The following is a 118812-nucleotide window of genomic DNA, read 5'->3' as shown; positions in this document are numbered from 1 at the left end:
CTTGGCTGTTTCTGTCCTTCCAGCAGGGAAGAACACCCTCATCCCTGGAGCTGAGGCTGCCCCCCTGGCTTTGTCTCAGCAGTTGATGCATAGAATCCCTGAGGTAGAAACAGCCCCCTAAGATCATAGAGTCCAACCTTCAACCTGGCGCTGCTGTGTTCACCACTAAACCATGTCCCCAAATGCCACATACAGATGGGTTTTGAACATTACAGGGATGGTGACTCCACTGCTTTCTGGGCAGTCTGATCCAATGCCTGACTGCCCTTTCATTGACAAAATTTTCCCTTGTATCCTCTCCAAACCTCCTATGGTGCAACTTGAACCCATTTCCTCTCATTCTGTTGCTTCTTACCTGGGAGAAGAGACCAACCCCCACCTGTTGTCTACAGCCTCCTTTCAGGTTGTTGAAGAGAGTGATAAGGTCCCCCCTGAGCCTCCATTTCTCCAGACTAAGAGCATGGAGTGATTCTGCAACCTCTGAAATAGGGAATCACCACTCCTCTGTACTGGCCTCAAGCTTGACGAGTTTGACTTGAGCAGTCAGGAAACAAACTGTCAGTAGCTGCCATGCTCTATTGGGAGCACGGAGGTGCCACTGGAGCCTTGGGCTCCATTGGTGCTCACATGGCTGTTTTCCAGCTCTCACTATGGATTTGGATGGAGCCAGTAATTGAATTACGATGCCAAGCTGGGCTAAAGCTGCTGGGGGTATTTTAAGGGTTTAATATTCAAACAGTGCAGCTCCTTTATCTCCTGGTAGAGCCAGCTGGGTGAGTCCAAACCTCCGGGAGGCATTCATCCATGTTCTCCCACAGCTTGCACATCTGTGCCAAAGTTTAGCAAGTTCTGCCAAGCCCCTGGCACAGCTGCATTGAGTTTACCGGTGCTCAGGCTGAGACTTGAAGCTGTGTCTGCTCGGGACTGCTCGTGCCTCTTCCCCAGCCTGGGATGGCCAGGGGCTTGTGGGAACTTGTTGTGTTGCATCCAAATGGAACCATCCAGGCAGGGAGCTGCGGCATCCCTTATCTAACTGAGGAGCAGTGGAGGAGCCTCAGGCTCTTTTGGGGAACTTTTTCACAGTTTTTCATAAATCAGGGGTGGAGTCCTGTTTTCTGGGGAGTTGCTGTTTGCAGGGTTCCCCTATTGATCAGGGCAGGTGATGTGTGGCAGGTGTTGTTTCTTTCAGAAGTGATAGCAGACAGCAGCTGCGGTTCGACATGAGAAGGTTTTACCCCTTGGATCCCAGAGAGTGCCTAGCAAGCAGCAGCAGCTCTATCCCACTGTGTGGGTGAAGGACAGGGGTCTGATCCTCCTCCGTCCCCGGGGCAGAAGCCAGACCTGCCTCTGCATGCCGGCATGGAGCTGCTCCCTGTGGGTGTAGCAGCGTTCACATGTTTGAGCAAACGCTGCCACAGAGGAGATCCCATGGGAGATCCGTGGGGTGTACATGGCTTGAGCCTGACAGCAAGCTCTCCATGTGGGGAGAAGCAGGGCTCAGCCCTGGCTCTGGATCTTCTGTAGGTTGCTGCCTCCTGGGTCACACTAGTGCTGGTGAGCACCAGGCTCTAAAGGGCAGCTCCTCTCCTCCCCACTGGCCTGCACCAAGGGTTTTGGGGGGAAGGAGAGCCAGCCATTGGCTGGAGCTGGCAGCGGCAGGAGCTGGCAGCTTTGCGGGAGCCACGGGGCAGGCGGCAGGATGATCTTTCAAAGCCGCTTTGGTCCATCAGGAGCCAGCGAAGTGACTCTCCAGAGCAGCGTGGTGGCAGCAGGAACGTGGAGAACTCCAGCTGCCTCCCAGAGGTGCAGAGGACACCCCGGGGCAAGAAGCAAGGACCATGGCAGAGAAGGCTGTGCCAGACCTTGCCGAAGGTCTCCAGCTGCTGGGGCCAGGGGCTCATCTCTGTGGCTCCATGCCGGCAGCAGCCTCCCCGGGCCGGGGCTGCAGGGACCCGCCTGGGGCAGGGGCAGTGGGGGGCTGCTGCTGCGGGACTTGCCCCTTCCTCCAGGAGGGACACGAAGTGACGAAGCCCTGCGTCACCGCCGGGCCTGAGGGCTGGGCACCCTCCCCGCTCTGATGGCAACGCCAGCCCCCGGCTGCAGGCTGTTCCCACATCCCGGCGTCCCGCATCCTGCTCGCAAACATCCCCCGGCAGTTCAAACAAGGGCGGTGTGTGAGTGACGCATGGCAGAGCCGGGCAGGGCGCGGGGCCCGGCCGGGTGCCATCCCTTGGTTGGGGACAGGGGCAGTGCCAGGGGGTCGGACCCACGGCCCGGCCACTGGCCGCAGGGATGCTTTGGCCGGGATCGGGGGATCAGCCCCGGGGCTCATCCTCGCCAGCCCCCGGGCAATCCAGGGATGGCCCAGCGGGCATCCCTGCCAGATGCCAGGCTGCTCTGGGCTGGAAGATTATATCTGTATCGCGGGAGCAATTAATGATAATTGCAGGGGGTTTATTGACCAACTAGGACAGGTTCTTCCTGTCTGTTTCTGGAGATACGTTAAATACAAACAGAGTGGAGAGCTGGGCGATTTTCCAGCAAAGTGGGGGGGATGGAGGGGGGTCAGCAGTAAGATTTTTATGGTGAGAATCACCTGAGTTGGGCAAACACAGGTGCTGATGAGTACCAGGCTATAAAGGGCAGCTCCTCTCCTCTCCCGGTGACCCGCGACAAGCCGCTATTCCTCACCATCTCCGGATAACAGGTGAGGAAGAGGCAGCTGGGGCCTCGGGCTGCTCAGAGCTGGCTGGCGGGTGAACAGGAGCTGGTCCCTCTCCCTGGTAGCTGCCGGGGGAGCTGAGCTCTGCCCTCGCTGGATGGGGCAGGCTGTGATGATGCATTTTTCAGCCCTGCGTTGACTTTTGTCGCTGCTTCTTTGAGGGGAAGACGAGCTGAGTCTGCAAACCGGCCCCAGTGCCCAGGGATTAGCCCAGATAAAGGGGAACTGCGCTGATGCGGCCGATTTGCCTCCCCAGCCTGGGCAGCGCTACGAGCTCAGGGCGTGAAAACGCCGCCGTGCACGCAGTCCCTGCAGCCCCACCGGCCCCGGCTCCGCTTGTGCCCTTGCCGCTGCTGCACCACGGCAGGGATGGGGTCCCCCGACCCGTGTCCGCGACAGCACTCTCCCCTTGTCCCCACAGAGCAGCTTGGCTCTCCCAGATGCCTTCTGCCGAATCTGGGACTGATGGGACCAGGACAATCTGCTGCCAGCGTGGGCTGGGAACTCCAAGCCATGCCTGGGCCGTGGGGTGCGGGCATGGGGCAGTGACCTGTGCCGGGGAGCGGAGAGGGAGGCACAGCCTGTAATCTCCTGCAGGCAGCTCAGAGGGGCCAGGCTCAGCCCACAGCGGGGCAGGTTTGCACTCTCTGGGCACAGGTGGCATCCCCTGTCCCCAAAGGACCTTGTGTGACCCTCCCGAGCCTTTACAGGGAGCAAGGAGGATGGCGGCAGCGGCCAGACTCGCCCTCCTGCTGCTGGGCTGCGTGGGGCTCCTGCACGGAGTCGGTGAGTGCCACGGCTCGGGGGCAGCTGCTTCTGTAGTGGGGCCAGGAGGGAGCCACGCTCCTCTCCTGGCTGCGATGCCGGCTGTCCCTCATCCCTGCTCTCCCCAAACAGATGGCAGGTACATAAACTACTGCCCCGACGGCTGGTCCTACTACGGGCTAAGCTGCTTTAAGTACTTCTCTGAGCCCCGGACCTGGGACGAGGCTGAGGTAAGCCCACCGGGGTACACAGGTGGACAGGGACCTCCCCATCTCCCTGAGGAGCCCTGGCACTGACAGCTCTCCCCGCAGAGGCAGTGCCAGGACGTCAAGAAAGGCGCCCACCTGGCCTGGGTGGAGGACGCCTACGAGGGACTCATCCTGGCGAGAGCCATCTCCTACTACCAGCGCGCGCAGCCCGTATGGATTGGACTCCAAAAGAGTAAAGAGGTGTGGTGTGGGCGGCAGGGGTGATGGGGGGCTGGGGACAGAAGGGCCATGCCTCTGAACCCCACTGTCCCTGCACAGAGCCAGGCCTGGCAGTGGACAAGTGGGAATAACTACAGTGTCGCCACTGGGATGCCTGGGAACGGTGCCCGAGGGGGGAGATGCGCTGTGCTGACCCACCAGAGCGGTGAGTGCCCGGTCTGTGCATCCACCTCCAGTGCCTGGGCTCGGCCGGCATTCCCCCGCCTCCCTCCTCCTCCAGGTCCCATCCCCTTGGAGGGCTGCGGTGGGCGCAGCTGGTGCCCGTCCTGCCGTGGCCCCCGCCAACCCCGCCTGTCTCTCCTGCAGGCTTCTCTACGTGGTCCAGTACCGACTGCTCCCGGAAGCATCACTACGTCTGCAAGTTCTACCCCTTTCACTGAGCACTGCCCCTGGCCCGTGGAGGACCCCGCGCCGGCGATGTTCCTCCCGTGCCACCTTTGTCTCTGTCCCCACAATTCCTATAAATACATCTATAAAAAAAGAAGCATGCAAGTGCTGTGTGAGCTTGGTGCTGGTGCAAAGCCCTGGGCTAGTCCGCGAGAGAGAGAGACAGGCTCTGCCACGGCTCCCCGAGCTTCCCAGCTTCCAGGGGCTTCAGCGCTGCCGGTGCTGGCAGAGATGTTTGGGGATGAGTCCCCAGGAGCTGCGGGGCCAGTGGCTCTCCTGGCTGAGCACTCGTGTTTGCTCATACCAGCTCTCGGGTGCCAAATACAGCAGGTGTCCCTGGGGAGCATGTGGGGGGACAGGAGTGTCTCCAGGATGGGGATGGTCCATGGAGATCTGGAGCACAGATGTGGGTGGGGATGGGAGCTGTGACGGGTCTGCAGGCATGGGGACTGGTGGTCTCCCATGTGCAGACAGCTCCACAGGGATCTGGGGGCTGCAACACTGCTCCACGGCCATGCTGACAGCAGCACTGGGACCAAAGGTCTCCTTTGTGTCACTGTTATGTTGCCACAGGCATCACGTGGCTGTTTGCTCTGCGGCTTTGAAGACGGCTCTGCCCCCACCGAGCTCATGGGGTTTTACCCCGCCAGAGCTGCGGCACGTGTCAGACGTGGCCTGCGTCCCGGGCAGAACGGATGGTGCCGGCACCAAAGCCTGGCCGCCCTCTGCTCCCTCCCCAGGACCGCGGGGGCAGCCGGGGAGGCCACACAGCGCCGTGCTCACTGCGCGGTGACCACGGCTGTGCCGGTGAGCCTGGCACCGGAGCTGCCACTGCCCCAGGGCAGCCGGGGCTGCGGGACGGCCCGTCTGCTGCTCCAGCTCCGTGTCCCCAGGCTTTGGGGCACAAGACGGAGACATCTCGCAAGCTCCCCCCTCCGAAGCTCCACTGCCCCTGTCGTGTTGGCTGGCGCTCGGTGACCTTTGAGCGCCAGGGTCCGGCAGGCTGATAAAGGCCGAGAGGGCTGTGCCGAGCTGCCCACGCAGTTTATAAAAGCACTACGCAAGGCTCATCCCGCTGTCCATCTGTCCGGTCGGCCGTCCTTTCGTCCGTGCAGTGGCCAGGGCGAAGATGTTGCGCTTGGTCGGGCGTGCCGCACGCTGCTGGGGGGCGAGGCGGGCACCGCCGGGGCCAGAGCCGGCACCCCGGGGCGCCCAGCATCCCACGGCTTGGCAGAGGGCATGGTGAGCATCCACATGGATCCCCGGGGGGGCTGGAGACATAACCAGGGTAGGGGTGGGGAGCTGGCTGAGCTCTTACACCTGGCTGAGGAAGCAGAGCCTCTCCCTCCTCCCCACAGCACTGCCAGGCACAGGGAACTAGCGGGGATTTGGGGTGCTCCCAGCCTGGGCTGCTCGCTGGTGGCATCTCCCCAGGGCCACCCTCTGTCCCCAAGACTGCCATGGGATTGTTGCCACTCCCTCTGTCCCACAGCCTCTCCAGTGCCGCTGGGACAGGTGCCTGGCCCAAGGACGTGGGCATCCTGGCCTTGGAGGTGTACTTCCCTGCCCAGTACGTGGATCAGGAGGAGCTGGAGCGGTTTGATGGAGTGGAGGCCGGCAAGTACACACGGGGCCTGGGCCAGAAGCAGATGGGCTTCTGTGCTGCCCACGAGGACATCAACTCCCTGTGCCTGACGGTGGTGCAGCGGCTGGTGGAGCGCGGGCGCCTCTCCTGGGATGCCATCGGCCGCCTGGAGGTGGGCACCGAAACCGTCATCGACAAGTCCAAGGCTGTCAAGACCGTCCTCATGCAACTTTTTCATGACTCTGGCAACACTGACGTGGAGGGCATCGACACCACCAATGCCTGCTATGGGGGAACGGCGTCGCTCTTCAACGCGGCCTCCTGGGTGGAGTCCAGTGCCTGGGATGGTGAGTGCAGGCAGGGACCATGCCGTGGGGCTGGATGCTGGATTGGTGCCATGGGACAGGGGAAGGAGGCAGGAGGTGGCCTGAAACCCAGAGTTACTCCCACTTCAAAGGGAGTCACTGCACCCTTCAGGCTCTCCATCACCCGTTGCTTTCCTGTCTTGGTGTGACACCTGGCAGCGTGGAGGTGGGAACACACCATCTCCACGAGGGCCATGGGATGGAGGCTTCCACCCACTGATGGCCCTGCCGGTCCCTCTGTCCTCCCTCAGGTCGCTATGCTGTGGTGGTGTGTGGGGACATTGCTGTCTACGCCACGGGGAACGCACGGCCCACGGGAGGTGCCGGAGCCATTGCCATGCTGGTGGGACCCAATGCCCCACTGGTGCTGGAGAGAGGTTGGTGTCATGGTACCCTGGGGATGGCAAGCTGGTGGGTGCTGTCCCTGGGGGCCATACATCCACGTCCCAGCCCCAGGCAGAGCTGTTCAGCTCCAGAAGTGCTGGCTCTGCTAGACCCTGCTGGGTACTCCAGGGTGCTGGCTAGCCACATCCCTGTGGGCACCATGGAGTGACTCAGGGAGGCTGCTGGATTCCAGGGGTGGCATGGCAGACACCACCCCTGGGTGTTTGCCACTGGGCTGGGACGTCCCGATGCTCTCTGACAGCTGGCTCTTCCCGTGCCTCCAGGCCTGCGCGGAACCCACATGGAGCACGCCTACGACTTCTACAAGCCGAATCTGTCCTCTGAGTACCCGGTGGTGGATGGGCAGCTCTCCATCCAGTGCTACCTGCGGGCGCTGGACCGCTGCTACGGCGTGTACCGACGGAAGGCAGAGACCCAGTGGAAGCAGGGTAAGTGGCAGCAGCCCCGAGGTGCCCATCGCAGCCCCCGGATACTGATGGCCCCATGTTGCCTCCCAGATGGCATCCAGAGGCCCTTCACCCTCGATGACTTCAAGTACATCATCTTCCACTCGCCCTTCTGCAAGCTGGTGCAGAAGTCTGTGGGGCGGCTGCTGCTGAACGACTTCTTGGCCTCCCCCAACCCCGACACAGCTTCCGGCCTCTACAAGGGACTGCAGTCCTTCCGGTGGGTCCCTGTGCCATGTCCCCCATCCCTCAGCCCAGCCAGGGATGTGCTGGTCTGGGGTTTGAGCTGGTCTCTCTCTGGGTAGCGGTGTGAAGCTGGAGGACACCTACAGCAGCAAGGAGGTGGAGAAGGCATTCCAGGCAGCCAGCCAGGACATCTTCAACCAGAAGACCAAGCCCTCCCTGCTCCTCTCTTCCCGCAACGGCAACATGTACACACCATCCATGTATGGCTGCCTGGCCTCCCTCCTGTCCCAGTGAGTCCCCCAAAATGCTGGCATGGGGAGAGGGAGGAGGTCATTTTGGGGAGGGCACTCCCTGGCTGGATAGAGGGCCAGAACTCATCTCCCAGCACTCATCTCCCCTGCCTCAACAGGGACCTGATGCTTTCATTGCACACAACCCCCAGCATGGATGCATCCTGCTCCATGCCATCTCCCTGCCAGTCTTTTCTTCCCAACTTGCTGGAGCTGGGCCAGTGTATAAAGCTCTTCTGTCACCACCAGGAGGATGAAAACCCCTGTTGTCATGCCCAGTAGAATGAGTGACCCCATGGGAAAGGAGCCATGGGAACAGACAGGCTCTGAGGGGAACAAAAGCCTCGTCCTGGGGCTCCCTGGCACCACCACACTCCAGGGCCACATTCCCTTTGAAATCTGTCCCTGAGGCCCAAGGATCAGCCTGCCTGCAAAGGAGGCAGCCCCCTACACTACCCCTACATCCCTGTATCCCTATCACCCCAAATCTCTTCTAACTCCCTAACCTCTCGCTGCAGGTGCTCAGCACGGGACCTGGCTGGCTCCCGGATCGGTGCCTTCTCCTACGGCTCAGGACTGGCGGCCAGCATGTTCTCCTTCCGTGTCTCGCAGGATGCAGCCCCGGGTGAGCCCCAGGGGAGTGAGGGACTGGGAAGGGAGGGCAGCATGGGGCTGTGGAGCCAGGGCTGCCAGCGGTGCCATCTCACATGCGGGGTGCCCATTGCCAGGCTCACCCCTGGACAAGCTGGTCTCCAGCCTGGCTGACCTGCCTGCTCGCCTGGATGCCCGCAAGCGCGTGGCCCCACAGGACTTCGCAGAGATCATGAAAAAACGGGAGGAAACCCATCACTTGGGTGAGTGGGGTTGGGGGGATGTGACCCTGCCCTGCTGGGACCCCACAACACCCCTGAGCATCACTGGCCTCTCTGACCCTGCAGCTGACCACGCTCCCCACGGCTCCCAGGCGGATCTCTTCCCTGGAACCTGGTACCTGACACGGGTGGATTCCAAGTACCGCCGCGAATATGCCAGGAAGCCCATCTAGAGTGGGATCACCAGAGTGGTGAGCCCTGCGGAGGGGGATGATCTCTTTCCCCTTGTCATCCCTGTTCATCCCTGCATCCAGGGCTGGCCTCTGTGGGAAACTTCACTTTAGATGGCTGGGGAATGGCCAGCAGTCACTCAGGCCCCAGAGCTGTTGGAGAGGGTGGCATCTTCTGCAAACACCTGGGCAGTGCAGGGGAATAAAGGTGTGGATGGGAGGAGGCAGCAGCCCAGCTCTGGCTCCTGGTCTTGAGTGGTCTCCTCCTGCCCCAGGTCCCTCCATCTTAACAATCGTCTGGATCGCAGCCACTTACAGGTTTTATTTCATGGTCACCTACCCTGTTAGACATGGGAGTATGCCCTGACATTTTGGGGGAGCCAAGTAAACCCCAACCTCCCAGTCTCCAGTTTGGGGGGGCAAGATGGCATTTTCCCCATGATGTCATTAAATTGAAACACCCTCATGGCAAAATTTGTGGGCAGGAGGGCACAGGTGACGCAGATACTCATGGGAGGGCTCATCCCCCTTGCAGTGCTGCTCTCTGGGCCATGTCCCAGCACGGGTGGCCAGACAGGACCTTGGCAGCCACAGAGACCTTTGCACCCTTCAGCAAACAGCAGCAGGGTCAGGAAGCAGCAGGGGCAGGAGGGAGGGGGTTTGGGGTTGAGGACAAAGGACCGCACAGACAAGGCACCACATGCTCTCTCCTTCTAGACCCTTTATTGAATGTGGGGCCACCCCAAACCCAGTGTGGGTGTCAGGGATGGCCACGTGCAATGCTTCCCCAGCTGGGGGAGGGTCCAGATGCTGCGGCCATGGGGAGAGTCCTTGTCAGCAGTCGGGGTCTACAGCAGGTGGAGCTGGAAGACTTCTGTGACACATGGCTTCAGCTCGCTGAGGTTGGACAGGGGGGCTGAGAGCCCCACGATGCTCCACTGCTCCCCTGCCACTGAGCTGGAGCTGTGGTAGGACAGGAGCTGGGCCCCTGCCTTGCTCAGCAGCCCTGGAGAGGAGGACAGGAATTAGGGACCACAGGCTGCCCCACTGCCCCAACACCCAGAAGGGAGCTGAGCTTCTGCTCACCCCAACACCCTCAGAGGCCCATGATGCCATTTCTTCCCCCACCCCAAGTCCTTTGCTCCATATCACACAACCCCCTGCCCAAACTCCCCATCTCTCCAGGCAACATCTGCTGCAGCAGGGGCTCAGCTCTAGATTGGACACGGGGGTTCCCCAGGCTGTCCCTACAGCTCAGAGCTGCCACAGGGACTCACCGGTCAGTGTGGCCAGAGCACTGGGATCAGAGGCTTTGGCTCTGTAGAGGAGGAGAGGGCTGGACAGCGGGGCTGGCTGCTTGAAGGTGGCCCCATTGATCTGCCGCAGGACCGGGGTGCTGCCCTGCACCGTCCCCGTCACCTGGTGTGGGGTGCCCTGCAGGGACACTTGCACCAGACCAGTGCTGCTGTCGGGCTCAGGGGCCACATCACTGTGGGTGGTTGTGACCTGCCAGAGAGATGCGGCCACTCAGTGCCCAGGTCCTGTGTGAGGCTGGGGATGGGGAAGGAATGTCCTTGGAGGCACCCCAGGGAACATCCAGCCTGAGTGCTGCATTAGCAGCCCCGTAGGGTGCCCCAGGCTCATGCTGCTTGGTGGGGAAGGTGCACCGGAGCCCGGGTGTCCACGCACCTTCAGCCCAGCCTCCTGGGCCAGCAGTGTGGCATTCACCAGGGTCACCTCCTGTGTCCCTCCAGCCAGCATGCCCGCGGCCACAGCAGGCGTCAGGTAGCTCCCAGCCTCTTTCAGGGGTGTCCCTGGGGTGCAGGGAGGAGGCATGGATGAGCCAGCAGCAGAAAGGTCAGGCCCGCCTGGAGCTGGTCCTTCCTCCCACCCAATCCATCCTCTCATCCATCCCTGCACACCCCTGGGCTCCAATCCCACCATCAACCACCTTTCTGTCCATCTGTTCTCCTGCCTGCCCATGGGGGTCCCCACACCCAGGCTCACCTAGGGTGCAGACCTGCACGCTACCCTGCACTTGCTTGCCCGCTGTGCGCAGCACTGTGCCCAGGGCCCTGGCCAGGGCAATCCAGGGCTTGGTCTGGGGTGCAAAAGCCTTGCTGAGAGCCTGCCCATTAACCTGTGGGAGAGAGTGAGCAGTGAGAGCCTGCCAGGGATCACACATGGAGCATTGGGTCGCAATGCACCCATGGGTTACAGCGGGGGGGACTGAGGCCCAGAGGTCAGGTGCTGCAGGGGGACTCACTACACCAGTCAGCCCCTTCCCCGTGGCCATGTCCACGATCTGCATGGCGATTTCCTTGCCACAGCGGCTCTGTGCCTCCCAAGTGCTGGCACCCAGGTGTGGGCAGGAGATGACGTTGGGGTGGTTCACCAGGTCACGGTCCTTTGGGGGCTCCTGCAGACACAATTCCATCCTGCCATCAGCTCCCAGCATCCACCTGGGAGCTCAGAGCAGGGGGGATTTACCCTACCTCCTTTGCAAGGAGAGAAGCTGAGAAGGGCTGTTGCTGATCCCAATCCCACAGGGTTTGCCAGGCTGCCCTGCCCTGGTTTGGGCAAAACTAAGGTGATGCTGAGGGGGTCCCAACAGCCCCACTCACCTGTGTGAAGACATCGAGGGCAGCCCCGCCGCACTGCCCTGACTGCAGCGCCCGCAGCAGCGCGCCCTCATCCACGATGCCACCGCGGGCACAGTTGACCACCTGCACGCCACGGCGGCACTTGGCAAAGGTGCTGTCATTCAGGAGCCCTGCAGAAGGAGGGCTGTGAGCAGCTGGGGGCTGCCCCAGCTCTCCCCAAACCTCCCTGTGATTGTGCCCACTCCATACCTGTGGTGGAGGGCAGCAATGGCGTGTGCACCGTGATGAAGTCACAGCGGGGCCAGATCTGCTCCAGAGGCAGCTGCTCCACACCAAAGGTGGCTGAGACATCAGGGGTGATAATGGGGTCGTAGCCTATGGTCTGAGGCAGAGCGGGCACTTGGTCTTACAGCCTGGCATGGTGGTTCTGGCCAGGTCAGAGAGGTCCATGCTCCCCATCACTCCTCCCTGCCCTATCTCCTTACCTTCATGCCAAACGCCTGCATGCGGGTGGCCACCTCCCTGCCGATGCGTCCCAGCCCCAGCACGGCCAGCGTCTTCCCATTCAGCTCCATGCCCATGTACTGGGGAGCACAGGGAGAGTGAGTGAGCACACCCCACATGGGCACCCACCACTCAGAGGTGCTTCACCTGCCTCCTACCTTCTTACGGTCCCACTTGCCCTCCTTCATGGAGGCAGCTGCCTGTGGGATCTGCCTAAAAAGGAGGCTGGGGTCAGTGTGGGGCAGGGGGCTGTAGGGCACACCTCTGTCCACATCCTGCCTTGTGCTCACCTGGCCAGGCACAGGATCATCCCACAGGTGAGCTCGGCGGCGCTGAGGCTGTTCCCAGTGGGTGTGCTGGGGATAGAGAGTGGTGTCAGTGGTGCGTCTGACAGGGGTCTGTGCCCCGTGAGGATGGAGATACACAGGGTGGTGCCCGAGGTGCCATGGGTGAGGAGGGCGCCCTATTGAAGCCTCCCCTGCCTCCCCAGGATCACAGACACGGACGTCCCTACACTTCTGCTCTTACTTCATGACCAGGACGCCCTTCCTGGTGGCTGCCTCTACGTCCACATTATCCACACCAGTGCCAGCTCTGCCCACCACCTTCAGCCTCTCTGCCGCCTCCAGCACCTCGGCCGTGACTTTGGTGGCCGAGCGGACGATGAGCCCATCGCAGTCCTAAGGGGTGACAGACACAACGAGTGGGACCAGGGCCGGGGCCGGTGGTCCCGGGTGGGTCACGGGATGGGGACAGCCACTGCCGGGGTCCGGGATCTGCCGTGCGAAACCGGCCGGGCTCTTGCATCAGACAGGAGGCGGGGACCGGCCGAGAGGGTCCGCTGCCACCTGGGACCGCCGGCCTGCAGCTGTGCCTACCCACCCACGCACCCACCCACGCGTGGGTGCAGCCCTGCCTCACCCGGATCTCCCGCAGCAGCTCCTCCTTGCTCAGGCCGGGCTTCTCCTGCACCCGGAGCCCGCCGGCCTGCAGGATCTCCCGGCAGCAGGGGTCCAGGCTGTCGCTGATCAGCACTTTCTGCAGCTTGCCCAGTGCCATGGCGGGAGCGGGCCCGACGGGACGGGGATGGACGGCACGGGACGGGGGTGCCGGCTCTCTCCGCACGCCGCCGAGAGGCTGCTGCTGCCCCTCCGCCGCGCTAAAAGAGCTGCGAGCGGTGCACGTTTTTCGGGCTCATTGGGTCCCGTCCCCATGATCCCACCTCCTTCCCTTCCCCTCCCCGCCCCAGCCCGCCCGGTCCCCCCCTCATCCCCCCGCCCCCGGGAGGAGGGAGGGAGGAGGCGGGGGTTGCGGGGCCGGGGCTGGGCCAGGGCCCTCAGCAGCCCCAGAGAAAAGGAAGGGGGTGCCCCGCCAGGACCCCGTTGGTCGGGGAGCCACGAAACCGGGGGGAGCGTATCCCGACCCTGCGCACCGCGTCCGTGCCTCAGTTTCCCCGTCCCGCATACCACAGCTCAGCAAGGCAGGAGGGGGACGGCAGTGGCAGCCACAAAGCTCGGGGTGCCGCTGGCAGGAAGCAACCCGACCCCAGCCCATGGCGAGCCCAGCTATGCCGTCCCCAGCTCGCCCAGGAATGGGGGTTCCCCAGACCCCACAGCTCAGAAGTGAGGCAGAGCCATGGCCCCTGCCCACCCCCGACTTTTTGCCCGCTGTTGAGTAATGCCCCTGATAAGGGGCCTGGGACACGAGGCCAGGCCTGGCCACTGGCTCCCAATGATGTGGGGTGCATGGGAGCCACCCAGCAAACGCCCTCCATGGGGCAAGAGCCACGTGGCTGCGTCCAGTGACCTCGCCATGGGAAGTGCTGGCCCTGAGACACGATGGTGAGGGGGCACAGCCCGGCCTGTGGATGCGGCCAAACCTTCACAGGGCACCTGGACCAGACACACCCCAGATCCTGCCCAGGGGGAGCAGGGTCTGGCACTTCATTCCACCACTTTCCATGCACTGGGAGTGCACCCAGTGCTCCCAGGCAGGGTCCTAATGGGATTGGGCCTTTCCCCAGGTTCTGCCCCAAGCAGCAGGTCTGAGCCAAACTGCCCTGTGTGAGACCTGGGTGGTCCTGGAGGCTGTTAAACCAAGCAGAGTCCAAGTGATGGGCCTGTCCCAGCGGACAGAACGGGATGACTGTCCTCGCCACAGGCAGCGCCGCTGAGGTGGGAGAGCCCAGCACTAGCTCACCCTGGAGCTGTGTACAGCCTGGCACCACCTACAGCCGGTGCTACACGGCAGCCACGGCCAGGGAACAACCGTGACGCCAGAGCGGGGAAAGTCCAGGGCGGCCAGCACGGGGTGAGAGATGCGGTCAAGGGCAGCGGCTGGTGACATCTGCAGCGGTCCCGAAACGGCCCCTCGGCAGAGAACTGTGACCCGGGGACCGCGACAGGGCTCCCTCTCCACAGCCTCACGCGTGGCGTGGGCTGGGGGCACCCAGCGGGACCCGCTGTGGCTGGAACGTGGCTCGCTGTCCCGCGGCTCGCTGTCCCGGAGCCCTCGGCACAGCCGGGCGCCGGCCCTGGCCTCTGTTTTAGCCATTAGGACCTTGCTCAAGGTGCCCGGAGGACCCATCAGGACCTGCCATCCCGGCGCCCTGCTCCCCGTGCCGGCCCCGCCCGGGCTTGCCCAGCGCCTCCGTGGCTCCTCTCCCACGCCTGTGGTGTGCTTGTGCGGAGGACACGCGTGGCCAAGCCATCGCTGCCTGTGGCAGCGCTGTGGCATCGCTTTTCCCGGCCAGCTGGTGCCCTCTCCTGGGGATTGTGGCCAGACGCACAGCCGCACGGCACCCCGGCTCCCGCCGGGGGCCTGCTGGGACACTGGGAGTGCTGGCGGGTGGCTGTGCCAGCAGGCATGTCCCCCCACTCCTTGTCCCCCAAGGGAACCAGATGGAGGGGACCTAAAGGCTGGAGGGGACCCAAAGCTGGCAGGGCCAGCGGGATGGGTGCCAGAGGACTCGGGCCGTGGTGGCTGATGAGTCACAATGGGAATGGAGTGTGGGGATTTATGGGGGCACAGCACCCCTCTGCTGACCTCATTTGTACCAGGTATTGCGTTCAGAGTAAGAAATTCGGCAGAAAATAAGCCCACCTGTGTTCCAGCCGGTCCTCAGAGATCAGAGGGCTGGGGACAGCTGAGCTTATGTTCTGACTATAACCATTTTGGTGCTATAGGTCTGGTCGTGTTCAGTAGGAAATTCCACGAGTGCAGCTTCACAAATAGTGCAGCTTATTAATTCAACACCAGAGGTTTAGTCACATTCTGTAAGAACCTTCATAATCACAGATTCATGAACAGTGCAGTTTATCAAAGCAGCAGAAACACAGATACAGAATTGCTGTTGATAAATGTACCACTTGCAATAGAGCTCTAACAGTAACAATAATTTTGTGTTAACCAGCGTGATGATAATAACAATTGTACACAGAAACTTACCATGGAGGTGTCCCCACTTGGGAGGAGGGAGAGGAGAGTAGCCCATTGATAGTCTGCAAGGTACTTTTGGGTCTTCCTCCTAACCAGGTAAAATTTATACCTGCCTTATAATCCAGCCCAAACTTCTCCCCCTACTCCTATGTTAGTAGAGTATGACCTAAGTGGAGAGTATGGAGCTATATACGTGGTACCATGTAGTATTACGCTTATTAGCATATGCAGGATGCATATTTTAATATTTAAATGATCATTAATCAGACAAAAGTGACCGTTTTGGCCACTGTGTCCTCCAAATTTCTGGTCATATGACTTTGTTCCATTTGTCAGAGCCAAAGCAGGACCATGCCATCACCACAGGACCTCCTCCTTCAGCCAGCTCATCCTTTCTTGCAACCAACTCTGCGGTTCTCCATCCACGCAGGTAACACAGAGGGTGTGGAGAGTAAACCTTAGCCCTTGCCTGGCTCCTTGATCATCATTCCACACAAGGGTCCTGGACAGACTCTGCTTGGTGGCAGGTGGGGTGACCATGGGGACAGCTGGTTGAAGGGCTGTAGGGGTGCAGGACAGAGGAGAATGGGGTCAAGCAACAGGGAATTGGGAGGAGGGTCCCTGCAGGGAGAATGGGGCTGGGGGAGGAGTCAGGGGCAGCACTGCTATTGGGGTGTCAAGCAGGGAAAGGAATTAGGGGCATCAAAGGAGACTGGGGTTAATGGTGTTGGGATGGGGAGTGGCGAAGAAGAGGAAAGTGGTGGGGGAGATTGGGGGTCTTTGGTTGGGATGGTGGGTGTTCAAGGGGGTTGATGGGGATCAAGGCCTATAGGAATGTCCCAGTGGAGGACTGGGAAGTCATGGACAATTAGAGAGCAAGTGAGGGTATTGTGGGGCTGGAGCAACACCCGGGGACTCGTGGGGCTCTGGGGTGGCAAAGGGGATTGGGGCTGTCAGGTTGAGATGGAGGCATCCAAGGAAGGGGATGACAACAATGACTGAGCACATAACTGGGGTGTCAGGATGAAGGGTTGAGGGTGCCTTGGGGCATCCTGGCTATTTGGGTGTCTTTTGGGGAGACTGTGAAGTTGGAAGAAAGGATCATGGATTTTTTCTGGGGGACTGAAGTGTGAGGAAGGATAGGGGCTCAGTCCAGAGGGACTGGATGGAGTGGGGATTGGGGCGGGGGTTGGCTGTGTCAGCCGGGACAGGATGGCGGCTGGGCGGGGGGGCTGGGGAGATTAAGGGCAGATGGAGAGAAGAATCAGGGAGAGAGCAGAGGGAGGGAGCAGGGAAGGAAAGGTGGGGGTCAGAGGAGGGATAGAGGGAGGGAGGGAGGGAAGGAAGGAAGGATGCGGGGTCGGGAGGGAGGGATGGATGAAGGATGGAGGCAGGGAGAAGGAGGAGGAGGAGGAGGGGAAGCAGAGGCGGGCGGAGCCGGCCGGTGCCGCAGAGCCGCCTCCTCGGCGCACGCTGGGCCGGCTCGGCAGCGCCTGCGGGGACCCGGCGGCCCGGCCGGGTGCCCGCGGTGGCCGGCCCGGTGCTGGCCAGCCCGGTGCCGCTGGTGCGTGGCCCGGTGCCGCCTGGCCCGGTGCGGCGGAGCCCGGCGGGGCAGCAGGATGCGAGCCCCGAGGCGGAGGTGAGGAGCGTGTCCGTGCGAGCGTGTGACATCCACGGGTGCGCGTGTCCGGGGTGATGCGGGTCGGGATATCCGTGTATCCGGGCACGCAGAGGGCTGCCTCTGCCCGGGACACCCGCGGGGGCTGCGTATGCTCGCGCTAGGCTGTGGTGATGCCGCGGCAGCTTGAGGCCCAGGTACCTCCCGGCATCGGTGCCGCCGGGATGCAGCTGGGATGCGGCCGGGATCAGTGCTCCCTCGGGGCTGTGCAGGGCCGGACACCTCCTGTCCCAAGCCCCATTCCCTTGGGCCGTGGGTGCCCCTTTCTGCTGCTGGGGTACCGTGGGTTGGGGCTGGTGACGGGGCTTTGGGACCCCGGGTTGGCGGCTCTCTGGGCCCTGCACCAGGCAAGCCCAAGAGAACTCGGGAGTCACTGGTGTGCATGAAAGGGACATTGGTCCCTTGTCCAGCACCGAGGGCACACTGGTGTTCGTTGCCCTGTGCCATGGGGACCTGTGGATGTCAGGGCAATGTGTGTGCGCCAGAGGAGAGGGCAGGAGCTGTACGGTCCTGTAGGATCCTCGGCTGGTGCCTGCACCATCACTAAGCTCTCCTCGGTGCACTGGGTATGTGAGGTTTACTGGGAGGTGCTGGGCCAAGCATGGCCCTGAAGGAAGGCTTCAGGGTGTTGGTGCAGGGAGCTTGGCTTGCCCCATCTCCACAGCCCCCTTTTCATCCTGCCTGCTCTTCCCCTGGCTCTGCCCATCCCCGATTCCACTCTGAGCCTCTGGCCAGACCGTTTGTCCCGGCACCTATCCAGGGCTGCTGGGCCTCGGGAGCTGTGCTGACTGCCACGCCTGCGGTGCAGCGCCGGGAGCCGCCTCGCCGGGAGCGTGGGTAACGCCAGCCCCCGGCTCCCCCCGTCCTGCTGTGCTCAATGGAGACCTTGTTGCCGTGCCCCGTGTGCAGGCCGGTGGGTGGCCGTGCCGTGCGCTCTGTGCTGTGCTCACACACTGAGGCAGCCACCGTGTTTGTGGACGGCTACCCCCGCTCCACCTCCTCTGTGGTGGCACTCCGCCCCCGCTGAGACATTTGTGCCAACGAGTCAGCAGGGAGCTGGGATGTGCCAGGCTCATCATCTAAGCTGCCACAATCTCCCTGGCCTTGCCTGGCCCTTGCCACAACCCCTCTGCCAGCCTGGAGCCACTGGCACACAGACTGACTGTTGCTGAGCACGGGGCTGGGGCCTGCCGTCCATCCCTCCATCCATCCCTCTGTCCATCTGTCTCCCCGCTGGAGGTGGTCCAATAGCAGAAGTAGGTGAGTTGCTGTTGCTGGGTTCTAGTGCCTGGTGCTTTGGGGATGCTTTACCCCAGGATGCTTTCCCCGTGGGCAGCAGCCACTCTCATGTAGCCCATGTGCCCTGGCTGCCAGCCCTTCGTTCTCCCCTCTCCCCGATGGCACCCCAGGGTGCCGCTGCTGGCAAGTGGCTGCAGTGGCCCTGGTGTGATGCCATGGAGATGCTGTGAGTCAGTGAGTGCTCTGAGTCAGGGCCTCGTGTTGCCCCTCGTGCCAGGGGTGGGCAGTGCTGCCTGCTGAGTGGGGGCCCCAGGGCTGTGCCCCCCTTGTTCTGTGCTCTGCCGGCAGCTCTGCTCCATGCTCCAGGCTGGCATAGCCAGCATGAAAGGGCTCTTGTCCTCTTACAGCCCCAACAGCACTGCAGTGACCTCCCCTTCACAGCAAACAAATTCCCAGTGTTGGGCACGGGGCAGGAGGGGACAGACAGACCCCCCACTCAGCCCAGCAGAGCCCTGGGCTCCTGCTGGCCCAGCATTCCCATGGCCAGGCATGGGGCTGCCACCCTGGCTGTGTGGGGTGCTGGCTGGGCAGCTGGACTTTGGGAAAGTGGGTGCTCTGCTCATTCACCCCAGAACCGGCAGGCAGCCACTGCACTGGTCTGGCCCCGCCTCAGGGTGGCCCTGAGCAGTAATACTTGTTTCCCAGGTATAAGGTTATTTTTGGGTTGTTAATACCATTGCCACGGTCCCAGTCTGAAGAATTGTAACCAGCGCAGGATGGCCTGGTATCAGTCAGTTGGGTATTCCCCCCCAAACTCTCACTCTGTCCTTTCCTTTGTTCTTTCCTTATCTGTTCTGTTTGTGTCACCTCCCCACCAGGGACAGCAAGCCCTTCTCTAGATAGGAATATCTTGTTCCAGTGTCATTGAAAGAGTGGCAGCTACTGTCTAGTGCTCTCTCTGGCTCTTCCAGCCCCTTTTGATACAGATTAAAATGGGAACCATGTTCACTGAACCCCCATTCCCCATAGATAGAGTTGGTCAAGTACATGGGACCAAGCTGTTGGGACAACCTCAGTTCTCTTAATAATTCTAAAGTCCCCAGAACATGCTGTCACTCCTTTATGTTAGGTAGGTTCTGCCCATGTTCTGTTTTTTCCAGGGCTTGCAGGAGAACAGAAGTGGCTTTTTTAATCCAATAGACTCCCAAGAACTTAACCTCCTGCTTGGGCCCCTGACGCTGGGATGTAGGACTGCTCAAGGCTCACATTTTTCCTTGCAGGCAAAACCACCATAGGGTATTACCCAACCAAGCTGATTAGAAGGATGGAGCACCTACCTCTCTGAGGGAATTTGAGAGAATTCTCTCTATGAGACAATTTGGTTTGTTCAGCCTGGAAAAGAGAAGGCTTCAGGGGGGCCTAATTGTGGCCTTCCAGTACCTGAAGGGAGCCCACAAGAAAGACGGAGGGAGACCATTTACAAGAGTAGGACAAGGGGGAATGGCTTCAAACTGACAGAGGGTAGGTTTGGATTGGATAGTAGGAAAAATTTCTTTACTCTGAGGGTGGTGAGATACCAGCACAGGTTGCCCAGGGAAGCTGTGGATGTCCCATTGCCAGAAGTGTTCAAGGTCAGGCTTGATGTGGCCCTGAGCAACCTGGGCTAGTGGAAGGTGTGCCTGCCCATGGGGGTTGGAATGAGATCATCTTTAAGATTCCTTCCAAACCAGGCCATTCTGGGATCATTAGATGATGATGGTGTCATTGATCTACTGATACACTGTAACCTTTGGTGGGGCAAGACTGTGGCTAAGACTTTGCCAGGGCTTTATGAGCAATAGTGGAAGAGTGTTTATATCCCTGGGGCAGCCTATTAAAAATATGCTACACTCCCTTCCCGGTGAACCTGAATCAAGCCTTGTTGTGTTCCTGGAGTGGAATCACAAAAACCATATCTTTTACACCCAGGGCTGCCATCCATGACTGGGGCACTCCCTGAAGCTGAGTTACCAGTTCCTCAGTGTTTGGCACAGCAGTGGTTAAAGGCTCAGTATTGGCATCTTTTCTCCAAGCCTGGTCCCACCCTGTCTATGCATCAGTAATCAACAGTTAATTGCCATCTCCATTCCAGTTTTTGGATTAGCCAGACTGGTGAATTGTATGGGGTGAAAGTTTGGTGAGTTATTAATTGGTGCATTATATAGGGAGTGGGCTTTGGCATTGATTTGTCTTTTTTTGAAATCAGCTGTAACTTCAGGAGTTCAATTTTGTGCTGCAGCAGAGACTTGTATCGTGGTACATTAGTAGCTTTTGAATGAGGGAGTGTAAGTGCCGTGTGGGGTGAATGCACTGTAGTATCTGGATTTCTTTTAGGGTCAGGGTTGAACAGGAGGACCAAAAGTTGCTCTGCATCAGCTGCCAGGTTTGGCTGCTCAGAACATCGAAACCAAAAATGTTTTCATTGTGATCTTTTACTGCAAAGTGAGGGGAGGACGTGTGCTTATCGCCTGGGAGCCATAAATTAGCCTTGGTGGTTTGGCACGTAGCACTTGCTCCGTTCATTCCAGTGATTTCAACTCTGCCCAGTTTTTCAGTGTCCTGCTGTGCTAATAGTGGAATATGTGTTCCCTTATCTGTTAGAAATGTCATTAATAGTTGAGGAGGCCCACCTGGAATCAGAATGTATGGGCTGTCATTATGTATGCATTCATAGGATTCCACCTGCTGAATTTCAGTCCACCCTGGCTTAGGGGCACAGCACTTTTCAAACTGAATCAGATTGAATGGGATTGTTTCTCGGGTATGATTTCCCACTCCTCCTCAAGGTTCAGTTGTCTCTTCTGTTTCTATAATGCATCTGGCTTCATCCTCAGGGGGATTTGAAGGAGACAAAGAATCATCTTCCCCCACTTCTCTGGCATTGGGGTCACCCCATATGTCTCCATCCTGTTCCTCAGGGAATATGATTAGTTTTCTAATCTGTATGATGGCAGGGGGATCAGGAGCTCACACAAGCATCATATCTACCTTTTCTTCCAATTTTTATTTTTATCTCCTCCTCTTCCCCTAAACGTTTCTGCAGTTGCTTTTCCCTATTTTTCAGCTGTGACCAAATACATTTTAAGTTGCTCCTTTTCTGATTTCAAAGCAGTATATTCTACATCTGCCATTTTTTAGGAGAGAGGATGCTCTGATTTCCTTTTGCACACAAGATCAGTTGCCCTCAATACTGCATCAACAATTGTTTTATTGTTGTTTTTCCAACATTTTTGGGCCCATTCTGTTCCCTCTCAGGATGGTACACACTTGTGTCAACCCAAGTAATATTAACAGTAACATGCAGAAACCTAAGCAAGGTGTCCCTGGCTTGGGACAAGGGAGAGGAGAGTAGCCCATTGCCCGTCTCCAAGGTATTTTTGGGTCTTCCTTCTAACTAGGTGAAATTTCTACCCTCTTTATGTATAGCCCAATCTTATCCCCCTCCTATGTTACATACGGCATGATCTAGGTGGAGAGCTGAGTAATAGAGATATATATGTGGCAGCAGGTATTTCATTAAGCTTATTAGCCTGTGCAGCAGTGTGTGTTTCATTATTTAAATAACCCTTAATCTGGAGAAAGTTACTTTTTTGGCCACGGTGTCCTTCAAAGTTCCAGTCACAGGACTTTGTTCCGTTCTGTGCAGTTCTTCAGAGCCAAAGCAGGACAATCTCATCTCACAGAACCTCTTCCTTTGCCCAGCTCATCCTTTCTTGATGTCAACTATGCACATCTCCATCTGCAAAGTTAACGTGGAGGGTACACAGTGTAGGCTGTAGATAGTAAGCCTTAGCCCTTGCCTGGCTCCTTGGTCATCACCCCACAGCATCCCCAGGATTTGCAGTTCCTTGGCTATTGTACTGTCCCTATGGGTATTCTGCTACTGGGCATTGTGTCTCCTTGTGCATCAAGTGCTTGGCTCCTTGTTTGTTGTGTCTCCGGGTATTACCCTTCTGGGTGTCGAGCCTTGCATATTATGTCACTGGTTAATGTGCCTTTTTGGGTATTTTGCCTCCAGGGACATCATGCCTTAGGATATCATGCCACTGGGTACTGTGCTTCCTTAAGTGCTGCGCATCCTTGTGCATCTTGAGTCTGGGTATCGTGGCTCCTTGGATGTTTTGTCTCTGGGTGTCACACCCTGGGTACTGGTCCTCCTGGGGTGTCACACCTCCTTGGATATTGTGCCTCTTGGTATCAGGTCTCCTCAGGCATCACACTTATGGTTATTGAAACTTGGGTGCCACTGGGTTCCATACCTCTGGGTAAGATGCGCCTGGGCACTGCACCTCTGGGTGCTGTGCCTCCAGGTACAACACTTCTGGCTGCTTTGTCTCTGGGTATCATGCTGGCTATGGTGCCTGGCAGGGCACGCAGCCACACCTGACTGGTGACAGTGTGTTTAAAGTCATCATGCCTCAGTTTCCCTCCATGATGGGTTGTTGCTGCAGGGGCTGTGGCAGTTGTGTCTGCCTCCCCTGCTCCCTGTCAGGCTGGCAGTGCTGTGTCCCCTGCTGCAGGGTGCTGGTGTGGTGTGGAAGGCTCTGGGGACATGGTCCCGGGGACCCTACCATGGCGTGCGCCACAGGAACATGCTGTCCCTACTAGGCTGTTGGGGCTCAGCCTTGTGCATGTGGGCAGAGCACTGTGCCCACACTGGTGCTGGGGCACATGCCCACCTCCCCGCTCACTGGGCCCCACCAAAAAGCTGTCAGGCTGAGATTAGAAAATAAACATTCTGATTTCTTTAAAAGGGAAAAATCCCAACAGTCCAGGGGTTTTTTTATTTGTTGGGGTTTCTCTCTTTCTTTTAAATTATGAAATGACTCACACTTCTGAGCTGAAAATAAACCCGATTATGGCTGCGGTGGGGAGCTGGTGAGCCATGACAGCTCAGAGGCACAGGGTCCTTCAGAGAGCAGCCAGGGCCAGCCCTGCCTCGTTCCCCCAGATCCTCCCTGGGGGCTGTGGTGGTCTGCTGTGGGGGCTCAGGTGGCCCTGACAGGGCTGCTAATGGAGCTAAAGTGCTACTAAGGGGACACTGCCATCTGCACAGCCCCCAGGGCCTCGTGTCTTTGCACTCAGAGCCGCTGCCCGGCGGCTGTGGGAACACACGTGCATCCCCACGTGTGCACAGACACCAGTGGGCCCCCAGCCACTCTCCCTGGTCCCTCTGGCACAGCGCGGGGTGGCGCGGGGGGGCCAGGCCTGGACCCCCGGTGCTGTGTGTGACACGGCCGTGCGCTGCTCTCCGCAGGGACCCCTGCAGCAGTGACGTGCCAGCTGTGGTCCCCGGAGCCACACACATGGCGGGTAAGGCACCCCGAGAGCCCCGGTACCCTGCATGGCCCGTTCCCGTGCCCCACCGAGGGGGATGCACCCGTGCATTGCCTCAGGGATGGCCAGTGGCTTTCTGGGCCCCAAGGCATCCCCATGTCTCTCCTCGGGGGCAGACGATGTGTGGAGCAGCCACTTTGCTCGTCTGACTGCTGCTCGCCCTTGCTCCCTGCCAGCTTCCCAAGAAGGGCCGTGGGGTGAAGGCAATGAGGACCCTGTGCCAGCCGAGCCGAGGGCGTCCAGTGGCCCCCCGAGTGCCCAGCCCCAGTCTGGCCCCTTGGTGCAAACGTGTCTCCTCCGGGATCTGGAGATGGGTCCCCTCGCCCAGACACAGACCCTGCGGGATTTCGAGCAGGTGAGACCGCGGGGCGCTGGGACCCCCCATGGCATCGCCAGGGCCCTCCCGGCACTGCCGGATGCTTGCAGGATTCATGCCGGGTCCCCTGGACACAGCAGAGGGGTGTGGAGCGCAGGAGGGGTCGCGGGCAGGTGGGGGAGGCAAAGGGAGAGGGGGCTGAGCCCGGCCGGGCGCCACGCTCCCCTCACCGCCCTCACGGCTGCGGCGCGTGGGGGCCTCCGGGGCTCGGGTTTCACCACTCGCTGTCCCCGCTCCAGCGATTCCTCAAATAGCTCTGGGAGGCGAAAAAAAGAGGAAAGGGAGAGCAGCGGGGCCAGCGACGGGAGCTGCGGGCGGGCAGGGAGCCTAAGCTGTGTCCCGGCGGCGCCATGTGAGGGGTGCCGGGATGCCCGCCCCATGGAGCGCCGGCCATGGCTAACGGGTACCGCACGCTCTCCCAGCACCTCAATGACCTCAAAAAGGAGAATTTCAGCCTCAAGCTCCGCATCTACTTTCTGGAGGAGCGCGTCCAGCAGAAGGGTGAGGACAGCCGGGACGATGTCTACCGGCGGGTGAGTGCCTGTAGGAGACGGGTGAGGAGGTTTCCTCTCTTTTCTGGGAGGGAATGGGGTCCGGGGAGTGTAGCCGGGAGGGATGCCAGGGAGGGCGTCGGGCACTGGGGCTGGGGGAGCTGCTGTGTGGGAGTTTGTCCCTCATTTCCTTTGACAGGAGTGGGGAGAGGGTTGCGAAGGCCGTCCCCAGCCTGGTGGGGTGCCCGGGGTGGGTGACAGTGCCAGTTTGGGGACAGACAGATGGAGTGGGTACACCCCATCCCGGTGCCGACAGGCTAAAATTCCACCTGTGCCACTCACTGACAGGAGCACCCAAAGCCCTGCCGTGGGGTGGGGGTCCCCCATACCACTTCTGCTTCATTCCCGTGGGCAGTGGGGCTGGGGGGTCCAGGCAAGCATGAGGGCATCCTACCCACCTCCTTCCTGCTCCATAGAACATTGAGCTGAAGGTGGAGGTGGAGAGCCTGAAGCGGGAGCTGCAGGAGAAGCAACAAGCTCTGGACAACACATGGTGAGTGGGGCTGGCCAAGCCCCTCACCCCAGGGCAGACATGGTGCCCACGCACTGCCTGCAGTGGCTGTGGGGGCATGGGGACGGGGTTGTCTGCCTGCACCCTGCCCATAGCAGGCGGTAGAGGGGCCTGCAGTGGGGCTGGAGGGGTTTGCAGTGGGGCTGGGTATCCAAAGGGCTCCTCTTACAGCCCCGGCGCCAGCCAAAAATAAAGGACAGCACCTGTTTGGTGGGGGAGGGCTGTGCTGTGCTGTGCCCAGGGGCCGTGGCATGGGTGTCTCACCGTGGGGCATTGATGGCAGGGAGGCCAGTGGCACAGCAGCTGGGGAGCCCCTGGTTTCGGGAGTGTGTGGGGAGTGCTCTGGTGAGTCAGAGCCTAAACAGGTCCCGGTGCTGCCACAGGAGCTGTGTCCCCAGGGCAGCAGTGCTGGGAGTGTGCAGGACATGGGGGCAGCCAGGCTGAGGGCACCTGGAGTGGTACAGATCACCCAGCCCAGCTGCTTTGGGGTGGAGACTTCCACAAGGCCGTGCCATGCTGTGCTATGCCATGCTGTGCCACGCTGCACAGTGCCAAGCCATGCCATGCCGTGTCAACCCATGCCATGTCATGGGAGATGCCGTGCCACACAGTGGCACACCGTGCTGTGCCTGGCAGGGTGGCTGCGGAGAACCAGACGACCCGCAGCCAGGCCGTGCTCCGGCAGCAGTATGAGGAGCGGCAGCGGGAGTCGGAGCACGTCTACGAGCTCCTGGAGAACAAGATCCAGCTCCTGCAGGAAGTGAGTCAAGGGGTAGTGGGGGCCAGGGAGGAGCTGGGGGCCGGTGCCTGGGGGCTCACCCTGCTGCCATGCAGGAGGCCAGGCTGGCACGGAGTGAGGCCGAGCAGGCCACAGCGCTGGCCAGAGCTGAGGCAGAGAAATGCCGGGAGCTGACAGGGAAGCTGAAGGAAGTGGCAAGGACAAAGCAGGAGGACAGGAGTGACGATGGCTGCAGCACCATGGCCCAGAGGTAAGTGTCCAGGACATGTGCCCTCTATGTTGTCAGCCTGTGCCCTGTGCCGGTCCTTGGGGACTACCAGGGGGCTTGTGCTGGGCACGACTGAGGCACTGTGCCTATCTGGTGGGGTGCAGGGGTCACCCCAAGGGGGGAGAGCTGGGCTGTGGGGAAGGGGGAGCAGTCCTGAGGCTGCTCTGCTTTGCCCCAGAGATTGGCCTCTGTCAGCTGGCCCCAGTGTCATCCCAGGGCCAACCCAATCCCTGAGCATCCCATGCGCTTTTGTCCCTTTCAGGAGGATCGAAGAGCTGACCCAAGAGCTGGCTGCCACCAACCAGCTCGTGGAAATGCTGTCAGCAGAGAAGCGTGACCTGCAGCAGCGCCTGGAGGGGTCTCCAGTCATGGAGGGGCAGGTAAGTGGGCAAGAGTGGGGGGACCCCAGGGAGGAGGACATCCACTCAGGGCTTGGCTGGTTGATGTCATCCCTGTCTACTTTTGTGGCTGCGGCCAGGGCTGTGCCATGTTCAGGCTGGCAGGGTCAGGTGATTGCGAGGAACTAGGGGGAGCAGGGGGCCTCAGAGGACATGGTGTGAGCTGTCAGGGGACAGGCCACCAGCCTGTGCAGTCCTTCTGCGGGTGTTGGTGCCGCTTGCTCCCGTCTGCCATTTAAATCCCAAGTATTAAAATACTCCCGGCAGCCTGGCATGGTGCCAGGCAGGATTTCGGTGCTGTGAGAGATCAGAGCGGCATGTTCCTGGCAGCTGCACAGCTCTGGCCATGCTGCATGTTGGTGGCACGGTGCTGTCCCCAGCAGCCGTGGGCCATCAGTGCGTGAGTGAGCTGCCTGTGTGGTGGTCCTGAGGGGACCCTGGTGTTTGCCCACGGGCGTGGGCTGCTGTGCAGGTGCTGGTGGCACTGTGCTGTGGGGACATGCCCACCCACACTGCCTGCTGGGGCTGGGCACTGGGTCAGGCTGGCACTGGGATGTAGCACTGGCACTGCGGTGGGGGCCTGGCACTGGGACAGGCACTGGCATTGGGACGGGGATGTGGCACTGGGGTGAGGATCTGGCACTGGGACAGGTGCTGGCATGGGGACAGGGACGTGGCACAGGCATCGGGGTGGGAACCTGGCAGTGGGACAGACAGTGGCATTGGAACGGGGACGTGGCACATGCACTGGGGTAGGGAGCTGGGACAGGCACTTGCATTGGAGCCAAGCACTAGTGTGTGGGTGGGTGGGTGGCTCTGGCACTGAGACTGGACCCTTCCGCTGTCGCGTCGCGATAGATCGCTGTCAGTGTCTCTGCCGCGACCCCCGGCGCTGCCCGTGCGTCCGGGCAGGGCGCGGACCAGCACTGCGCATGCGTAACGCGGGCGTGGCAACTACATATCCCGCCATTCGTTGCGTGTACTGCGCATGCGCGGGAGGCTGGCTCCGCCGCCATCTTGAAATCTGAGCCAGAAGCCGGGCGCTGCCGTGGCAGGAGCATCATCGGCTCCGGGCGGTGGGGCCGGGGCGGTGGGGCCGGGGCAGGAGGGGCAGGGGCAGCCCGCGGTGAGCGGCAGCTCCGGGGACGGGGGCTGTGAGGAGAGAGGGGACAGCATCGGGGGGTCGAGCTGTGAGGCGAGGGAGCAGCATCGGAGGGGCGAGGGGGCCAGCCAGGAGAAGGGGCAGCCCAGGTGTGGCTGTGAAGATGTGAAGGAGGTGGTGTAGGGTGAGATGTTTCTGTTGCATCAAGAGTCCCGGCGTGTCACCACCCTAAAAAGAGGGGATTGGTGCGGTGAGACGTGCCGGTGGGCTCAGGGATTGAGGGAGATGTGCTGACCTCGGGAAGGTCTGAGAGCCTGCAGGAGTAGGTTTGGGTGCCAGGAGGGAGGGAGGATGAAGGAAAACTGCCGGATTTGCGGCCGGGAGCTGTGTGGCAACCAGCGGCGATGGATCTTTCACACGGCGGCCAAGCTGAATCTGCAGGTGCTGCTCTCCCACGTCCTGGGCAGGGAGCTGTGCCGGGATGGCAGGTCCGAATTCGCGTGCAGCAAGTGTGCCTTCATGCTGGACCGCATCTACAGGTTCGACACGGTCATCGCCCGCATCGAAGCCCTCTCCATCGAGCGCCTGCAGAAGCTGCTGCTGGAGAAGGACCGTCTCAAATTCTGCATTGCAAGCATGTACCGCAGGAACAACGATGACTCCAGCACGGAGGACAGGGCTGGGGAGGGGACTGTGGACCTTTCCAACCTGCCTGATGCACGGTACGCTGCCCTCCTTCAGGAGGACTTCACTTACTCTGGGTTTGAATATTGGATGGATCAAGAAGAGCATGGGCTGGAGCCACACAGCTGCCACCACTCTGAGGGAGCAGGGAACCGCCCACGGCGCTGCCGGGGTTGTGCTGCCCTGCGTGTGGCTGATGCTGACTATGAAGCCATCTGCAAAGTGCCCCGAAAGGTGGCCAGAAGCATCTCCTGCGGGCTGTCCAGCCGCTGGTCAGCCAGCATAGGCAACGAGGAGTCATCTGTGTGTGATGTGGCCGAGTCCACAAGCTCCAGGGTGGCTGTGGATGGGGACAGCATGGAGGAAGGCACGCCTGCATCCTCTGTTGAGTCCCTGGACACCACTGTGGAGGCAAGCCCTCCACAGCAGAAGGATGAAGATGCAGATAAGGGACTGAAAGGGAATGGGAAATGTGACGATTTCTCAGATGACCGCATGACCCCAAGCTCTTCACTGAGCGGGAACAGGCTGGAGCTGGCCCTCAATTTGATCAAGACTTTGGACTATAAACCCCTTCAGAGCCCCCGAGGCAGCCGACTACCTATTCCTGTGAAGTCCAGCTTGCCCCCTCCCAAGCTCAGCCGTGACTTGGCAGATGGCAGTGCTTCTGCTGGCTTAGCGTGTGCTAGTTCTGCCTTCCTGAACACAGACAGAAAATCGTTTTCCAGAGCTCCTTTGGGCCTTCCCCTGGAAATTTCTGAACTGCAGGAGCTGTGGGATGACCTCTGTGAGGATTATATGCCGCTGCGGGTACAGGTAGAGGTCACGGTGCCACCGTTCCATTGAGCATTGTCCTCGTGGTCCAGTGCTGAGCCCACTGGGGATTCTTCTGTGCTGAGATAATGCAGACAGCCACGTGTGGCTGAACCGGGGCTAAGAATAGGCAGCTCGGTCCTTTTTAGGTGTGCTGCCTCTCTCCTCAGTCATTCTCTTGTCTCCCGTTTCCTCCCGGTGTTCTGGGAAATTAACCTTCCCCCCCATCAGCCCTCCCTGACAATGCAGTCTGCTAGGTGGGTCTAAGCTCTTTGTCATTTTCCTGCTGAGAAAGCACCAGTTTCACTTCATCTTTAAGAAGTCGGTGTGGCTTTTATCCACAACCAAAGGGAGTATTTTAAGCTTCTGGGCATGTGTTTTGCAGCAAATGTGTTTTCTTTGTGCCTGAGTAATGGCTGGAGTGTGAGGAACGCCTGCCTCCAGCGCTGCCTCTGCAGGTCAGGCCTCCGACCTGCCAGAGCCGCCCAGGCATCTGTGGCGTATGCCCTGAGGAAAGGGTGTTTTCCTTGCAGGTGGATTTGTGCCAGAGGATGACTTTACTGTTGGTATTCAAGATAATAGGTTTATTTTCTGATCCTTTGAAAAGATCTATCAATTAGTGGCAGGTGTTGCTGAGGGGTGATGAAAGCTCCTGCTTTTGGGCTGCTGTTATCTGTCTTGATAGCAGTCCTAGCTCCCGGTTGCCTCTGGTTCGCTGGCTTTAATGAAATGTTGTTCAGTATGCAGTCAAAAAGCTGAACTTGTAACTTCTTTACTACTTTCCGTAACGAATAGAAGGCCTCAGTCAGGTTCAATTCAGGAATATCCGTGTCAGCCTAATTGCATTCCCATTTGCAGCCTTAGTGCTGCCTAATGCTGTAGGTAGCCTGGGGGATTAGGAAAATGCTCGTTTATTACTATGGCAACCGTGGCAGTGCTGAATTGCTCTTCCTCTTTAGCCGGCGCTGTTTGCTGCCCCATCTGCTCGGGCGTTTCCCGGAGCCGTGTGCTTTTTTCCATAAAAGCCTGCTCAAGAAACGATGCTAGGGAGGAACGTAGGAAAACTAGTTTTAATCTGGAGCACAAAGGCATCGCGCTGGCAGCCGGCGGCTGAGGATGTGAACCAGGGCATCGTGTCATTTGCTGATGATTTTCACTGCTAGGGATGTGTTTGCAGGATAAAATTGGGCTTTCTCTGAACAACGTGGCACAGTCAGCGTGGCGTGTTTACAGGTTGGCTTTGTGTCACACATGGCCATCCTCGTCTAGGAACTGTGTTTTGAAGAGTTTCTCCAGCCTCTGCCATCCGACCGTCCCTGCCAGGAATTTATCCTGCGGGATTTTTCACTGCCGGTTCCTTGCCATGACAGTAGCAGCTCAGGGTCTGGCTGAAGGGGGAAGGGCTTAATCCTTCCGATGGCTTTAAGAACAAACATGGGAAGGCAGATGCAGCTGGTAGGCTAAATAGTTCTTGTACAAATGATTTTTCTTTCTCTTTGTAAGAGCAACACTCTTCCTATAAGTCAGGTGCTGCTGCCATCCAGCGATTCCTGTGCATAAATGTGAAAGGAATATCTAGGATATAGAGGACCACAGTTCTCTTACTGCTTTTGCAGTTCTTTAAATTTATGGAGCATTCTGGTGACCTTGTAGGTACCATCTTCCCGGGGATTTTCTTGAACCAACAATTCCTCCCCTTCCCCACCACAGTCCCAGGGAAGTGGCACCAAACGGAGCCTTTGTGAGAGGCTCCCGAAGCTGCCTGCGGTGCCGTGCTGGCAGCGAGGGAAGTGGTGCCCTATTGACAGCCAGGCTCTTCCCTGCTGTGCTGGGCAGATCTGAGTTTGGCAGGCTCAGATAATGCCATGATTATTATTTTTTAAAGAAGTGTTCTGTTGGGGTCAGCGTGTGCTGGCACAGCTGGGGCTGTGCTGAGGAGAGATTGTCAGTAAAATGCTGATGTTGGAGCTGGGGAGCTCTGCTCCTGACATGGCTGCAGGGAGGCACGAGGGAGGTAGCTTGGGCTTTGGAACTTTGGACTCTGGAGCTGGCTCTGCCTTTCCCTTCCCTGCTGTTAGCTCCTTCCAGGTTTTCTGCCATTTTTTTTTTAAATGTAAAAATTGAGGAAATGGGGTTTTCTTTTTTTTTCTCTCTGTTTTAATCAACCTTATTTCAAAATAGCTGCTGTGACAGATTCCAGCAGCTCTCCCTGTCTCACTCAAAGCCTTCTGGCAGAGAAAATTTGTAATCACCATGACTGTGAGTTTTCTCTAAAATCCTAACAAAACATCAGGGTAAAGGGAAGTGTTACTTCTGTCTGTGAGAAGCAGTGCACAGACCTGAAGGAGCTTCCCTGCGCTGCCTGGCTTTCCCACAGAGTGTTTCTGTGGCTGCTGAAGAGGAGGATTCAGTCTGACAGAGCTAATCGGAGCTGACTGTTCTCACTGTGCTGCACTGCCTGGATCTGGTGCTCCTGTTTGTGCTCCATAAAGACCTGCCACGTTTCCATGGCCTCTGTGCTGCATCCTTGCAGCCCTTTCCAGGGCTCCCACCTAGAGCAGGCACCAGTGCAGTCAGTCTCGTGTCGCTGATAATATTCAGGAATACTGAAGGAGTCCTGTGAGGGCTAAAGAGGTGGTTGGGATGAAGTGCTGCCCTAAGGAGTTAACTCACTGGGCGGGAGACACAGAAATTGTAAGGAGGGATGACAAGGGATTAGTGTTGTGCTCAGCCAGCCGGGTCTGGCAGGCCACATGTCACAAAGTAGGCTGTTTACATTCCCAGTAAATGGGTATGTGTCATGAAAAAAAAATCTCAGCTGTGGCACTGAATTTGCTCCTGTTTGAGGAGCTGCAGGGAATTGTACACGGTGTGGGTGCTGGAGTACTGGGAGTCATGAAGGAGAGCCCAGAAAATCACAAGTGGAGAGGTTCAGAGCAGGGGGTGGCTGCTAGGTTGTGACAGGAGGGGGAGCTGGTGGGAAGGATTGAAGGTTGTAGTTTTGATAAAGACACAGAAGCTCAGCAGAACATGGGAACCATTTCGGTGCTGGCTTTGAAGCTTTTTTAAAAGGCCAGCAGGGTGCATGGGAAGGAGAGCAGATTTCAGGGATATGGCTTGGGTGTGGGGAGAAGATCCATCATTGGCCCATAGATTGTGGTTAGAGCTAAACAAGCTGCTGGGTTCCTGGTGCAGCAGTGAGGAGAGACAGGGAGCCCAATCAGAGCCTTGGGGCACCAGGGCACTTCTGCTAGATGAGGCAGAGAGCTGCCAGGTGCCAGCCTGCCACCCAGGTGAAGGGAAACATGGGCAGAATGATGATCAGAGCCAGTCAGAAACGCACATGGAGCGTGTTTAAACCCATGCTGCAGGGTCTGTGATGGCCAACAGCTGAATAGAAGCCAGTGCAAGAGTTGAGCCCTCCTTTCATTTTTCGCTGTTTTTCTCCTTTCAGAATTTGCAGGATGAACGTCAGCAGCCAGCTCCAGGTAACCCTGCAGCAGGGGAGCACGTGTCCGATGTGCGTGCAGCAGAGCTGCAGGGCAAAATCCAGCACTTTGAAGCTGCCAACAAGGTATGTCTTCATGAGCAGCACATCCACTGCCTAGTGAGTCTGATGTGGTTAGTGTCAGAGGGTGCCTTCTGGCCTGGCTGGAGGCAGGTACCTGCACCTCTCTCCCAGCAAGGGTGTGTGCTGCTGTGTCAGTCTCAGTTGTCTGCCAGCTTGAATGAAAAGCATTTACTTTTTTTCCTGCAGCTGGGCTGTGTAATTTTTCCATATTTAATTTTGCAAATCATTATTTTGAAAGAACTTTCCACTTGCCTGGTGAGCCTTCCAGGAGCTGATGAAGGAGAGATGCACAGGGCTATTTCCCTGTCTCTTGGATTTGCATGGGCTGAGCCTGGTGTAGGAGAGAGGGGGTGAAGGCTGCATTCTGTCTTCAAGCAGCAAGGGAGATCAATGTAGAGAGGGTCCTGGTTTCATTTCTATTTAAATACTTGGTAAAGAAACATGTATCTGAGTTCTCTTGGGGCAGATCAATATTAACACCTGTTGAGAAAGGTATATGTTTTTAATTATGCTCTTGAGCACTAAAGTAAATTATATCCTCTGGAAAAACAGGTTAAGTATGGAAGAAAAACTGGGATGGAATATTTATTTAAATCTGGGGATAGCCATAAGGTGCTGAAGCTTCCTGGACTGCAAAGCTTGACAGAAATAGAGACCCAAGGCCCAGTAAATGCAGTTAGGAGTGTTTAAACAGGTTAGGGGGAGTGTCTCTTGGAGAAGAGATAACAGGACAGGTGTGTAAACTAACGAGCAACAAGAGGAAATTACGTGGCAGCACCAGCTCCTTAAGAAGTTGAGTCTTGAGTAAGTTCATAGGAGAGATGTATCATCCAACTTCAAGAATGCCAAGAGACAGCATGTTTAAAAATGCTAATGAGCACTTGTTTAACTGCACAACATGTGCTGTGTCATGAGCTTTATGGTGAAAGCAGCAAACTGTCCTGAAACTGTTTGAGTGGGTGGTATTTTCTTTAGGGTGAGAGTATCAAAGGCAAAAGTTTCTCAGGTTGTAAACCAGCCATGGAGACCAGTGAGAGGTTCCCCTTTGCTTTACAGCCATACTGTTGGCATGCTGGCACTGGCTGGGGTCTGTTGTGCTGATGCCAGAACTTAATGCTAAATAAGCCACTGATTTGATCAGTGAATGTGTAGCTTCTTCATGCTGACGTTTTTCTTTCATATTTTTTGGGAGGATTTTGGGCTCAGGCAGCCCCTTTGCTTCTGAGGAAACAGAAACAAATGATAGAAACTGGGAGGGAGGGCTGCTGGGCAGCATGAGTAAGACTCTCCTGGAGTATGTGGGAGGCAGTATGATCTGTGAACCCAAGCCTGAAACCTCTGCCCTGCACCTGAGGGAGCAGAAGCACTGGAATAAGTCCTATATGTGTTTACTCACTGGTCTCCACCCAGCTCCAACAGTGTTTACAGACTCCCACGTTGATCTTGATGTCGTCAGCACCAGGGCTGTATGGAGTAAGGAGTGGAGGGAGTCTTAAGAGTGTTTACATAGAGCATTAGGCAGGATTAAATAAACCCAACCTATTTCTGTCTTCAGTTGTTACAGGAAAAGCTGAACGAATTGAATTTTGAATTAAAATCTGTCCAAGAAACATCACAAAGGCAAGATCGTACAATCCAGAGTCTGAACGAGGCCCTGAAGGGCAAAGAGAGTAAGGTAACAGTTTTGGGTGGGCAGGTGGTGCTCACCAGAACAGGGAGCTGTGCTAGCGCTGTGGGCAGCAGCTGAAAAGGAATGCTTGAGCCATTGCTTGGCATCCTGCATCTCAGTAAATTACTTCTTGCAAAACCCTTTCATGTGGTGCTGAGGTGTCATAGTCCAGGCTGGAGGCTTGGGATGGGAGAGTTTGTGCTTGGTTTGCCACTGAGTGGGCTTCCTGTGCTTGGACTCAGACAGAAGAGCTGTACCACATCATTGAAGGGCAGAACGAGACGATGGCCAAGCTGCGGGACATGTTACACAGAAACCATCTGGGACAGCTGCAGGTATGTCCTGGAAGGCCTCAAATATGTCAGGTTTCATTCTGCAGGGATCCTGGTTTTTAAATCCCTCATGTGAAAAGAATCTCTGAATTTCTCTGAACCCTGTCTTTTGGTAGGTGTCAGAGAGCCCACTGTCACCCCAGGAGCAGCAAATGTCACTGCTCGATCTCCAAAACACACTTTTCTGCACCAAACTGGAGGTGCAGAAACTGAAGAGAGCTCAGCGCCAGAAAGAGCATCAACTGGCTGAAGCCAAGAGAGCAGCCCAGCTCCTGGAGACCACAGTCCATGAAGAAGAGCAGCAGAAAGAGGCAACCTGGAAACACAGCCAGGTATGACAAGCACTTAGCCTGGAAGTTTCTGGGTTTACACAACTAAGAAGCACTGATGTAGTCAATACTCTGCTCTCATTCGTCATTTCTGCTGACAGGAGACTGGGCACACTTGCCTAACCCCTTGCCACATGTGGCAAGGAAAATTCTCCAGCCTCCTTGTGTCATAGCTGAGGATTTAAAATCAGCAAAGACCCTTGATAGTGGGTATGTTGTCACTTGTACATCTTTGGCTGGTGCAAATGTCCCATCTCTTTTTGTGATGTTCATGTCCCCTGTTGCACAGGTTAGCTGTGCTTGACTAAAGCTCTGCCCGTGGCCAGAGCAAGGGGGTTTAGATGGATGGATACCCTGGGAAATGAAATAAATTCAAACTTCACCATCATGAAAGTGTGTTTTGAGATGTGAAAGTTGTAGCCTTGCAGATAATTTTTAGCTGTTCTTGGCTTCCTTACACTGGCCTGCATGTTGAGGACTGAATTCCAAGGTATGTGCTTTTTCCTTGCAGGAGCTGCGTGCTGTGGTACAACAGCTGCAGGCAGAGCTGCAGGACAAGGCTCAGCAGCTCCAGACTTTGGAGTGGGAGAAAAGCCATGAGCTGCAGGCCCAGGAGCAGAGAGTTCAGCGTTTGACTCAGCAGCTGGCTCGCAAGGAGCAGCTTCTGCAGGTGAGATGCAGAAAGATCTGAGTTGAGCATAATAGGTGGAGTCCCTGGTCCTCCTTTGGTGTTTGGCCATGCAAAAGTCTGTCTGTAGTTTTCATGCATGCCCTTCGAAGAAAGGAAGGAAAGAGAGGCTTCTGGGCCCCCAAGATGAGGAACAAGGCACAGGTGCCCACAGGAATGCCTGGTGAGCCCTGGCAGGTGCTAGTCAGCCAGCCCCAGGTGCTGGGACTACCACCCTTTAATGTGAAGGCTAGAGCAAGCGTAGGGTGGAGGTAGTTATCCCTGATTCTCCTGTGCTGCTCTCGGAGCACAAACTGTGCTGTCAGTTTGACTAGGGTGTGTGTGTGATCTCTAGGAATCCAGGGAGCTTCTGCAATGCCAGCAAAGCTTGGAGAAGAGCCCTGCAGCCATGAATGCCATGTTGGAGAAACTGCAGCAGCGTGTCAGTGACAGGGATGCTGCTCTGGAGGTGAGCACATATTGTAGGCAATGTTTCAGTTGTCCCTGAGGCTCAGCCTTTGGGTTACCATCAGCCCCAGGCTGACCCCAGGGGTGACCATATCTTCTGCATGCTCCCTGTGGCTCATCCTTTGAGGAGTCCCCCTGGAAGGGGGAGCTGAAGTCCAACATACGGGGAGTGTTGGCTGCAGCACTCCGTTCTGAATGATCCCCTCTTTCACACAGCGAGCGGTGGATGAGAAGTTCTGTGCCCTGGAGAAGAAGGAGCAAGAGCTCCAACAGCTCCGCCTCTCAATCCGGGAGCGTGGCAGTGACCTGCAGAGGCTGCGCAATGTCCTCTCCAGCAACGAGGCCACCATTCACGTGAGTGCTTGCACCTGGGCCTGCAGAGTCCAGCATGGCTGTGGGGACATGGTATTAGACAGAGCTTCCTGTGAATGCTCTGGTGGTTGCTGGGGAGAGTGTCTGCAGGTGTTTGGCTTCCACTGGTCTTGTGTGTAGGGCAAGTTCCTGGGTCACTCCTGTTTCTGGGCTGGGTGTAGAGGACACCTGGAACAGATGGGTGAATCTGTGTGACTCTGCTAGCAGTAGAGACTGGTATTTCCAGTTTTGCTTAATTCAGGATTAAGTCTCTGTCCCTGGTTGAGCTGCTTCTGTTGTGGTCCTCAGAGCCTGGAGAGCCTCCTGAAAGCCAAAACCCTGGAACTGGAGCAGGTCTCAGCAACCTGCCAAAACCTCCGCTGGCTCAAAGAGGAGATTGAGGCCAAATCGTGCAGCAGGCAGAAGGAGCAGGAGGGGATCATCCAACAGCTGCAGACCTGCCTGCATGACAGGAACAAGGAAGTGGAGGTAAGGCCTTAGCTTGGCTTTCTGAGCATTCAGCCAGTTTGTCCATAGAGAGAGCGGTCCCAAACCAGAGCCTGCTGCCTGCCTCACCTGAAGCTGTGCTCAGTGTTTGGAGGCTGGCTGCTTTTGATCCCTTTACGTACCTGTGCCTGCTGACTCTGCTCTCTCGGCTACACCCTGAACTGAAGAGTCCTTGAACAACTTCCAGTTTGACAGTAGCAGTCTCTCTCCTTTCCTCCCTCTTGTTCAGGAACTTACAGCAACTCTGCTGTGCAAGCTGGGCCCCGGGCAGAGTGAGGTAGCAGAGGAGCTGTGCCTGCGTCTCCAGCACAAGGAGAAGATGCTGCAGGATCTCCTCAGTGACCGGAACTGTCAAACCATGGAGCATGATGCTGAAATTCGGGAGCTGCTGCAGGCTCTGAGCACCAAGGAGCAGCTGAGCAGAGTGAGTTTTGTGCAGTTCCACAGTTGGAGGCTGAGGTGGGTGGCCCTGGCTTTTGTTAAGCAAAGAGAAGCCCGTGAGTGGGCTGAGAGAAATGGAGGAGTTTGTTCCTCCATAGGTGAGAGGCTGAGCCTTGCTGGCGAGTAGAGATGGGAAGGCTGCACTGGAGTGGGTGTGAGTGGCCAGGAGCAGTGGCTGCCAGGCTGGTTTGCAGAGCACTTTGAGTCTCAAGTGACAGATAAATACTGAGATGGTTTCCCTTAGTCTCTAAGGAAGAAGAGGGACCAGGATCCTACCCCTGGTCCTGGCCCTATCCCTAATTTTCCCCCTCAATCAGGTGGCTGCAGAGAAGATGGCACAGGCTTTGGCTGAAAGGAGCTGCGAGCTGCAACTTCTGCGCCAGCACCTGTTGGGGAAGGACCCTGTTGGGACCCTGTCAGCTGGTGCCAGGCCATTGAAGCAGGACAAACAATCCATACAAGTAAGAATTATGCACTGTGTTTCTCTGCCTGTGGCCTTGGGGCTTCAGAAAAAACTGATTGCCGCAGAAGGAAATAGGAGAGAGAAGAGCACCACAGAGAATGATAGAAATGAAAGTGGGATTAGGGAAAAGACTTCCTATAGGAGGAGAAGAAACTGAGGAGCAGGAATGCTGCCTGAATGTTCTGATCTTGATTTCACCAGCCTTTGTCACTCAGTGTCTCTTTTTGTTTTGATGGAGCAGTAATTGAATCCTTGGGGCACGTGAGAGTATGAAAGACATCCACCCTTTGACCTTCCAGCATTGACCCACTCCTTCCTTGGGCTGGGCTGCCTTGCTGTATTGCAATCCCCTCCCTGACATTGTCACATTCTGGAGGGGACAAGAGAGCTAAATTTAGGTCCCACTAATTCTTGGCAGAGCCTGCTGGCTGTTTGCTGTCTCTTCCACAATTGGAGTTGGTATTTTTAAAGCAGCTTTGCTAAAACCCCCTATGAGGCTGAACACAGCTCCAAGGCTGCATATGCCATGGCTCCTACTTGAGCAGCTGTTAACGGTTTATTGGTGAGCTGACGTGTTGAATGTTTTTAAGCAGCTGTAAACAGGTTTCTATTCCCAGGATCAGTGAGCTCTAGAGACTTCCAGAGATGTGTCTTCCTTCCTGCATGGTCCCTTTGGGCCGCATCTGAGATGAAGATGAGTCTCAATTGAAAGATGGTCTTGCTGCAGTTGAGTGAAACCTGTTTAATCTTTGCTGTGAAGACACTTGCTGCCAGCAGCTTCTTGGTGCCAAATAAAACAAGTGCCCTGTTCCCCACACATACAACTTCTGGGTGCAATTCACTTGTCTCTGCTGCCTGGCTATATCCCCTTTATTGTGTTTTCACATTTTAGAGGTGTCAACAGAACAGCCAGCAGCTTTGGTGCAGTCCTGGAATTCTGGGGAAGCTGTGTGTTCCCCATGAAAATGCAAACCTGCAGATTTTTATGTTTTCAGGAAATACTGCTAAGAGCTTGTGGAACTACAGTCGTTGCTGGATCCCCACAGGAGGACAGCAGCTGCAGGACAGAGGGAGGTGAGTGTGGGACAGCTTCTTCTGAGGTCCCCATATACGACCAGGGCTTTCTGCTGTGGGGGAAACATGATTACATAAAACTGTGGAAGAGTAGAGAGCATTGAACAAGAAAATTTTGAAATAAAGCTGTGCCTCTTTTCTGGGTGATGTCTGAGGATGGAAGTAAGGGAAAAGGAAAGGCTGCTGTTGGGTTTGAGGTGAGGTGTTTCTACTCAAGATCTCATGCTGTCCACTGGAGAGTTTTTGACTGTGTTTCAGGCTGAGCTGAGGTAATTGTAACTGTTTTGGGCTTTGCCTTGGGACCAGGACACTTGAACTTTGCCAGGGGTAGGACAGCAGGCCTGTGATATTGCTGTTGCTTTGGGCTGGTGTTGAAAGATCAAGCAGGGAAGAAGAGCATTTACTAAGAGACAGTGTGATGGGGAGCACAAGCAAGACAGGGCCCTGTCTTGCCAGAGAGGAATTGTGTGTGATCCTGGGGTCTGAACTGATACATAATGTTCCTGCAGTAACCAAGTTGTCTTGCAGTTACAATGTCAGCAGCAGAACTGGAGAAGGATCTTGTCAATGCCAAAGAGGAGCTGGAGCTAATGGCAAAGAAGGAAAGGGAAAGCAGGGTGAGCTTGTGATGGAGCCTGTGCTGATCTCCCTTACCTTCAGCAGATCTTAGGGGTGCCCCTCACTGGTGGTTTTGGACCCCACTGTTGTGAGGGAAATGGGGCAGCACCTTGCAGGGGGGTATGGGCTTTCAGAAGTCTCTGACGGGCTTCTCTTCCCTCTGCAGCAGGAGCTCACTGCTCTCCAGTCTGTCGTGGCCACACAGGAGGAGGAGCTGCAGGTGCAGGCCTCAGATATCGAGTCCTTGACCAGAACCATCCAGATCAAAGAGGACCTCATCAAGGTGAGATATTATGCTAGGCTGGGTCAGTTCCATCTGGGAAGGCTGCAGAGGAGTCTTTTCGTCCCACACATCCTCAGACCAGTGTGACTGGCTGGCTGTGGATGCTGTTGCTGCTGGTTTGCCTACAGGTCTCTGTGTTCCTTTGGCCAGAAGGCAAAGGCCACAAACCCCTAGACTTGTTATTTGTTGTTTAACCAAACACTCTCCTTCAAGTCCTTTAATCAGAATGCATCGTGTCCCTTCTTGGTTCTTATTGCAGGCTATGGTTTGTGCCTAATCCACTCTCAGTGCTTTGGCATTTTTTTCTTAGGAGACCTGGATCTTTGCAAACACTGGAAACTTTTGGCAGTTGCATTCCAGGGAGGTTTGTGAAGGTCCAGCTGTCTTTGTTACTGATCCCTTCCTCACTGAGCCCTCCTGCTGTTTGTTGGTTGTCAGGATCTGCAGATGCAGCTGGTGGATCCTGAAGAAATTCCAGCTGTGGAAAGGCTGACACAAGAGGTGCTGGTGCTTCGGGAGAAAGTGGCTGTAGCAGAGTCACGAGGACAGGAGGCTACTGGAAACAGAAGGCAGCAGGTAGTGTTTGTATTTCTGCTGGTCCTCAGTTATGAGGCTTTGTTTTCAGCCTTCGCATGTGCTGAGATGTGCTTGTTCTTGGAAGCTGTGTGAATGTGGGAATACAGAGAAGATCGTTTTCTTTAGCACTTGTCCAAGGGACAAAGTTTTTTGTGAGTCCAGAGATGACATGGATCAACTTGGACACAAGCAAGAGAGGAAGGAGAACCCCCACTTTGTCAGGGACAGCTAGATAGCTCCTTTGATTTCTGTCTCTATTTAAGAGCTGCTCTTGTCTCTTCTCTCTAACCAGTTGTTACTGATGCTGGAAGGGCTGGTGGCTGAGAGGAATCGATTAAATGAGGCTCTTCAGGCAGAGAGGCAGCTCTATGGCAGCCTGGTGAAGTTTCACACACATCCAGACAGGTAAGTGAGGCTGCCTTGACTCTGTGCTGCCCTGCTCTAGTGCCAGGGCAGGTGTGGGTGGTCCAGTGGGGCAATCCCTGAAGCTGGGATCATTCAGCAAGTCTGAGAGTTTTTCAGTGGGGAAAGAAGGAGTTTAGGCAAAGGATCAGCCAAAAGCTTCTTTGAGAGTCCAAGTTTTAGGCTGTCTTTTTCCCTTGAAGAGGCTGCAGTGGCCAGCTTTAAATGCTCCCTAAACTCCCCCCATTGTCATGGGATTTCCATCTCTGTTCCTTGGCTTATCTCTTCTCAGCTCAGTTTTCCACCCACCCTTGGCCACCTTTCAGAGACTGCTGTCAAATTTCCAGCCAACTGTTGGGTTGGTAAGGATCTCTCTAGATGCTTGTCCAGGCAGTTGCCTGTTCCCTACATTAATCCCCTGCCCTTCATAGGGCTGCAGCCTCTGGGATATTTGAGCTACCTGATAGCAAGGGAGCACATAAGTGGAGTGCTTGGGAAAGTACTGAAGAACAGCTGTGACTATGGGGCCCTTACCATGGGCTGGGGCCTTTTTTGGGGGTGGCTGTGCTCTGGAGAGGTCTGAGGTGAGCAGGAGGTGGCTGAGCTGCCTGGAGAGCACCCGGGGCTGTGCCTGGCGTCGGTGTCCCTGATGGAGGGGCCAGTTTGGTGTGCGCTGGCTGTGGCCTGTCTAACCCTCTTCCCTTCTGTGCCGCGTGTCTGCTTAGTGCTGCGAGAGACCACGCTCTGCAGGTGGAGCTGGAAGGGGTCCACAAGCTCCGGGGACAGCTGGAAGAAGCTCTTGGAAGAAGCTTGGAGTGTTTGAGCAGGCTGGAGACACAGGGCGCCATAGGAGGTGGGGAACAGGAGCGTGTGAGAGTCCTACCCCAGCATGCCTTCTGAGCACTGGCGCTCGCCCGCCTGCCACGGAAATGGTTCACTAACCTGTCTCACTGACTCTAAGCTTTGGTACTTAGTGATGGTACGATAGAACTGGTGCAGGGCTTGTTTTTGTTTTATTTTTGAGCTGCTTTGGAAACGGTGATCAGTGCAATCCACCTGTCTCGTGTACATTCCTGTCTGACCTACCCTGGTGGCCACTGATGTATTTGCACATTCAAATCATTCCATTTTAGTTATTCCCCTCTATCTCCCTTCTCTTCCCACCACCATGGGCCAAATAAAGATTCCCTATCTCTGAAGGAAACACCAGATGTTTTCTATCACCTCCCAAGTGCATGAGTGTGAGTTTTTGTATTCCCTCACCATTTTTCTTACCCAGTGATATCTACCCCTTGGGTTGATGGTGGCTGGCCCAAAGGGAGACAGTGTATATGGAAAAGTATGTGCCAGAGATGGAGAATTCAAGACCTGGGGGCACTTGCCTGGGCCTTTTACACAAGACTTGAGTGTAGAACCAGCAATTCAGTTTATGCTTAAACCAAATCCTACTCCAGTGTTGATGATTTTACTGACTGGCTTTTTTTTCCTAATTGTAAATAATTTCAATCTAACTTGAAAGTGCGTTCGTGGGAGAGCTTCCTCCTCTTTTTGACTGACAATTTGGGGGGACTGAGACCTGTCCCTGCTCCCAGGGTCTGGCCTGGGTCTGCTCCCTCACTCGTACATGCACATGTTCCTTACATGCTCCATGTGCCCCTTAGGCCCTGGGCAGGACCCAGTTTCTGAGGTGCTGGGGACTGTCCCCCTCAGCACCACTGCATACCTTTTCCAGGCCCTCTTCCACCTCCTCTGGGAATGTGGGAGCTGGTGTGAAAGCTGAAAAACAGTAGCAACAATCTTCCACTGACCAAGGCTTCCTGTGCACAGTGGGCTGTGGATCTGCTATCTTGTAGTCAATCACTTCTCAAAATGGCAGGAGAAAATTTTGCACCTCTGAGCATCGGTTTTTGCTTGCTGGGGAGGCTGATCTAGGAGCAGGCGGAGCAGAAGAACTCCATTGTGCTGGGTTGCACACCTGGACCTGTGACTGCTCTGCTGCATGGCTCCTTGCAACTGCTTCAGCTGGCACTGCCTGTCCTGTGCCTTGTGCTGCACGGATGGCTTGTCCTCCATGTGTCACACGGGGCTGGGAGGCAGCAGAGCTCTCCCTTTGCACGCAGCAGGTCAGCACTGCCCCTCTGGGTCAGCTGCATCCTGACCACAGCAGTTCCCCTGTGGCCTGAAGGGACACAGCTGGGAGCTGCTAGGCAGCTCTGGATTTTGTTAGCTTTTCCTTTCTTGTGTTTCATCTTGTTCCCTTCCTCTTACTTCTCTGTGTAGCACCATCTTCTCTTCATCCTTTTGCTTCTCACTTTGTAGAAGCTGTTGTGTCCCTGTCCTTACCTTTCCCTCTTCCCTCTGCCATCCTGGCACTGATGCCCAGCTGGCCCCCTGGTCCCTTGGTACCATGGAGCCCAGGACCCAGCCCAGACTCATTGGCATGGGCTGAGAGAAGTCTTGGCTGGTGCTCAGGAATCTCCCTTCTCCACCTGTGTCTGTTTTGCTCTAGATCTGTCCCTGCCTCTGTTAGAGTCACTGCTGTGAAGTGCCCCTTAGGGGCAGTGTTATCCTAGGATCAGGTGCCCCAACTTTTCTGGTCTGTTCTTTAAGGCTTCCTCTTACCCCTGATACTCCTGGCTGGTCGTTCCCTGCAGGATGACCACCCTGAGCATTCCCTGCCTGAGATTACCCTCTGTCAAACAGTGCAGTGCTTTGTACTGTCTCACAGCTCTTCGTGGAAGTCACTCCTTCCTCTCTGAGCTTCCCCAAGGACTTTGTGTCCCTTACCTTGTTCCCAGCAGTGTGAAGCTTCCCGTGCAGCCAGTGTACCTGGGAGTCCCGTGCTTATGGGCCATGTGCAATTTGCAAGCATGTAACATTCTCTGTGCCTTCACACTGGGCTGAAAGTAGCGCTGTGGTTGCACCTCTTGTCTCCTGTGCTGGTGGCGCACACAGAGCTGAGCAGCCTGGTGTGCTCCTGCTGTGGTGGAGGGTTCAAGCACGTGGTGACCACCAGCCTGGGCACAGCTGCCCTGTGTGCACACACCTCTGCTCCTCACCACCAGCTTCGTCTTCTGTCCCTTGTGTTTAGATGATTTTGGGATACTTTTTCCTTGGTAACTGTGCTCCCTTTTACTCCTCAGCCCTGGAGCACTGGGAGCCATGCGGAGCTGTGGGCAGTGGTGAGAGGTGGGATGCTGTGCCCTGGCACAAGAGCTGGTTCTCCCATGTTCCCAGAGTAGCTGTGCAGGCTGTGTGTCACCCTGCTGTGGTCCTTCAGCCATGGTGACCCACCTTGAGAGCCACGTGGCCCTCAGCCCCCCAGCAAAGCCTGCAGCCGACAGTCTGCATCCCCTCATCCTTCAGGGCCCCACAGGCACTGCTGTCGCCCTGGCTGCTTCAGCAATCAGCGGGTTGTGTGTGTCCTTGGGGACTCACAGGGCTGCGCTTTGGCTGTGCTGAGTGCCACCTACAGGAGCTGCTTCTTCCCTGCGATGCTGCTGCCACTTCCAGCTGTTGCCGAGTGTTCTGCTCCCAGAACAGCATTTTTCCGTGCTGGCTGTCCTTGCTCCCTGGGACACGGTTGCTTCAGTGGACAGGCTCCACCATGCAGGGTGATGTCTACCCAGGTTCAGTAGTGAGGTGCCCCACATTTTTGCAGCCTCATGGCAGCTGCTTGTCACATGTGGGTCTCCTGAATGTGTCCCCATCTATGAGCACAGTGTCCCGTGCAAACACCTGCCCTGCTGCAAAGCATCTATCTGGCTGGTCCTTGGCTATTCTTCCTGAGAGCCAGAGGCTTCCCCACTGGCTTCCCCTTCACCAGTGATGCTTGGCATCTCTCCTGACAGCATTTTTCTGTGTTCCCCTGCTCAGTGTTCTGCCTTGCGTGGCAGCTCCAGATTCGATGGTGATGGATTTGGCCACAGGCAAAGCAGTTACCACTCCTTTGGTGCACAGGCAGCTGTGGAGCCTGGCCCTGCACAGCCCTAGGGGATAGTCTTGGGCCCTGTCTAAATGTCCCTCTCCCTGGGGAGAAGAGGGGTTGGGGATACACCCATCTCCCAGCTGCCCAGAAAAAGGGTTCGAGCCCTCACCCAGGGTTTGGCACCAAGGAGACAGGAGTAGAGCTGTGTGCAAGCAGAAGAGCATGACCCCAGCTCCGCCCAAGCCCCCCATGCACTGTGACATAGGACACAAGTGTCTCTTTACCTCTGCAAAGCCAGCACAGGGCTTGCAAGGAGCCCCAGGCCATGCCTGACAGCAGGGCTTGGGCACTGTGGGCAAGGTGGCTGCCCCCAAGCTGCCCCTGCCCGGCAGGTGATGGTGGGGTATACACCCCAATCCTCCTGCCAGCTTGGAGCAGTGCCAGCGAGGTTCCCTGACTAAGCTTGTGCTGCTGCTGCTGGCTGTGGCTTGTGAAGTGGCTGCAGGGTGGGCAGTGCATGCGCCTGTGTGTCAGGGCAGCAAGCACAAGATGCGGATGGGGTAGGTACCATTGCTGAGTTCCCATCCCCAGGGCTGTCCCCTCCCTCAGTGATGGGCCAGCACAGGATACTGGGTTGGGGCTCCAGTATGCAGGGAGGGGGTGGTAGCACCCAGGGACAGCAGGGAAACCTCAGTCCAGCTGGGAGTGTCCCAGCAGCAGGTGTGCATGAGAGCAGACATTTGCCGTGGGGCTGCCCGCAGTGACCATGGGTGTCAGCAGGGAGGAGGGGACAGAGGCAGTGCTGCCAATGCCGCTGCTCTGAGCGCCTCGTTGTGCTGTGCTGTCCCCTAGGTCAGGCTGCAGGTACACACACCGATGATGCCAGCACCAACTTCACCGACAGCATGAAGGAGGAGGCAGCCCGTGGCTTGGCAATCCAGCAGGCGAGTCAGGGCAGCGCGACGCCGGGAATAGGGGTGGCAGAGCTGGGCACTGCACCACTGCCAAACTGCGTCCCAGCCCCTTCGGAAACGTCCCAGTCACCCTCTGTCTTTGTCTCTCTAGAGCAAGCCCCGGGCCCGCAAGGAAAACGGGGGCACTGAAAGGAGCACAGCACCCACCGTGCCAGAACGGGAGCTGCGGGCTGAGGAGGAGCTGCGGGAGCTGAAGGCGCAGCTGGAAGAAGCCGGCTTCTCCTCTGTCTCCCACATCAGGCAAGAGCTCTTGGGCTCTGGAGCCAAGGGGGGGAGTGGTTGGAGGAGGCATCCTGCATCCCGGCCTCTGCCTGTCCTTTACTGTGCCTGGTGCCCCCAGGAAGGCGATGCTGAGCCTGTGCCTGGAAAACGCCGAGCTGAAAGAGCGGATGGGTGAAGCCACGTCGCTGCTGGAGAGCGGGGAGCAGGAGGAGCCTGGGCTGGGCAGCCCCCTGGCCCCTGAGCCCCGTAGGCTGCAGCGGAAGAGCCGCAGTTCCCCCGGGGACCGCCCGGCCGGGGGCAGCGGGGATGGCCAGGGGTTCCCGGCAGAGAGGGGAACTGTGCCCACCAAACGCCCAGCGCTGGAGGCTCGATCCCAGGATGACATGCCCAAGAGACCCTGCCCTGGCAGCCCGGGTGGAGGGGACGGGAGCCATGTAAGTGCACAGGGAACCAGGATGGGGATGGAGATAGAGATGCGGATGAGGGTGGAAATGGGGAGCTGACAGCCCATCTTCCCTCCGGCAGGGGGAGGGCTCCGTTCCTGGCGGGGGCTGGCCGGGGCTGGGCGCAGAGCTGCGCTCCCAGGTGGCACAGGGCCAAAGGCAGTGCCAGGAGCTGCAGGATAAGCTTGCTGCCTCGGAGGCCACAGTGCGGGCGCAAGCTGAGCAGCTGGAGAAGTACCACGTCCTGCTCCGTGAGTTAAAACCCAGGGTCGGGTGGGGGTATGTTCTGAGCCTGGAATGCCTTGCACACTGTGCTGTGCATGGGGCAGGGGTGGTGAATCCTGACCAGGGGGCCCTGAGCTGATGGGGCTGCCCAGCAGGTGAACCTCAGACCCAGCAGCTCAGCAAGCAAGTGCAGGTGGACTTCCAGGACCTGGGCTATGAGACCTGTGGGCGAAGTGAGACCGAGGCTGACCGTGACGAGACTACCAGCCCTGGTAAGGAGAGCCAGTGTTCCAGGGATCCCTGTGCTTTGCCCATCTGGCATGGAGAAATGACACACTGTGCTCTCTGCAGAGTGTGAGGAGCCAGATGTATTCAGTGAGACCAGCCTGGGTGAGGAGCTGGGGTCCCTGTGCCAGCCAGGGATGTCCAGAGCAGGCAAAACTTCCCAGAAAACCATGGCCCTGGAGGATGTGGAAGCCCTGCACCAGCACATCCAGGACCTCAAAGCCCAGCTGCTCAATGCCAACAAGGTGATCCAGAGCCTGCAGCGCCGTGCCCGCTCCATCTCTGTCACCAGTGGCTACACCTCGGGTGCTGAGCGGCCCCTGCCAGGTCCCAAGGCCTTGGCATCCCCAGCCCACAGCCTCACGGATGAGGACGAGGGCTGGCAGTCAGATGGCCATGGCACGCTCTGTCCGCCTGCCCTGCGGGCACACCGCGACCTGCAGAGCCTGGTGCACCGCGTCGCCCTGCTCGAGGCACAGCTGCCTGCAGCCAAGCGTGGAGGCACTTTGCCCAAGGAGCTGCAATCTGCCACTTGGCCAGGGTATGGCCCTGGGGACTGGGACCAGATGGGGAGACACAGGGATTTCCAGGGGTTGCCCAAGGGTGGTGGCTCCTGGTTGCATGGTTTCCCTTCAGGCAGGTTCCTAGGGTGTTTGTATGGTGAGGCAGAGTCCCAGCAGTGGATGGTGCACAGACTCCCTCCATGGCACCTCGTCCCTGCTGTGCTCTCAGGGACTCTGGCTGCCCTGTGATTGCCCTGCTTGCCCATCTCTCCTAGGAAATACAACTCATTGATCCAGGCACAGGCTCGGGAGCTCTCCCACTTGCGGCAGATGCTGCGGGAGGGCCGTGGGGTGAGCCGCAGCCTGGCCCAGCACCTGCGGGATGCCCTGCGGTCCTTTGAGGACCTTCTTCGTGGCACTGACATCGACTACTACCTGGGCCAGGGCTTTCGGGAGCAGCTGGCCCAGGGCAGGCAGCTGGCTGAGAGACTCAGCGACAAGCTGGGCACCAGTAAGTGCCTCTGGGGGTCAGTGGGGCTGGATATCGTGGGTGTGCAATGGGTCAGGAAGGGATGCTTTGATGGGTGAAGAGCAGTAGATACTCTCACATCATGGGCTGTGTGGGAGCTGGGCTGGGCTGGGCTGTTCTGTCCTGCTATGCCTCTGTCTGGGACTAGGCATCCTGAGGCATGGAGACACTGACTGGCTCTTCTCTGCCTTGGTTTTTCAGGAGATCGACAAGATGGGGAGGATAAAACCAGTCACGAACTCCTGGCACAGAGGTACCTGTTCGCAGGGAAGGGTTTGTGGGATGTGCTTGGCATGGGCACCCTGAGGTCTATCACTGCTCTTGGGGTGGGGGCCCAGGGCACCCTTGGGGCCTCTTTTTCGGGTGGATGTCCTGGGGCTGCCTCTGCTCTGGGGATGAGAAGCCCCATGGGCACTCCATGTCTCTGAGCAGCCTTGCATCATTAGTGGGACACGGCATATGGGGCATCATGTAGGAAAGAGCTGTGGGATGGAGGTCAGACCTGGTGATGGGCCACCTCTGCAGGCTCAGCCGGGAGCTCCAGGAGAAGAAGGTGATTGAGAGCCTGGAAGTGAAGTTGCAGGAGCGCTCTGAGTCTCCAGGTAGCAGCTGCCCGCCCTCGGAGTCATCCCACTCTGCCAGCAGCTCATCCTTCACCTCTGAGGGGCTGGAGCCCTGCTCTGATGGGGATGCGGCCAGCGAGTACAGCCAGTGCCACGAGGAGCCCGCCCAACATGCAGGTACCGCACGGTGACCGGGGGCCACAACTGTGGTGCCTCTGGTCACTGGGACTTGGCTTCTCAGGGTGTGCCAGGGTCCCCAGTGCCCCAGGGAGGAGGGCTCTCTGCCAGGCTGAGCCAGAGCCACTGTAACTTCTCTCTCTATCTCTCTCCTGTCTCTAGGCCTTCACTTTGACTCCTTGTCCAAACCTGTTAGTGCCCCCCTGCCTGCCCTGACCCCCAGGCTGCCCCCTTTCCTGCCTACCAGGCCCCCTCCTCCCGTGGCCCCATCACTCCTGGGCTGCTGTGGGAATTCTGTCTGCTCCCTGGCTGAGGCGCAGCAGGAACTGCAGGTGCTCCGGAGGCAACTGGGAGAAAGTGAGCATGCTGCCTCTTGGCTTGGGTTTGGTACTGCCTGCCCTGCATGCTGTGCTGTGACGCATCAACCCCCACCCTCTCTGACCTGCATGTCCTGCCCTTGATCTTCTTCTTCTCGGGGCTGTGGCTTTGAGGTTGGGTCCTGCTGCTCTGGCTGGGGGACAATGGGGACATGTGGCTCTCATGTAGAGAGGACCTGGTGGGTTGGATGGACCCATCCAGAGACAGCACTAGCCTGTGGTGTGGGCACTGGCATATCCCAGGTCCTCTAGGAAAAGGCTGATTTGGTAAGTTGTTGTGTAGGAGTGGCACTGAGACCCTCCGCCTTGTGTCACATAATCATCAAGTCCTGGGACAGCCCCTGCTCTTCAGGGGGAACAGGTTTGATTGGGACAGGAGGTCAGTGATGCGGGACACTGGGCTGCACTGTTGTGCAGAGCAAGAAGGAGGCAAAAAGCAGATGGACGGAGTCTGTTGCCCCATTCTTCCTCCCTGCTCATTGTCCTTCTCCTCCTCCCCACTTTGTCCTGTGTGTACAGGTGTGACACTGCCCATGGCACCAGCAAAGCCCACAGTCCCACTGGGCCCCTTTGGAGAGGGCAGCAAAGCCCCAGCATCGTTTTGCCGACATGGTGCACTGCAGGGCGTGGCTGAGCTCCCCGGGGCCACCGACACCCGCGCCCTCTGGGATGTGCCCCCGCCTGGCCAGCTGCTCTATGGGGCCCTGCCCCTGGGGTACCCCTCCAGCCAGAAGCTAACAGGTATGGTCCATGTTGGAGAGCACAGAGATATCCCACCTGCATGTGGGGGAACTGGGAGGAGATCTGGCACCACAACAACTGTGGGACAGGGCTGGCAAGAGGCAGGCGGCACAGCCTTTCCTGCCCTGAGCTGTGTCCCTGGCTGTGGCAGGGGCAGACCTGCTAGAGGAACACTTGGTGGAGATCCGCAACCTGCGCCAGCGCCTGGAGGAGTCCATCTGCACCAATGACCGGCTCCGGGAGCAGCTGGAGCGCCGCCTGGCCTCCACCAGCAAGGCCAGTGGTATGGTGCTGCATGGGGTTAGGGCTGCTGGGGGCCAGGCCTTTGCACACCCCACTGCTCACCCCGTGCACAATGGGGCACTGGAGAGAGAGACTCAGCACTGGTTGCCTCCACAGGATGTCCCAGTGATGTCTATGCCCAGACACCAGAACTGGGGCTGCAGCTGAGCAGGGAGAACCAGGCTCTGCACGAGGAAAACCGGACCCTGCGGCTCCAACGTGACCACCTCTCCCAAGGTAGGGCTGGGCCAGCATCCTGGGTCTGAGTCCCAGAGGGCACTGGCTGAGTGGGGTGGTGATGACACTTACATGCTCTGTCCCCAGAGCTGGCACGAGTGCAGGAGACACTCCTGGCTGCCTGCTCCCGGGCATGGGAGGCTGAAGCCGAGCTGGGCCAGAGGCGTGGGAAGCAGCGGAGGCTGGCGGAAGAGCTCACTGAGTGCCAAGAGAGTGTCCGGCAGCTCCGTGACGAGCGGCGCTCTCTGCAGGAGGACAACAACAGGTAAGGTTTCAGCCATTGTGGCCTTGGGGCCACAGGACTGGGTGGCATGGCTGGCACTGGACGCACATGTCACCTCTGCAGGCTGCAGCACTCAGTAACGCTACTGCAGCAGCAGAGTGAGGAGCAGCGCCTGCTCCTGCAGACCCTGCGTGCAGAGCTGCACGTCTACGAGAGCCTCCCTGGCCCCTCTGCTGAGACACGAGCAGGTATGGGACCCGTGCACAGCATCCCTGCCCAGCTCCTGCTCTTGGGGTGCTTCGCCCCTCTGCAACCCTTGGGTGGTCCCAAACACTTCTGCTGTGGCAGCAGGTGGCACACAGTGGCCCTGCTGGCAGGCAGAGAGGGAGGCCAGGACCCAGCAGCCCCAGGCACAGAGCCACATCTCTCTACAGGGGCTCAGATGTTTCTTGTTCCAGGCTGCTTCCCATCTCCTCCAGTGCGGGATGTTGGCACTAATTCAGCAGCTCCCCTCTTCTCCCGACTGCCCTCTGACACGTCGGTGGTCCGAGGGACGGATGGTGGGTACCAGAGCCTGCTCACATTCAGGCCAGGCCTCAGGGGCTGCTGAGACCTGACAAACTCGTGGCAGCACCCTTGCTGAGCAAGACTGCAGAGCTCAGGGCAGAGTCAAGTGGCTGGGATGGGACAGGGTGGGTCATGAGAGGAGTAGGCAGTGGTGCTCACCTAGCCCTGCTTGTTCCACAGAGCCACATGGGGCAGACGTGCTGGTGAGGAAGAGTGAGGGACTGACAGGGGCTCACGTTGTCGGCTGCCTGGACACGTACCGAGCCCTGGAGCAGCACATCATAGAGGGGAAGGCCTTGGCCCGGGAACTGATGTGTCTCACACGCCCGGCACTCGGGCTGCCCAGCTGTCCACTCCCGGGAAAGGAGGTAAAGTGTGGACAACACAGGGCTGGCAGCACCTGGGGGCCAGACCCTCTGCGCACTGTGCATAATGTGGCTCCCGAGCCCAGAAGCAGCCCCGAGGCCTGCAGGGCTGGCAGGAGGCAGGGAGTCTCCAGCCCAGGGAATGCTGCTGGCACTGCCCTGCCACGCTGGGCTAAGCACTGCCAGTGCCCGGGTGCAGTGGGATGGGGGTGCCCCAGCAGCACCTGCTCCCGCACCCTTCTCCCACAGGCCCTGGGATGGACAGGCACAGGGCAGGGGCACCTGTGGGGCAGCGCCAGCACCCTGCACGGCATCCTGGAGGAGTGTGTGTCTCTCCTCACTGCCTTCTGGAGCACTGTGCTGCCCGTGAGCTCCGCCCAGCACCAGGGCAAGGTGAGCAGGGGCTGGGGGCTGCCAGGGCACTGGGGCAAGGTGCTCACTGCTCATCACACTCCTCTCATCCCAGGAGCAGGTGCTCCAGGGTGAGATCGCAGCACTGAGGGCCCAGCTCTCTGAGAGGGAGGATGCTCTGCAGAGCACAGCCAAGCGTCTGCACAGCACAGCCCAGCTCAAGGACAGCATGGAGCAGTTCATCGTCAGCCAGTGTACGTGGTCTGCGTGGCACAGCCAAGCTAGCCTGGTCCCATGTGCCTGATGTGCTTCCGCAGCACAAGGACTTCAATGACCCCATCTCTCTCTCCTGCAGTGACCAGGACCCACAATGTGCTGCGCAAGGCCAGGACAAACCTGGAGGTGAGTTTGCCCTGACAGCCAGTGTGGGATAGGGGTGGGTGTCCCTGTCCTGATGCCCTGGGGATGGACACAGATGGCACACACCCTGTGGTGGCTGTTGTGGAGGGCTGAGGGCCAGGTGGGTGAAGTGTGTGGGGGACACGGGGACACATTTTCCTTGTCTGTCCTCAGCCAGCATGTCCATGTCCCCAGGGAACAGTAGTGCTCTTCCTTATTGCCACGTCTTGTCTCTTGCCAGGTGAAGGCCCAGCAGGCCCTGCCTGTTGCGTGAGCCCCATGCAGGATAAGGAGCAATGGCCCAGCATGGAACAGCCCACTGGCTGCTGAGCTGTGCTGTGCCAGAGGGCGGGGGCAGACCCTGTCTCTGAGGGCTGGGGTGGAAAGGGATCTGGGGTATCCAGTGCTACACAGTTAATGGGTTTGGGCTGCTGTGGTGGTTGCATGCCCTCCACCAGCCTTTGCTTGGCATGGCAGCAGCAGCTGCCGGCTTGGGCTTTGTCTGCCTCATGCTTCACCACTCACTCCCTTCCACCCTCAGTGCTTAGAGTGGGGTGACACAGCCCTCCATGCTGAGCACCCCCTGCCCTGGGACCTGGTCCCCTCTGTAACCCTGATGAGTCCCTGTCCCTGCTTGTGGATGTATGTATATGTATATAGACAGAGGTATTGGAACTGCATTCTGGGGACTCCCAGGCATGTCGGGGCCCCAGTGCAGGAGGAAGATGTAAGAAATGCCATACTCTGTTCAGTGGCTGAAGAGTCCCCAATAAAGGTTTCCTTTGGGTTGTGGTGTTTCTGGCATGCCTGTCTCTGCAGCCATGCTCCCCCTCCCCACATTACCTGCAGCACAGGGTGCCAAAGGCACTGGCTGGCTCCAGGGGTGTGGCTCTGTGCCCTACCCTAACAACCCAAGGGCAGCTCTGTGCTGCACTGGGCTCTCCCTTTCCTCCTCTTACTGTTCTAGAGCCCCTCTCCAACACCAGGCAAGCAGCACTGAGAACAATAAATACTGTAATAAATAGAGAACCCCCTGTCCCATGGCACTGCTGCGGCAGCAGGCGGTGCAGCCAGGGTCCTGGAGTGCCTGCCTGGCTCTGCTCTTCCCAGGCCCCTCCAGCGTGGGCAGGTGCCAGTGCCCCTCTGGCTGTGACAAAGTCAGCCCTGCCCCACAGAAGCACCCAATGCTGGGGACAGGGTGTTGCAGTCCTTGACGGTGCTCTCACAGCAGCAGGTAAGAGTGGCTGGGTCCAGCTGTACTGTCCATCATGCTGCTCAACGCTGAACCAGGCAGAGGGCTGGGGCTGCAGAGCCCTCCTCAAAGCTGGTGGGAAGCCCCACAGCCAGGGCTGTGGGACAGGGGGCAGGTGCCAGGCTGGGGTATCACAGAGCCCCTAGCAAACAAGGTGGCCTTGGAGACTCATCACCAGGACAGCAGCGCAACCTTCAGAAGACTAGGATGTGTTCCTGGAGCCTGGACTGGGTGCAGTGCCAGGACCAGCTTGAGGCCCTCACAGGCTGGAGAAGACAGGCAGGGTGAAGCCCTTTCCGTGTTGGGCGTGAGGAGAGGCTGTTCTGGTGAGCAGCAAAGTGGTCCCAGAGACTCACAGAAGCCAAGGGAAGCTGCAGGTGGGCAGAAACCAAGAGCTAAACCACGCCAGTAGGATGAGACAGTGTCACAGGCCCCAGTGGCCCTGAGCTTGTTGCTGGGGCCTGTGTCCCTGCAAGGTTCAAGGCTGGAGCCAGAGTTGTCACACAGTCCCATGGCCCAGTGTGTGCAGACAAAGCGGCATTTCGTGTCCTGCGTGGGGAGCGTGTGAGGCCCCAGCTCAGATGGGCTTGTACAGCAGCGTGGTGACGTACTTCTTCTTGTAGCGGTGCGTGGCACTGAGCACCATCACGCCGTCCTGCAAGAGGCACAGCATCAGAGTGTGGGGCTGGGGCACCCCCGGGGCTTGGGAAGCTGCCCCAGCCTGTCCCTAGTCCCACAGCCAGTCCAATACACAGCAGGGCAGAGCAAGGGCAGGGTCTGACATGTGCTCAGCTCCACCACGGTGCAGGGAGGCAGCTGAAGGGAATTGTCAGGAAGCCACACCCTCTGCCCCTGTTCCTGCCACACTTCACCAGGCAGCCAGGTCCCATCTCCATCCCCCAGCTGACCAGGTTCTGCTCCCTGCAGGTGCTGCAGGTGCCTGGAGTCAGGGCAGCTCCCATTCCCTCACGCAGCACCCTTGTGGCACCTGCGCTTACCTTGATGGAGAGCGCGTAGAGGTGATTGAGCATGACGTGGTTGGGCTCAGGCAGCAGTGCTGGGTCACACTAGGAGGAGAGGAGTGTCACAGGAGAACAGCAGAGCCCTGATCCCCCAGCTCCTGCCAGCATAGGGAGCTGCTGTCTCAGGCAGCTTCAGCTGCCACTGTCTCTGGCTGTTCTGAAGAGGAACAGAGCTCAGCTAGGAGGCCAAATCAGTGTAGTAAATGGGAAAAGTGATGCTTTTCCTAGGAAATGCCAAGGGCCAGACCCCAGCCAAGGGGAGACCAGATTCCCTGCAGACAGGACTCCCTTTCCGACCCCAGTGTGGCTCTCTCTGTGGGCAGTATGCTGGTACACACCGAGATATTGGTGTCCTTGTTGAGGATGACCTGGAGGAGGTGAGGCGGGAGGATGGGTGGGGATTTGAAGCGCTCCTCGGGCCGGTATACATACATCTCTTGGCCGTAAGGTCCTGGTGGGGAGCTGGATAAATCTAGAGAGAAGACAAAGGTAGAGACATGAAGTGACTGAAGCAGGATGGGCAAACATAGAGTAGCTCCTAAGAAGCTTAGAAGGACTCAGCAAGGTCTTTCAAGTGCCAACATCCTCCACAAGCCATGGGCAGGTATCTGCTCTATAGCAACAGCTCAGCCTTTTCACAGCAGAAAAAGCAGCCGGGCGAGCCTATGGCAATTCCAAGCAGGGCTGTAAGCTGGTACACACACTGACACAACACAAGCACCCCATGTTACCCATCACAGACCCCTCAAGCACACAGCTCTCAGCACAGCCAGGTCCCTCTCCCTGCAGGAAGCAGCTGGCTTGCTCCAGAGCTGTGCCCTCAGCAGCAGGGGCACAGGGAGATGGTTGCCCACATGCTCTTGGCGCTGCCTGATGAGGAGGTCCAGGGAAGGCAAACGGGAACTCTAGACTGAGCAGCTGTCCCACACATGGGAGGGACCTCGGGAGCTTGTGGTCACTGGAAGCTGGACTGGCTGCATCTCCCAGCTACATCTGATCTGAAAAATTTGGACAGCCAGTCCCCAGAAGGGCTCCACCTCCTCGAGCTGCTGCTGCTTGCTGGCTTCTCTCCAGCAGAGTCTCTTGCCCAGGCTGGGAAAAGACATGGAGCTGAGCTGTATCTGAGACAGGGCTGCACCAGGGACAGACACACGACTGAGCTTCCTGCCAGCATTTCACACGGAGCCAGCACCACCGGTGCCTGCATGGTAACCTAACCTGCTGCTGTAACACAAGCAGACATGGAGGTTTGCAATGTGCTAGCACTGGTACAAATTACCTTGGCATGAAAATCAAGAGGAGCTGCTGAAAATAAACTGGATCCTGCTATCACCTAGCTTGTACCCTGGATCAGATGACTTACAGTTGATCAGACAGAAAGGGCTGATGTTCTTGGCATTTCCCAGTCCGAAATGGCTCCCTCAGCCACGCACAGGCAGCAGCTCTGCTCTGGGATAGTGCTAGCACAGAACAAGTTACACCAACACAGGCCCTCCAGAGGGACCAGGCCTCAGCTGTGGGCTGGGGAGGACACGCTGCCCAACACTATTCATCCCCATTGCAGGCCCACACCTCTGCCAGGGGGTCTGTGCACCTCAGAGCAGTGAGTCTCAGAGGAGAGGAGGTGGAAAATAGCGCATGCAAAGCTGTAATGCCACAAAACTCACCCCGACCTGAGGTTTCTGAGCTCTCCAAGGAATCCACCTTCAACGCATCAAACACCTCGAAGTCAGACTTTTTGACGTGGATGAGGTTGTTTATCGTCCCCATCTGGCTGGTAACCACAGGCTGGAAAGAACTGGGGTGAGAATCTTTGTATGTTCACCTCCAGCTGAGGCACATTCAATGCTTCCTACATCCTTCCAGCCCAAGCTGTCTTTGCTGCAACACTACCTCAGAGGTGGCTGGTGTCTCTCTCTGCCCTACACCTGTAGATCTCTGCTGTTTACCCTGGGAGGATTTTCCTTTATCCCACGCTCCTACATCACCTCCTATTTCCATCCTCCATCCTGCTACATGTCCATGGGTAGGTGTGTTGTCCTTCCCATGCTGCTACTGCATGATTCAGTTTGGAGGAGAACCTGTGAATGCTGACCTCATGGCCATCTTCCCATGTAGCCAATTCTCAGTGGGGCTTGAGGGCCTTCTGGAATTTCCCTGCCCTTTCCCAATGCTTCCCCATAAAGCATGACTAAGTCCAGAGGAACCAGCCTCTGAAATGTCTCAGGAGATGGAGGTGTGCCTTTTGTTTCAGTAGACAGTCTCTGCTCTTCCTGTTCCACCCCTGCTGCAGTTACATCCTGTCTAGCTCCCTGAAGAAGACAAGATCTGCGGGGATAAAGCTTTGAGCATTACCTCAGATGGATCATGGACCCACTGGCCATCCACAAAAAATTTGTACTGGTGCTCTCCTTCTGGAAGGTCCAAGATAGCAACAAAGTCGTTGTGGCTGTGCAGAGAGAACAGAGGTGCAACAGCATCACCCTGTTGATGCTCTGAATGCTGCTCTTCTATGGGGCCCCAGGAACCAGCACTACCCAGACCCTCTACCCCAACACCTTCATGCAGAGTTAGGCTTGCTTATTGTCAGTGACCCAAGGCATGGCCACAACAGGTATAAGCATTCCAAGCACCAGCATGGCTCAAACCCCTGGCAGCTTCAAGTGGCAGTCTAGCTCTCCATGCCCAGAAAAAGTGGATCTGACAGACACCCTGTGCAAGACAGGCTGGGAAGAATGCATGGGCAAAGCTCCTGCCCTGTGCTGGCATGGCAGGACAGGAGCAAGTGGGACAGCTCTGTTTGTCAAGCCTGCAATTGAGACAAACTCATTCCAGATGAATTGCTAGGATTATGCCCAGAGTCCTACATGAGCTTCCATGTAAGTCACAGATGTGTTGAAGAACAGTGAGAACACCATTAGGGCAGGAAGATATGTGAGGGACAAACAACTAACTGGCAGCAATACAACCTGGCATGGGGTAATGCTGCAGCCAAAGGAAGAGCTGACAGCTTCCAGAGGACTGCTGCATACCTGGGCAGGGCTCTGCTGCCAGGACTGGCTGCTGTGTGACATCCAGCTGGGCAAGCAAAGTGGACCATCCTGTCCTGTCCCTGTTTCACAACTTCCCACTGTCCCTGCAGCACCACCCAGGGAAGGAGCTGACTGTGTATTTGTCTCAGACCCACAGCTGGGGTGAATGGAGAGAAGCTGGGTGAACAAAGGAAAACATTCTCTGCACTGGAGCAGAGGAGAACATAGAGTAAGTGACTTGAGGGACTCGCTACCTCTTGATGAGTGGGATCTTGGTGCTCCAGTTGTTGAAGGATCCAGAGATGAAGACCTCTTTGCCTCCATCAGCCCAGCGTATGACAGTTGGACGAGCCTGTTGCGATGGTTTCACTGACTCCTCCAGATCTGGCTGCCACGACACAAACTCCTTGTCCCCAGGAATCTGGGCAAAGAAAACCAGAGCCTGACTGAGACACAGAGGCAACTGTGAACCCATTCACTTCCCCCTGGCCTCTACCAGCTCACCTGCACATCCCAGACAGGACCACCACAGAGCTCCTCCAGCCTCCCAGCCCCCCAGAGACCCCTCAAATGGCTGGGAACACAGCCCCACACAGCCAGTGAGCCAAAGCTCCAGGGGGCAGACAGGGAAGGGAGCAGCCAGCCCCTACCTTCGAGTCATGGGAGCTGAAAACGCTGGGATCATCGGTGCTGCCCACCATGATCTTGTGTGGGTGTTCCTTGGCAGGGTGTGAGGCACTGGAGCCATCCGAGCGGTGGGACTTGGAGCCATGGCGCTCCCCAGACACCCTTTCGCTGGTGGTGTTCCCCATGACAGCTCAGCAGCCCCTGTGAGGGACAGAGAACAACACTGCCTTTGCCCACGAGCTCTGGCAGCAAGGAGAGGAGCAAAGGAGCCATCTCCCAATGTTCTTTGCCAATGGAGACAAACAGCAATCCTGAAAAAGGCCCCAAGTTCATTTCCACTACTAAGTTTGGGAGCTGAATGGGAATTCAACAAACAAGACAGTTTGACCTAATTATAGCCACATCTTTAAGAACCATCACTCTAGTTAAGCTGGTAATTGTCAGACTCCAAAACCAATACCAGCTAGTCTGTGTCCCTCATCAGCCTTTGGCAGCTGGCAGAGTAGAGCTGATGGGAAAAATAAAGCCAACCTTTATTGGCAAATCAACTGCCTGGCATTAACAGAGCCTCTTTCACAGTCCCGCAGTCAGGCTCTACAGACAACCCCCTACATCCAGCAATAAAACAGGCAGGGAGTGAAAGTAGCAGCTGTTTTACAGTCCCCAACAAGTCTCCAAGGGCTCGCAGGCAGAAGAGCAGAGCCCTGTGCCTGCAAAGGCAACGGGGAGCATTTCAAGTGTCCGAGTAGAATCACCCAAGATGGAGCTTGTCCAAGGAGTGGGGCTAATGCTGTGGTATCTGCAAAAAGCTCAGCTTTCAGCAGCATTCACTTACGATTCACCAGGCAAGTCACCATGTCAGCTGCAGCACAGCACAGTGGGGAGGACCATTTGTTGTGACCTAGCCAGCGTCTGCCTGGCTGTCTGGAGGCACACGGTGAGGGAAGGGCAGCCCTGGCCACCTTGGCATCCCTCTGCAGCTGGAGATGGGCTGCCATCCCCAATCTCACCCAGCTCAGAGAAAGCAAAACAGGAGAACTGACCAAGCCATGAACAACTAGACACCTCTCAGGACAAAGAACAAAGCCACTGCAAGCTACTCGCGACTCTTCAGGCCTTACCCTCTTTCCAGGAGCTGAGATGGATTGGGGTTCTTGACCACTTCCAGGCTTATTTTGTAGGTTTCAGCTTACCGTGGGCTCTGTAGGGCAAGCAAGGGGACAGCCAGCCTTGCTTCATGTGCTCACTTGTGACATTTGGAGGTTTCTTTAAAAGATCAAGTTATAGGAAGGGTGCCAAGCAAGGCTGCCAGCCAAAGCCAGGCTTTAGGATATTATGGAACAATTACTACAGTATTTCTTAAATCCTGGGGGCTAAAAGGCAGCTCAAGTGGGCAGCTAACCCATACCCCCACCCCTCTCAGTGCAGATCAAGTGTACCTGAACATACAGGTCAGATGAGCTGCACCTCTTTCTCTGACATCTTCCCCCGCTGCTCTGGGGAGGCTCAGACAGCTCCTCACAAAAACTGCCCCTGTACCTCCAGACCTGCTGTTGAGTTTCCTCCCACTACTCCCTTACTTCTCATCTACAGGGAGGAAGGTAGGAAAGGCTGAACATCCTTTTGTAGCAGGACAGGCCTGAGAGATACCTGCAGGTGTTGACAGATGTGAAGCTTCCCTTTCTCTTCTCCAAAAGGAATCCAGTACCTCTGTCCCTTACAGGTCACGCTCTCCAAACACGTCCTGAGTTTTATCCCAAGCGATGGCTCCTGTCTGGCGTGTGCCATCTGAATCCCCTCCATCACATACACAGGCACCCTGCCCGTGCCAGGACAGGTCTCTGCACAGCCTGCAGTACCTGGCTTTGCTGAATTAACTTCTACAGTTCAAACCCTCCTGCACCCAGACCAGCCCTTGCAGCACGGGAAATCATGTGACACAGGTGTGTCCAAGTCACGGATGGAAATGCTGCCCACACCAGCAAACCTCCATGACATCTCAGGACATCCAGTCTGGCAGCAAGCCCCTGCCAGCTGCAACCCGCAGCAAGGTGGGCCCCTGCCTGCCTGCCCCATCACCAGGGCCCTTCCGTTCCAGCCAGCCCCACGTCCTCACTTGGAAAATGACAAGTGAATTATACTCATTCCCCCCACCCTGGGATGTGCCATGCTTGCTGCCTCTCCCACCCGGCCAGTGACCGCGCTAGGAAACACTAAACACCGGCAGGCAGCCCGAGGGGGTTTATGCAGGACGGATGGGGTCTCTGTCCAGCAGCACTGGGGAGGACTGGCAGGCATTCCCAGGGGGGTTTTGAGGGACGGACGGGGTCCAGCATCCCGCCGGGCTGACACCGCCTGGGGGCCCGGGGAAGCCAGATCCGCCCGGGCTCTCCCTCCTTCGGAGACGGGAACTAGAGCTGAGCCCGGAGGTTGCCGTAAGGTTAAGGGGATGAGCTGAGAAACCGGGGGCGGAAAATCTCCCTCCGAGCAGGCAGGGCTAGGGCTCGGGCTCTGCTCGGCGGGGGCGGTGGCGGGGCTGTCGCGGCGGGCTCGGCCCACGGGCGCCCGCGGGTCTGCCGTGACCCGGGGGAGGAGCGGGACACACCGGCAGGGGCCGGGCCCTCCCGAGGGGCTGCCAGACGGAGTCTGCACCGCTGAGGGGTGCGGGACACGGCTACACAGCGGGGACCCGCAGCCACGCCTCATCCACCGCCACCCGCAGCGGCGCCCGGGGAGTCGCCACCCTCACACCCACCCACCCGTGACACCCACCCCGCCGTCCCCAGGCCCGGACCCGGCCCGACCCCACCTGCCGCCGCCGCCGCCGCCGCCACCGCCCCGCTCTCCGCCTCCGTCCAAGATGGCGCCACCCCCCGCCGGCCGCTGCGGGGCGCTCTGACCCGCCCCCGCCGCGCTCCGCGGCCGCGCCCCGCCCCCGACCCGCGGCCCCACCGCCGGGCACCCGCCATGTTTGCTGAGGGCGGTCGGCCCGCTCTTGCCAATGGCGCGCGGGCGGCGGCCGCGCTGCCTCAGCCGCCGGCGGCCATGTCTGTTGCGGGCAGGAATGGGGCCGGGCGCGGCGGGGGTGCTGCGTCGTACCAGCGGCCAGGGTGCTGCCCGCGGGCAGGACGGGCTCTCAAGATGGACGCCACAGACTGACGCAGTCGGGCACTGTGGCGGGACAAGCTTTATTGCCCTTTCCCGAGGAGCCCCGCTTGGGCACGTTCCCAGTTTCCTCACCACCTCTGTGACCTAACCCATAGATAGAGCTCGTGCGGCTGCCGGGCCAGGATTTAGGGAAGGGGAGTGATCCCTGTTCTCAGAGCAGACTTGGTGGTACCACAGCGGGAAGGTGCAACAGACCAGGCCTGCACCTTGATCGAACGACTCCGTCCGTGCTCCAGCACACCTAGCGAGAGACAACAGACATAGCCCAAGGGAAAAGGAGAAGATTGCCGGGAGGACCCGCTATCTCCTTCACTTCAGGCTAAGGAGAGAGCGAGACATAGGCGAGGGTGGCCACAATCATGCCGATGCTGAAGAGCACCGTGAGGACGTGGGGCGCGGCGCTGGAGCGGGCAGGGCGACCGCTGGCCCGAGGCTGCAGGGCCCTGACCACGCGCTGCTGCTGGGTCAGGATGGCCTCCCTGGCGCCCGCCCACGCGCCCGGGCCCCGCAGCCGGTACTGGTACGGCGTGCAGGGCCCAAAGACCACCTCCAGCGCCAGCTTGGGGTCCGTGAGGAACAGGGTGAGCACGTTGGGCTTGACCCCCAGCTGGCAGGCGAGCTCGTCCATGTACGGGATGTAATCCACCTGGATGGTGTGCCGCCGGCTCTTCACGTACCTGTGGGCAGGGAGGGAGGGCAGGCAGGTTTGACGCGGGAGCACGGGGTAAGGGTAGCAGGGCGGTGCTGCGCAGGGGCCTTACCGCTGAGCCATTCTCTCCTTGGTTTGTGTGATTTCAGCCAGCATGTCGGCGGGCGGTGGCAGGCCCTGCAGCCCTGGGCAAAAGGAGGCTGGAGCTGGAGGCTGGGCTGTGCTTCTGCCACCGTCTAGATGGCTCTGCAGCCCAGCCTGGCCTCTGTTGGAATGTGGGGCTTTTGGAACGTGCCACCACGTCAGGAGCAAAGTGGGAGACATGGGCAAAGAAAGTAACAGCAGGAAAGGAAAGGGAGAATGTGGTTGCAGGCAACAGGACCTGTTAGTAGCCCCCACAAGAGAAGAACAGTACAAGAGTTGTAGAAAATGCAAAGTGGGGTTTTGTCCTCATGAATAAGCAAAAGGAAGATAAAAAGGTGAGTGTGGGGAGGCAGCGTATCAGGGGATGCCACCAGCAACAACCCAGTCTTGGTGTGGCTGGGGGAACCCAGCTGCATTGCCCAAATCTGCTTGACGTACCCCTGAAGACACGGGTGGCCCAGCGACACTGGAGCTCAGAGATGGGCATGATGGCACCCAGGGGCTGGATGAAGCCAATGAAAGCCAGTGTCGGCTTCTCCAGGTCAGGGGGGAACACGAATTTGTAGAGAGGGATCTGATTCTCCACCACCTTGAACCCCTCGAGGAATGGGAAGGAGAAGCTGTATCCTGTGGCAAAGACCACAGCATCGACATCTTCCCTGGTGCCATCCTCAAAGATGGCAGATGTCTCTGTGAACTCCTGGATGTTCGGCTTCACCCGCACCCTGCCTGAAATGATGCGGTTGGGCAGGTCATCGTTGACGGTCGGGTGCTGGTCAAAGACCCTGGAAGGCACAGACAGACCTTGTTCAGGCCCTGGCAGGAGGATGGCCTTCACTGGAGAAGGTACTTGGGGTGCTGCTGGGGCACTCACCGGTGCTTGGGCTTTAGGCCATAGAGTGTGTGGTCAAAGCGAGCATTCAGCTTCCTCTCCATGAAAAAATTGATGACATTTGGAGGCAGCAGGTACTGGAGGAGCTGCGTGAAGCGACTGATGTAGCTGAAGTCAGAGGGGTACCCACTCTCTGCCACCCGGTGCAGCACCCAGGACCCACGCTTGGTGCTGAGAAAAACCTGGAAGGTGAAGAGAGGTGGCAGCATGGCAGCATCCTCAGACTGGGCTGGGCCCCAGCTGTGCTCCAGGGACAGGGAAGCCAATACAGCTGCTGGGACCACAATAGACACCCCCATACGGAGGGGATGGGGCGCTTGTGGCCAGGTACTGGAGGGAGAGGAGCCCACAGGGGATGGTGGGGGATGATCAGTGCCTTCTGGGGTCCCATCCCCTTGAGCTCCCCCAGCACACCTGCTTGGCTGTGTGGCTCAGCTCCACTGCGATATCGATGCCTGAATTCCCGATGCCAACCACAACCACCTGCTTTCCCAAAAAGGGCTGAGGGCTCTTGTAGTCCCGGCTGTGCAGGTACCAGCCCTCAAACTTTTCCAGCCCTGGAAGAGAGAGGAAAGCCATGCTGGGCTCGGGTGTGGGACAGGAGGGTGGCTGCCCCCTGTTTAGACTGGTGGTGTGTTTTGGGAACAAGCTAGGACCAGTGTGATCAACAGGAGTTATGCAGCCCTGGGGTAGTGCCCAGAAAGGTGGTGGCATCTCCAGCATGGAAGACACTCAGCATAGCCCTGAGCATCCTGCTCTGGCTTTGGGACTGGCCTGGCTTGGAACAGGGCTTGGACTGGAGAATTCCATGCTTCCATCCCAAAATTCTGCTGCAGGTCCTGTCTTGTGCCATGCATTGCTGGTAGAGGAGCAACAAAGGTCCGTGTCATCTCGCCAGACCCTGGTGACAGTATGCTCCAGCCCATTCCCCAGCCAAAGAGGGTCTCCACAGCTGAAAACCCTCCAGGGCATTTTCCCCTGGCACCCAGAGGAGAAGCCCACCACCAGTGCTGAGCCCTCCAGCCTTGATGAGGAGTTGGAGAGCCTAGCAGGTGCTTTGCCAGCAACATGGAGAGGGAGCCTGTCTCAGGTGGGCGAGGCACACTGGCAGCGGTGACATCTGCCAGCAGGATGCTTTGGATACTCATGCAATCCCACCTGATGTGTTAAGCTGCAAAGGCATTTAGGGATGTCAGGGAGCAGGCAAGCAAGCAGCCCACAGGCAGTACCTGGGAAGGAGCTGAGCGGGAGGTGTGCGTCGGTGTGGTGCCCACTGCACACCAGCACGGCGTCGAAGACAGCCGCCTCCTGCTTCCCCTCGCTCTCCGTCACCACCTCCCACTGCCCGCTGCTGGCGAAGTCGGGGCGCTTGGACACGCGGCACACGCTGGTCTGGGCACAGGGGGAGTGGTGTCAGGCACCCTGTGCCCCCTGTTCCCGCTGCCACCTCCCCCTCGGCCCCCCAGCTCTCACCCTGAAGCGGATGTGGCGGAGCAGGTCGAAGTGCTGGGCGTACATGCGGAAGTACTCCATGATCTTGGAGTTGTGCATGTAGTTGGGGAAGTCCTCAGGGATGGGGAAGTCGCTGAAGCACATCATCTCCTTGGAGGTGTTGATGATGACGGAGCGGTAGATGCTGGCACGGCCGTCCTCGGGGCGCTCCTGTGGGAGCGGGGCACAGTTCAGTGCTGGCCAGGGACTGCAGGGCTACCTGCCCGCCCTGCCTGGCACCTGCCCTGTGAGTGCAGGATTAAGCCACAGGTGGTTGTAGCACCCATCCCTGCATCCAGCACTCTCCCGTGGGTGAGACCCCCACCCCAAAAAATAGGGAGAGAGGTAGGTCCAGTGTTACAATGTAAGATGTAACTAAAAGTATGTATTCTATTATCATCTTCACCAGCAATTAAAGCAGTGGGGCAGTGCTCGTTATCTCCTGCCATGATTCATCCCTGATAATTCCCTCTGAGGTTGTCTCTGTTTAAGGGGCTATCAAGGACCCACCACCTGACTCACAGAATTACATCAGTCCATTGTGAGCTGCTCCGCCCAGGGGGAGGAGCCAAGCATTCCCACCTGGGTGTAATCTGGGGTTTGGAACAGCACAAGCAGCCCTTACCTACTGGATTTCCAGAGGACAAGAGCTACATAACCACCACCGGACTTTCAGAGGAGGACCAGACCTTCCTACAGCATCACCACTTCAACAGAACCGCTTCAAAGAGGACTGCAGCCACTACTTAATTGGACTGGTACCACCACCCTGCCCGGCAGGGTGTCAGGTCATATCCTGACTCTGTCAGGTTAAGCCAGTATTTTTGTATTATTGTCTTGTTATATATACTAGTAAAGAACTGTTATTCCTATTTCTCATATAATTGCCTGAAAGTCCCTTAATTTCAAAATTATAGTGATTCAGAGGGAAGGGGGTTACATTTTCTATTCCAAGAGAGGCTCCTGCCTTCCTTAGCAGACACCTGTCTTTCAAACCAAGACATCTGGACTGGCAGGAGCCAAGCAGTGGTGACAGTGGGTCATGGTGGTCTTGTGCCTCAGTTTCCCCACTTCCACTCCTTGCCCCTATGAGGTGGCACATTCCCAAAGCTCCTGTGGTGTCGGGGTCTCTCCCCTGCCGTGCAGCCCTGGCAGAGGGGCCCTGAGGGCACAGACACGGGGTTTCCCTGCCCCTGCTCAGCCTCGTTCCCATTGGTTGGTTTGTGTTCCCTGCGCGGGCAGGGACCCTCAGCCCGGACTGTGAGGGTTCCTCGGCAGAGCCCCGGCCGTGCGGCTGGGGAGATAAACATCTCTGAAACAGCTACCAAGAATCTGTCCATAGATATTTCTTTTCCACGGGACTCCTGGTTTGATATATGCGTGTTACAGAATCCCCGCTGTAACGCTGTGGTGCTGTTGCCCTGGCAGCCACATCAGGTCTCGCTGGTTGTGGAACCAGCTCCAGTGCTTTCTGCTGCGTGCCTGCTCCTGCTTGCCAGGTCTGTACCTTGGCAGCTGGATGCTGCTGCTCTGATTCTGCTACGCCAGCTCTGTCCTTGACACATCACAGGTATAACCAGCAGACTGTGACTGATCCACCCCAGCCCCCACTCTGGCATGGGGCCATGTGTGTCTCCCCAGGGCTCTCCCACACGCATATTGGACATGGTGGGAACACTGATCATCTTGTTGGTGGGTCCATGAGATAAAATTCAGCAGCCTCATTAGGTGGGGGCAGAGACAAACTCCAGGATTGCTCCAAGGCAGGGAGAGTCCAGGCATAGAGAAGGCAGCACTCGGTGTCTCTATGTGGGCGAGTGGCAGAGAAGCAGGGAGAGGAGCAATCTTGATTCCCAGAAAGGCCTGGGCAGGACAGAGACTGGGACAGACAGGGGGTCAGATATGACAGGTAGGAAGGGGCTGGGAGCCACCAAGAGCAAAACAGCAGAGGAAGGGGTAGATGAGACTGGGAAGGGAGGGATGGGAAAGGGAAGTCTGAGCTGGGGGAGCAAGCCACGGAGTGAAGTCCTTGAGGACGCTTCATCCTGCTGCTGGTGAGCAGGAGTTGGGTCCTATGTGTCTGACACACCAGCTGGCACCACGCTGCCAAAGCAGGTTTACTTTTCTGTGGTTTTCCTCGGAAACCTGCCTGCTACATGCATGCAAAGCAGGGGAGCGGTGCGTCCTTATCTGCCAAGGAGCGATCCCAGTCCTATCTGTGCTGCTGCCACCTGACAGACTGGCTGCACGGGGCTTACCTCGAAGCGCCAGAGCCCCCCGATGTCCTTGCTCCTCTCAAAGCAGGTAGGCTCCAGCCCCTCATCCAGGCAGCATTTCAGGGTGCACAGGCCAGAGGCACCGGCACCGATGATAGCTACTCTCCGGGCAGCCATGTCCCACGGTGTGGTGGTGGCAGGGATGCTGGAGAAGCCGTGGCCAAGAGCAAAACAGACTTGAAGGGGGGTTGCGGAACCAGGCAGATCCCACCAGGGAGGCTGTCCCTGTGCTTCCTGGGGGTGGCTGAGGTCAGCTGGGGTGTCACAAGACATGATCTACAGGTTTCCCCCACTGCCCTGCCACGCCTCCTGCCTGTGCCTGCCCGCCGCGAGATGCACATTATGTTCTGTAAACTCTTAAAGACGCCGGCATTGCCCCATGACTTGCTGGGCAGGGCAGAGATGTGGCTGTGCTTCAGATTTTGGCAGGTTGTGGTGTGGAAAACAAACCTAGGGGATGATCGGGGGCTGGCATGACCAGTCCAGGCGTGTGGTGGCCAGGACCCCCATCCTTTACCCACTCTGGGTCCCCAGCCCACCCAACCACCTTCTGGAGGGTTGTGTGCAGGGGAAGAGAGTGGCACTGAGCCGTGCCACTGGGACCGCTGGGACCCACTCCCGCAGCACACATCCTGAGAGAGGCTGTCATGCTGTGGAACATGTGTGTGCATCAGCCCATGCTATTGTGGGCCAGCAACTCAAGGCCGATCTCAAACCTGTGAGCATTCTCACAGCACATGGAGGGTCATGATGGTGTCAGTAACAGGATGGACACTTGGCTGTTTAATGCATTTATCTAGTTAGAAAGTGTGCTGTTCCTTTGCTGCTTAGCTCTGGTGCGAGTGTGGCAATATTGGCATGGCTGGGTTACAGAAAGGCCCGGAGTGCTGGCTGAGAGGGACTGGAATTTAGCCTGCAGTGAGCAGGTTTCCTCCTCTGTCCCTGATGGCACTCCCCCGGGGCAGGTGCAGAGCAGGAGCCCAAGCATTATTTTGGCAGCTGGGGAGGCTCTGTGCATCCCGAGCTCACGGTGTGGTCACAGCCTCCCGGCAGGAGGAAGGGTTCTGCCACCACTGGGGTGCACAGGCTGCCAAGGGGCAGGTGTGGCCAGCCAACCCCCAGCACATTGCAAAGCCTCCCTTCCCATGCTTGCAGAGCACCTACAAGTAAGCAAAAACAGCTGCCAGGATGGCCACGGCCCCGACTAGCTTGAAGATGAGGGGCATGGCAGGGGCTGAGGTGCTCTCTTCCACGTGCCGTGTCTGCAGGGGCTTGAGGATGCGCTGCTGCTGGGTCAGGATGGCCTCCCTGGCGCCCGCCCACGCGCCCGGGCCCCGCAGCCGGTACTGGTACGGCGTGCAGGGCCCAAAGACCACCTCCAGCGCCAGCTTGGGGTCCGTGAGGAACAGGGTGAGCACGTTGGGCTTGACCCCCAGCTGGCAGGCGAGCTCATCCATGTATGGGATGTAATCCACCTGGATAGTGTGCCGCTGGCTCTTCACGTACCTGTGGGCAGGGAGGGAGGACAGGCAGGTAGGTGCTGGAAGCAGAGCTGGCAGATGCCCTGCATACCAGGAAGGCGGTGTTGGACAGACTGGACTGCAGGCAGTGTGGCCAACCACATCCCTGCCCTCTGTTGGCTCACACACAAATGTACCAGGATGCATCCATGGGACAGGATGGATGCCCATAAGCAGCTGTGCCAAAGGCAGCCCCTTGGTGCTCCCACAGGGATCTTACCGCTTTGCCATCACTTCTTTCTTCTGCTCGATGTCAGCCTCCATGTTGTGCCGTGGGGGCAGCTCATTCAGCCCTGGGGAGAATAAGACACAGCGGCCACTGTGGTGCTGCCCTTGCCTGGGTGCTGTGCCTCTGCCAGCACCACCGCGGTGTGTGGTCTGGCACCTGAGGCATGTCCAAGTGCCTTGGGATGGGGAGGAGCAGTCTGTGGAGCTGAGGGTATGGATTGTCCCTGTCCCTCTCAGACAAGAGACCGTCTCACTGTGACAGCTGCAAGGCAGCCATGCCATCACCATAGCCAGGATGGCACAACCAGCTGCTGTCTCCTTGACATGGCTGGGCACCATCTGCCCTCACTCCAGGGCTGCATCCACAGGGCAGGTTTGCCTGACTTACCCTTAAAGACACGGGTGGCCCAGCGACACTGGAGCTCAGAGATGGGCATGATGGCACCCAGGGGCTGGATAAGGCCGATGAAAGCCAGCGTCGGCTTCTCCAGGTCAGGGGGGAACACGTATTTGTAGAGGGAAATCTGGTTCTCCACCACCTTCACACAGCCCTCGAGGAATGGGAAGGAGAAGCTGTATCCTGTGGCAAAAACTACGGCATCAATATCCTCTCTGGTGCCGTCCTCAAAGATGGCAGATGTCTCCGTGAACTCTTGGATGTTTGGCTTCACCTGCACCCTTCCTGAAATGATGCGGTTGGGCAGGTCATCGTTGACGGTCGGGTGCTGGTGAAGGACCCTGGAAGGTGCAAGGAGCCATCAGGGCACTGAGAAGGGAGCGTTTCTGTTCAGTGTCCCGCTCCAGTTGCTGCTCCCTGCTCTGGGAATGCTCATCCCCAGGGATGCTTGACAGCTGCCCCTGCGGTGGTGTCTCCAAGAGTCCTTGGAATGGGCAGTGGTGGCTCCCTCACACATTGCCTGGGCACAACAAAACTATTAACCCAGTCCAAGCACAGGGAGCATGGAATAGCCAAACTGGGCAGGACACAGAGGGAGGCAGACGGTCCCTTCTGGGCAGGGGGAGTGTTTGCTGATACCTGTGCTTTGGCTTCAGGCCGTAGCGTGAGTGGTCAAACCTGGCATTCAGCTTCTTCTCCATGTAGTCACATGCCATGGATGAGCTGACCAGCTCCTGCAGGAATGTCTTCATGCGGGTGGTTAAGATGGTGTCGATGGGGTAGCCCCAATCTCCAACACGGTTGAGGATCCACGCACCCCGGCGGGTGCTGAGGAAGACCTAGACAAGGAATAAGGATCACTTCCTGAAGGCAGTGATGGTGCTGGGAGGGCTGCCCTGTGGGGGACAAGCCCTTGCCCTGGGATCACTCTGCTTTTTGCTGCCCAAGCACTGGGTAAAGACCCGGAGGGCAGAGGGAGCTGGTGACTGGCATCTTGCAGGGGAGTGGGACCAAGTCTCAATTGCCTGGCAGCTAGGATTGGCAGGTGCCAGCATGGCCAAACACAGCTAGGATTGGCAGGTGCCAGCATGACCAAACACAGCGAGTGCTGGCATGGAGCAGCAGCTGTACAAGTGCCTTGGTGCTGGTGTCCTTGTGAAGCTGGCAGTGTCCCACAGGGGCTGGCCTGCCTGCCAGGACCCCACTCCTGCTGCTCACCTGTTGGGCTGTTTGGCTGATCTCCACAGCCAGGTCTGACCCCGAATTCCCGATTCCGATGACAACAACCTTTTTGTTTGTGAAAGCCTGAGCATCCTTGTAGTCTCGGCTGTGGAGGTACTGGCCCTTGAATTTCTCAATTCCTGTGAGCAGGAAGGAGGGATGCTTGGCTTCCTGGTGCCAGGTTGGAGGATCACCCCCCTAAAGACTGGAGATGCTCCCTTGCCCCACCAAACCATTCCTGGGGGGCATAGGAGCACACCTGGAGTCAAAGCAAGGCAGGGAAATGCTGGGGCCAGGAGGGAAAGCGGCAGGGAGAATAGGGACTGGCATGGACGAGCTTTTAAGAGTGTCTCTTCATGCCTGTGTGCAGGGCAGTACCTGGGAAGGAGCTGAGCGGGAGGTGTGCGTCGGTGTGGTGCCCACTGCACACCAGCACGGCGTCGAAGACAGCCGCCTCCTGCTTCCCCTCGCTCTCCGTCACCACCTCCCACTGCCCGCTGCTGGCGAAGTCGGGGCGCTTGGACACGCGGCACACGCTGGTCTGGGCACAGGGGGAGTGGTGTCAGGCACCCTGTGCCCCCTGTTCCCGCTGCCACCTCCCCCTCGGCCCCCCAGCTCTCACCCTGAAGCGGATGTGGCGGAGCAGGTCGAAGTGCTGGGCGTACATGCGGAAGTACTCCATGATCTTGGAGTTGTGCATGTAGTTGGGGAAGTCCTCAGGGATGGGGAAGTCGCTGAAGCACATCATCTCCTTGGAGGTGTTGATGATGACGGAGCGGTAGATGCTGGCACGGCCGTCCTCGGGGCGCTCCTGTGGGAGTGGGGTAATGGTTCAGTGGTGGCCAGGGGACTGACAGGGAAGGATGGCTGGGGCTGATGAGGTGCTCCTTTTCATGGAGCCCCTGCCCTCAGTCTCACCCAGAGGATCCCACTGTGGCCGGTTGCCACCCCACCAGCCACCACCGACCCCTGAGGGTCACCGTGCTGACCCCAAGCAGGACACGTGGCCAGCAGGCTTTACCTCAAACCTCCAGAGGCCTCCGATGTCGCCAGTCCTCTCGAAGCAGACGGGCTCCAGCCCCTCCTGCAGGCAGGCTTTGATGGCGCACAGCCCGCTGCTGCCCCCGCCGATGATAGCCACCTTCTTTGCCATGCTGCGCTCCACCACCGGCTCTCTGCCTGGCGACAGCGTCGGACAGCGGGCCTGAGTGACCAGGGCTGCGACTGTGCAGAACTTCGACCTTGGGGCACCAAAGAGGCACCAAAGAGGTCCCAAGAGAGGTAGCCCCTCAAAGTTTGTCTGGGGTTATAAAGCAACTGTTGTCCCACACCAGGCGTGGATCTGGCCAGTGCTGGGTTTTGCACTGTTGTGGTGTTGCCTCTGGATGCCCCGGGAGGAAATCCTACCGAGTGTCAGGGAGACTCAAAATCTCCCTGCCCATGCCAAGTCCCGGCGATGGAGGTGCCCTGGAGTGCTGTGCCCTTCTGTGGGGACCGACGGCTCCCTCCCAGGCGGGTGACAGCCCCTCAGCCTGCCCTTTGGGCTCTCCCTTCCCCGGGAGGCTCCTGCTGTGCTATCCCGATGCCCGCTGCGTGCCGGCAGCGCGGGGGACACCCTTCACCGACCTGCGGCCGCGGGATGCGCAGCCCACGGAAGGCTGGCGACAGGCACGGAGCCGTGCGAGGGTCTCTGCCGCGCTGCCCCGACCCGCGCCGCCCGACCCCGGCCTGGCTTTACGGTGCGCAGCGTCCGGGAGCGACGCCGTCCCCTCCGTCACTCCTCCCACGGGCCCAGGGAAAGGAAGCCAGAACTCGGCTGGCTCCCGGCCGCCTGCTTGGCTGTTCCGGCAGCGGTGTCGCCGCGGTCTCGGACGGCGGCCTAAGGAGTCATCCCAGGCGCTGGCGCGGGGACACGGACACGCAGCCTGTCCTTGTGGTTGCGTGCTTGGTAAACAAACGCTGTCCTGGACTTCTACCCCAGGATTATCAGGATCAGTCCAACCCCGGTTATGCTGGTACCCGGGGTCACACACGGCTCTGGCTGCTCCAGTGGCAGCCGGCACTGTATCGCCCACATCCCCTCTGCCTCTGGGCTGGACATGTCGGCACACGGCTCGCTCCTGGGCTAGCAGAGTCCTTGGGGCCAGTGGAACCCCGGTCCGAGGAGCACCATGCTGTTGGGGTGTCACTGGTGTGAGGGTGGTGGGACCAGTAAGGAAAAGGTTGCAGGAGGCACAGACCAGGGGGATCCAGAGCTCTCTGCTGTCTCCTGGCACACTCGCAGCCAGATAGCCCCTGAGGACTGCAGAGGAAATTTGCTCTCCCCTGTCCAGGGAACTTTGCCATAGAGCTGAGCAAGGCATAGGGGCCAAGCTCCACAGCTGAAATGGTTTTAACCTTCTAAAACTCATAGTATTATGTTTGCAGTAAGCTTAATAAAGCTCTTTCTGTCCCTCACTGTTGGCAAGGGCTGATCTCTCTCTGGGGCAGAGGTGCTGAGCTGCCAACCCATACTCTGTACCTGCCCGCCAAAAAGCATCAAAAGCATCTTACCAAGCAAGGGATCAGCACGGGAATGAAGAGGAGGCACCACTGGCAGTGCTGCTCTTCCTGCTCTGCTGTCAGCTGGCTTCTCACTCTTTTGGAAGCTCTGCACGAACTGCCCAAGTGTGACAGGTACAGGGGACCTCTTTGAGCTCTCAACTGCTCTGCTGGGCTGTAAAACCTTTGTGCACAGTTGCCTCTGAATTTGCCCTTCTCCCGACAGGAGGCTGCATTGCCCTGGACTTTACCCCCCTGCATCTGGACTCATAGCCCACACAAACTCTGCTGTCAGCCACCAAGATCATGCCAGGATATTTTGGTCAAGGCCAGCTGGTTGATACCTGTGGAAAAGTCACAGCTCCCCATACCTGGCAAGCACCCAGGATGGAGAGTGTGGCCAGCAGTGTCTGCTGTACAGTCTCTGCTCTGGGCTTCCACAGTGGGCAGAAAAGCTGTGGGACAAGTGGAGCAGAAATCTCATGTCCTATCAGTGAGTTGGCACCCATATTGGAGGAGCAGTGACAAGTGACAAGCACAGGAGACCAAAGGTCTCTCTGGTGGAGCAGGAGAGAAGCAGAGAAGTCAGAGGGTGGCCAGGCAGCCTGTGACTCAGAAGCAGGGCTGTGCAGTGGTGATGGTGGGTGCCACCAGGATCTCATGGAGGGTCCTGCAAGTGAGTCAAGAGCAACTTTTGGCACACACATGTATGTGAGAGTCACAGATGCACAGGCACCCTCCATGATGTAGAGAGGAAGACCCCAACAGCTCTAAGAACAGACCGTAAGTACAGACAAAAACCACTCTCTATTTTGAAAAGGTAGAACAAATATGTTTTAGCACAGCACCAAGCCCTGTCCACCCCAGAGTGTGCCACCTGCCTGTGCTCCCACAGCCACCACAGGGCTGGTCTCTGCCTTGGGGCAGGAGGGCTGGCCGGGGTGTCTGGATGTTGCCATGCACATGCTGGACTGGCCCAGCTGGCTGCCAGGCGTGTAGTGCAACCCAGGGGATTATATTTTGGTCACTGGAGCACCAACCCAGACATGGCAGCTTCACTGTCTCACCTTGTCAGTGGGTCAGGGCTCGGCTCCACAGGACCCCCATCACGTAAAGCACTTTCATTTCAGCCCTTGTACAACTGACAGGCACTGACTGACAGGGTGCTCATACCAGCAGCCATCAGGCTGTTCCTGCACACTGCACCTGGGAGAACAGCACACTTAAACACTGCCTGCTCTTAATACAACTTAATTGGTGCTCTCCAGAGCCTGAGTTCACCAATAGACCTCAGTGACCACAGAGAGCCTCACCTGGGCCAAATCCCTCCACCCACATGCCAGGAGTACTGTTTAAGCTCATTATTTGAGCTCAGTCCAGAGCCCTCACTCCCAGCCTGGCTGTGGTCCCTTATAATGTGCATTCTATGATTTTCTGGCTCAGTCTTGGCTCCAGCTCATTACAGAGGCTCCTTGTGGTCCCCTCCTGCCAAGGACCAGCAGCCCTCTGTGAAAAACAGGCTGCCAGTGGTGCCAGGGGAGGAGAGCCAGCCTGCCTGCACAGGGAACTGTGGCAGTGGCTGACAGAGCCAGGGCCTCTTGCTGCAGGAGGTGCAAGCAAGGCTCAGACCTGGGGCTGGGTGTATTTCTGGGCTGGCTCTGCAGGACTCTCTCTGCAACCTGGAATATGCTAACAATCAGGAATTGCTGTGAATGCATTGTACCCCCTGAAAGACTGAAAGTCCTGTGGAGGGAAAAAGGAACTGGGAAGCTCTGGACAAAAGCTGCAGGAGCAGGCTGCTGCTGGGATCTGCTTCCCCTGTTACCCACTGGATGATCAATCCTTCAGTCCCACTATTCTTTCCCCATGGCTCTGGGAGCCGTGTGTTCAATATCTGGCCTTAGTGCAGCACTTAAATTGAGAGCAATATGGAAGAGATTGCTTAGGAAAGCAAAGCTCTTTCTAACTGTGAGGAGAGACCCCCATGGGCCCCCTCCAGGCAGGTGTTGTAGAGCAGGCTGTGCAGGGTATACTTATGACAGCAGCATGACCAGTGTATTTATAGGATACAGATACAGGGGTGATTGTAGAGAAACCTCTGCAAGTCACAGCTACCACGTACACCATGGGCTATTGCAGGTGCCCAGTGAGCGCATGCAGATTCACAGTATTAGCAGTGAGCTGCCAGATGAGTGTGCTGAGCCCTCCCCAGGCTCTGCAGAGACCAGTTTTTGTTACCAGAGAAGAGTCAGTGCAGACCCTGCCTGACAGCCGACCAGGAGGGCAAGAAAGCACCAGACATCTGAGTGCAGGCCCTGGAGCCTGCAGCACCGCTCGTGTAGAAGTCTTGGCCAGACTGATGTGGTTTAGGATGCAAGTTCAAGTCCCAGAATCCCCTTCCTGTGCGTGCTCAGAACACCAGCACACGGCCCCTGCTTTGCGACGAAGCCAGCGGTCAGTCAGTGGCTCCAGAGCGCGAAGAGGGCAGGCGCGGTGGCCGGGGACAGCCAGCAGTGCTCCACCACGCCGTACAGTGCATAGCCCAGCAGCAGCCCAAAGAGCACGTCCGTCATGTTGTGCCTGCCCAGCATGACCCGGGAGATGCTGACGATGAGAGCCCAGAGCACCACGAGCACACGCAGCGGGACGGCCAGGACCAGGTGGCGCAGGATGAAGCGGCAGACGAGAGCGGCCCTGGTGGCGTGGCCCGAGGGGAAAGAGTACTTGTCCACAGAGATGGTGACGAACATGTCCATCTTGTTGTGGGTGGGCCGCGGCCGCTTGACGAGCCCCTTCACCACTGCCACCATCACCAGGTCCAGCAGCAACGCTGGGAGAGACAGGAACAGGGGGTTACTTAAAGCAGAGCGATGGGTTAAGGGAGCACTCGGCTGCTCAAAGCTGCCAGAGGGCAGCGTTATTCCCCACAGCTGCAATACCCAGGAACGGAGAGCACAGCACCCAGCTGCTCCTGGTCTTCTGCAGCAGCATGAGCACATCCTCCACCTCTACTCCTCTGTACACACCCCTGCTGCCCCGCCAGACCCTTGGCCTGCCACAGCCAACAGGGCTCTGCCCAGCCTGCACCCCAGGGCTTTTCTCTCTGCACAAAATCTGATCTTGCCATGACTTGGGGCTCAATCTGCTCCTTAATCTGAAGGCAGCACAGGCATTAAGTCCCCACAGCTCCCTTCCTGGCAGTGCTGACTTTGCATTGCTCTGTCTTACCCTGGTGACTGGGATCAAAACAGCTGGGTGAATGATCAACCCTCTCTACTAAGGCACAGGTCAGTGGGAAAGGCTCAGAGTTGGTGTGGTGCCAGGGTTCCTGGGATCTGGCTTCTCCCTGCTGCTGGGGAAAAAGTTAACCATGCTTTGGTTTCCAAGAGATGATTAAAGGACAATTTATGGTGGCTTGCCTCCTGAGAGCCAAAGGCTGTTGTAATAGAAAAGGCAAAGTACCTGTGGTAAGTGTTCAGCCAGTACTTGGCAAGAGCAGCTTCTCATGTAGGGCAAAGGGTGCTTTCTCCATCCCTGTTAGCTCATCTTAGCACAGCACTCACAGCCAAGGCTACTTCTTCCAGGGAAGTTGTGTAAGAGACCAACTTCTGTTTGTTCTAAGACTTGTTTCTGGACACCAAATCTTTTGGTCACTTCAGTTCATTTCCTTTGGTTAATCATTTAAGAACAAATTTCCTTTTTTTTTCACATGTAAGTCTAGATCGATTGCTTTTTCTCTTTCTACACAGGATTTGGGAGATTCAAGTTGGACACAAGGGAATCCTCCTTCCCCACATGGGTGCTGCAGCCCTGGGACAGTTTCCCAAAGAGGTGGGTGGCTCTGGCCCAGAGCACTGAGGTCTGGACAAGGCCCTGGTGCTGGGACAGATCTCCATGGAGCAGAAGTTAGGCTGGAGGCCCCCACAGCCCTTCCCACAGCTCTGCTGTGGGGCTGTAATTTAACCGTGTGCTGCTAGATGAGAAAGATGCACAAACCTATGTTTCCCACCAAGTAAATTTCAATTCAAATTCTAAGTGTGAGATCCTAATTATTTGCAACTTAATACAAGAGTAACAACAAGGAATCTGAGAAGGTCTGGTGCTCTGGAGGTATTACAGTTTCTAAATAAGCAAAAATGAGTACTCTTAAACATACCTAGGCTACTCTGTGTGTGTGTGTCTAATACTACACCACACCAGATTAACATTCATGCTTTAAATCAAGTTTTCTCACTGGCTGGTACAGAACAATTCACCAAGGCCCTGCCTGCAGGGATCCAAGGGTGAACGTCTGTGTGCCAGAGCAGCTTTCCAGGGAAAGGGCTGGTGTCTCAACACTAGGAAGCTGCACCAAGAATGTGCTGTTCTGACAAGCTTGAAGAGCTAAACGAGGCTTCATCCCTGAGAGTTTTTTATAACTGCAGGAGCAGTTAAGCTGCCGAGAGTTTTGCAGTGCGTGGTTGCAGCGGTAACAGATGAGTTGTACTGGTGCCACCACGCCCTTAAGATGTAGGGTCACTCCCTTTGCTACCAGGCATCCCAGATGAGCCTGCACAGGTTGCTCAAAATCAGCTGCTGTCCTCGGGGCTTAGGTTTACCCAGCTCTGCCCCACCCCTCGGGCCCCCCTCCCCAGCCCCTGCCTGCAGAACCCCGGGGCGAGCCCCCCGCCTCACCAAAGAGCAGGTTGAGCAGCACCTCCCTGGCTGCCGAGCTGTCACTCTGGCAGAGCCCGTAGAAGGTGCCGAGCAGCCAGGGGATGCCATGCCCCGACACCTCCACGACCTTCATGAGGGGGCGGGCGCTGCCCCAGGCCGAGCCCTCTCCAGCGCACACGCCCAGGCGCTTGGAGGCCCAGAGGTCGATGGCGAGCAGGGAGCTGAGGGCGATGCCCACGAAGGACGGGTTCAGCTTCATGCAGTCCTCCTCGGGCAGCGGGGCGGCCGCGGCGCCGCTGGACTCCTTGCGGCGGGAGGGGCTGTCGGGGGCGGCGGGCCCGCGCTGGCTCAGGGACAGGAACTCCAGGCGGCCGCCGCTGCCGCCGGCGCGTCGCTCGCGGCTGCTCCGGGGGCTCGGCATGGCGACGGGAGGCGGCCTGCGGGAGGCCGGCGCCGGTCACCCGCTGCCGGGCCCGCTCGGGACCCAGCATGTCACCCTGCCCGGGGCCGCCTCCCTCTCCCCCTCCCCGCGCCCTGGCCGGTACCCCCCGCCCCGCGCTACCGCACCGCCGGGGCGCGGTTCCCCCCCTCTCGGTGCGTCCCCGGCGTGTCCCCAAGGACGCGGCTGGTGCGGTGCGGCCGCGCTTCCCCCGGTACCGGGTGGCCCCGGCGCCGCTTCCGCTTCCTGTTCCGCTTCCGCCCGTGACGCACGTGGTCGCCGCGGAGCCCCCGGCGCGCCCCGCCCACCGGCGTGCACGTGCCCGCCCCGGCCGGCATACGGCGGCCGGCGAGGGCCGCAAGAGGCGCGGCGGCAGCGGCGCCTTCGCCCTGCCGGCGCCGGTGCGGGCGCCGTGCAGCGGGCGGCGATGCGCGGCGGGCGGGCGGCGGCGGGACCGGCCGCCCCCCCGGGCCCGCGGTGACGGCGGCTCGGCCGCGGCCATGGGGTGCCTGCAGAGCGTGGCCTGCAAGGCGCGGGTGCGCCGGGAGCAGATCGTGGTGTCGGACGTGTCGGCCACCATCGAGCCGGCGGCCACGGCCATCGAGGAGAGCTCGCCGGTGGTGCTGCGGTACCGCACGCCCTACTTCCGCGCCTCCGCCCGCGTCCTCATGCCGCCCATCGCCCGGCGGCACACCTGGGTGGTGGGCTGGATCCAGGCCTGCAACCACATGGAGTTCTACAACACCTACAGCGACCTCGGCGTGTAAGCACCGCGGGCGGGCACGGGGCCGGGCACGGCACCGGGGATGGGGGCACGGGGCCCTGGGCGGGCTCCGGGCTGCGTACGGCGTTGGCTCCCCGGTGCGGGCACCTGCCCTGCTTCGCCCGCAGGCACCCTTGTGCTGCACCCCCGGCGCCACGTGCTGCCCCTCTAGCCCACCTCCGCTGCCGCAGCCACGCACGGGCAACACCTTCACCCCAGCACCCTCTCCCCGACGCCACAATTCCTGCTCCTCGCGCCCCACAGCGGCTCCTGCACCATGCTGGTGGCCTGGAGATCGCCCTTCCGAGGGCTTTGCGGCTGCCGTCTCCCACCAAGCATCGTTTTTTCTTTGGGACTTGGACGTGAGCGCGGGCAGTGCTGGGGGAGTTGCTCCCTTGGCTTGTGTTAGAAGAAGGAAAGGTTGCGGTGCTTGGCAGAAGTGATGGCTGGAAAACAGCCTTTCCCAAGGCTGAGTGTGCGGGTGACTTGTGGGGATGCTGGGAGGCTCTGTGTCCGTGTCTCATGCCTTTTGAAAGAGGTGGTGCAAGAGGGGAGATGTCCAGAGGGGTCTGTTCTGTAGCTCGTTGGTGGGCTCCTGCTGCTGGTGCCACAGATGTGGGTGCTGGGGGAGCAGCAGGCCCTTATGCTGCCTGCTTGCATCCTTGTATCATGTCAGATTGGTGTGCGTGGGGCACTGGAGCACTTGGGGACATTGGAGTGAGTGGAGGTCATCATTTGGGGGGGAGGCAGAAGTGTGGTGCCAGCCCCTCTGCTCCAACACTACTCCCTTGTAATTGCCATGCAGGCCTTGCCATAGCCACACAGTGTTGGTAACATGGTCAGCAGCAAAGATTTGCGCTGAATTCCACCCCCCAGCCATATTGCAGGGATTTTGTTATGCCAGTGGCAAGGCATAATTGTGGGATTTAATTGTTGTGCATGTCTCTGTATTTAAGGTATAAAAATTGCAGACCTCTTGGTTGGGGTTGCAGACAGGCTGGGCCATTGCCCTGGTCAGGGTGCTGCAGCTGGTGGATTGGGAAGGCTGTGCTCTAGTTCAGGAGCCGATTAAAGAGAGAGTGACCCCAAGGAGCCTCAGCAGTGGGTTTTGGCCCAGTCAGTTTAATTGCAGGTTAATTAAAATGGTATTGTGTTGGCAGAGCAAAGGCTTGAGCTGGACATATGGGTCTCAGTAAAGGGACAGAAGCTGAATTTGTTCTTCAGGTTGTCCCTGAGAGTTTGCTGCTGGCAGGGAGAGGGTCCCTGTGTTGCTGGCTTCCCCATCCCTCGCTGGGCACTGTTTCTGACATTTCCCTGCTCACCTTTCTCTTCCCATTCACTAGGTCAAGCTGGGAGCTGCCCGACCTGCGAGAAGGAAGAGTAAAAGCCATCAGCGACTCGGATGGTGTGAGCTACCCCTGGTATGGAAACACCACAGAAACCGTGACCCTGGTCGGGCCCACTAACAAGATCTCCAGGTTCTCGGTGAGCATGAATGACAATTTCTACCCTAGTGTGACGTGGGCTGTCCCTGTGAGCAACAGTAACGTGCCATTGCTGACCAGGATTAAAAGGGACCAGAGCTTTACCACGTGGCTCGTGGCCATGAACACAACCACCAAGGAGAAGATCATCTTGCAGACTATAAAGTGGAGGATGCGAGTGGACATTGAGGTCGATCCCATGCAGCTGCTGGGGCAGCGGGCACGGCTGGTGGGAAGGACTCAGCAGGAGCAGCCGCGGATCCTCAGCAGGATGGAGCCCATCCCACCAAACGCACTAGTGAAGCCCAACGCCAACGATGCCCAGGTCCTCATGTGGAGACCCAAGCGAGGGCAGCCCATAGTCGTGATACCTCCCAAGTAGGGCAGCGCCAGGCATGCACGTGAGGACTTGGGTGTCCCCAGCCTGCTGCAGACGAACAGGGTTTCCGAGCCAAAGCAGACCTCTCGGGTTCTCCTGCCTTTGTTGTTGTGGTTGGAAACGTGGCTCCTCCTCAGTCAGAAATAGAGCCTGGCTGGCACAAGGGCGCAGAAGAGGGTTTGCTGAGCTGGAGGGTTTCCCAGGAAGTGGAATCGAGTACTTGCAGCTGGTGCAGAGGCTGTCTGACCTAAAGGACTCGTCTTTCCTTGCAGGGCAGTGCAAGGAGCATGAGTGTGGTTGAACCGTGCCCGTGGCAAATGCTGCTTTCCACCCAGATGGAGCGAGGAGCACGGCTGTGCCTGCTGGCAGCAGGGGCCGCTGCGGTGACCCTTCCCGCCGGGATGCCGTGTCCCTGCCGTGTCCATACCTATGCATTTCGGATCGATAATCCACCCCTCGCCCGCCTGCTGGGATCGGGCGGGAGGGCCGGGAGTGGGGTGGGAACGGGCAGAGCTGGGGGGCTGATCAGAACCTGGCGCTGGCTGGTGCCACTGCCAGGAGGGTTTTCTGCAGCCCAGGGGGAGCAGGACACGTTTTGCATGCGTCTGGGTGTGTTTGGAGTAGTTGTGAGTGTAGGACATGCCATAGCTCTTTTCTGTCTTGGAGTGAGATCTAAGGGCAGGTTAGATGTCCTTTTGTTTTAAGGTGCACTAAGTCTGCAGTTCCTCTGCCTCCCTTCCTAAGTCCCGCTGACCTTTCTCTTATGGAAGCAAAACCGATTCTCAGCCGAGTGAGAAATGGGGAGCGGTGCCCCTTCTCCCAGCCCAGGTGCTCACTGGCTCTGTGTGTGTGGGGTACCCAAACTGGCTCAGAGGTACCCCTGGACTCACTTGCTTCACTGCAGACCCCAATCCCTTGCTAGAAGTCAGGTGCTTGCTCATTTTCCATGCAAATACTGGCTCACATGGAGACCTCCTCTTCCTCAGTCACCCACAGCAGGGTGGCTACTGGCTGGGCCACCAGTGGAGGGGACAGCATGCCTTGTGGTAACTTTCCAGGCTCTGCAGGGATGGGCTCTCCTCCTGGTGGGTGGAAGGCAGGGATGTGAGTGGCAGCTGTTCAGGGCAGGCCTGGGTTTGCCTGGGAAGGAGGAGGTGAATGTGCTGCTTGGGGGCTGCCTCCTGCTGCTGCAGTGCTTGGGAGGGGTAACAAGGGGATTTATTTGCCTTTCTTCTCACCCCTTGCTGCCTGGATGGCTGACATTGGCTGGTCCATGGGGCAGCATGGTGCTGTGGGATGCAGCTGGCAATTCCCAGGACCTCACCCTGGAGTTACAGCAGAGGCATAAACCATGGCTGTGCTGCTGCTGCTCTGGGTGCTCCATCACTCCTGGGCAGGTGGTTACAGCTTTTGCTGCTTTCTCTGCTCTGTCCTCCCCGGCATGAGCCCTGCAGCTCCTCCAGCTCGCAGCCCTGCCTTCATACTGCGGGGGTTTGTGCTGCCCTGGGGATGCAGGTCATTCCTGCTGGGAGGGTCCTATGTGGTGTCCCACTGGCAGGAGAGCCTGGGGAGGATCGCTGGGTGACGCTTCCATGCAAGGCCTTTCCTGAGGTGCTAGCAGTGCTGCCCTCAGCCTGGCACTGGGACGCCCAGCCCGGTGCTGCCCAGCTCCCTGTGCCGGCACATCCCTGCGGCTCCGCTCCCGCAAAGCTTCCAGTGCGGCTCCTGTTTTCCAGGGCGGGGTGTGCACCCCGGGCCCCGCCAGCACAGGGGCTCCCGAGGCATCTTAGACCAAAAATCCCTGTGAAATCCCCATGCTATTTATTGTCCTCAGTAGTGTTTGCTGCTGATGCAATTCTTTATTTATTTTTCCTCTGGGAGTGTTGCATTTTGACGCCTTGACGCAACATTTCCCTGTGCCGGGGCCGGCACTCCTGCTCCTCCTGCCCAGCCTCACACTGGGCTGGAACCTGCTGCTTTTGGTGCCTATGTCAGGGTTTTGCAGGGGGCTACAGCCTTGCTGTGGGACAGGTCTGGAGGGAGAGAGGGCTTTGAGCTTTGGTTTGCTGTGTTTTCTGAAGCAGAGCTCCCACAGGGAGCTTGCTGGCATGGAAAGATGTCCTGCTCTTGTGAGACTCTGGTTTTGTCCTGGTGTGGGACTGATGGCAGCTTTTGCAATGACTGATGTTTTGTTTCTCAAAAAGTGTGTGTGGAGATAGGTTAGAAACTTGAAACACAATTCTCCTTAAGGATTGGGGGAGGAGGGGTAAGTACCTTTTGGTTTGAAGTAAAGCAGGTGTATACTTTTGAGCCAGCGGGACAGACGTATCTCTGGCAGCATTAGAGCTAAAATGCCAGAGGAAGGGGTTCCACTATAAACAGGTAGCTCCAAGGTGGGCTTCCTGTTGGGAGAGGATGCTGTGTCCAGAGGCTGTGTGAGCCAGCTCCCCAAAACCCATGGGAAAGGGCTGCATGCTGGCTGTCAGCCCAAGGAGCTGCTGTGGCACCAACGTGGCATCCAGAGTGGGGATGCTGCTGCGGGGATGCTGTTGAATTCATTGCCATCTTTTGGCATTTGCTGGCCAGTCTGAGCCTTGGCACATTATTTGCCATGACACTGAGACAGCAGTAGCTGGATTTCTGTCCGTGAATGTCTGCAACATCCTGGTGCCAGTGTTAGGCTCTGTGCCTGGCTGTAGCCCTGTGCCTGAGCCCCCGGGGCTGCCCCAGCCTGCAGGCAGGTGGTGGCTGAGCCCCGGGCCATGCCTGAGTTCACCTCTCCAGGCTTCTGCCAGGCTTCCATTCCTGCTCCTCTGATGGCTGGAGTTGATGCACTTAACTCGGTTTGATGTGTGGGTTGTCTTTGTGGGCATTTCCCCGTTAAAAAAGAAGAAAAAAAAAAGGTTTGCAAGAATTGTTTGCAAAGAAACCCGTGCAAACAGTGTTTACAGAAATGTGCAGGCATTTTGCATGTTGGCAAAAGGTGTGTGTTCATACCTGGGTGGAGGTGTGGGGTGAGCCCAGCTGTGGGGCTGGTGCTGCTCCAAGTAAAAAGGGGGAGGTGGTGGGCAAGAGCTCCCACATGAGTCTGGGTTTGGCTCATTCCCCGTGGCTGAATGAGCACTCAGACCCCTGGGCTTGGTGTTCAACCACCCCATGGGGATGCCTGCCCTGCACTCCACTTCCCCACCAGTACCCCCTCATCTCAGGGAGGGGCAGCTCATGGAAATGCCCACCCTTACGCTCCCTGTGCCCTGAGCCTTGGGGTGCCCCTTCCCTTCTTCCCATCCTCCGGTCACTTATTTATTTATTTATTTATGTTATTTATTGGTATTTATTGACAACTGGAAGTCGGGGGGGCGGATCATTTCTGCTGCACAGCAGGGGCAGCTGGGTCTCCCCCCCACCCAGCCCCCTGCATTTTGGGGTGCTGCTGGGAGCACCTCTGGGGAGGGATGCTTGTGGGTCCCCACGCTCCCATCCCCTTTTTGTGAGGGAGAGGAGTCACACCGGTGCCTGCAGGGAGGGCACCCGGTGCTTGCCCCCTTCCTGCAGAAGCTCAGAGCCCCCACGCTCCCTCCTGTGCCCATCCCTATTTATTGACCCGGCCTCCTGGCACTTCTCTGTCCAGCTCCCACTGGATTTGCTGTTTCCAGATCCTGGAGATGGTGGGAGGAGCCAGGACGTATGAATGTCACTATGGAGAAAAGACCAAACCAGGTATTCTGCTGCCGTGTGGGGAAAATCGGAATGAGAGGAAAGCTGGTTTTGCAGAGTGCCTTAAACACAAATGACTTTGCTGAGTAGGGGGCTTGGACTTCTGTCTCTGGATGTTATTACCAACTCGAAAAATGTTGCATTTCACTTCTCTGGGATTAAAAGAAAACTACTCGAGCTGTACTGGAACCAAACCTTGTGTTTGCTTGAGTCTCTCTGGCTGGTTTGTAACTCTGGGCCCACGGCAGCACTGTGAAGCAGGCAGGAATTAATGGAATTTCAATCATCAGCCCCTGCCTGCCTCAGCAGTGGGACCAGTGGCTGTCCCTGCTGGCTGTAGAGCCCTTGGGTCTGGTGACAGGATTTGTTCCACTTTGTCCTGACTTGCAGGTAGCTTCAGTGGTATCCCAGAGTGGTTGTGCTTCCCCAGTGCCCTTCCCCAGGGGATGCTCAGAGCAGGCTCTTTGCACTAAGGTTGCAGTGGGGCTGTGTCCTTCTAGAAAATTTGGGCAGTTGGTTGAAAAGCTTGGAGGAGGCAGATATTCCTTTTTTTCCTTAGGAAACCAGGTCAAAGTGAGGGAACAGCAAGAAACTCAGGAGTTTGGGCAGACCAGCCAAGGGGAACTAGGAAAGCTGCCCTTCCCCCTCCCCTTCTTGCAGAGTGGAAGAGTGAGAACAAAAGTCAGCCCAGAGACCAACTGTTCCTATCTTCTAGTCAAAATAATACATGGGAATAATACAGAGTTTCATAACAAAGGTTCATTTAAAAGCCATTTGGGGAAATATGCCAATATTCACTGCATAGTTCCTGAAGGCAATTAAAAATCAATAAAACCTTTTTATTTTGGGGGGGTGGGTGGATAATGAAAGAGGGTTGTGGGTGCTGCCCCAGGATTAGTCTGTGGGGTTCTCAAGAGGGAATCTCATTGCATCTGGTGCATTGTTCACCTTGAACATCAAACCTGCCAGTCCCCACTTGTGCCCCAAGACACAGCTGGTTTCTTTAACAGCTGCTCCTTTTGAGTGCTGCTGACTGTGCTGGGCACCGAGGGATGCTGGCAGCCAGTCTATGAGCTATTCGGCAAGCAGGTTTCTTTCCTACTGTTACATTAAAACATTGTCCATCTCTTGAGAAATCCCTGAGATGGCGGTGTGGGAGAGCAGGCAGGAGTTTGCACAGCTCATGTTGTGCCTGCTCATGCCCTGGGAGCAGGGAAGGGCCCCCTACCCAGCAGCTAAGGGCAGGCCAGACTGAGACACATTCTTCCTTCCCAGCAGGGGCAGTGCAACAGCCTTGTCTGAGACCGTGTGCCCCGGGACAACCTATCTTTCCAAAATGCCTTCCTTACAGAGCAAGAACAAGAGCAGTCTATGCTGCTGCTACCCCCCTCGGGAGCTTGGGCACAAATCCCAGCTGCACGGCCACAGGGAACAAAGTAAATGGTGCAGGGTGCCATGGGGGCCAGCACAGGCACACAAGGGACACTGCAGGTACTACTGAAGGTCAGTTTATTTGCTCAATTCCCTCTTCCATAGAACTTGGAAACAATCACCTTCCAGCAAGAGATGAGAAAGCAGTAAGAAGTGAGAGATTTGGCTCTGCAGCTCCTCCCCTACTCATGGGACCAAAGGTGTGTTAGACAGCTGCTCTGAAAGGCACACAGCAGTTTGGAGCTCCCAAAGCTCCCTGTCCCAGCAGGACACCCCTTCTCACCACGCCTCTGGAAAAAGCATGGCTGGTACCAAACAGGAGAGACGCCACAGCACGGGCCCTGGAGTCCCCACTGGTCTGCTCATCTCGTCCCTGCAGGGCTGGCTCAAGGCAGGAAAACACCCAGGGTTTAGTTCTGAGGGGATGTAGGGGGTGAAGGGGACAGGAGGGTTGGTTTAGTACTGCAGTGCACCACCAGTGTGATGGTACGAGGCTGTGGATCATGCGGTGTCAGAGGGGCAGGAGCTGGGCCTGGGAAGGCTCCTGGCATCCCGGTGGGATGGACGGTCAGACAGACACTCACTCTGGCTGCGGGGTGTAGCGCAGGTACTTCTTGCCCGACGGGAGCTCCTTCGTGAAGACCCCTTTGGGGAAGAGCTTCTTGGCTTCCTCGTCAGGCAAGGTGGGCACGACCATGACACTGTCACCAGGCTGGGGAGCAAATGGGAATGGTGAGGAGCCACCAGGGTTTGACACAGGTGGCACTACCTCCCTGTGAATGCTCAGCCCCAGGCACGCCCTGTGCAGCTCTGCCTGGAGCCAGCAGTGAGGGCTGACTGGGAGCTACACCAGGAGACATGGGTGATGTCCAAAGGGAGAGCTGTGCCATCTGCCAGCCCTGCCAATGGGTTCCCACAGCCCAGCTCCTCCTCATGGCACTTCCATGGGAACAGGGAGTAAGGATGGGAGAATTTGAGCATCTCTGTGATGCTGGATGGACCACAGCTTGCCCAAGTCTGCTCATCCATTCCTATTGCTTAGGCACCCCTGGACAGGTGGTGCTGGCTCCCCCTTGATTCCAAGCCCTGGAGAAAGGTGTGCTTTCCCAGGAGGTGGGTGAGCTGGCCCAACTCACTGGGAGCTTATGCTGCAAGAAACAGGAGCCTTTAAAGGTAAGGCTGCCTCCACCTGCTGCTTCCCCCACCCTGTGGGTGTCCCTCCAAGGGAGGCTGGCTGCCATTTTAGTGCCTGTTTCCAGTGCCTGGCTCTGAGCTTTGCTCTGCTTCTCACCTTCCAGTCCACAGGGGTAGCAACCTTCTTGTATGCTGTGAGCTGCAGGGAGTCCACCACTCTCAGGATCTCATCAAAGTTTCTCCCAGTGGTGGCTGGGTACAGGATAGAGAGCTTCAGTTTCTTATCCGGGCCAAAAACGAACACCTGAGCACAGGGAGACAGGGTCAGTGGCTGGGCAGATTTGTCTGAGTGCTCTGCTGGATCTGCTCAGCCCTGACGTTCCCTCCTTTCCTGGGAGGTGGCCTGCTTGATCACAGGTGTTGGGACAGGGGGATACCATGGTAGGGATCTGGAGAACAAGTGATGCCCAAGGAATGTGGTTTTGCTCTGGGAGCTCCTGTGTCCAATGCCAGCTTGTTTTGCTACATGTGCCCTTCCAATGCAAGCACATGAGGGGAGAGGGAAAGTCCAGTAGATCAAGGACTGGCAAAAATAAGTCTAGGACAGGCACAACCAGGATGGGTGGGTCACCAGAAGGCCAGCGCTGCGCTGCCTCTCTCTGTGAGACAACCCATGGTTCCAGCCCAAGGAAGTCATCCCAGCTCCTGAGGATGGCTATGTCCATCCAGGTAAGCTGCCCCACACAGGGCAGGATAGCAGGGCGTGGTTCTGTACTTCTGGGAAGGCACTGTGGGGACAGGCACTCACCACGCGAGCGGTCAGGGGCATCCCATCCTTGTCCAGCTCATCTGGGTCCAGCATGCCCAGCTTGACGGCCAGCTCCCGGTTCTTGTCAGCAATGATGGGGAAGGGGAGCTTCTCTGCAGGCTGTTCCCCGTTGTAGGCATTGATGTCCTGCAAAGACAAAGCCATGGGATGTTCCTGCTCCTGGCTGTGGCACCATCACAGAGACAGAGGCCAGGCAGAAACATTCAGCAGCTGTGCTGCAGGAGCTCGTGACTCGCCTGGCCCCAAGGTCTCAGGCTGGCACAGCACAGCCAGGGGCTCATGGCCTTCCATGAAGTTGCCAGAAACCAGGTGACAAACCAGAAACCTTTGTGCCAGGCTGGACTGTGCCTTGTTCTTGGAGGTCAGTTCTTAGGCTGTCTGCACTCACACCCTGTGGACCAGCTGCTTTGCCCAGGCAGTGGGTATGGAGTAACAGGGAATTCCTGCCCCTGTTAGTGACACAGAGAGGTTTAACCACCTTTCACTGAGAACAGTGTCCCTCTTCCAACCCTCTCCAAGTAGGGGATCTAGCACTGCTGACAGATGTGTTGGTGTCACACCTCAACTGAACTGCGCTCTTAAGGAATTGTTGTCTCTAGTGGCAGAGCAAACCAGCAACTCTACAGCCAACAAAGGTCCAACACTTCACAGGTCTTGTGCAAGGGACCAATTCCATTTAGTGAGTCACTCACAGCTTACTTAACTAAAGACTCTCAAAAAATAAGAGTGGAAGCCTGAGTGCAGGTGCTGGGACACTGCTCACTCCCTTCTGAACCATGTCTGGGACAGAAGAGAAAACCATCCCCCTCCACAGCCCTGCAAGCTCTTCCTTGTGACCCTGGTTTATGACGTTCCTCCCTGTACTAGTTCAAACTTGAGCGGCCTCACAAATACAGCGAAACTGTATTTTGAGCATCTCCAAGCCTGGTCTGGACTTGAACAAGGCATTTAAGTTACCCCTGGAGTTTGCAGTACCACCCTCACAGGTCACACTGAGCCCCAGCAGTGCTGGGAGGAGCCTGCTCGAGGCAGCACAGGCAGAGCAGCTGCCAGCATCAGAGCAAGTGTAATTCAAGGTTCCCACCCCAGAACAGGGCAGACTGTTCCTTACACCCTTGTCATGCTACAAGGGGACAGAACTAACTGCCATGCTGGTGTGAGCCTCCCTCACACTGCTGTGCTGCATTATCAGCTCAGCTGATAACTTCAATGTACAAATCTCTCTGCCTTCTCCAGCCTTTTGAATGTGGGGGAGGAGCAGGGTGGGCCCAGCTCAGAGGGAACTCAGGGAGGGCAGGGTCGGAAATGCTGCACCTTGGCACTGCTCAGAGCACACCAACAGCAATAAGAGCAGGCAGGCCCTGCACCCCTCCTCAGCCCTCCTAGGCTGATGGTGCTGACAAAAGGGGCTGTAGCCCTGACCCAGCTGCTCAGGATGCTGCAAGCAGGTCAAGTGGTGCACACATGGCCAGATGTTTCCTTTCCAGCTTTTCTCTTTGCTTGTTTTCTCCCCAGGCCTTTCTGAGTCACCACTGCTCTGCTCAAAGGGGCAGTTTATCTCGGCTGGGTTGTGGTCAGGCCTGCCTAGGAAGCAAGCAAGGAATCAGTTCTGTTGTCCTGCAAACCTGCCTTGTCAGAGCAGAGCAGGGAAGGAAAGCAGAGCTGGAGAGTTCAGCTGAGGAGAAATGCTGCTGAACGCCCCACAGAGTCACAAGAGGCTGCAGATGGACATCAGCAAATGAGACCCACCCATCCCTCTCTTCAGAGCAGGGGTTGGAGGACAGAGAGAGTTTCTGAGAAGTAATACCTGAATCCTATGGACTCTAACTCGCTCCAAACTGCACGTAACTTCATGACCTGGGGAGCTCTAGAAAACAGCCTCATGAACCACACCCTGTTTTGCAATAAAACACCCATGACTCGCTTCCCTATTAACTAATTTTCTTTCCAGAGTCCAAGCTGAAACCAGGCATCACTGGAGTGATTTATTCACCACCGACTCACCAAGGTGCAGGTATCAGTGGCCAAAGAGAGCACTGAAACCTCTGATGTGCACAGCATGTGCCAGCCAGGCCTGCTTCAGGAGCTCAGGCATTCATTCAGCCCTTGGAGAAGCAACACACCAACTGGGGAGGTCGGAGAGTGGGAATCAATCCCTGGCTGAGCTACAGGCTTGTTCCAGTTCCTGGAGCAAGGCTATTTTTTGGCTAGGAATGGATAAGAATAGCTGTGACATCTCTGGTTGGAAAGCACAGCTGCACAAAGTGGCACAAGGATTATTGGCTACACTCTGGCCCCACCTTTCCAGGCTGCCCACAGAGATTTGGCAGCAAAGCAAGCAGAAGTTTCTTTATTGTTTCATGCAGGATTTCGGCCACCCCTCCTGCCCACTTGCTTCCTTGCAGGCTGGGCTCCAGGGAAAAACAGCTTCATCCTCTCACTACTGCTAGGAGCTTCATCCAAAGAGAAAGCAGAGGTGTGTTTAGGAATGCTGCACAGAGGGTTCTGCCCAAAGGTTTGCTCACTCCTAGGATTTGTTAAGTTTAATCTAGTGAAACACAGACTGCATGGAACATTCCAGTCTTCTGTGGATTTGTCCTCATCAGTTGGATCTTTTTTCCTGCAGGACTTTCACCTGTTTCTTTCTGACAGGTGCCGAGCTGACAACTTCCAAACCTCTGTCTCCAAGGCTTCTCAGCCTGACAGAAAGCTCACCACAGCTTGAATCACTGCATTTTCTGTGGTTTTTCTGCAAGGCTCCCCTCAGCCAGCATCGAGAGGCTGATCTGCAACTTCTCCTGGTTTTACCTGAGGTTGTGCTGAATAATTCCATGGCATCAGCAAAGTCAGCTTGTTGTTCATCTCTTTTTCAGATCACCTGAGTCTGCTGAACCCCACATATCCCTGCAGGCCCTGGGGAGAGCTCAGCACTTCCCTCCCTTGACACAACTTAATGCCTTCCTGCAAGAAAGAGCCTGCCCTTCACAAAGCTGATTTCATTGAAGAGCTTCTTGCAAATTCAAAGCCTTTGCAGAAGTCAGCAATACCCTAACACAAAGGGTTTTAGCCAACTCCCTAACAAAAGCACAACCCAAATTCTCTGTTATGTTTAATGACATGTTATTTGCTAATTTGACTGCTGGCTTCAGCCAGTTTGACTAGCACAGAAACCTCATTTACTGGGATTTGTACATTGCTTTCCCCAGGCCCTTCTGAGGGCAATGTCCCTTGCTCGGACATTGGCCATGCACTACTCAGGTACAAAGGTCAATTTAGCAATAAGGCAATTAGCTAATTTCTAAAGCCAGTCAGTCATGAAATAATGTTCAAGTGTACACATTTCTCACCTTTAATGCCTCTTATCGCACACATCTCTCACCCCTGGAAAATATGTGAGAACATTCCCAATATTAAGAGCTAAGAGAGTGGCAGGTAATTCACCCAGGGACTTTTACACTCCAGCCATTTCTGTCTGAAATACTCATTTTAGACCCCTACTGCCTCTAGCCCTGGAACCATTCTCCCTGGAGCACACACAGGCTCCCTTTAGAAGTTTGTCTTTAGTTCCTTTCAAGTTCCTTCACCAAGTTACTCCACTCCTATCTTTTTTTAATACTCCCTCATGTTCGTCCTACATTTAACATTCTCCTATTTGTGGTTTTATGTTTAACATGTCCCTCTTTGTTCTCTGTTTACCCAAGCATGAACCACAATTGCCTCCTCACTTCTGATGCCTCTTTTCCTTTCCTGTTTTATTACAGAACTTTCTGAGGGTATATGGATAGGTTGCCTTCCTCTGAGGTTTTAGCACCACCCCCACATGATTTAACCCTATCGGCCAATGGTGGGACAGCAGTAACATTGTTTTCCTCTTGTATCAAAGTGCACAGAGCACCCTGGACTTGGTGGGGTGCTCTGTGAAGATGGAGAAGACCTTCCCGTTCCTGCCCTGAATTTTAGCACCCCCATGCGTTGGGATGTGACATATGTAGCTCCAAGCCTGTGTGGGCCTCTCCTGTGGCCTTTGGAGCAGGGCAGCAGCTCAAGCTGCCCCACCTGCACAGCCTGTACCTTGCACCAGGAGAGGTGGTCCTGGACGCTGTCGATGGAGAGCGCGATCATCTTCACGTTGCGCTTGCTGAACTCGGCTGCCAGCTTTGCCGCCCGGCCCAGCTCCGTGGTGCACACAGGGGTGAAGTCCCGCGGGTGGGAGAACAGGATACCCCACCTGGAAGGGGAGGGAAGGAGCTGGTGTGAAGGTGAGATGTCTTTCTGGTTTGTGCTGCAGACAAAAAGCTGTAGAGAGTGCATGGCGTGGAGGGCAGGAACAGCTCGTCTCTCTGATAAGGAAATCCTCCCCTGGGAACTCTTCCTTCCCTATCACTAGAAACCTCCATGACATAAGCCCTGCTCTCAGAAACTCCCTGCACCTCACTCCCCGCTCTCCCTCCAGGATCCTACAGGAGATACTGGAACAGCCTGTGGTTCTTGACATGGAGGTGGACACTGTGCCATGTGAGGAAGTTTGGGGGAGCCATGTGTACACTGTACCCAGAGACCCCATGCATGAGGGGATGCAGATGCCAACCTGCCAGCCAGGTTATTGCAGAGATGGTCACTGATTCATGAGACTGGCCACTACCCCCTACACCTCATCTCCACGAGGAGATACACGTGTATATCATGCAACTCAAATGAATGGGAGAGGACCAAGCCTCAAACCCAGCTGCTGCTGTGAGCTGCTAGATGCACTTCATGAAAAAGTAAGAATTATTCAACAAGGAAGGCCAGAAGTTAACATCGTATTGTGGCTCGTTACAATGACACAGCCACCTTGCTTTTGGCCACAGCTTGGCAGCAATAGATTTTGAGTCTTTAGAGCTGGCAAATACTAATCCTACACATCACCAGTAAGGTAAGCAGTGCACAGAGAAAGGCAGCAATGCAGCCCAGCAAGCAGCATGATGGGCTGGAGTAAAAAGGCTCTCAGGACTTCCCTGGGACTAAAGCAAAAGGACCCCTAGCACTTCAAATTCCCTGCCAGGGACTCGTTGCACCATTTCTCAGCTCAACACTCACATATCTTACTGCACCGACCTTCACCTGGCCCCCAGCACCACAGCAGTGGGGGAAAGTTCTATCTGAGACATTTGGGAATGCAGTTGGAAGGATCAAGTGAGGCCCCCTGCAGCTCTGCCAGAGCCGTGCGACTGCCACGGGTCACCAGGACTTAACGGGGCAGCTACCTGGCCACTGGTGCCGAGTCTCTTCACACAATAACTATGCTCCTTGAATAAATAGCAGGAAACAACGGAGGAGAAAAGTACCACGTGTGTGACCAAGCCGGAACAGCCAGTTTCAGAAGGCCTGCAGCTAAGAGGGTTCTTTTTTCTCCGTTTGCTCAAGCTCACAATGCCGACAGAAGGGGACCCAAACGCTGATTCAAGCCTGCCAAGCGTTGCCGGGAGTGAGTCCCAAACACGCTGTGCTTGTGTCAGAAATGGAGCAGCTGGCTGTGCGGGAAATGGTGCCCGAAGGCACGTGGCTTTCCAGGTCGGGCTCAAGCAGGACCAGAGCCTTTGTCACTGCACCTTCGCACGCCCGGGCTCACACTGCCGGGATGTACGTGACACCCGAGCTGGTCTCCGGGACTGGCCTGGACTAAGGGCTGCTCTGGCAAGCCTGGCTTTGCCGTGCCCCGGGCTCTAACTCTTCCCTGTCCTCCAGGGCAGGGCTCGCCCTCCGGCCGCGCAGACGACGACGATGGGGACGGGCGGCTCTCGCCACAGCGCTCCCCGGGAATCCCGCCATGCCCACCCCCCGAGCTCTCCGGCGCGGGGCTGCGGCTCCACGAGAAAACCCCACATTTTTGGAGCAAGCCCCTGGAACTGCGCCACGTACACGGGGTTCACCCATGTGGAAAGAACGCGGTGAGAGGTTCCGCTCCGTCCCTGCTCCCCGGGCAGCGCCGGCGGCGCGCACATCCCACCCCCCTGCGCCCACCCCCGGTCGCGGTCCCACAACTCTAAGCACTCACGAGTCTCCCAGGAAGTCGTGGAAGCGGATACGGCCCTGCGTGGTGTCCGCCTCGAAATTAGGCGCCTCATCCCCCAGCAGCAGTCCCGGCATGGCTGCGGCTCCCACAACAATTCCCGACGCGCTTCCCTCTGCTGCTCCTGGAGCCGCCGCCGCCTCCTCTGCGCCTGCGCGCCGGCACCGCCCCCTCCCCGGCCACGTGACCGAAGGGCACGTGACGGCCCTCAGGCGGCGGCGGTCGTGATGGCGACCTACGTGAGCGAGCTGGAGGCGGCCAAGAAGAGCCTCAGTGAGGCGCTGGGCGAGAACGTGAAGCAGTGAGTGCCCTCAGGGAGCGGGGGATGCGGGCCTGGGCCGTCCCGCCCGGTTGGATCGGGGCTGTTGGCTGCGCGATCTGCCCGGCCCCTCTCGGCCTCCAGTTTGTGCTGTGTCTGTGCAAAACCTCTGCGCTGCTCCTGGGTGTGGGAACAGTGCTTTTCCTCCGGTGTCTGCACCGTTCCTAGAGGTGCTCAAGGAAAGACTGGGTGCAGCACTCAGTGCCGTGGTCTGGTTGACACGGTGGTGTTGGTAGGTTGGTCTCAATGATCTCGGAGGTCTTTTCCAACCGAATTGATTCTGTGATTCCCTGCTCTTCCCTAGGTACTGGGCCAACCTGAAGCTCTGGTTCAAGCAGAAGATCAGTAAGGAGGAGTTTGACCTGGAAGCGCGCAGGCTTCTCACGCAAGACAATGGTAAAAAAACCACCTTGTGTATCATTTCCCTGCCTTGCCCTGCCAGGCGTGGGAAGCTCCTCCCGGCTCCACGGTGCTTCCCGAAAGTGGAAAGTGCTGAGGGGGAAATAGGAGTTAAATAGGCAGCAATGGAGTTAAAATGGTGGGAGGTGCCCTGGCCTCCATAGGGAAGTCCCTTTGTAACTCGGGCACTGAGAGGCAATTTGGCCTTGTGTAAATGTGGTAAAAATTTAAAATATGCTGTTCCAGCAACCAAAAAGCCATTTTTTTAATATCACCGTGGAGACACAGTCCTTTCTGTATTTTGTGTTTGGTTGTGGCTAAAGTAGGGGAGGGAACCCTGAATTCACCTAGGTGAATTTGCTGCAGGCAGGTCCTTCCTGGCCTTTGGGAATGGCAGGTGGGAGTGCTGAAGGATGAGATTCCTTGATCCTTGCTTCTCTGTGTGTCTGCAAACACTGATGGGCGTTGCTGAGCTCATTGTGAGGACTCCTGGCTTCCATATTCATGATCTTTGTAGGGAAGGGCAGGGAGCATGTTGGTGCTCAGACTCCAAAGAGGATCCTGTAACCCTCTGATCCTGCTTATGAAGTTATTTTCACTTTCTCTAGTGCACGATTACTCTATGTTCCGGTAAACCTCTGCAAGGAAGTTCTGTTTTGTTAGAACCTGTTTGAGTTGACTTCATCTTTGTGGGGCTGATTCTCGTTTTGGTGGATTTTCTAGCAAAACCAAAAGCAGTGCAGTCTGGTGCCTGCATGGCAAGAGGAGACAGCTGCTCCTCCTCTTACTGGCTGAATACACAGAGACAAGTAGCTATAACACTTTGTGTATGTGTGTGTGTGTAACACTGAGAAGTGACCTAGTTGTTTTCCATGCTGTGTGTAGTGTCTTTTGTGTTGTTGTCATAATAGTAGATTCTGGGCCCAGTAGAAGTAAACTCTCAGAAAAACTTAAATTGAAAACTCTGCCTTTGTAACTGAGCAGCTGGGGAGAACCCAGCTGTGGGAAAGCTTAGGGAGCTGCTTTAGGATGGCTTTGAGGGGGTGTCTGTGGGCACTGATGTGCTGCTAATGAGCTCTCTCTCTCTCCACAGTCCACTCTCACAATGATTTCCTCCTGGCTATTCTCACCCGATGCCAGATCTTGGTTTCTGCCCCAGGTAAGTCCTGAGAAGCCTCATTAAACACGGGGTGTAACACTGTGCCACTTGTATGTTTGGGGTGTGTGTACACAGTACCCCAATTTTCTGAGTCTTAATATTCATGAGGTTTTTTCCACACAGGCAAAAAGGTAGCAAAATAGTGATTCAGCTGATTTCAGCAGAGATACTTCTATGACTAAGCTGTGTGTGCTTGGTTAGAGGCTGATGCTGGATTGCTGCCTGTGATAATCTGGTTTGATTTCTGGATTGGGTATCTGCTGTGAGTTGAAGGGTAAAGGCAGATGCAGCTTTCTCTTTGATCTGCTTTGCTTACCACTTTCTCCCTCCTCTGTACTTTGTTCCTTTCTCTGCTGGGGAGGTCATTTTGGAGAGCTGGGTATTCCTGACTGATCTTGATTTCAAGTACGTATCTGATAGAAAAGTGCTTACAGTGAGCCTTGGTTGAGCTATGACCAATTAACCCAATTGTCTGCAGATAACATTTTAACTTTGTGAGCATCTAGAGTAACATCTTAACTTTTTGAGTGTCTAGAATGGCTGTCCTCAGGGTTGCAGGGTGTGTTTTGTTTGGTCTTCAAAAGAGCTCTCAACGCAGAGCTGTGGTAGCAAGGGCAATTGAGGTGCAATTTGCGATACGGAACTGCTGTGTAGGAGGGGGGAGAAAATTGTTACAGCTCATATGGGACCTGAGAGATGAGTTTCTTGAGAGGACAGAATACCTGTTATGGAGGTGCCTGTTGTAGCTAGAGGAAGTAAAACCTGAAAAACTCATAGATGCCCGCAGGTTTTTCTGTTGGAGCTGGTCCTTAACTGTACCAGCTGTGCTGTTTAAATGTTAATCACCCCCACCTGCAAACTTGCTTTGTTTGCTCTTGATTGAACTTCAGAAACACCTTGTATGTCCCAGACTTGTTCCCTTTAGGGGTCTGGACTCATGTAAATCAGAAGGTTTATGTCTGAATCTGCTGCTCCTTGCTTTCGACTTAGATTAATTAATTACAGATGGATTATAAAAAGAAAGCACAAGAACAGTGATTCCCCTGATTATTACCTGGAGCAGCTGAGTCTAAATGAGGAGGGGGAAGGAGACAGTGTCTGTTCTCTGAGCTCAGCACTGAGCTGCTGTGAGTGTTGGGGTAGAGTTCATAGCTCAGAGGTCCTGCTTCTGAGAGGCAGTGATCAGGTTAGAGCCTCTTGCCATGTGACTGATGTTGGGGTTGTTTATTCCTGTATGTGCACTCTGGGCTTAGCTGTATTGAATGTCATTTGTCTCTTTAGCCAGTCTGTTTATGCCACTTAGTCATGGCAGCTCCTCTGCAGCTGTCTGGTCAGGGTTTGTCAGCAAGTTCTCCTAGGTGTCCCTTTTTCAAGGCTGTTTAGGAATGTGTTGAAGGTAGGAGCCCTAGAGGAGCAAGGTCCTGCTCCACAGGTGCCTTCCAAATGCTCATTATTTCCTGCCTGACCTTTAATTTCAAGTCCTTGGAGGAGATTTTCTCTTGTCCTGTTGCACCTGCTCTCTTCAGAGCCCTTGAAGAACCCTGGTTGTAGTGGTTCAGCAGGTCAGTGATAGCATGTAGTGGTGAGCCAGCTGGCCATGATCCTTCCCCAGTGCTGGTCACCTCCAGGGCTTTCAGGCAAGCTTTGGCTGGCTCTGTGTCCACAGGTTGCATAAGCCAGCTTGAAATAAGTCAGTTTAGTCATGGGTCTGTGGTCTTAAAGACATGGTTTGGTGCTGTGGAGCTAACAGTGTGTTCTGCTAGTCCCTTCTAGAGTCTCAGTTTTGCTGTCCACAGATGAGTGCAGAGTCTCCCAATGATTTGGGAGCTGATCTGTGCTGAGATACCTCTTTCTGGGCCACTGACTGGTAGATCTCACTATCAGCTGTGTGTGGTGTAGGGTTGTACATGCAAGCCCAGGAAAATGCAGTACAAGTAGAATACTAGCGTTAACATCTAGATTTCTTTTTCTTCCCCTAGGTGCCAGTCTGACACCTGCTAATTTTTTTTTGTGGTTTGTTTCTTTTTTTTTTTTTTCTCCATGTAAGAATGGAAAGCTAACAGGCTTTTGTCTCAGCTACTGTCTTTTGGGTAGAAGGTGTTTACTTCATGATTCATGGAAAGAAGTAACTTTAAAGAAGTGTTTTTGAGGCACTTGGCACGCAATCACAAGGGTTACTGATGCATGTACTTTCCACCTTCGTGTGAGAGATAAAGGGAAAGAACCATCCTTAAAATGCTATTTTGTATTAAAAAATAATCTTGTGGTCAGTGGTAAAATTGTACTTGATGTTGTATTGTATTGGAATAAGAACCCTTGGGGAAAGTATTTTTTAGGAGTGATTATAACATATGTTGAACCATGCAAACAAACCCATCTGATCCAAATTTTGCTGCCTCTTGAAGTAGTGGTTCCACCTGGGATTTAGGGAGCATTGGGTGAATGTGACCCATTTTGAGAATACTTTGCATTTCCTCCTCTCATCTGCTTAGGCTGTTGGTCACCCAAACTTCAAATCCCAGTTCCACAGCCTCTCTGGCATGGGACATTTAGGGCTTGGCAGTGGAGAGGGAGGGAGTTGTGTTGTTTATTCTGATGTGAAGGATGACCATTTGGGGTCAGCTCTCCTGGCTGTGGCCCCTCCCAAGTCCTTGTGCACTGCCAGGCTCCTCACTGGTGGGATGGGGTGAGGAGCAAAAAAGCCCTTGACTCTGTGTCAGGATTGCTCAGCAGGAATGAAAACATGCCTGTGTTACCAGCATTACTCTTAGCACAAATCCAAAACACAGTCCCATACAAGCCAGTATGGAAAATATTAACCGTCTTTCACCCCAAACCAGCACACTGGGATTTTTTCTTCCCCAAAAAAATCCATCAAGAGGAGCTCTGGTTTAAATCCTTTCTTAACCTTGCATGGACTTGCTCACTAAGCTTACCTTGTTTGTTGGACAGTTGCAAGTACTCAGGTTAGCAGGGTTTCTTCAGTTAATGTGTGTCTTGCTTCAACTGTTATCGCCTTTCTTAGCTAAATGTTAACAATAAAACTGAGACAATTGCAAACACTTGAGTTAGTGATGTAAGGATTTAATTTATTTAGTAGTAGTCTGGAGGCAATTAAAAGATGGTTCAGTGAATTAGAACTCATGTGGAATAACAGGAGCATTTTATTTTGTCAGGTTTGTCCGCAGGCTTTGCTTAGAGGGCTTTCAGCCGTGAGATGAGCTCAGTTGCTTGTGTTTGCTTCTCTCCAGAGTGTTGAGAAGGGACGAAAAGTAAGAAAATGAGAGTGTGAGCAGAATATCAGCCAAATAGCAGCAGAATACCTGACCAAAACCCTTGTTCCTACAGGAAGATTAAAACAAACAACCCCCCCAACTGAAGATCAAGTAAACAGGAGTGGAAAATGTGTGTTTTCTCTGCCTCTCTGCTTCCTTCCGTGGTGACTTTCTCTGTGTCTTTGTCCTTTCCTCATGTAGCATGTCAGGAAAACCTGACAGGCTCTGTCTGGACTGGCTGGTGCCATCATGATGGTGCCATGCAGACGTGGCAGTTCTTAGAAAAATGTTTTTTATCTGTTGCTGATCTTGGAAGGCAGAGCAGCAGCCATTGCTGTGGCTTGTTGAGGTCTGATTCCGTTGCTAGCAAGATTAAATAAAAGCCGCTGACATCTTCCACACCTGAGCCAACCCAGCCTTGTCATTTGTAGCCAGGAAGACAAGTACTGGTTTTCTTAGAATGCTAGAGGGAAATTTTGCTTTCTTCATCTAGTGCATCAGGCTTGTTAATATGAAAACCTGGAAAAGGAACCAAAAATTCTGCTATGGGTTCATTATAGTGGAGAATAGGAGATTGTATCTTATCTTTTCCTTGTTTTAAACTGAGTCTGGCTAAGTTCTTGTTAAATGTGCACATTGAGATTCAATTAAGTTGCATCTTTCAGATCTGCTGTCAAAGCCTAAAAATTTAATTGCTATTTAATTTAAAAGCTACTGCATTATTTTTTTAAAAAAGGTATTTTGAAAATTCAGACTTGGCTGTAACATTGTATCTGTAGTACATTGTCAGAGAAAAGAGTGTTTGCAATTTCCATCTCCATCCACTGCACTTTCTCTGGTCACACAGCTGAGGGTACTGTCACAAGTGGAGCTGTGTGAGACTTCTGGCAAGGAAGAAGGGCCTGGAGTGTGGTGACATTGGGAGCTAGAGGTGTGCTTGTATTGAGAGCTCTGGAATAGCACAGGTCATTTCTGTGTCTGTCAGTGCACCTAATCTCCCCTGACTAGAAGGGGTCTGACCTGCTATGGAGGAGAGGAGGAGGAAGAATAAGACCTGTAAAAACTGAAATATCTGAGAGAAGTAGCATTGTTTTGATGATCCTGGGATCCTGATGAAGGGCAAGTGGGGTCTTTGATGTGGTGTTCCACAGTGGTTTCCTATGTCCCATTATTAGGGCCTCTCCTGTGATGTATTGATGAGTAGTGACACCAGCCTTATGAGTTTCGGGGAGGTTTTTTATTATCTTTTAATTTCTTAAACTGACCAGTGGATTTTGACAACAGGGTTTGTAGGCTATGGGTTTCCACCTTTCTAATATGACGTAGCTAAACTTCATGGTTAACTTTTTTTTATGTAGGAAGAATGTGCCATCTCTGTGTGTGTAGGTTGTTTCTAATACCTTTTTAGCAGCTGATCATTCAAAAACTTCACCTGAATCCTCTAGTTTAGCCTGTTCCTTACAGTCATGTATTAGAATTTTTTTTTCCATGGCAGAGAACACTCTGCTTGTGCTCCAGCTCTGAGTGTGGGAAGCTGCCCATAGCCAAGGTCTTTTTGCCAGCTTCATTCCTTACAAACAGGGCTGTGGTATAACTGTATTTATGAATTCCTAACTACAGCAAATTAAACATAGTTAATTCTTGATTACAGCAAATTAACCATAGCTGGGACAGCCAGAGATCAACAGATTGGTGTGAAGCTGGTGAGAACTGTGGCAGCCTGTTGGGAGCAGGAGAGGACCACAACTGGGTGTTGGTCAGTGCTCAGTGAGTGTGCCTGAGGATAGCCAGGTTGTGGGTGGTGAGATGTGGAAAGGCTGCTGTCACTTCTTGTCCCTGTCTAGAGGAAATGGCAAATTCTGGCTGAGGTGTGGCCAGGGAATGTCTAAAACATTGCTGTCAGAATTGCCTGGCAGCAGAGCTTCAGCCTCTGCTTTGAAGGCAGCTGAAGTCCCTTCAAAGCTGAGCTGTCCAAGCTCCCTGGAAGTGGGCAGGGACCCAGCTCAGGGCATGCTCTGCTCCAAAGGAAAAGGATGCTCACTTGCAGTGCAAAACCAGGGAAGGAGGGTACTGGAGGCACAAAGCAGAGGCTGCCTCTGTAGCCACGAGAGGGCTGTCCAGTCTCTGAGTTGCACTTGTTCCCTGTCAGCGAGTGCACACACATCCAATGCAGTGTTCCTGAAGGAATTAATTGCTCAGAGATGCCGTAAACCTGTCAGCAGGAAATTTGCTAGGCTGTACTTTCCAAGTGCTGTGTGATTATCAGGATGTGGTTTGGCCTACTGTAGGTATAGCTGTCAGACAGCATTCAGTGGACTTTTGAGCTGATGATGTGACCAAATATATTTATTTATTGGTACTAAACAGTAACCTCTCTTTCAGCTGGTCACTCACTGGTCACATTAGTGTCATCCTGCTCCTGGGCTCAGTGGCCTCTGCAGTTTTTCTCCCCTCTCCTTCTCTTAAGTGTAACAGAACAATCAGCTGTGGTGTTCAATAAGGATCCATGACAAAGCTTGCTGAAGGAGAAGGAGGACTGGGGAGTCAGACTGCTTAATCCAGATGGTTTAACATTTGACCTGATCCAGTGTTGGAACCCTGGGTTTAGAGAATTTAGGTTTTTGGGATATAATTATATATAAGTGTAACATTATGGAGGATTTTGGGTGTGGATTTATGTCTTCTTCTTTCTCCTTCTTCACAAATCTGAATCCTCTATCATTGGGTCAAAAGTTCTGCATTGCGGGCATGAAAAGTTGGTAATTGGATTGTAAGTAAAAACATATTACTTAGCATGTCATAATTGGTTAATTTAGACTTTAAAAAGCTTGGAAAGTTAAAATTCACAGCCATTTTCCACCCTGACAACCTTGGAGGCACACTGTGCAGCTGTGCTAAAGATAAGATATAATAAATAACTAAGTCCGAACAAGAATTCTGGCGTCTCCTGCGTTGTAATCCAAACTCTGAGTAAAAGAACTTGAAAATACAGAAACAGAGAAAATTAATAATCCAGGAGTTGGTGGGAGGAGAATCCACCTCCAGGCAAGCTCTCTGCAAATGACTTTTTCCTTCCTTTTGGCTTTCATGACAGGCTGTGCTTATCTCTCTCCTTTCACTATGGGTTTTGTTTGGACAGAAATTGTTACATAAGTCATGGGTGATGAGTGAGTCAAACTAGCAAGGGGCTGACAAAGGAAGAGAAGGGCTACCAAAAGTGTTCTGCCCTCGGAAGACCCTTCTTTGGGCTGTGGCTGTTGATTTTGGATTAAGGCTTAGCAGGTGGCCAAATGTTAAGGCTTTCATCCTGACCCTAAATCAGCAACACAGAGTTACTTTTTTGGTTTTGTTTTATTTTTGCTTTTCCATTTGTAGAAGGTGCTGGATCTCTGCCATGGCCAGGTGGCTCTGCAACTAAACCTGGAAAACCCAAAGGGAAGAAAAAGATTTCTTCAGTTCGCCAAAAGTTTGATGTAAGTGTGTCTGTGGTTCTCGTTACACATCTGCCAGATTCTTAAAGCAAGTGATTTCCTATTTATTCAGGCAGTCAGACAGAATTCTGTGATTACCTCTGCAACCCAAAGTGTTAGAAGCAAGATATTCCTTGGGTGTAATGTTTTTAGAAGGTCCAGTTGTTCCAGAGCTGAAGATGCCTTTCAAAGGTGCTGTCTTCTGTTAGATGGCATAGAAATGTGCAAGATCCAGTTCACTTTGCAGCAAAGGCTCTGTACCTTCACCCAGCACTGTCACACCCCTGTTCTGCAGTTGTTTCTGTGCTGCCAGACCAGTGTGGAAGGGCCTGGTGTGACAGAGATTTGGGATGAGGCATTCTCTTCAACAAGCAGGGTTTGATAAGGTGCATAGAGCCCTTCTAGGGACTATGATTAGGCACAGTGTGTGTGTGCACTTGATACCAGTGTTCCAGAGGGATGCTCCAGCTGAAAGCTCCTTGTATTTAGAAATTGTTGAAATACTTTGCAGTGCTCACAGCTGCAACCTGAATTGTGATGTTCTGAATTCAGTCTGTGTTGCCTTGTCTGTCTTAAAACTTCACTGTAACTCTTCAGCAGCAAGTAGCTGAGAGTTCGAGAAGCAAGCTGTGGTGTAGTGGAAGGCTTAGAATTTGATTTGCTCAATGCCCCTACAATACACCAGATTTCTAGTGTGTGTTTATACATGTGTTCAGGAATGCTTGGCAGTAAGCACTGTAGGAAGTGCATGTTATGATTAATGGGCTAGTGGAATTCCTGAGTAGTGTGAACTTGGAAGTGCCTTGGGATTTCGTAATGTTTCCCTCACTGGTCAGAGTAACACTGTGAATGACCACAGGTCCATTCCAGTTGGCCTCTGCTCTCCCAAACCACATTCCTCTTGAAAGTTGCTTACGTTTTGAAGGTCTTTTTTTCCAGGCATGTGACTTTCCTGTAATGAAAGCATAAGTCTTTAGAATTATGGGGAGGGAAACCTGCTTTCACATCAGTAGTGGATGGATTGGTTTTTCACTCTTGAGTTTGATGCCACACTGTCCTTTGACTAAAGCAGCCCCCCTTTCTCCCTGGAAACTACGATGTGAGAAATCCACGCTGCTGCATGTTCATTGTTCATATTTATAGTCTGTGTTTGTCCTCGTGCCCCATAAGAGCCTTGCAGCAATCTCCATTCCAGAGCCGTGGGAGAGTTGTTGGGAGTATGATGAGTCTTGTTCCCTTGTGGGTTAGAGCTGGGCCAAGCACATATCTGGGCTCAAGGATCAGTAATTTACATTTGCTTTGTTACCCCCCTTTATTTGGGGACTGAGGAGCCACCACAAGCACTGAGAGCTTGAGACATAGTGCAGCAAAGGATTTGTGCTGGAATACATGCGGCCTGGGAAATGCCACCTTCTGGTATGAATTCCTGTTCTGTGATGAGTTTTTTCCCTAAATAACCAAGTCAGTTCTGAAAAATAGTCATAATCCATCTCAGAATTAGTGGCTGCTCAGTAACACAGCTCTGCTAGAGTAGTGAAAGTGCACAGGGAGACTGGAGTATGAAATTAGGGCTGGAATTGGTCTAAGTTTAAAGCATTAGAGAGGTGTAAGAATCAATCACACAAGTTTAGAATCATGGGTTTTAGTCTAGAGGGGAACTGTACAGAGAGTAAGTAAATATACACCCTTCTGTACCAGAAATTATTAAATAGATGAGAGCTCTTCAGCATGGAAGGAGGTGTCTGAGAGATGTAGAAGTCCAGTCACTGGCCTGGGTAATGTGAAAGGAGATAAAAAGGACAATGGCTGACCATATTTGGGACTCACAGGAGAATCAAACAAATCTAGCAGGTGGGGAGGTACAGAGCAGACCAGAGCAGGTGACTCTTCATGTGGTGTATAGAATTTCTGGCTGCAGTGTGTTGTGGATACCCAACGTTCAGGTGGTTTGGGGTGCTGCTGGACAAGTTCACTGAAAGCATACCAACACTGACAGCAATTTCTTCAGCTGCAAGTCACTGGGGGTTGGGAGAGTATCCTGGGGAGGATTTTTTATGTTTTTATAGGTGTATGCTTTCTGCTTGGAGAAGGGATGTCCCCTTGATGAACCAAAGGGTCTGAATGAATATTACCTTATGTTTTAATGTTGTGTTCATGACAGCACCGGTTCCAGCCTCAGAATCCACTGTCGGGAGCCCAGCAGTTTGTGGCAAAGGATCCTCAGGAAGATGATGATTTGAAGCTGTGTTCTCACACCATGATGCTGCCAACACGTGGCCAGCTGGAAGGAAGGATGATTGTAACTGCATATGAGCATGGGCTGGACAATGTCACTGAGGAGGCAGTGACAGCTGTTGTTTACGCTGTGGAGGTGAGGCTGGGCTGGGTGGCAGCAGTGGTCTCATGACACCAGCAGCAAAAGGCTCTGTGTGCAAGTCTGAGGTGTTGTCCCTCAGCATGGGGAGGAAACCTGCTGCTCTGATTGTTCTCCAGTTGCCCTTTTGCCCCAGAGTAATGTGAGAATCGAGAGGCTTCCAGGTTTGTAGTGCCCTAGATGTAAAGTCTTGGACTTCTGCCTGCAAGTGTTAATTGTAAAGTACCTGCACAATACCCCAGGCATGCTTAAGTAGCTGTTGTGGAAAATACTGTTCCTGTCACTTAAAAGCAGGGACAGAATGGGAATGCCAGTTTGACCAGTTCTATGAAAAGCAACCTGTTAAAGGCACAGTGTCTGGTCTGGCCGTGAAGCAACAGGATCAGGTGATATCTGCAGGTGAAGCCCTGGTTTGGCTTTGGCCATTGGTGGTGCCTCACTTTACACATCCCAGGAATGACACAGTCACTGCTTGGGGCATTGATGTGTGGATGGCTTTCTGCACTCAGGAGTGGAGGCCAACCTGAATTCCCCATCTGGGAGTGAGGCCAAATTTAGAAGTTGTCTGCTTGGTTTTTTCATATGATTCCTTCCCCATCGCTTTTCAGGCAAATGAAAAAGATGAGTGAGTGGCTTTTCACTGTCATTTCAGGGCCTGTATTTCAGTTCAAGTGTAACATCTAATGTCAGTTACGAAATCTTAACCTTAATCAGAGGTTGGGAATTTCCTAGCATTGAAGACACCCCTTTGACATTTGAAGCAGGACATCACATACTAAAGTATAGTTGCCAGGCTGATGGTTACAGTACTCACAAAGTGCCATGTTCTCTGTATCCATCTGCTGGATAATGAAAACATCCTGTAGCTTGTCCAGATACTGGTTCCCTTCCATCTTTAGGTCCTTGTGGTCATAGCAGCACTGCTTCTGTCTTGCCAGTTGGTAAGGCCCTTCTCCTAGCCATGAGTGTCCTACACATCACCACACGTCCTAAGATTTGGGTTTTTTTGCAGAACCATCTTAAGGACATTCTGACCTCTGTGATATCCAGGAGGAAAGCCTATCGTCTGAGGGATGGCCATTTCAAGTATGCCTTTGGAAGCAATGTCAACCCTCAGCCATATCTGAAGAACAGTGTTGTTGCTTATAACAATTTAATTGAGTGGTAAGGAGCTCTCAGCACACTGATAATGTAAATGGATTTTGCTAGTCTTGGAATAACTCCATGGTTCAGTTTCTTCTTTTATTATTTTGCTTTCACACACTAGGAAGGCATTGGTATGGAGGATTGTACAGCTAAACGGGGAGTGAGAATATGGGGATTTCGCAGCACTGGACTGTAGGACAGTATTAGACCTCTGTTCCTTACCTCTGCTTGTCCATTAGTTTATTACTGCTTTTTGTAAACTTCAGTAACACAGGAATTCTCTGCCTTTAGGCCTGGCTGTTGTACCATAGGATTGAAATGTCAGTGAGGACCTGCAGGACACTTCCATCCTGTTATTTCTTGCATCCAAATGTGTTTATGGTTCCTTGGCACATATTTCCAGTTAGCAGAGCTTCAAGGTCCTCTTGTTTGGAGCCTCAGTGTCAAAGAGTTTGTGCAGTGCATCTGGCTGCATGTGTGTATGAGAAGGCAGTTTTGTTTGTCTGTGGCAGCTTCTAGCAGTTGACAGGAGGTCGTGGGTGTTTTAAGATTTGATTATAGCACTACAAACAACTCTGCCTAATAGCCAGTGTTGCAGTTTAATGTTGTGTGTGCCTTAATTTTTATGCTGGATAGAAACTATTGGCTGCAAGGAACAGAAGTTGCACAGCCGAGACCATTTAAGCAGTGCTGAGGCATGTTGAGGATCTGTCCGCACTCTTTTTATTAAACTGGAATTTTAAAGAAATGGGCCACATGAGCTGGTGCAGAAAAGCAGGGCCCCTGCTGTGTGACTGCCACAGCTGGTGCTGTTTTTGTGACTGGGATGTCTTCCTCCCTGCTCTGCCCCCAGCCCCCAGAGCAGCGCGACACCTTCAGCAGGTCAGAGCCTGGCCCCCCCGCCCGCTCCTGATGACGCTGAGCAGCAGGCAGCCCTGCTCCTGGCCTGCTCTGGGGACACTCTGCCAGCATCGCTGCCTCCAGTCAACATGTATGACCTCTTTGAAGCATTGCAGGTAAGCTGGTCGTGTCACACCTTCGTGTCACAGGCAGCGTTGTCCTGGGTGCCAGCTGCCTGTCTTAGACGTGGTTTACATGCATGGAGGGGGATTTGTTTTCTCCTCCTGCAGTCTCTTTCCTTCTTTGCCTGTCAGATTCTTTGGCTTTGATTTGTTCCCAGTGTTAACTCATGGTTTAATGCCTGTTCTGCTCCCTTTGGTCACAGAGCTGACGAGGAAATCCCTGTCTCACAGCTGTGCAAGAAGGGTGAACTCTTCCTCTGCAGCAAGACTGCAGTGATTATGTCAGAACTGAGCTAGACAGGTTTTGACAGTGCTGCAGCAAAATAACTTACCTGGCATGTCCCTTGTTACTTCTCATGTTCCACCTGGGTACTTAGGGGAATACTTGGTCCTGGCATGCAGACCACTGCAGTGGATTAACTATGATCACCCCAACCCTGGGGAGGCATTTAAAGTCAGCTGGGTGAATTTTCATTGGAGATGTATGGCTGTGGTTCCCTCCCTCTCACGCAGCTGTGGGGACATTGCCTACTTTGAATATCTAAAATTAGCTGTGAGAAATTCCCCCTTGATGATCTCTGCTTTTGTGAACAGGCCTTGGGATTTTGTTTCACAGCTGTGGATACAGACCACAGAGCTGTAATCAAACAGTCATCTCGTGTTTAGTCAGAATTGTTGTTTCTAAGGTTTTGATGACCAATTATTGATTACCACCCCAAGAGCAAAATGACTCTTTCCTTACCATGCCACTCCCTTAGAAAGTGGTGTAAGTTGGCTGGTGTGGCAGTGCTGGCAGGAGCAGCTCTCCCTGTGAAACAGCCTTTATTCCCACTCTGCAGGTCTGGCACCCAGAGCATCCTGGAGTAGAGGGAGGTTATTCCCTGGGCAACGTGGGGAAATGTCTATGGAAACGTGCAACTTGTTTTCTGACATGCATTTCCAGGTGCACAAAGAAGTTATCCCTGCACACACAGTCTATGCTCTAAACATTGAGAGGATTGTCATGAAACTCTGGCATCCGAACCACGAGGAGCTACAGCAGGACAAGATCCATCGGCAGCGCCTGGCAACAAAGGAGGGCCTCCTGCTCTGCTAGAGCTGGGCCAGCCTTCAGGTGGCTCCAGCCTGTTCCTGGGACTTGTCATTCGGATGCTCCTTACAAACCTGTGTCAGGATCTCCAGGATGATGTAATTTATGAGTCAGCTTTTCCTATGGAAATGTGACTGAGTTGTGGGACACTTCCTCTGCCTCCCCAGAGTCATGTGCCATGGAGTACTTACAGCAATGCCACTGAATTGGAAAAGAGAAACAGGACACATTTGCAAGGACTGTTTTTAGGAAAAATAAATGTGAGAGTGGAAAGAGGTTTTTTTAAATAAGGTGTGCTTTTGTCTTCTTTTGTGAGCATGGAGAATCTGCCTCCTTGCCCTCCCCTCTCAGGTAGTTTCCCTCCTGAGCTCAGACTTCAGAGGCCTTGTCCAGCTTCTGTTGTGGCTGGTGGGATCCTTTTCATTAATTGGTTATGGGGTGGCCTCTTGTGAAAATGAGCGAATTCTGTAAGCTGACCTGAATTGTTCCTCTTTTGCCAGGGGAACTTCTGATTAGAAACTGAGAGAAAACAAGGCAAAAAGGGAATTGTCTTGGTGTTGGAGACTCCTTGGATTTGCAGCATGAACAAATCTCTCCTCCTTGTAAAAAATATGCAGTCTTGTATTACTTCATTATAAAATTATGCAGGCACACCTCTCCACATGAGAGATGTGCAGATCGCTGTTTAAAAGGAGAAATTCCACTTGCTGGGTTTCAGGTGCTCTGCTGTATTCCTGAGTCAGCTGTGGGAACAAGCTTATTATAACATGAGAATTCCATTAAAGTGTCTTAATTACTAGGTGACCTGGTTTTGACCTCACACATGGAGGTACCTGCTGTAGTATGACTCACTTACTGTGCCTCCAGATTAGTGGAACTGAAACTGCTTGTTGGGGTTTTAGGAGTTCTTCTGTTTTCTTTTTCTCTTAAAGAATTTTCCCCATACATGTTGCCAGGGGGACAAATTACTGGGTGCTTAAGAAAAACAAAAGACCTGGCCACTGAGGGAGGGGTCCAAAAGCTACTCATTGTCACCTGGGCTTGTGGGCTGTTAGTTCTCAGCATTTTGGACAGAGAGAGAGGCTGGAAGGAATTTGTCGGCACTGCAGGCTGCTGTTTTTCAGCTGCCTTCCTTCTACCAGAGAAACCCCGGGATTCCCAAGCCCGCCTTCCCCTGCCCTGCTGGGGGCCGGGCTGCAGCTGCCCTGCTCCCGCCGCTGTTTCGAGCCTTCGCTGCTCTGTAGCCCCGCACTCCCTGCCTGCCAAGACCTCCGGGGTTCCCGCCGCAGCTCCGGAGTTCGATACCTCTCATCTGCCACCTGGGATTTGTGCTCGTCCCTGCCATTCCAGCCTGCTGTTCCCGAGGGTCCGGCCAGACACCGGGATTGGCTGCCCAGGGGTTTGTGAAGCTTTTTTGTTCCATCCCTCCCCTGGGATCCCAGGGCACCGGTGCCGCGTGCTCCCCGAGCTCGCTCCGGAGCGCCCCCTGCAGCCGCGGGGGAACCATCGCACCTGCCCTGCTCACCGGGAGCCGCCAGCGCCCCTGCCGGCTGCGAGCGGAACTGCACCCGAGGGGAAAGGGCCCGACAGCCGAGAAGGCTGGCACTGGGTTTGTGATTGCTTGCTGTTACTGCCAGAGTTATTGCTGTTTGTTTGCCTTGTTATACACATATAGATATATAATAGTAAAGAACTGTTATTCCTGTTCCTCATATCTTTGCCTGAAAGCCCCTTAATTTCAAAATTACAATAATTCGGAGGGAAGGGGGTTGCTTTTTTTTTTTTTTCATTTCAAGGGAGACTCCTGCCTTCCTTGGCAGACACCTGTCTTTCAAACCAAGACACAGCTTCTCAGGGAGAATGTGAAAGGGGAAGCTCATGGTTCCAGTCCATTCTGGTTTTCCTATTTGGAATGTATTTGGATAGGAGACTTGTCATATTTCTTGTGAAATTTTCTTCTAAGTTTTCTTCTCTGCTGTACCCCCAGGACTGAAGAGGGTGCAGACCTGCGATGTTTCTTCCCAGTTACTGTTCTTGTAACTTCCTTTCCTGACCCTCATGACTGTTCATGTTGGACCAGCGTTGTAATAAAGGGCTGTGCAGCTGTCATTGTGTTCCCGGCTTTCCTGCATCCCCTTTGGGATGTGTTGTGGAGTTAGGGAGGGCAAGAGGCAGTGTCTGGGCAGGTCTTGGTGGCTCTCTTCATGAGAAGATCACTTTAGGATTATGAAGAAACTGGGAAAGGCAACAACAGAGAACTGCAGGAGGGCCTAGCAGGATGGGAGCAGTTGCAGGTAGGTCTGGCAGTGTGTGGTTAAGAGGGGAGTGGGAGAGAAAAGATGGATGATTTCTTTTGGTGCTGTTCTTTCGACTGCTTTGTTTTTCTGTATTTAAGCTGGTCAGAGAGGGCCTGAGCTTAAAAGTTGACCTCAGTGGCTTTTAAAAGTTTTTTTAAAAAAAACTTTAAAAAGTTTTTAAAGGCAGTATTTAACCTTAGTAACTGTATGGTGGTGACATCATCGAGCCACCTGAAATACAGACTGTGGGGTGTGGGAGGGAGATTTCCCAGATAATTGTGATGCTTCTGGTATAAAATGAAAGCATTGTTTGCTAGAAACTCTGGGGCAGCTCAGAGGATCTCAGATCTGAAGAAAGCACCCAGCCCCCGACAGCATCACAGGCGGGTTCTGAAACAAAATGCTGAGTATGGCACTAGAATCTCACTCCTGTTTGCCTGTGTTCTGAAGAGCCAAGTCATCTATTCCACACTGAAAAAGTGGGTTATTTGGTATGCCTGCTAGACAACAAAGGCTCGAACAAGGAACTCAGGTCAGCTGCATTTCAGAGATGTGAAAACTGAAAGGCACATATTCTCAAAGCACTTTCCCATGAAGTGTGAGTTTTTGTGAGAAACAATGCTTTACAGGCTTCTTGGGTCATGGAGCTGCAAGGGATCACAGAATATTCTGAGTTGGAAGGGAGCCACAAGGATCACAAGTCCATCCCTTAAGTGGATGGCCCATGTGGGGATTAGAACCATTATAAGCACCGTGCTCTAACCAACTGAGCTAATCCCTGTGGCTGTTTTGTCCACCCCTGGCTGAAAGAAGGGCCAAGTTCAAAATTAGAGCAGGTTCTTTATTTCCAGAGATGAGACCAGAGAAGTTGTCATTTCCAGTTCAGTGTGTGACCACGTGGCCAGTGAAGGTTTTCCTTTGAGACCTGCCCTGAGAGAGCAGGGTGATGGTACTGACAGGTATCACTGGTAGGCTGTGACATGACATATGTCTTTCTTCACTGCAGTAGCCAGCCCTCTAAAATGAATAACACTGCTGAACTTCAAAGCAGCACAAAGATTAGTTTGGCAGGGTCTGTCTTGTGCCCCAAGATCCACCCAGCACCTGCCAGGTGTGTGGCAAGCTGAGCTTGAGCAAAACTGTTCTTGACAGATGCTACCTGATAAACTTACAGTGGAACTTCAGAGTTATCTTGGGCAACCTGGTGTGCTTTTAGTGGCCTTCACCGCTGACAGCTTTTTCTTCTGACCTGTGCCTCTTGCTGCAGGCCTGGAATTTGTTGTAGTCATCCCAGAAAATGGAAAGACAGAAGGGAAGGAATAAGAGATCACCTGCCTTGTCCTCAAGAGTGAGAATTGCATCTTATGCTCTTAACCCAGTAGGAACTGTGCAATGTACTGAAAGTTGCCACTTTCGGAATTTCTATTGCTTATGCTTCCACTTCTATATCTGTAGTGAAAGACCACTGGCCACCTCATGAAGAGGGGGAAAGAGTGCTCAAGAGCTTCACTGGGCTTGCTTCATGGCCTGAGCTGGGGTGAAGTTGTTCATCTCATCGCAGATGTGATAGTGTGATCTGCATCCCTGCGAGTGTAGGAAACAGAAAGAAAATCTGTTACTTTTCAGACAGTTTCAGCTGCAAGACCTGGCTTAAGTCTGACCAAGCCTTTCCAGTTGCATGCCAAGCAGGATCCCAGGGGTGTGAATGCAGCCCTCCTCAACACTCCCAAACAGCCAAACCCTCGCTCCCCAGACTGGTGAGCAAGAAAGATGGTTTTTGTTGCTGTTTCACATCTCCAGCCCTTGCCCTGTGAGTCACCTGCTGGGAGCTGTGCCCAGGAGCAGGGCTGGATGCCTGGCTGGGAGGGTGCTTGGCAGCTTGCTCTGCTCCATCCAGATCTGGTGCCCAGGTAAACACAGGAATCATCTCTGAGGACGGCTCCCTCAGAAAGAGGATCAGCTTCAGCCTTGCCTCACTGGGGCTTTGTTGGTTATCATGAAAAAATATTGTTTCCATTTGAATTTCTGAACACAGTTTCCCAGTGGTGGGTTGGGTTGTTAATTAAAGGTCCCCACAATCAGATATCTGCTTCTGTGCAATGACAGCCACTTCTGAAATGCCACTGCGATAAGAACAACAAGCAGGAGCTGGGGCTGCTTTCATCCCACAGGAAGGGCTGCTGGCCTTTCCATGGAGCACCCTGTAACCTCTTTTAATCCTTTGAAGACTTTTAAACCCTGTTTTGGACTGCATTAGCAGGGCTGCTGCCCAAGTCCTGGCAGATGGGTGTGTTTCCCTTCTCTTTCCCTGCTGCTCTCTCCACATGCACAGCTGGCCAGCTCTGCATGCCAGGAGGTGATTTGATCCTGGCTGAGCAATCTTCCCTCTGCTTCTATTTATATCTCACAGAGATGCTCCAGCTGGATTTGGCAGAGGAGCAGCAGGTGCTTGTCTGTGCAGTGTAGTCTTTCTGTGAAATGTAGGCTTGATTTTCAGATATTTATAGTTTGTTGGTGTATTGTTGATGGGAGCAGCTACTCTGTTTTTCCCTAGAGCAACATAAATATTTCAGACTTCTTTTTTCCACTGAAACTTTAATTTCTCACTAAAATACTGTTTTCCCACCAAAAAAAAAAAAAAAAAAGAAGCACAAAGCAGCTCAGCCTGCTTCATTTTTGCCTCTGTCTCCAACCTCTCCAAAATACTCACCAGAAGTTTGTTCCAAGTTTTCAAATGTGGTTTTTAACTCTGTAATAAATAGAGTATTGAATAGCTCCATAATAAATGGCTTCGGAATGATTCTTATCCACTCTCTGCATTCCTTAAAGACAGGAAAAGGGGGAGCAAGAACCTGGCTCTGCACCTGTGCCCTGGGAGTGCCTGGTGCAGGTGCAGCCTTGCTGTTTTTCTGATGGCTGATGGCTCACACCCGAGGATTGGTGCTGCAGGCTCATTAGCAGGTTTTCTCCTTCCTCACATGTTAGAGATTCATCTCTGAATTCCTCCAACTATGCAAAATACCTCAACTGGACTTCATGGTTTCCCCTGGAAACTGTGAGCAGGGGGTGTGTGAGAGCTGGGCTGGACCTCCATTGCAGGCAGTAGATGCCACAGTGTGTGGTGGCCCTTATTCTGCCAGTACGTCCCCCAGGAGTGGAGGGAGGCAAGACAGAGAGGTGTCTCTGTCCCTGAGCCAGGGACACAGAGCAGAGCTTTGCCTTTGGTGGCCCTTTTGGAGCCATTGCAGGCACTGCACAGAGCCCTGGGGAGTCATCCTGGAGAACAGCAGCAGCTGCAGATGACAACTCCTTGTGTTGGTGGTGCTAAAAAATGGGGGGGGGGGGGGGGGAAGCCATTGGGGCAAAAAAATCAAGTATTTACTCTACTGCCCCAAACCAGTTTGTACACACTGATGCAGCAAGTCCTAAATCCTGTTAGAAGAGAGCCAAACCATGTGTCCTTGCCCCTGGGACAGCAGGGCCCTGTGCAGCACATGCCAGTGTGGTGAGGCTTCCCATTTTATAAATTAGAAATGTTGAAAAAGCTAATATGGGAAACAGATAGGAAGGAAGGATAGAACCTGCCCTCCAAACCCCAGGAGGCATTAAGGGCAGCCTTTGCTCAGCCAGCTGGGTGCAGGGGGCAGTGTGGGGTTGTGCAGCGGCTCCTGTGGTTTTCTGACCCTGTGACCTCCCCTGCAAAGGACATGGGGATGGCTGGGAAGCCCATCACCATTGCCAAAACAGTTCTCTTGCAATTTACTGGAGCTTCCCAGCAAAACACAGCATGGAGGGCTTGATTTAGGGTATTCTCTCAGATGAGACACCTCGAGCCACAGGTGCAGTCTCTGCGGGCAGCTGCTCCTCTGACCTCGTGGTTTTGTGAGTTCCAGCTCCCCTCACCCTGCTTGGACAGTGTCATTTCAGTCTTCAGGACACCCACGAGTGGAAAAACAAAGAGGGGAAAAGACAGAGACCCCGTAGCACACACAGACATGAAAAACCACCTGAGCACAGCCCAGCTGTGGCTGGTCAACAGCTGTGGGTGACAGACACCCACCGTGTTCATGCCAGGAGGTGCCACTCTGAAAGTGCTGCGTTTTGAAGGCTGTTGCTCAGCCTGGCTCTTCCCTGCTGCGGGGAGGGGGGGGCAGTGTTACAGCTCATCCCAGTCTCCTATTTCCAGCTCCCAAGGACTTGGTGTGCAAGTAGTGAATGTATTTGCAGCTTTGGCATTGTAGAGAGAAAATCTGTGCTCTGGATCCATGTAAACTGGCCTCCTCCACATCAGTGTGCTCAAGAGAGAAGCTGACCCTGCACACTGCTGATCCCATAAAAATTACACTTATGCATCCACAGCCAAAAAATAAAGGAATAAAACAAACAAAGTCTGAAGAGCATCATTAATACAGAGCAGCCATAGCTATTTGGAAATCACACTTTGAAATACTGGTATCAAGTCCCTCAAGATTTGAACCATCTTTGCTATCTCTTTTTTTAGTCATTAATCAGTGGCTATAGCTAGACAGTTATGATTAAGCAATTGCACTGTGAATGTTTTAGGCTTGGCTAATCTTTTGTTTTAAGGAAAAGACAAGACAATGCCAAGACAAATGGGCTGTCTGGAGGAGAGACACCAGCAGTGAGGCCAGCAGGACTGAGAAGTATCTTCTGGAAAGGTAAATTCTGACCACTGACTCCTGTCCCAACTTGCAGAAATGACACAAAGGCGTGAGCAGAGGAAGGAGCAGCCTTCCCCGTGCCTGAAGAGGCTCAAGTGCCCTCCCAACCTGTGGCCCCCACCCAAACCCTCACTGGCTCTTGGGAAGGCAGTGATGGACAAATGGGGCCATGTCCCCTGTGTGCCACTCTCCTGCTGGCTCAGCTGGCCACAGTGGGAACAGGGAGGGAGCAGGGATGTGGCTGCAGCCAGCCAGGCTGCCTGGATGGCAGTGATCACCAGAGAGCGGGCTGTGCTCCTGCGGTAAAGAGGAGCTCTGGGCACCCCGACCCAGAATCTCACGTGTGTCATCAAAGCGGCTGAGGAAGGCGCACGATGCAAATGAGCTGCACCTCAGAGCCGGTGCTTAACCACAGCTGTGCCTCTGCCTGTGCTGTGTGAATAACCTGCCCTTCTGCAGCTTCTTGCTCAGCCTCAAAGGTGCTCGAGGTCCACACCAGGCCTTCAGTCGCACTATTGGGGCAGAGGTGTCAGGCCAGGCCAGCTTTGTGGAAGCACATCCTGCATGGTCCTGAGGTGCTGATGGAGACTGGGAGAGGAGCACACAGAGCATGGCTCCCATGGGCATCTTGGTTGGCATTGTGGTGAGGACACACATCTGCTTCCCTGAGCACTTCATGGCTCTTACTTTTGCTACTGCTAGAAGGGAATATGTGACAAATAAAAGCATGGGCCTGACTGCCTAAGTACCAGATTGTCCAGGCAATGGTGGAGCATCTTGGCACTCCCAGCAACCTCACTGCCTGGTCTCATTCCTATTCCTGTAATTGTTTTTCCTTCTGATATTAAACTTGGAGGAAACTCAAAGACCATTAGTCATGGCTTTTGCTTTCTGGGGTTTTAGTTATTTATTTGTTAATGTTTTCTGAAAATGGTAACCACAGGGGAAACTGTGGTCCTTAGCCAGAGGCTGGGCTGAACTGGCTGGGATGATTTCAACCATCACCGTTTTTATGAGAACAAGATTTCCAGTTCCTGCAGAAACATGTCCTTGGTCTCATGCACCCCTCTCTGCTGGGCTGGTATCAGTGCTCTAGGGCCAGGCACCGTGTGTCCCGCACTTGGGATCCCAGTGCCCTCAGGCATGAGAATGCCCTGGGCATGGGTCTGTGTTCCCTGTCAGTGTCACAGGTGAGGGAGGAGCTGGAGCTGCTTTTCAAACTGAAACTCAGGAGGAAGAGAAGCACTAAGGATTTTTTTCAAAGAGCAGAGCATGAAGGCATGTCTGGAGCATGCCTGAGGCACATTTTTTCCCCTGGGTAGGATAACAATGCTGCTGCCTTGTGCTGCTATAGCAGAGCAGGTGCTGGCTGCCCAGCTTGTTTAGAGCCTGGAGACGTCCAGAGGCTGAGTGAGCAGGAAGAAGTGCAGCTGCTGGCAGCCACACAGGACAAGGTTGTGGGCAGTGTCCATGCCTTTTGGGAGATTCACAGGGAGCTGGGGATCTGGGAGGCTGCACAGAATGGGGTTCCAAAGGAACAGGTGTCTTGTCTGAGCCCCAGGTGTCCTTGCTCCCAGCAGCAGTCCCAGGGCTTGTCACAGCTGGGCAGTGCCTCACAGCTGCATTGACCCAAAAAACCCAGGGACAGATGTGGCAGCCCTACTTGGCATCACTACCAAATCCAGAGCTGCCACTTCAGGGGCCAGAGAACTGGGCACACAGGACAGCTGGGCACAAGGGGACAGGGAGGGAGCAGCCACCCCATCACCATCACTGAACAGCTGGGGAAGTACTGGGCTACACAGCCTGAGCATGACTGCCAAGAAGCAGCTGTCTGGATGCTGATGCCACATCACCTCTCCTCCCAGTTCCTGTGGATGCCAGGGTATGGCCAATGTCTCCTCTCCACTGTGCACAGCTTGCTGAGCGGGCACTGGGGGGCCATCACCAATTGTGCAAATGAATGCCCACAGTGCTGTGGGACCAGCCCATGGCGTGCTGCTGCGGGAGGCTCCGTGTCTGTGCTTGGGTCTTCTGGAAATCCCCTGGCACCGTGGTGGGAGGCTGGCAGAGGCTGAGGCGGGGGGATAAGGGAGATCAGGGAGAGCTGCGGCTGCCACCACATCTCGCTTTGTTGGGGAAATTCCTTGCCAGTTTAACAATATCTTTACATCATCCTTATCTATGGTTTTCTGCTCACTTCAGGAGTGAGTTTTCTGTTTAAAGCACATCATCTTAAGTCTAATTCCTAGGACCACCAGGCAGAAGCCCATCACCCTTCAAGCACAAAGGCTGATATCCCAGTCCCCACTGTTCCCCAGCTAAGAGCTTGCCTGGGGAGGGGGTCTGGCATCTCACTTGGCACAAGGATGCTGCTTTCCCCCTTGCTGGGCTAGGCACAGTCAATTACATGTCCATGGAATAACAGAGAGGATTCGGTGGTGTCTGGGTAAACAAGATCCTTACGTGCCTCCTCCTGTAGTGTTTGTCACTGTAATCAGTTTGGTTGGGAAAGACTTTTGAGACCAGTGAGTCCAAGCTCTGACCCAACACCACCTTGTCAACCAGACCATGGCACTGAGTGCCACATCCAGTCTTTCCTTAAACACCTCCAGAGGTGGTGACTCCACCACCTCCCAGGGCATCGAATTCCAGCATCTAATCACCCCTGGCACAGCTTAAAACTTTGTTCCCTGGTCCTATCACAAATAGCCTGGGAGAAGAGGCCAATCCCCACCTGCTTACAACCTCTGATCCGGGAGTTGTAGAGAGTGGTAAGGTCACCCCTGAGCTTCCTCCACACTAAACAACACTGGTCCCTGGGGACACCCCTGGTGCCTGGATGCCAGCTGGATGTGGCACCACCACTCTCTGGGCCCATCCAGTTCTTAACTCAGCCAAGAGTGCACCTGTCCAAGCCATGGGCTGCCAGCTTTTCCAGGAGAATGCTGGGGGAGACAGTGTCAAAGGCTTTGCTGAAATCCAGGTAGACAACATCCACAGCCTTCTCTGCACCCCCCAGGCAGGTCACCTGGTGATAAAAGGAGATCAGTTTGGTGAGGCAGGACCTGCCTTTCCTAAGGCTGTTCTGGCTGGGTCTGATCCCTTGGCTGTCCTGTGTGTGCTGCGTGATTGCACACAAGGTGATCTGCTCCATAACCCTGCCAAGCACTGAGGCCAGGCTGACAGGCCTGTAGTTCCCCACATCCTTCTCGTGGGTGGGCCTCACACTGGACAACTTCCAGTCATTTGGGACCTTCCCAGTTATCCAGGATTGTTCATAAATGGTGAAGAGCAGCTTAGCAAGCTCTTCCTCCAGCTCGAAACCATCCAGTCCCACTGAGCACTTGAGCTCAGACTTATCTCGGTGAGTCATGGAACCACAAGAGTACAGGAGATTCACCACTGTGGGCCCCGCTGAGGCTACCCCTTGACAGGTGCTCTCACAGCCCCTGGGCAGTCCCACGTGGTGGGAAATGCTCCTCCAAAGCCTTAGGAAGCCATGATGCAAATACCAGCATGGGGAATTCCTCCTGGCCCACTCTCACAGCCCATCTCTGGAGTGCAAGGTTTACGTGCAGCACACCAGGACTTTGCTGCACATGTGTGCAGAGAGCTGGAAGAGACAGTGGCGATGCCTGGAGGGAAGCAGGCTGAAAAGGGGAGACTGCAGTCAGCTAGAAGCTTCTCTGAGGGCTCTGCACCCATGAATAGGGTCCACAGAAGGCCTCATACGGCAGACACATGACAGAGCAGTTGCCATCTCACTGCTGCCTCTCTGTGAGCTCATTTCCTGCAGTTTATCTCCTTTGGGAAACTTGTGTGCTGGAAATCATAGTATCATTCAGCTTGGAAAAGACCTTTAAGAACATAAATTCCTGGCATTAGCTTGGCACTGTCTCAGAGAAATCTGGTAACTCAAATGAGTTAATTTTGTGGGAATGCACAGGAAACCTGAGAAACACAAAATTATTTCTCCTGGAGTCAGCACCAACCAGACCATGTGACATGATGCTGTCTGATGGCATATGGAAGCTCCAGAGAGCAGATGAAATGCTGCTCCCTCAGGGCCCTTAAGTCATTACTCACTGCAGTGATCTGCTGTCAGTGAGCTGGCTCCCCAAACAGGGAA

The 118812-nt window shown here is 55.5% G+C and overlaps 12 protein-coding genes across 21 annotated transcripts; 6 read left to right on the top strand and 6 right to left on the bottom strand.

The window, feature by feature from the left end:
- Positions 1-3444: 3444 nt before the first annotated feature.
- Positions 3445-4355, top strand: REG4 (regenerating family member 4; the record flags this gene model as incomplete). Its single annotated transcript, XM_082287014.1, has 5 exons — positions 3445-3508; positions 3620-3717; positions 3799-3936; positions 4015-4120; positions 4282-4355. The coding sequence occupies 5 exons, from the start codon at positions 3445-3447 to the stop codon at positions 4353-4355; spliced, it is 480 nt and encodes a 159-aa protein (XP_082143140.1).
- A 1136-nt stretch (positions 4356-5491) lies between these two features.
- HMGCS2 (3-hydroxy-3-methylglutaryl-CoA synthase 2) lies at positions 5492-8684 on the top strand (the record flags this gene model as incomplete). The annotated part of the gene is made up of 9 exons (XM_082287088.1): positions 5492-5604; positions 5855-6294; positions 6564-6689; positions 6981-7145; positions 7215-7383; positions 7469-7639; positions 8158-8264; positions 8368-8493; positions 8578-8684. The coding sequence occupies 9 exons, from the start codon at positions 5492-5494 to the stop codon at positions 8682-8684; spliced, it is 1524 nt and encodes a 507-aa protein (XP_082143214.1).
- An 845-nt stretch (positions 8685-9529) lies between these two features.
- On the bottom strand, positions 9530-12847 carry PHGDH (phosphoglycerate dehydrogenase; the record flags this gene model as incomplete). The annotated part of the gene is made up of 12 exons (XM_082287013.1): positions 9530-9687; positions 9959-10187; positions 10371-10495; positions 10689-10821; positions 10948-11100; positions 11306-11454; positions 11534-11666; positions 11770-11868; positions 11947-12001; positions 12079-12144; positions 12317-12468; positions 12710-12847. The coding sequence occupies 12 exons, from the start codon at positions 12845-12847 to the stop codon at positions 9530-9532; spliced, it is 1590 nt and encodes a 529-aa protein (XP_082143139.1).
- An 11311-nt stretch (positions 12848-24158) lies between these two features.
- On the top strand, positions 24159-52907 carry PDE4DIP (phosphodiesterase 4D interacting protein). 5 transcript variants are annotated; one of them, XM_082287081.1, is made up of 42 exons: positions 24159-24428; positions 24863-24939; positions 25594-25717; positions 25792-25946; positions 26227-26344; positions 32416-32535; positions 34088-34207; positions 34444-34536; positions 34650-34865; positions 35374-35532; positions 35885-35998; positions 36214-36351; positions 36658-36837; positions 37085-37279; positions 37614-37757; positions 38755-38833; positions 39362-39450; positions 39618-39734; positions 40173-40310; positions 40603-40715; positions 41438-41565; positions 45493-45584; positions 45706-45854; positions 45955-46270; positions 46362-46530; positions 46660-46776; positions 46856-47330; positions 47568-47803; positions 48023-48074; positions 48347-48561; positions 48724-48918; positions 49458-49679; positions 49831-49962; positions 50079-50198; positions 50286-50463; positions 50545-50669; positions 50880-50981; positions 51169-51356; positions 51603-51746; positions 51820-51958; positions 52060-52106; positions 52345-52907. In XM_082287081.1, the coding sequence occupies exons 1-42, from the start codon at positions 24288-24290 to the stop codon at positions 52375-52377; spliced, it is 6204 nt and encodes a 2067-aa protein (XP_082143207.1). In that variant the 5' UTR covers positions 24159-24287; the 3' UTR covers positions 52378-52907. The 5 variants fall into 5 exon arrangements, with proteins under 5 accessions (XP_082143207.1, XP_082143206.1, XP_082143204.1 ...); XM_082287080.1 differs by having other exon boundaries at positions 50856-50981; XM_082287078.1 differs by having other exon boundaries at positions 39621-39734; positions 50856-50981; positions 51169-51746.
- LOC309576335 (uncharacterized protein) lies at positions 27727-28994 on the top strand (the record flags this gene model as incomplete). The annotated part of the gene is made up of 1 exon (XM_082287567.1): positions 27727-28994. The coding sequence occupies exon 1, from the start codon at positions 27816-27818 to the stop codon at positions 28992-28994; it is 1179 nt and encodes a 392-aa protein (XP_082143693.1). The 5' UTR covers positions 27727-27815.
- Positions 52908-53100: 193 nt separating the features above from the next.
- Positions 53101-61152, bottom strand: PRKAB2 (protein kinase AMP-activated non-catalytic subunit beta 2). Of its 5 annotated transcripts, XM_082287091.1 has the most exons (9): positions 59687-60772; positions 59158-59237; positions 58060-58237; positions 57664-57830; positions 56733-56826; positions 56045-56165; positions 54716-54849; positions 54354-54422; positions 53101-54010 (listed from the first exon to the last, which is right to left on the bottom strand). In XM_082287091.1, the coding sequence occupies exons 3-9, from the start codon at positions 58219-58221 to the stop codon at positions 53933-53935; spliced, it is 825 nt and encodes a 274-aa protein (XP_082143217.1). In that variant the 5' UTR covers positions 58222-58237; positions 59158-59237; positions 59687-60772; the 3' UTR covers positions 53101-53932. The 5 variants fall into 5 exon arrangements, with proteins under 5 accessions (XP_082143217.1, XP_082143218.1, XP_082143216.1 ...); XM_082287092.1 differs by lacking the exons at positions 59158-59237; positions 59687-60772 and adding an exon at positions 61136-61152; XM_082287090.1 differs by lacking the exons at positions 59158-59237; positions 59687-60772 and adding an exon at positions 60846-60930.
- Positions 61153-61285: 133 nt separating this feature from the next.
- LOC309576094 (flavin-containing monooxygenase 5-like) lies at positions 61286-66773 on the bottom strand (the record flags this gene model as incomplete). Its single annotated transcript, XM_082287096.1, has 8 exons — positions 61286-61881; positions 61966-62038; positions 62436-62782; positions 62872-63071; positions 63304-63446; positions 64119-64281; positions 64363-64551; positions 66639-66773. The coding sequence occupies 8 exons, from the start codon at positions 66771-66773 to the stop codon at positions 61524-61526; spliced, it is 1608 nt and encodes a 535-aa protein (XP_082143222.1). The 3' UTR covers positions 61286-61523.
- Positions 66774-67816: 1043 nt separating this feature from the next.
- LOC309576336 (flavin-containing monooxygenase 5-like) lies at positions 67817-71596 on the bottom strand (the record flags this gene model as incomplete). Of its 2 annotated transcripts, XM_082287568.1 has the most annotated exons (8): positions 71044-71596; positions 70645-70833; positions 70401-70563; positions 70020-70162; positions 69441-69640; positions 68793-69142; positions 68397-68469; positions 67817-68162 (listed from the first exon to the last, which is right to left on the bottom strand). In XM_082287568.1, the coding sequence occupies exons 1-8, from the start codon at positions 71173-71175 to the stop codon at positions 67817-67819; spliced, it is 1596 nt and encodes a 531-aa protein (XP_082143694.1). In that variant the 5' UTR covers positions 71176-71596. The 2 variants fall into 2 exon arrangements, with proteins under 2 accessions (XP_082143694.1, XP_082143695.1); XM_082287569.1 differs by lacking the exons at positions 67817-68162; positions 68397-68469 and having other exon boundaries at positions 68877-68984; positions 69076-69142.
- A 2407-nt stretch (positions 71597-74003) lies between these two features.
- PLPP6 (phospholipid phosphatase 6) lies at positions 74004-77907 on the bottom strand. The gene is made up of 3 exons (XM_082287570.1): positions 77877-77907; positions 77238-77656; positions 74004-75393 (listed from the first exon to the last, which is right to left on the bottom strand). The coding sequence occupies exons 2-3, from the start codon at positions 77638-77640 to the stop codon at positions 75023-75025; spliced, it is 774 nt and encodes a 257-aa protein (XP_082143696.1). The 5' UTR covers positions 77641-77656; positions 77877-77907; the 3' UTR covers positions 74004-75022.
- Positions 77908-78158: 251 nt separating this feature from the next.
- On the top strand, positions 78159-80326 carry FAM78B (family with sequence similarity 78 member B; the record flags this gene model as incomplete). Its single annotated transcript, XM_082287139.1, has 2 exons — positions 78159-78421; positions 79765-80326. The coding sequence occupies 2 exons, from the start codon at positions 78159-78161 to the stop codon at positions 80285-80287; spliced, it is 786 nt and encodes a 261-aa protein (XP_082143265.1). The 3' UTR covers positions 80288-80326.
- A 5167-nt stretch (positions 80327-85493) lies between these two features.
- Positions 85494-93599, bottom strand: PRDX6 (peroxiredoxin 6). Its single transcript, XM_082287140.1, has 5 exons — positions 93433-93599; positions 91467-91623; positions 87375-87521; positions 86724-86870; positions 85494-86144 (listed from the first exon to the last, which is right to left on the bottom strand). Exons 1-5 carry the CDS (start codon positions 93522-93524, stop codon positions 86013-86015), a joined length of 675 nt encoding a protein of 224 aa, XP_082143266.1. The 5' UTR covers positions 93525-93599; the 3' UTR covers positions 85494-86012.
- Positions 93600-93640: 41 nt separating this feature from the next.
- TADA1 (transcriptional adaptor 1) lies at positions 93641-108380 on the top strand. Its single transcript, XM_082287170.1, has 8 exons — positions 93641-93748; positions 94071-94162; positions 95259-95324; positions 101975-102072; positions 104231-104440; positions 105456-105607; positions 106443-106605; positions 107555-108380. The coding sequence occupies exons 1-8, from the start codon at positions 93675-93677 to the stop codon at positions 107705-107707; spliced, it is 1008 nt and encodes a 335-aa protein (XP_082143296.1). The 5' UTR covers positions 93641-93674; the 3' UTR covers positions 107708-108380.
- Positions 108381-118812: the final 10432 nt, after the last annotated feature.

This window comes from Coloeus monedula (genome assembly GCF_965178545.1).
Source record: "Coloeus monedula genome assembly, chromosome: 9".
NCBI lineage: Eukaryota > Metazoa > Chordata > Aves > Passeriformes > Corvidae > Coloeus > Coloeus monedula.
Note: the sequence above shows the minus strand (reverse complement) of the source record. Positions and strands in the feature narration are given on the sequence as shown.

Coding starts and splice junctions, on each gene's coding strand:
- PRKAB2 (XM_082287092.1), bottom strand. CDS start 58,221: ATGGGGAACACCACCAGCGAAAGGGTGTCTGGGGAGCGCCATGGCTCC. Junction 57,831..58,059: donor TCAGCTCCCATGACTCGAAG/GTAGGGGCTGGC, acceptor TTCTTTGCCCAG/ATTCCTGGGGACAAGGAGTT. Junction 54,423..54,715: donor ACAAGGACACCAATATCTCG/GTGTGTACCAGC, acceptor CTCTCCTCCTAG/TGTGACCCAGCACTGCTGCC.
- TADA1 (XM_082287170.1), top strand. CDS start 93,675: ATGGCGACCTACGTGAGCGAGCTGGAGGCGGCCAAGAAGAGCCTCAGT. Junction 95,325..101,974: donor GATCTTGGTTTCTGCCCCAG/GTAAGTCCTGAG, acceptor TTCCATTTGTAG/AAGGTGCTGGATCTCTGCCA. Junction 104,441..105,455: donor CTGTTGTTTACGCTGTGGAG/GTGAGGCTGGGC, acceptor GTTTTTTTGCAG/AACCATCTTAAGGACATTCT.
- PDE4DIP (XM_082287077.1), top strand. CDS start 24,288: ATGGCTAACGGGTACCGCACGCTCTCCCAGCACCTCAATGACCTCAAA. Junction 36,838..37,084: donor ACAGGAACAAGGAAGTGGAG/GTAAGGCCTTAG, acceptor CCTCTTGTTCAG/GAACTTACAGCAACTCTGCT. Junction 51,959..52,059: donor GCAGTTCATCGTCAGCCAGT/GTACGTGGTCTG, acceptor TCTCTCCTGCAG/TGACCAGGACCCACAATGTG.
- PLPP6 (XM_082287570.1), bottom strand. CDS start 77,640: ATGCCGAGCCCCCGGAGCAGCCGCGAGCGACGCGCCGGCGGCAGCGGC. Junction 75,394..77,237: donor GCTGCTCAACCTGCTCTTTG/GTGAGGCGGGGG, acceptor TGTCTCTCCCAG/CGTTGCTGCTGGACCTGGTG.
- PRDX6 (XM_082287140.1), bottom strand. CDS start 93,524: ATGCCGGGACTGCTGCTGGGGGATGAGGCGCCTAATTTCGAGGCGGAC. Junction 91,624..93,432: donor CACGACTTCCTGGGAGACTC/GTGAGTGCTTAG, acceptor CTCCCCTTCCAG/GTGGGGTATCCTGTTCTCCC. Junction 86,145..86,723: donor CTACCCCTGTGGACTGGAAG/GTGAGAAGCAGA, acceptor TTTGCTCCCCAG/CCTGGTGACAGTGTCATGGT.